We start from the raw sequence: 144,179 nt of genomic DNA on the forward strand, positions 1-144,179 counted from the left end.
AAGTCACACACTGGATATGTTCTTGTCATTTAAAGAGAAGTGAGGAGCTACATTAATCCAAATTATAGTAGTTATGATGCACTTCCTCTCAGGGAGCTCAATCATGATATTCTATATATAGAATTCAAAAGCATAGTTGTGCTAGTCTGGATCAGTATGCAAAGCGATCTTGTAGCACCTTTGAAACTAAGAGAAAGAGGTTGGCAGCATAAGCTTTCACAGACTTCATCAGGAAGTCTACAAAAGCTTATGCTACCAACTTTTTTCTCTCAGTCTCAAAGGTACTACAAGATCTCTTTGTATTTTATATATATTCAAATATCCAAAAGATGCTGCAGAGGTCTGCCTAATGAATCCTAATGAAGCAAAATTAAATAAGGGATGTCAGTGTGTGTTACATATGGATATAGCATGTCAAAGTACAGGCTGAAAAACGAAAAATGATTTATTTTGTAAATTTTGGTAGGAACAATCTCTTACATATATGACAGGCACTTTGGTATTCTTAGTAGTGTACTTAAAGGGCACAACGGGAACATTTGTGCAAGCTGAAATTAATATGCAGGAGAGGTTCCTGCAAGATGATACTAATCGTCTATACTAGAGGTAAAGACTCTATAAGTTTTAATTTTAAAGCTAATATTCCACAAATTTATTCACTCTTAAAAGTCCAAGACTGTGAGGCTACTGTCCACAGATAAACTATACTGCTTCTTGGGTCAAAATACAAGCATCTTTTTTGTTGCTGATAAACTCATCTGAACAAGTTTTTGAAATGAAGAAATACATTTAATGCCTCATTGATTCTGAATGCAATAGTGATTGAAAGGAAGCAAAACACTCACACTCAAATCATCTTCAAGGTTCAACCCCACTCTGTCCAAAAACCCTACTTTTGAATTTCCTGGGCCTGTAAAAATGAAATGAAAAAGCTACACTGATTACAACTCACTCTTGATTTAAAATGGTTCTTTTACTTTCTTTACTGCATGATTATCATTCAGAAGTAACACATGCAAATTCAGTGCTGGTTTGATGCAATCTCCAAAGAACACCTTTTCACTTCCAGTAAAAGACTCCTTACTGGGGATGTATCTGATGGACTCTGGTGCTGGTCCTTGCAGCAGAACACAGTGGCATTTAAATGGAATGTGACTATTACATGGAAGTTACACCCATAAAGAGAGATAACTCCTCCAAGTTCTGCTATGAGCATCATGAAGCAACCAAAGAGTCAGTCAGATATTCAGACATGGATGGAATTTTCTATAATAAAAGTTCCAGTTTAACTGCAGACAAACCAGCATTTTATGATGACAACAATAATTATGCTGTGAAGACCCAGTTATAAAGGAGGTATTATCGATCAATGTGATACTACTATAAATGTTGGATCATGGGGGGTTAATATCAAACTCTTAATCATACTGTTGCATAGACAATTTTCTGGTAGTCAGGGGAACTAAACTCTCACAGGAAGCAATGACTGCAAAGTGCACTAAATTACTGAAGCCTTCACTTTCACATTATAGAGTCCCCAAATGAACATATTATGATTTTAGGACCTTGATAGACTTTTTTATACAGTATTTATATATATACTTTTCTTTATAATATCTCAATGAATTTGTGAGCTATATGCATCATCTGGCTGAAATTTCAAGAATACATTTTCATATAAATATTAAAAAGTTAATATTTTTACTCTCCCTTCTTGTAAGCCTTTAAGGCTAGAAATATGTGGGCTAACTGGTATGTTAACTTCTCCCAGACTTTTAATCTATAATATTAGTAAAATTAAGACCATTTTGCTGCCATGACCATTCCCAAAACATGGTCTACAGATTTTACAGCACATGTTTAGAAGAAAATATCCTTGCTGTGACCTTGTCTTCTGCCCTCTAACCACAGAGGAAAATTCGTTTTAAAAATGCTATCTATTTACATGGCAAACATTTTGGGGTAAAACTAAACAAGGTAGGAAAAACAGATAAACATTTTCTCACTTTTCTCAAGGGTACAAATCCAAAAAAAGGTTCCATTGTTACTCTACAAACCCTATTGCACATTAAAATAGCTGTAACAAATAAAGACAAGAAGGTTTACAGTTAAACTGACTTAAGCCTACATAAAATGTCCAAGGGTTATAAAACTGTTGGGGAGCAGTGTTGGACCTAATAACTAAGAGTTATAAAAAATAATATTGGTACATCTGTGTGAACAATGCTGATAAAATATATAAAGGTTGGCAAAAGTATGCTAACAGGAGCTTCTGGCAATCAGGTTTCCTAAGGTGCAGCATGAGGCCTTGTACCATCTTCTGTCAAGTCATACCTACAAGATAAATAAAAAGAGAGGAAAGTGAACAACACCATTAAAAATAACTACGAAGGAAAGAGGATCACAGTGGCCATACTTACCACTGGGTAAAATTTTTGGAAAGTTCTTCGGATGCCAGTGGTATCAATACCTATGTAAGATAGTAAGAAGGCAAATGAGATTTTTAAAAACACTATGGCATTGTTGGAGTTTTGGTTCTGAATCATAAGCATCTTAGGTTTGCATAAACATAACTCTGGTTAGGTCCCAATTCAAACTTTAAAGGCATGGATCTCACCACTACTCAAGCTTTAGCTATAGTATAGACAAGTCATAGACAAGTATTGAGCACATACTCAAAAATGAAGATGTGGTACCGTTTAATTGCTTTGACCTACAATCTAACATGACTGCCCAACTCCAAGCTCAGTGAACTCAGTGTCTGGAGACTGCCTAAGATACACACATATGGAATTTTTAATTTTATTTCCCTGTGAATTTTTGATTTTCCTTATAGGGAAGAGATCACATGATCCCTTGCTGGTAAGCATTTTCTGCAGAGGTAAAACTCCTTAAATCTCTCCTGAGAAGTCTAAACTAAAACACTGAAATCCAAGTGTCAGAACAGTTCATTCAAAAGTGGAAAGAAAACTTCAGCTGTCTTCCTACTACTGTATTTCAATTTTCAAAAAACAAAAACAAAAACAAAAAACTGGGTTTACCCAGGATTCATCCCTCATCTGAATGGACAGCATCCCTTCTTGGCTACAGGGACAAAAATTCAGAATTTCTCTCTCTTTCTTTCTAGGAAGAAGGAAATTCTCCATCCAAAGAAATGCAGCAAGATTTAACAGCAGAGAGTCACAATATCTGAGAAATCAATGGGGTCAAGCAGACCAGCACCTTCAAGCGTCCTCTGGCAGCTCCAACCCTAGTCGCTCCCCATTCATTGCGGGACCACAGCAACCAGACACTGAGGGCTTGAAGCTGGCTGCCACCATGAACCTGAATTGGCCACCAGCAAGGTTTTGCGCTCCTTTTTCTGGTGGCCCTGGGCTGCCTTAGGCAGCTGTGCCATGGCTTCAGCCTGTTCCAGGGACATGTGTCATCTGTAGGCCACACCTCTGAATCGGCCCTTGGCCGGCGCTTTTGGCCCATGTACTTCGGGCCAATAGGAAATTTAAACCAAGAGTGGGGATGATTTATGACTAGCTGGGAACCATATTACATTACCAAGAAGATACAAAGAGGTAGAACAAATACATAGAAGAACTATGTAGAAGAAATGAAAGAATGACAAAGCAAGTTTATTATACGTATTTGTTTTAAACTTGTTGATCTCATGTTGAGAGAAAGTCGAAGTGTTAAAAATGTTTCCATAAACGGGGTAATATAACATGAAGCGTGGAATATTCTCATAAAACTGAAGATACTTTACATATGATCTGAAGGAAAAATGTTTCACTGGTTTAAGAATATTTATGTTTTAAAAATCATGCTGCTTATCTAGACATCTGCTGACCTCTCGGCACTGCATAATTTCTCTCAGTTCAAAATGAGATAAATTTAGCATTATTAGAAGAGACATAATTTAAAGGGAAACAAGGTTTGTTTCAGTTCAGAGTTATTTTGATGATGATGCTGCAGCTACAACATTAAGCATCAAAGTAATTCAGCTCATGGTGTAGCTCATGGGCATAGGCTTGGATCAGAACATAGGACTGGTGTCCTAAGGGATGTTTCTTAAATGTTTTTAACTTACCTTACCAAGCAGCCCTTTGTCTTTGGACAAGAAACCACCACTATTTTTTACTGCTACATCTAGCGTTCTCCTCTGCAGATCAGCTAATGAAACACTGAAATCAAAGCTGAAAAGAGAGAAAGATTTTAGAGAAAATACGATGAAAGGCTTTGGAAATCTGCATTGTTCTGCTTGTGAAATGGAACACAGAATAAGGCACTGAAGATATCTGCACCTTTGAATCTCTGGTTGTGTTTAATATCTATCTATCTATCTATCTATCTATCTATCTATCCATCCATCCATCCATCCTAATCCACAGGCCTCCAGAATAAAATCCCTGAAAATTTGCAAAGAATTTTTGAGAATGAAGCAACTGAAACATGTAGTACATGGAAAAATACTGATGGACAAAACTGCATTTCATTTCCCCAATTTTATTTTCTTTCTCATCCGTCTGACCTCAATTTTATTTTCTTTCTCATCCGTCTGACCAGTACAAAAATTTCCAAAGGCATCCTGGAAATTCTACTTTTCATTCTTCCTGAAGAATTTTGTTGAACTCAGATTTACATCTGCTTACAAAATTCTTTGTGTTATTAATATGTAGAGAGATCTTGTAGTACCTTTGAGGCTAACTGAAAGAAAGAATTTGGCAGCATGAGCTTTCATAGACTTGAGTCTACTTCCTCGGATGCATTTGGACTTCCTCAGATGCATATGTATTATTAACTTAGGTATGTTGCAAGCTCAAAATCCTTTCACTGGATCTGCACTAACACAAAAATCCATGATTTAAGACAGTACAGTGGACCCTTGTTATATGCTGAGGTTTGGTTCCAAGATCCCCCGTGGATAAAAAAAAATCCGTGGATGCTCAAGTCCCACTAAATATAATGACAAAGCAAAATGGTGTCCCTTATAAAAACTGGAAAAATCAAGTTTTGATATTTGAAATTTATACTTTTTTTAAACATTTTCAATTTGTGGATGCTTGAATCTGTGTATCAGAAATCCTTGTATAAGAAGGGCCAACTGTACTTCAGTGGGGATTATAGAAGTAAACCATAGATCAGTGGTACATAAGATGCTGCATCTTTTGTCTTTTTGTTGCAGGAATCACTGGAAGCTTAGCAACAGTAAACTGCTAAAAGCATTTCTATTAGCTTTTGTCAAAGCTAAAGGCCATTACTAGGTGACAGAAAACAAAATACAGACAGGGCTTGTGAAACTGATTACTGGTTAAGTCTTTAAAGTTTAGTTTTGTTTCATTTCAGTGCAAGCAAAACCATTTTATCAACTTCATGCTGAAAACTGAGATTACAACATACGCCTGATCAAAGACTGGATTTAAAGTCTTCTTTGACACGCTGGTTTTTCTTCTTCCTGATCTCCTCTTGTCAGGCAATAAATACATTCGAACATAGGGGTCAGATCCCTCTTCTGAAAAGGCTATTAGATTTCTGTGACCAAAGAACATAAAATAACCAGATCAAAACAAAGTACAAAATAAGAAGCAGTACAAGTTGTAGATCATATCAGGCTGTCTGTCTCCTGTATGCATTACTGCCTGAGCTCTTATCTACCAATTATTTGCCTATATGCACCCACTCACCTGCCTCCCAGACAAAGTATTCTGGCTGGCAGGAATCTGGCCAAGCTAGTTTTCAAGTTCAGACAACTTCAGAGGAGTGGAGCTGAGTGCTATTGATAAAGTCAGGTATTTTCAAGAAGTCACATGAAGGACAAGACAAAAAAGCAAAACTGCTTGCTATTGCTTAATATTTACTCAAATACAGACTATTAGGCAATACACTGGCAACACTATTTAGGGAAATCTTAGGATTTGGTTCAAAAATATGTGAAGATGATAATTTATTGCTCCCCATTTCTTGCCCTCGGTTTCATTAGGTCTATCTAATGTGTTCTCCGCCACACCCCGGTAAAAGTTAAACTTGCATAGTTGTGAAATTGTGCCCTGTACATTAAAAGCAATAGTAGACTAAAGGAAGACTTTTCCTTTTTTGCCAATAATAGCCAATATTTTTGCCAATAATAGCCAATAATTTTCAGTAAAGGAGTGTAATTTTCTGGTTTGTGAGAAACTGAAAAACATATTTGGTATCTTTGCTTTCATGAAATATTGTTTTTAGGCCTGACATGCTATCTTGACTATGCTGGCTAGAGCTGCAGCCCAAAAATATATGGAATGCTACTAGAGCCCCATCCCTGAAATACCTATTCATCACAATAATTTAGGCACAATAATGAGAAGACAAATAGAGCAAGCTTTACAAAAGACATTCCTTAGACTATTAATTATTTTATAGTTCAGTGGGAACTGCAATATTCAGGGTTTAAGGATATTTAAGGGCTGAGGTAGACTCAGATGCGAGAGTCCACCTAGTGCAGCACTGTCAATCCTGATGGACAGTACTTCTCTGGAGTGTCTATATTCAGGTAGAATTTCTCCTTGGCACAGCAATCTGGGTTTCTGTAACATAACAATTAATATTACACTCCGCTAAGGCTATTCTTCTAGTGAAATATCTCATATACATCATAATCAAGTAAATTACACACATGGTTAATATTTTGGATGGAAAATGAGTTGTTGTGCTATACCATACACTTTAAAACATGGCTGATGATTCTCAAACAAACAAACCCTGGTTGCCTCTATTCAAAATGGCTTAGGGTTGCAAAAGCAACTAGTATATCTTAAACTGATGAATCAGTGTGTCCTTGTGTGTAATGTCAACATTTTCCATCCAAGATTCAGGAATGTATAATATTCCACTCACCTACATGTGTGAACCACCACCATAAGTTTGTTTCTTTGTGAACTGTGACGAATTGTTAGCTGAATCTGCCCCAACGGAGACTGTCCTAACGTAGTGCCACTGTGAAAATCATCATAATACTAGAAGTCAGTTTTTAGTTACTATAGCATAACAAGCACTTCACAGGTAAGCAGCTTCACTTTTAGATTTCTCGAATGTTACAATGAAGCATTGTTTTATACCATCTTTTCTTCCTGTATACACAGAGATATGTATTCAGTATCAAAATGCACATGTGTCGAATTTCTCTTGAACCACATGCATGTTTCAGATTTATCTTCGATAACAGTAAAGTTTATATTCAAAGTGCCTTTGCCAACAGTAAACAAAATGAATAAAGTTAGCTTAGTAAGCAGTGACTGTTTACAGAAGTCGAGGGATGGGATGAATAGCTCTTCAATTTTAAACAATAAAACTCTCTCATATATGTATGTGTGTGTGTTTGTCTAAGAACTTTATAATGAGAAAACTGTAACTGACTATCTCACATGCAAGTTCTGAAAAGCATAATGGAGAGAAACTAACAGATAGGGAATGATCTCCACATTAGTTTAAAAAAGGATCTTTACAAAGTGTCTTGGGCAGGAAAGTTCCATCAGATAAATGACGAATATATCAGTTAGAAGGGTATCAGTTGAAGGTAAGCAATTTTTAAAGCATGACTGTAAAGGACAGCACAGTTATAAGAACACCAACCATATATAACTGTTTATTAGACTCTAGTGGTTATTGCATTTATTTACAGCAGCAACAAATATTTTTACATTAAGCAGTACTTTAAGTTTACTTCTGCAAAACAGTTTTATTGCTATTTATGTTATGTCATGTCACATCAACTGCACAAACCTTATTTTACACCTAAATTCAAGTGTGAATTTGTAATTCTAATTAATCAATAAAACAATACAGACACTGTCAATATGTGATCATGTTTTCTGAACATGTTCCTTGGAGAGATTGATTTCATTTTATAGTAAGAGCTTACCGTAACTGATCATTATATAATCAACAACGGCAGAGTCCACAACCCAGGACCTCCTAAATGCAATACAGGGGTTCTGCTCTTGTACAACAGTTGTTTGTATGCCTAGTTTTGCTTCAGTACAGCATGCTTCACCTTTCTCACAATATGAGATCCAAAGCAACATAGGAATTTATCATATGGGAGAAATTGGAAGTTAAAAGGGGTAAATCCCGTGTTTATTGTGCAAATTAAACATAATTGCAAGATTTGTTTTCACATGACGTTGTGTGTAATCTGCTATTAATCCGCTAACAGACATGATCCAGCATTTAGGCATTTATGGGAAATTATCGTGAATTCATTTTCGCTTCATTCATGAATTCGCTTTATTTGTGCAATTGCTATGGTGTGAAAGTTAACTGTGCTTTATTCACAGGATAATCATCGATTTTGAGCTTGTTGCTGGATTTTCCATGGTTTATTGGGGCAAGTATACCTCCATTTCTGCTTTGTGGGCAGATATGGCTGGCTGGCGAGAGGCTTGCAGCATATGCTCTGGATTATTTCTTTTCGTATTGTTATGTTCCTTTATGCATGTGGCAGGAAATGCAGGGATGGGTCATTGAAATAAACAGATAAAATGAAGATGATGAGGATGAATACAGTGAGCCCTTGGTATCTGCTAGGGTTTGGTTCCAAGACTCCACCGTGGATTCCAGTGACGCAATTAATACACATGCATTCATATGCAAAAGTCGCTATTTCCAAACCATTAATGAGATATTCACGCATCTGTGTGAAAACCAAATGCGTGTTCTACCCTTTTTACCACATTGGTAATGTGCCCTTATCACATTATTGTCAGCTGTGTGTGAAAACCATTTGCGCATTTACACGCTGCGGACACTTTAATACTTTAATGGGATGGTGGCACATATGGTCCCCCCGTGTGATAAACAATAGTGTCATTAAGAGCATCAGTCTTGATTCTGTGCCCTGATGTATTAAGTATCACAGCCCTTAATTTCATTCAACAGCCCTTCTGACTCCTACTAGTCCTAGGATTTGATACCAATATTTAAAAGAGGAAAAAATACTGTACTTTTCAAGTTGTCTTAGTCGTTGCCGCAGCTCCTGTGTAGCAATGGGAAGTGATATGTCCGAAGCTATACTTGGTGTTGGTTCTTTGACTGAAAGATGGCTGGGAGAATAGCTCAAATTGGAGGCAAGGAGACTGGAGGAACTCCTGCTGAGATCTCTTGGCCACTGAGGACTAGGATTAGAGGGAGGGCTTTTTTCAACCGTATCAGTCTTTTTATCAGTGTCTGCTGCTGTAGAAGCATGTGGTTTGTTCAAGTCAGCTGCTGGGGAAATGGGGACCTGAGGCTTGAAAGAACCTTTTCTTGCATCTTTGGAAACAGAGGGCCTCTTCACTTGGGCTGAGTGTTGGTGGTCTGGTGACCTCTCTTGCTTTTCAAGAGAAAGGATCTAGCAATAATAAAACAAAGAATATGACATAAATTCCTTCTTGCAGTACAGCTAAATTAAGATACGTAATGTCTAAAAATGTACAAAGTGGTCTGCTAAATTTCAGATTCCATAGCAACTATATCATGTCTAGACCTAGTAATCCTGCTATCTCTGCAAGTCACAGTATGTACATACTTGAAAGATTCTGATGTGATTTATGTTGGCAAGGGGATCTGTGCAACTGAAGTCTTGCTACCCCCTCAATACAGTGGAGAAATATCCAGTTGACTGAAATGTAGTTAGCAGAAGATGGCTTGAATTCCTTTCTGTAATCTAAAGCATGTTTACAGTGTTGCACTTACCAATCTCCTTTTTCCCATAGATGTTAATAATTTAATATATCCATTGGTAATTTAGAAGTACATTAGCAATCCAAATCTCCACTTGTTAAGTACTAGCAGCTTGGTTATTGCTCTCAATATGTCTGCAACCCCCAGTCATCAAACTTGTTCTGGATATCTCCCTATATTTGTTAACATTATTTTATATTATATGAGAAAAGGAGAGATAAGCATGAGAGAATCAACCCTTCCCCCCAACTAATTTCCCATAAATTAGGGGTAGATATATGTGGGGTACAATGGCCTAAATCTAGATTTCCGATTCAGCATCACACTACGGAGGGAAAGCAGTATTAGTGATCTGTGTTCTGCCCTTTTCCAGAGTGTGAAGTGTCTGACCCCATACTTAGTCTTATCCAAATCCAATCTCATTTATTTCTGGTTGTAAATGGATTGTGTACTGGGTATACAGCATCATATATTATATTTAATGTTGCTGATTTTCAAATTTAATGAATGTATGTTTAGAATCAGGAAGCAAAGTAAAAAAACTGTTAGGCATACTCATTGTTTTTTAAATTTTATATTCATACATTTTAATGCTTTTGTACTGTTTTTAAATTGTATTGTTTTAAATTTGCTGTTCACTGCCTTGAGTATTGGGAGAAAGACGGGATAAAAGTAAATAAAATTGTCGTAGTCGAAATTACATAGTTACAGAGCTTCCTACCTTACTCCAGTGGATCAACCAAGTATAAAGTAGGAAAGTGCCTTATAACAAGTTTCAATTAAAACAGTAGATTTTAGCCTAATGACAAACGCCCTTCAAGATCTTCAGTCAAAGATTCTACCCCATCCTAAGTGAGAAGCTTTTTAAATAGAGATGTGAGGGACTGAATGTGGAATGGCCTACATGCAAAAGATGTGTTTCCATGCAGATGTATGGGCCTCAGTGTTATGGAAAATAATGCTGCCTTCCCAATTGTATACATTCTTATTTTGAAGGCTTTTTGCTGTTATAATTTGTACCTTCACATATAAATGATGGTTTGTAGCTGGAAGCATGGTAACTTTTATTCTCATATCTCTTGAAATGTAAAAAGAAAACATAGTAAGTAGATTTCTTTCCTTCTACAGCCCCGAAAAGGAAACTACATATCATTGTCAACATTTATATTAATTTATATTAATTAAGAAATCTTTTCATACTATACCCTGAGTGCAATCTTCATGTTTACAGTGCTGTTTGGGCCAGAATTGCTAAGATGAAATCTCTGATGCATAGTTAGATCTTCACTTGCTAGGAGTTGGCTTAGGGGAAGCTTAAAATTTCCCAATGAACACTGGTGCTGTTCATCTTTGACCTAGAAAAAAATAAAGGTTTCATTCCAGTTAAAGCCCTTTCAAACGAAATCATGATTCTTCACTAACAGATACTGACTGCATGGCATAAAAAGAGATTATAAATTCTCCTGATCTCATGAAAAATCAAAAGTCAACGAAGAATAAACTTAATCAAAATTTCAGTAAGGCACAGAGTTGCCCCTCCACATTTACATCTTTCACTTTTGTGGATTTGATTAATATGTTCTTTCTAGGAATTTCTAGATCCTCCAGCATGACTATATGGACAACATCTGCCAGAAGTCGCACTGGAGGACCTAGAGATTCCTAAGAGAACACTTTTCTAGGCATCTGTAGGTCTTCCAGTGCAGTTCAATGGTCAACTTCCAACAGATATTGACCACAGACTTGTGTTGGAGGACCTAGAGATTCCTAGACAGCTGTAGTCTCAGGTAAAAGAAAATGTGTTTTTTTATTTGCTGTTCTCCCACTTTCATAGGGATCCTTGCTCCTAATTCCAGCAAATAATTTTTCCTAGCATATTGGCAATAATATAGGTTAACTACGCTTAGTTTTATAGTCTGTCTTTACTTTACTCTCATTAATTTTCCATATACTAAAGGCCAATACCACAAAAAGTGGAGTTTACACTGACCATCAAAATGTTATAGGTAATGTGAACTTTTCAGCATTACCAGAAGTAAAACAAGTTCTACCAGGTCAGGATGCCACACATACTAACTTCAGCCATGAAAAGTATTTTGTAAAGCCATAAATACCATTATGTATTTCATTGTCTATAAGATGCTACAAGACTGTTTTCTGCAACAAACATCTCTACTCTACTGGAAAGTGTTATAAGATCTTAGGTATTCCAGTATCAATGTACTATATGCAGAAGGAGGAATATAGCCCATGGAAACCTGATGGCAAAAATTACAGGCTACTGATGGAAGAAGCAGGTGGTCACTCAGAGAAGTAAAAAGCAAGAGACAACTTACCTCAACTTCTAGCTCTTGCCGCCTAGGGTTGTGAACAAAGAAAGTGAAGTTTTCTTCCCACACTGGTTCATTTGTCTTGTACCGGATCTATTTAGGGATATGGAGAAGTTTCTGTTCAAATTAATGACTGAAAGTAGGTTCAGCTTATACCAAAGGGATGGAAAACCTCCTCACAAACATGATGGCTGAATTTCTTTGCCCTAATACTTCAGAAAGCATCACCACTCCATTCAGAAAGCCCCCTTACTGAAGTATGCATTTGGGAAAGAAAAAAAAACCCTCACATTTGCTTCAATCAGACTTGCCACAGCCCAATGCAAGCTGTCAGGATCTGGTCTGTTCTGGGACTCTCATGTGAGGTGTGTGTGTGCTTGTGCGCCTTCAGGCCGCCTTTTGACTTATGGTAACCCCATGACTTTCAAAGACTGTGTCTGCACAACAGAAATAATCCAATTTGACACCGCTTTAACTGCCATGGCTCAATGCTATGGTATTCTGGGAACTGTAGTTTTGTCAGACATTTAGAGCTCTAGTGCCCCACCAAACTACAATTTCCAGAATTTCACAGCACTGAGCCATGGCAGTTAAAGTTGTGTCAAGCTGGCTTATTTCTGCAGTGCAGATGCAGCTCTAGGGTTTTCTTAATCAAGGAAAACTCAGAAGAGGTTCTGCCAGTTCCTACTCCTGAAATACAGTAGCTGGTATTTGTTGGCAATCTCCCATCCAAGTATTAACCAGAACTTACCCTGCTTAGCTTCCAAGATCAAACAAGATCTGGTGCCTCCTGGGTCTTTAGGCCTACCGTGTGTGATATACTGAGGCTTAACCCTAATATGGATCAAACTCTCACATTGGTAATTTAAACTGGGGAAAAGCAAGCAACTGGAGCACAAGTTCTTTTCCCCTAAGGTGCAGTCCTCATGATTTCGAGCCATGAGGGAGGCTCATGTGCGTCCTCCAAACCCTGGGTCATGAATATCCCAGTGCCTGTAATTTGTTGGTATTCTGTGCTGGCCGAGGAGGAAGAGATACACGTCACTCCATAGCTGGTACGGAGGGTGAGGAGTTAAGACAGGTGAGAAGCCCTACGCACTGAATGGAATTCTCCAAGGGATGCAACTAGCCTGCAAAATGATTTTTTCCTGACCTACACTGTTGTTTTGCAACTTTAATGTATTTACTCTGAAAAAGAAGCACAGAATTGAGATAGATTGTTGATAGGCAAGTCATACAAAAGGTTAGATTTTTGTGATTTATCTAATTCAATTTTATATTGAAAGTGCTTACAAAACCTACTTCCATGTCTATGCAATGCATTGCTGAGGATGTAGGTATGGGTATATGAAACTCAAGTTTAAGTTTTTGTTTCAGCTGTGAAACTGACATAAAGGCTTTGGTCAAACTCACTACAGTGGTACCTCGGGATACGAAATACCCAGGTTACGAAATTTTCGGGATACGAAAAAATCCCATTGGAAATCATTGTTCCGGGTTACGAATGTTTTTTCGGGTTACGAAGAAAATTTTTGGTGCTTTTCGGCGCTTTTTCGCACGAAACGCGGCTTTTCCCCATTAGCGCCTATGGCAATTCGGCTTACGAAGGCTTTTCGGGTTACGAAAGCGGCCGCGGAACGAATTACTTTCGTAACCCGAGGCACCACTGTATTCTCTAACCCTAACCCATTCCACAAAGTTATATAAGGCTGCATTAAAAGGAAGGAAAGCCATCATAATCCTTTTATGATGTCTGGAGGCAAGAGGCATTGGAAGAACGTTTCACTCAACAGGTAGCCTTGTACATATATAGGAACCCCAAGTTCTTGACCAACGTACTGATGAAATCTATAGCCAGGCCTGGGCTTATCAGTTTGGGAATCCTCCTCCAGAGCTATCCCTGCCTCTTACAACACATACACACACTTGCCACTTATTTCTCCACCCACAAAAGTGCAGGATTAGGAGAGCAAATCTCCATGAAAAGCAGGCCATTCAATCCAAACTGGACAGCAGTCATTTCCACGGAGCAGCATTTTCTCCACTGCTAGTCAAAGAATTAGCCGCTGTACTCATGCACAGTCTGATTTATGTATGATCTTAAAGATGAAAAGCACCATATAAAAACACTCTGTTGGTCTAAACTATCTCTTAGCCAGTTTTACAACAGGACAAAGATGACAAACATTTTTATTTTATTTTAGTATCTAAACTTTTGTGGACAAAACATGTATAAACAAATATACATATTTATAACTAATCCAGACAGATTTAAGCAGGTGACACTCACCTTACTTTCTTGTGCCTTGTGTCCGACAGTGAATAGGACAAGGGGATTGGGGTTGCTGTTTATTTTCTTTCCTGACTGAAGAGGAGGAGAAAATGAAATTCCTTTACTATATTATTTTGTTTTTTTCCTCTATCAATTTAACACTGCTTTTGAATTCTGTTCTCCACTTCTTTCCCACTATTCTGAACTCTTTACAATGGCTGTTTTTTCATGGACATTTATGGGGATGTACAACAGTCATATACACCTACCTTGAAATAATTTATATTCAAATTTCAAATCTCTTTGCACATTCTCTTTCTACAAGCTTAGAATGAAACTGTTTTATAAAGTTTTAACATTTCATTCTCTAATAAGCATTTAAATCCCCCAAAGCCAATGAAGCAACATCAGAATAAATAAATGAATGTTGCGGTCTGCATGCAAATGGGGGATATGGAGAAAGCACAAGCTAAGAAAGCTATTCTGATATATGCATGATGGAAAGCTAATCTGATATGTGTATGATGGTTAAGCTATACACCGGAATCATAAAACAATTTGGAAGAGAGTTGCAAATAAGAAGGTGTACTATGATTTCTTATAGGATTACCCAATTCTCTTACTAGAGACCAACCATGTGTCAAGTCTGAACCTTGCTCATCAGCTGAATAGCATTAGGGCAAACTGCAAAAGTAAACAGTGATTTACAATCATTACAGAAACTGAAACATTTCTCAGTCTTGAATGTCTGTTAATATGCTTTGCATCAGTTACTCATAGAAATCTTTTTGTTAAGAAAAGGTAGTTAACCTGAAATTATTAATGTTGTTAAAACATGTTATTTGGAATGTTAATAGTTAATTTGTATTGGGACTCCAAAAAAAGTGTAACATGATTAACACAGAAGTTAAACAATGTTAGAGCAAATTAGAAGGCCACAAACATGTACTTTCAGATCAAGTCAATTGTTTGAGTTTTTAAAGTAAGAGGAATTTGCATTTTGTTTTATATCCTACAAAACTTTCTGTTAACCTTCTGAGTTTTCATGATCATTATTTCCCATTGAATGAAAGTTAAAATTCTAGATTTCAAAACTCATGCAACTTTCATCTGCAATGGTTCCATTGCCAATTCCAAATAAAAATCCCATCCCTTCCATATTAAGTTCTAAAAATATTAGCATCAATATTTGGCATGTTTGCTAATACCATTCTTTTTTTTAAAAGCAATAATTATTTCTGAGTGATGAATACATCAAGCCCGCAGACAACTGCCTTTACAAGACACAAATTATTTATGGTTTGGCCTTATGATTTATTTTCAGAACACTAGTTGTTCTTATTTCTCACCTGACACAGGTTTTTCCTACACTACTCTCTCTTTTTTATATTGGAATGCTTCAATAAAATGTGAGTGTGAACTTCATGGAAATAAACCAGTTCGATACAGGTTTATTTCTGTAGTGTGAATGAGGTCCAAGCCTGGCAAATTATCTGCTAAATTATTGCCAACGTATTTGGCACACTTCTGGATCAAGCTATAGAAAGGCACCATGAACTTGAATAAAAACATGCTCTAGATCATGCTACTGGCCTAATAAGTCCACTGGCCTAAATACAATCATTAGATCCAACTAGAGAAAACCCTCTGTAGCAATGTGATCTACAGTTGTTTCAGTGAATCTGCACTAGTTGAAATGAGCAACTCAGTTTAGGTCATTATATCTAAAGTTCAATAATACTTTAGAAAAAGGGACAGATAATTTGCTTTGATCCCTGGAATACAGTATAATTCACAGCTGAATTATTTTATCTTAGGTGTCAGCTTTGTTCTTAATACTTTCTGAAATACTGTACAGAAAGACTGTACAGTTGGCCTTCCGTTCCCCACCCGTGAAAACGGAGGCTTGCACTTATTCAAGCCCCATAGGCTTGAATGGAGCATGCCCCTGTGCGCGTGGCAAGGTGTGCGCGCCACTGCAAATAGCAGAGGTCGCCCCTCTGCATATATTCAAGCACGCAGATCTCAGATCCATGCATTAGGAGAGGAGACTGTACACCATAGTAAAAATCATGTGGCTCATTTGGCCACATGCTGCACATATCCAATGCTATTTCCGATGCCTTTAAAGCCTCCACTGAGCAACAATAATAGCTCCTTTTTGTTTTGTTTTTGTAAACCAAAAATGGTCACTTATGGTTTTATTTGGAGACGCTGATGCAATCCCTGCATGGTCTTGGGGATTGAAAATGCCCCTGGGTTCACAGAGTTGTCCACCCCTGCTTTATACATTTTTAATGTATACAGTGGAATAAGTGACCTGATTTTCAAACCCCTCTCACAGACAAACTAAACATCACTCTGTCTTTCGTTCTTGGTAGCATTATCTCCTTTGGTACAAACACACCAGAAGGTCTGTCCAGCACAGGCAACCAGATGTCTCCACTGAATGGCATGATCTTACATGGAAAGCTACGATATATTACTTTTACCTTTAGAGCTTTCTGAACAGCAGACTTCTTCAAGGCTTCTGGATTATAATCTAATGGATTATGCTTTTAAATCAGAAGAAAATGAACATACAAAGGGTTAATAAGACATGCAATGAAGCAGTTCCACTTGGTTAATTAAGGACGGGACAACAGCAGGAGACCAAACATACATTCTCAGAACAAAAGTAAAATAACTTAAGAAACCATTTCAAAAAAATCTGACACAGCTTTTTGTTCTCATTCCATTTTTAGTTCCAGTATGATAATTTCAAACACTGTTTTTGCAGTAGTGCTAAGATTTTTCTCCTTTGGAATTCTTATCACAGCAAACCTTTTTTCCAACCAGTGCAATGCAACATACATTTCTTGTGTGATTTGGAGATATCAGTGGATTTAAAAGAAAATTAGCCATCCCTCTGATCATTTCTATGAACACTTCCACATTTTATTTTCAGTAAATAAAGGAACCATCCTGAAAAGTGACCTGGACAAGCTACTAAACCATCAAGGCAAAATTGCAATGATGCCAGCTGTTGGCAAAGAGCTTTGTTTCAGGAATTAGGTTTTCTAAAATAAAGAAAGCAGGTGTTCACTGTGCCATTTTCCTCCAGGGGTTTTGAAACAGAACATGCTTTAACAGCCAAATTCTGTTTTAAAATACCACTGTACAGTATTAGGATTATTCAGAAACAGAATATGCACAGCTATGCACTCATGCTATAACCCAAAACACAAAGAGTAAGTTTAATTATTTTATCAGCCAAAAGATCAAAAATTTAACTACATTTTCCATTTTTAAATAATCTCTAATGAAGATTTTGCTGCCAATCCTACCTGACTGTATCTGTATTGTTTTAAGGTATAGCATGAATTTGGGTGAAAAAGGAAGTCATGCAGAAAACTGATCAGAAGCCTACAGATGTGAGGTGTATAGAGTTGGAATATTTCTTGACTGTTATATGAAGACAATGGATGTGCTGGCATTATCTGTAAATTTAGCTTCTTAAAATATCATTAATAAATCAGGAGCCACATCCAAGAATGTAGCATTCCTCTAGAAAGAAAGGGTCCACACTTTCTAGTCAATTTGACTTGTTCTTTTTCTAGGGAGAATTTCCTATCAAAACAGAAGGAAAATTTAAACAAGTTGTACCCTTGCAACACCCATGTCATCTGCAAACAGACTAAATATCTCAAGAATCAGGTGCAGCACACCTGAGCACCACTGAAACAGAAAGACTGCCTACAAAGCTTTAATGACTTGCATTAAAATTATATCTGCCTAGAATAGAGATAATCTACCTTTCTTTTCTACTGCATCGTTTCTGGAAATGAACTTTTCCATTCTTGCTAGCTTTTGTTTTATTTGCAGAAGTTCAAGTGTCATGAATGTGTGCTAAAGTTCACGATCATGCTGAAACTTCACTTCAGACTATCTTAAAAAACATTTCCAATTCAGAATGAGTACTACAACTGCTTTAGATCAAGACAAGACAGAAATATCAGAATAAATTAATTGACAGTAGAGGGGATTGCAATTTGCATGCTGTTTTCAGGCAAGTAAACTGTAATGTTTGCTAAGGAATCTTTAAATTAAAAGAAATAAAAGGGGGTAAGATGCTTCTAAAATAAAAAAATGAGCTCCACTTTAATTTGGATCAAGTTGCTTGTAAAATGATTTTGCAATTTTCAATTCTGATATACAAGAAATGACATTAATCGCAGTGTGAAACAATTCTGACAGTACATTGAACCACAGATTAGGGATGGGTAATAATATATGAGATTATGTACGGTATATTCTCCTCCCATATGTGATTTCCCCATAACCACATACAATCATCACCATTCTAGATCAAAAACAAATTTGGGCATGCAAATTTTACAAGAAAATCACTTCAGATAAAATGAAGAAAGATAGTGGTCCCAGACAAAATTGGGTTCCTACAGACTAGGAAGAAAATCAATGTTCAAGAATTTCCTGTTATAAACCAAATAGTTTTGCCTGTCTATACTCACAAAGACTTCTAAAAACAGGAATCAGTACCAAAGGGAAAGGTCCCCAAAAAGATAGATTACTGCTTATTATAAAGCCAATAAATGCAAAAACTACTGACAGTTTTCCAAAGTATAAAAATTAATGTGTGTTTACTCTCTTGGTTTTATGATAATAAAATATTACGTGTACCTGGGCCAGTCTTAATAATGATATTTTTTTATTAACCTTTCAAATTACGGATGCGTATGTGGGCCTTTTTTAAAAATTAAAGTGGCAAAGTAAGTCATTTGTGAACTTTATTTATTGCAGTCCATTGCTACCTATCAAAACTACAGTCTTGCCAGGATAGCTTGTGTAGGTAGCTTACCATGTATGTGTGAATATAAGTCGACCTCATGTTTAAATTGAGGGCAGGTTTTGTTGTTTAAATTATGGATTTGGATATGACCGGTGGTTAAGTTGAGGGTAAAACTAAGAGGTGTGCAACCAAGGATCTAAAGGATAAGGCTACTGAAAACATAGTCTTTTGTGGGGTTTTCAGCCTATGAGGCCATGTCCTAAAAGAGTTTTTTCCTGACATTCCACCAGCATCTGTGGCTGGCAACTTCAGAGAATGCTGGCATGGGAGAAAATGGGGTATAGATATTGTTGGTTGAGAGGAAATGATTTGCATGCTAATCTGTGTATTGTTTTGTTGTTGAATGGCAAGGCCTCAGGGTATCTATTTAAACAGTGATCCATGTCTGATGGGAAACCCCCCTCACCCTGGGTAGTTTTCATTTGCATTTGCTGGGTCCTGACTTTGGGGTTTTTCAGGACTGCTAGCCAAACTTTGTTTACTTTAAGTGTTTCTTCTTTCCTGTTGAAGTTGTCCAGATGTTTATGGATTTCAACGGCTTCCCTGTGCATTCATTCTGACCTGATAGTTGTTGGCATGGTCCAAAATTTCAGTGTTTTCAAACAGCATTTTATGCCCAGGATGGTTTATAACGTGTTCTGCTACTGTTGATTTTTCTGGCTGACCCAGTCTACAGTGTCTCTTGTGTTTCTGCCAAATGCCAAAGAACTTACAAAATTTCAGCAGGAATAACTGTTTGTGTTCACCCTAAAAGAATAGATGGATGCGAGGTGGTGGGGAGGGTGTCAGTGTTTCCAGGACCATTTACGCTCTTATCTTTCACCAGGGAATGGCTCCTTTTTTTTAAAATAAGAGTTAAAGTACAGTACTTACAGTGACCTATGGATAAGTCGACTTAGGTTTTTGGGGTCATTTTTTGACTAAAGTTTCTAGGCTTATACATGAGTTTGTACAGTATGTACTCATACAGTCATAAATAAATTTAAAAACCAGTTTAAAACAAACCAAATACAAGAACATTTCCTATTTTCCCAGGAAAGCCCATCAGACAATCAACTGTCAAACCATGTTTAATTTTCTGGGGTTCCCAAAATGGAAGTTATTATTTCTCAACTGGTGGAAATATCTGCCATTTCTTAATGACTAAAGGCCAGTTAGGAAGTTGTACGTTTTCACAGAATATCTTTTAAAAGTTTTAGTTGTGCAACTTGAACCAAATGAAGGAGATTCCAGACCTCACATACATCACACAAAATATTTAAACTTAATTTCCAACAGAATCACAACAGAGGTTGACTTTTATAATTCATGACATTTTCATTTCTCTGCAAGCAGATTTCAGCGTTATTTTTTTTTCTAGTGAGTCACACAGATTACTGGACAAACATGCCAGCCTTTGGAAGGCTAATTTGAAATTCACAAACTTACCTAATAACCTATGCTGAAAATATAATTTGAAAATCCAGTAAAAGTATAAGAATGCACACTTTTAAAATCATGCACATAAACAATAAATGCATGCTTCACCATTCCGCTATTAAAACTAAGTGAGTTTAGTAGCACCAAACCACTCTGGAAGGTTAAAAAATGGGAAATATAATACACATGTAACACACAAGAACTCACAAATAGTGCTCTATAGAGTGAGGTAGTATTTTCACAAAAGACTAGTCCCGAAGCTCTCCTCTCTTTTAAGTATCCACACCCAAAGTTTCCCTCGTAGATACTCTTTGGGAAAATGGAAATGAAAGGAGAAAGCAGAGAATGATGGGATTGGAGTAGCAAGAATCTACAAGCAGCTTTACCATTAGCACAGGTCAGGAAAACAGTTGAAGGAGTCTGAAATTACTAACGTGCACACATACACAAATGGTAAATATGACAGCACTTTTCATTTCTTCTCATTATCATTGCAAGGCAGTTTGTTTCCTCAGTTGTTTTAATATTTCACAACACCATTTGAACAGTAAAAACATTTAACCTTTTACTGACATATCCATTATTATAGCTTTAATAATCTTTCCATCACACATCTCAAGCAATCCTTGCACCATCAACTTGCCATTTGACCATGTTTAAAATTAGTCAGATTAGATGCATCTATATACATCGCTGATCCAACTCCGCTGAACAGATCCAGAGAGCCTCTGGGCAGGATAGGAAAAAAATCCTTGTCTTTCCAGAAAACTTCACAGTTGCTTCCCCTTAAACATTTATCTGACTGGAGCCCTTTAAATGACAAAGGTTTCCACATAACAAACATGTCCCCACTACTTAAGCAAGTTCAAAGGCAATGTGTAAAGTATATTTAAATAAGGTGCTATATAATGACACATTTGCACTCCTAGTTTGATTTTTTAAAACTACTGCCTTTGTACAAATACAATGAGACAAAATCCACCACTATTAAATCCTATAATTAAAATAGGTGGGTGCATATGTTGTCATGTGGAGCAGAAAACATGACATCTTTAGGGAGGGTACTCCATACCTGGAACATCACTACTGAGAAAGCCCTCCTCTTTCCTGTTACATTAAGTACTACTGATAAAGGAGGCACGTGGGACCAATTCACACCGCACAATTATAGCACTGTGATCCCACCTTAACTGCCATGGCTGCATCCTATGGAATCCTGGAGTCTGTTGTCTGGTGAGATGCTAGAGCTCTTTGGAAGAGTATTCTAAATACTCCTGCCAAATTCCAAATCACAGGATTCCATAGAACTGGCAGTTAAAGTGGAATCATGGCACTATAATTGTAGTCCCTTGGAAAAGGAACTAAGAAGAAGATATTAAAGTACAGACAGATTATTGGTTAGGACAGATTGCCCCAACTAACTACATTACTGAAAGGTTTCAAGTACCTTCTGTAATTTTATTTTATTTTAATTGTAAAAATTGTAACAGAAAGGGAATGTAAAATGTTTATAACCCCAATTGTCTATCTTTTTAATGTCATTAATCTAACTATTCACTGGCCCATCTTGAAAATACACCAAGAAAATAGTCTTTTACCCATGGACTGCAACAAGTTATTTCCATTTTAAAATTTACTACATAGCAACTTTACAAGGTGCAGTTGGAACAGCTGCACAGAAAGTACAGTGAAAGGTGTATGCTTTAAAATGGCCAAAGTCCTCTTATTATACTTTATTGAAATCATCATCACACATGAGCAAACTATACTAGATTTCTGTAATTCTGTCTTTCTAACAACAGGAAATTAGATGTCCTTAAGTTGCTTACAAAAATATATTTGCTCTGCAAAAGGCGGATGTCAACGGAATCAGGAAGAAGCAGCCCTTTCTAACCAAACCTAACAATCTGAAGATGTCTATTTTCTATTAGATGCATGAGGAAACAACATAGCATGTAAGGTTGCCTATTACAGGAGGATACAACTCCCAACTACCCAGCACAAGTAGAAGGTAATGTGATTTAAAAAAATAAAAAAATAAAGATAAATTTGGGGTCTTCGAGTACAACCTTCATCCAAGAAGGCAACATTAGCTTGTAAATGCAATATTCTGTCTTGTTTCCCTTCTAATCCACACTCTTTTTATGGATTTTTTTCTTCCATAAAGGCAAAGGTAAAGAGATAAATTGTATGTCTAGTACAAACATACTGGAAGACTGCCACCCCACATATTGCAACAATTTTAAGCTTAAGGTAAATCATTCTTAAAAATAATTCCTTGCTAGTTGCAAATTTCTCTATTCACCCCTCTTAAAGGAACAGTGGGACTGCACCCTGTATCAGTGGAATTACACACTGGCACTCTGCATCTAGCCTCAATCCAAAGATGTACAAATCCATATGCCAAATACGCAATTAAAAAAACCTGGCAGGAGATCTGTAGAGAAGTGTGGAATTTTACAAACAAAACAAAGCAAACACACAAAGAAACCCAAAACAGAACCCCCAACCAACCAATACAACTATTAAACAAAAATAGTAAGACAGAATTATAGCTTATGTCAAATGTGTGTAATTTCATGTATATACACAAAAGAATTGAGTGATATTGTGGAATATGGCTCCATTCCAATAAGAAGGTTTACAGTGGCTTGGAGATCAAATTCACAGCAGTCTTGTTACCATGATTATTTACAGTTATGAAAAAGTTTACACCTTTCAGAAGCAACGGTCACTAAATGATAGCCAACTCAAACTACTTAATGCCGGTCTTTACCTACTTTAGCCACTTGTTTTTGCCCCAGGCTAAAGCCCTCCTATAAGGGTCAGTGTGTTTGTTCAGGTAAACCTGATTTGTTTGACTGAGAAACAGAGGAAAATATTTTTCTACTATTCACTACTTTTGATTTGTTCCACCACGTCTCACAAAATCTGGACAACAGTTACATAGATATGAGGAGACAGGTTTTTATAAGACACCCTGATTCCCAGTTTTGGGGAAAAGGTGGGGTATAGACAATGGCGATAATAATAACAATAGTAACAACAACATCCTCAGATATGACCTAAAAATATTCATTTTTTTTCCTTATAGTAAAATGGGGCTACAGCCCACCCAGGACCCCTATAGAGCTTGGGAAACTGTACCCCTCTGTAATGGCCCTGGAAGGCCACTGAGGCCAGGTGACAAGAAGGGTTAACTCAGGAGATCTAAGCAATGGATCATGAGGGAGAGACTGGATTGACTCTGTCATCTACATGGTTTCATTAGGTAATGGAAGGCGAGAAGGAGGGAAAGGACAGGCGTTTGGGAATGAGGAGGAAAGGTGGCCATGTGGTGCAAGCATGCAGCTAACTGCTCCAGGTCAGAGAGAAGGAAGGAATCCCAGGAAAGAATTCTAGGGATGTCAGGGAATGTCTAGCCAGTTGTATCATGTTTTCAGTTATTTTGAAAGAGGTTAGAGAGCTGGGTATGGCAACAGCTGGAGTTGGAACTACTGTACTACATTTTTATGTCTGGGCCTATCAAGCTTGATTCTTCCTCTTGAAACCAGGGCGGAGAAGATGGCCGGAGTGTTGCACAGGGCAAACCGGAGGGTATCTCCTGGCCCCTGTTGTCTTGCAGGGTCATTACACCCTCCATGCAAATAAATAAATAAATAAATAAATAAATAAAGGATCCAAGTCAATGAGTACAGTTTACAAGCAAACAAATTAGGATCCAAACTAATGAGAATTATTCAAGTAAATGTACATGGGGCTGCAGCCCTAGCTTCAGAAAGGGGATGGTCCTTCAGATGCTTTGGGATTCCCGTCATCACTAGCTATGGAAGTTGAGAATTACAGTGAATGACAGTTGTAACATCTGGAGGGTCACAGGTTCCCACTCCCCCCCCTTGCTTAGATACTCACAAATGTAAGCTCCAAAATTATCTATTTATAAATCTGAGTAAAGATACATTGATCTGAAGTTGGTCTGAGGTACTGCCCACTTCTCTTTTAAAAGATTATTCTTACCACTGTTTTAAGATACAAAATACAAGATAATATTTTTGAAAATTAAAAACGTATCATCCTGGAAATTTGATTAGGCTCTTCAAAATTAGTTCAAGCACAATTTATATTTACTACAAAAAAGATGCTAACATTGCAAAATGCACATGAACATGTAATTAAAATATGGCATAATGTGGGTTAGTGAAGCAAAGTGGCATAGTAGTAAGCAATGAGTAACAAAAAATATCAAGAATCACTCTCAATAAACATATCAGTACCACAAGACTTACTGGTAGGTTTCTTGCTGAATCCAAATAAAGAATAAGTAATGCTGAGGAAAGTCCATCATTAGCTTGGTCTTTATCAGCTCTTATGATTTTTAGCACCTAAGATTAGAAAAGAAACTCTTTTCCATTTATGTATTATTTTCCACGTTACTTCTAAGTAAAGCTGAAACAAATTACAATATGCAAAGTAACTATATAATAAATAAAAGTGAATTCAAAATAATATCATACATGTACCAAGAAGAAAACACTTCTCTAAAAATTACATTTTTGATTTGAGTGAACCCAAGACTAAATTCAAATGAAATTGTATGATACAGAATTTCTCTCAGAGACATTTTCTGTTCCTTGCATGTCCTTACCATAACAAAGGAACATGGAGCTGTGACTCTCCCACTTTCTGTTATGTGCACTGCTGCCCAAGCGAGCAGCATTCCTCTAGACATTCTAAGGCCTGTTACAGACTGCCAAAATAAAGCTGCTTCAGGTCTCTTTGGAGGTATGCTATTTAAATGATGCATGGGTCCTAAGAGTCCAGAGGTCGCGCCAAAGCCACACTCCATTCCTAAGCACTGGAGTGCAGCTTTGGTGCAGCTTCCGGATTCTCAGGATGCATGCATCATTTAAACAGCATATCTCCAAAGAGACCCGAAGCAGCTTTATTTTGGCAGTCTGTAACAGGCCTAAATGAACTGTTTGGTCTTCATCCTTTAATTTCCGTTCAGCATTCAGCGGCACCATCATTACATCCACTCGCCACTCTGACCATGTTTCTCCTTTATTATCATTCTTTCACTGGCTCCCCTTTCCCTTCCGTATTCACTATAAGCTTCTGTTGTTGACCTTTAAAGCCCTGCATAAGCTGGTCCCTCTTTATTTATCTGAACTTCTTTCTCTGTACATTCCCACTTGCACCCTCCATTCTAGTAGTCAAGGTTTACTGTCCAGCCTAGGATCTCCACTGCCCCATCCCAGATTCATCCCTTCTCACCTGCTGCTCTTCACTCCTGAAACCTTCTTCTCCCACAAACAAGGGACATCACTTTTTTAACCACTTTTAAATATGAGTTGAAGACTGTCCTGTTCAGGGAAGCATTCCAGGCACTGTGTGATTATTTATCTGATATTTGATTGGATAGTTGATGTTGATGTTTTTAATTGTTGCCTGCTTATTTTAACCAATTCTATCTTATATTATTACCTATTGTTTTATACGTATTTTGTAGATTGTACGCCATTGGCAGGTTTCATTTTTATTGATTTGATCATTTGTATGTACAGTGCTGTGTACATTTACAGCTCTATAAAAATAAACTATAATAATAATAATAATTTGGTCAATTTCTGATTATTTACACCCCAGCAAATCTTGATTACTATTCTTCATTCTTTTGAAAGAAAATTAGAGGTGGTGCATGTGCGTGTGGATTTGTAGATCTTCATTTTTAACTACATTCAGGGATCCCTGCATTATGTAAAACTGCAAGGACATAATATCATACATACCTGGTCAAGATTCTCTGCATTAGGCATCAATGTGAGCCATTCGAGTTTTAAATGCAATCTTCCTTTGGAGACTTCATCCAAAGTAAACCACTGGAAGTGAAGTCAATAAACTGTGGTAAGAAGCAAGGCCATTCCCTAATAAAGCAACATATTCCATTATACTTACCTTGAGATACTGATAGTACTTTTTGGAAGATACACTGACATAACATTAACACTGTGTAATTGGCACAAGACAGCTATGCTATTTCTAAAACAGTAGCACTGTCTCTACTTATTCCTTGAATTTAATCATGCTCTAAAACTGTAGTAAAATTAATATTATGATGGCCCATTTTAAAAATAACAGAATACAGAATACTTCCAATGTTTACTTCAACACACTCTATCTGCTTGGTTCTAACCAGTCAGTCATCTGGTAGGATTACTTAATATTAGCCAGTTTAACATACTGTAATCAAATATATTACAGTAAGTATTTCAGCAGTATAATATTTTGCCACATAATACATTAGTGACCAAGAAAGACAATGATAAACACTTAGTTTCTATTATAAATGCTAATCCATATGCCAAATCTGCAATAAAAAAAAAACCCTGGCACCTTGGTATGCAAATTCAGCTAAGCCATCACAACATGTACCTCATGTGTGATTAAGCCAAAGTTTGATTCGGAGGTAAGGCTGGACACTGTTAGAATATTAGTCTTTCAGTCACCCCTCCCCAAATTGAACACGTGAAGACTCACCTCATCTAAGTAGCGCTCCTTTTCGACTTCAGTTAAGTCTATCATTAGACTGGAAATAGAACACAATGCATTAGAAGAATAAATCTCTCTTTATAGAATGTAAAGCTGGAGTTGTGCAAGAGGAGAGGAGAGAATGAAGCATTTAAAAATAAAATCACGAGCTCTGTATTCATATTTTGCTTTCCTTCCAATAAAGAATGAAGAAAAAAGCATCTGAATTCTAGTTGAGTAGGAAGCCATGCAGAGAAAAGGGAATTGTTGAAAATAGATGACAGGGTAACTGTCCATTAAAAGATGTAAGTAAGAGTAGCATTTGCAGTTGTTACGGACATTATGGAAATTAGGCCCTTCAATTGGGATAAAATGATTTCTAGAAGGAAATACCAAAGCATGGCTTTCAAGAGGGCACAGATGAACTTTTCTCAATGGTTATTCCTTCCTCAAGAATATGAGATAGTTAAGGCTAAATATATCATATTAAAAAAGCAGGCAAGATTACTTATACAGTATTGTAATCAATTTCCCCCTTTTTTTCTTTCCAAGAGATATACAAATGTTAAAAAAATATCATGCACAAAAGGCCCAGAATTTTTTTTAGATATCCACAGTGCAATAAGAATTTATTGGTGATGTCAGCTATTTTTATGTCTTTTTAAATATATTTTTTCTATTTCAATCATAGAAAAGGGATTTTGACAGTAGTACACTAATACATGTAGTCTAAATAATCTAAAGGCAGCAGATCCTATTTGTTCTTGAAAGGTAAGCAGGGTCAACCCTGTTTAGTACTTGGATGACAGACTGCCAATGAATACCAGGTACCATGGGCTACATTTCAGAGGAAGGGACTGGCAAAACCACCTCTGAGTATGCTTTGTCTAAGAAAACCCTATGAAATTCATGACATTGCCATACGTTGATAGTCAACTTGAAAGAACATACACACAGTCAAAAATACAGACATTTGGGACTTTAAAAAGACTTAAATGCTGGAAACATGCAACTGTATCTATTAAAATACAAATCAGAAAGGTGTACTAAGCACATCGGTTGGGCTGATAATAAAACATCTCTTATTTGTTATTTACCTTCCCAGAAAGTCATCCTTGTCTGGATCCTCATCAAAAAGCTCAATCTCCAACTCCTGTCCTGGGTGCTCATACACTAAGGCCTGGAAATACAACAATTAACAAGATCAAGATGGTCAGTTAAGAATCATATAGAACACCACATCTATAAGGGCCACGAATAACATTCAGAGAATCCCTCATATTTTCCAGTAAGAAAAAGTGCTGGATGACTTAAGTAGCTGTAATGCATATTCTAACCTTCAAACACCGATAATTTCGGACAACATTTTAAAGTAAAACAGGACAAACTACATGTCTGGCTTTTGTATCACCCCACCAATCAAGGCAAATACACACAGAGCACCTCTTCTGTCTATGGCTGGATTCAAAGGCAAAAGCTTTAAGGATATAAGCATGAGTCCTATGCTAAATGTCCTCCCAGAGTTCTTATGTAGTACCAAGCCACAGACATATCCAAACAAGGCATGCCACAATTTTTGTGATTTGACTATAACATAAAATTATGCTCTGCTACTAAATTACATCATAAAGGAAATCAGAATATGGGGCAACATGTAGAAGGGATCGTCTATGCAGCACCAAATGGTGGATTGGCAATGCATCTAAAACGATCCTGCTATACTGGTGGCTACAGAAATCCAGACACCAAAACCAGAAAAGTCATATATGCAAGACTGAGATTCTCTTGGCTTGTCAATGTTATGTGCCTTCAAGTTGAATGTAACTTAAAGAAACCCTATGCTAGGACTTTCTCTGCAAGATTTATTCTTGGACAGGTTTGCCATTGCCTTCCTCTTAGACAGAAAATGTGACTTGCCCAAGGTCACCCAGGGCATTTTATGGCTGAGCAGGGATTCAAACCCTGCTCTTCTAGAATCCTAATTAAACACTCAAACCACTACACATTGCTGGCTCCTGGGATTTTCTCCATGTAAGAAAAATCAGGTTCTAGAACTACTTCAATGAAATTAGTATGTAGGCAGAGCTTAGTTAGTCTCAAAGGTGCTACAAGATCTCTCTATGTACTAATTCTACAGACTAATATGGCTATATCTTTGAATTCTATCATCAGTGAAATTAGACAAATATACAACTACTGATCAGTCATTTAAACCTTTTACCTCATAAACTTCATTCCACTTTGGATTGAGATTTTCTTTGATGACTTTGCTTTGGAAAATTTGATTACCCACACGAACGATTCCATAAGGATCAGATTTTCCCTTAACAATTCCCTTTAAGTAAGTATCTTTTCCTTCAAGATCCTGAGCTTCAATGAAGTGTATTCTTAGTACACCCTGTGAAGAAGCAAAAAAAACAGTAAGTTATACAATGTTCAACAACAATTCTTTCTAGCTATAGCAATTAATACTAGCATTCTATCATTTCTATCATTTCTCTATTCTCTATAAAGTCTATGGTAAGTATGAAAAAACTGAAGTATGGATAATCATTAATATAGCTTAGTTTTAACACAGGCCATGACTTTATAACATAGGCTGGAAATGGGATGCAATGTATCAGTGATTCCTAAGCTCAGCCTAGAACAGTGATGCCCAAACTTTGGTCCTCCAGGTGTTTTCGACTTCAACTCCCAGAAGCCCTAACCAGTTTGGCTGGCAGTCAGGAATTCTGGGAGCTGAAGTCCAAAACATCTGAAAGATGAAAGTTTGGAAACCACTTGCCTAGAAAAAGAAATTCATCTAGAGCAATGTGACTGAGAAACCTATTGTCCTTTTGTATACATAAGCCCAGAATCATATGAACATGACAAATTGAGAGTCCTTCTCAGTTACTTGATATCTGGGTTGTAAAGAATCCTGTTCTGATTCCAACCTATTAAATGCTATCACACAAGAAAAAAGAAGAGGGACAAATGAAGGAACTTTAATTTACACCTTTTACACTTCGTAAAAGACAAACTAATGAACTGTTATCTAGCATCCAGTAGCTATTCTACTTAATCAGTTTGTTCAACATCTTATTTATTTATTTATGGGATTTATCTCCCTCCTTTGTCCCAAAATGGGATTCATCTATCTCTACATCTACATCAATGGTTCCCAAACTTCAGTCCTCTGAGTGTTTTGGACTTCAGAAGCCTTGGCAAGTTTGGTCAACTGTCAGGAATTCTGGGATCTAAAGTCCAAACTATTTGGAGGACCAAAGTTTAAGAATCACTGACCTACATTATTAGACACTCCAGAAATAATGAACAGTGTATTATTTCAGAACATTAGGCTAAGATTCTTACCTTTGGTATAGGAAACCGCAACTGAGCAATCTGCACCTCACTGACAAGAGGAACAGTGATCCGATTTGGAAGCACCAGATAATTGGATATTATATCTAGTATTATAGTGTCTGATAAGCCACTGTTGGAGAGAAAACGTGGGCAACTTTATTTCTAGACACCATTAACAATAGTTTTTACATACTGTTATTATATAAACAATTGTTTGCCCTAAAAAGTATGCTAGTTTACAGTTCTAACATTTTGTAGGATAGAAATATTTCAACTCAGATTAATTTCATGATGACTTTTCTGCATGATGGGGTTTCAGGCACATCACTAACACATCCACTCTTTCAGAAGAACCAAGGTACTGAGAAGAAAAAGCTTTATGTTTGCCTGACCTGTCTCAGACAATGATCTCTCTCCCTAAGGGCAATGTATGTGTATGCACGCGTGCCTTCAAGTTGCCTCTCAACTTATGGCAACCCCATGAATTTCACATGTTTTCTTGAGCAAAGAATATTCAGAAGTGGTTTTGCCAATTCCTTCTTCTGAAACATAGCCTACAGCTCCTGTTATACATTGGCTTTTTCTCATCCAAGTACTGAATAGACATATATAAACTGACCTTCGGATTTTGGTGGTACCTGCCTGTACAGTGGGGCCCCTAGTATCCACTGGGGTTTGGTTCCAGGGGCCCCAGTGAATAACAAAATCCATGGATGTTAAAGTCCTATTAAATAAAATGGCATAACAAAATAGTGTTGCTTATATAAAATGGAAAATCAAGGTTTGCTATTTGGAATTTATATATTTTTTTAATATTTTCAAGCTGTGGATGCTTGAATCCGTTGATTTAAAAAATCCGTGGATAAGGAGGGCCGACTGTACTCACCTAACCAACTGTAGAATTCAAAGACATAGCCATGTTAGTTTGGAAAATCAGTATGCAAAGGGATCTTGTAGCACCTCAAAGGTGCTACAAGATCCCTTTGCATATTAAGCAAATTGGCATTTCTAGGCAAGATGGATGAAAAAATGTCAAAGTTTGGTGTCATTGTGAAAGCCTTTTCCTTTTGAAAAAACTCTTTGATATTTGTTATATCTCTAAGTAAGCTGTCTTATCTGTAGTGGATTTTTGTTTGTTTTATGTTAGCATGTTACTGAAACCTCATATCGTTTCTACTGTATTTCATTTCTATCCTTTTGTTTTCTCCTTTGGGACTTAAAGCAACTTACAATAAATTACGAAAATGCATAGTTAAAACATTTACAAAATACAGTTGAAAAGACAGTAAATGAAAAAATATCCTTATTAAAACCATTAAATACACACACACACACACACACACACACCACAGTACAACTTGCAATATCCATCACATTGTTTAGGTCAGACAATCTTTATAAAATGGACTTTCAAACGCATGTCAAAAAGTCTTTACTTGTCCAAGAAAAGCAAATAGGAAGGGTGCCAGTCTAATATCTCTGAGAAGGGAGTTCTAAAGCCTGGGGGCAGCCACTGAGAAGTCCCAATAGAAGTAACTCTGAGGGTGGTGGGGCAAAGAGAAGAGCCTCCCCAGCAGATCTCACTTCATATAACAAACAGACAGAAATGCAAACAACATGCCATCTTAAAATCTTTTTGTACTGTTTTCAATGCAACTTCAATAATTTAAATTATATTTCAATTTATTAGCTTCAAATTCTGTAAATTTTTGATACCATTTCCATATATTTATTCGTGACTATATAATGCTTTTGAAGAAGAAACATTACTTCAAATGCAACTGGCAAAGGAAAAAAAAAAGAAATGTGGCCTTCTCGTCCCCACTACTGTTTGTAGTGGCATATCAGTTCATTATAGTGCCTCATTTATATCTCAGTTCCCCTATCTCTGGTCTAAATTTCATCTCTGGTCATAAAATCTGCTTTTTTGAAATTTCTGATAGGATTACTTCTGCAAGCAATAGCATTTCTAAAAAAAGAAAATTAAGGAAAACCGCAACTGTGCACAGCATGCAAAAAAAGTAAGCTGACAGAAAAGTCGTCCCTTTGTCTATCACTCTGCCAAATAATCCACTTGAAGGAAATCTGACACATTCTTAATTATACTTTCTTTATTCAGAAACTAATATCTCCTTTGTTAAGTCAGATTTGAATTTAAAACATTTTTTTCTGTATCCAGTCTTGCCCTATGTGTACATGAGATTTCTCTACCACCTGAAACCAAAATGGAAGCAAAAATTAAGTCCCACTGTTTACATGTATTCTAGCATTCTCTTGAGCAACCACAAGATGGAAACAGTGCCTCAAAAGAAGAGCAAAGCCTGAATCAGACACATTAAGTAATTGATTAAATAGAAACAAGACAAAACAAAGGGAAAATGAGTAGGAATTGATAATTAATTACTGCAAAAAGAAATGGTTATACATGGTCATTGAAAAAAGGAAATAATTATGAGTACAGTATATTAAAATAAGGAAATGTGTAAATTATAATCTGAGGGACAAAAGGGGAAAATCTTTGTGTTGTAGAAATTTGAAGTCTAAGAATGAAGGTAGTTAAGAAGGGAAGACAATTCCCTTCTTATTGCTGTCACTTCTTGCCAAGCTGTTTTAATTGGTATTATTCCAGTTAAATGTTTTTGTTGTTATTATTTTGTATTGATGGGAGGGAGGGTAGAAGGATGGGGGTTTTCGGGGACTGCTTCATTATTATTATTATTATTATTATTTGTGGCTTTGTATTTGAGATTTTCCTTGCTGTTACCTGCCTCAATCCTCAAATGGGAGAGGCGGTATACAAATAAATAACTATATTGTTATTATTATTATTATTATGACAAAGAAAACAATATTTCTACAAAATGAATTTATTATACTGAACAAGGACACTGGAAGTAATCTTCATTTATGTTTGTATAAATGTTTTATCTGAGGTATTTTGTATATAAAAAAGTTTAAAAAATTAAGGGCAAGGCATAATAAGCTTTATATAAACATTACTCATTCATATTTCAGCACAACTGGGGAGAATTAAAAGAATGGTGAATAGAGAAAAATGAAAGTGAGAATGCTAGTGGGACAGATACATAAATCTCATTTGTTGTAAGACACTCGTCTTCATTATATGACAATGACAAGCATGCTTCCCGAGCCACAAATATTGGTAGATTTAGGTCCTTCGTAATCTTTAATTCCAAAAACGTAGCATTACTCATTTTAACTATGGCGACAAAGATCCAGGCTAAGGAGAAAACATTTGAGTCCTGTTAATATCAATACAGTTCAAATAACACATATGTCATGGGTGGTAAAATTGTTTATCTAGAGGAGAGCTAGTCTGCATTATTTGGAAAGGGGTTCTAGTCTTTGCTTCTCTATAAACTTTGCTGTAGCTTAATTTCAAGCAGCTCTGAATCAGAGCTATTTCCAAGTTTAAACTAAAGCTGATGTTCTTGCAATAGCAGATGGCTGGAATACAATGTAATTACAGACTGAATCTCCCTTATGGGAAATGCTTGGTGCCAGAAGTGTTTTGGATAATGGAGTTTTTTTGGATTTTGGGATATGTGTGTTTACATAAAGTATCTTGGAGATAGGACCTAAATCGAAACATGAAATACATTTATGTTTCACATACACCTTATACACTTAATAATAAGATAATTTTACATGTAGCATTTTTAATAATTTTGTGCATGAAGCAAACTTTGTGTACACTGAACCATCAGAAAATAAGGTGTCATTATCTCAGCCACCTACTGTATGAGGATGACTTTGGATTTTGAAATATTTCAGAATTTGGAGTTCCAGATAAGAGAGACTCAGTCTATCAGTCTGTAATTATTGTAGAAAAATGTATTCCTGCCTTTGCTGTCCTGAAAAAGGCAGGTGCCAAACTAGTTCCTATGGGAAGTCCTCAGAACTGTATAAAGATTCAGCAACAGACATAAATGCCTTATGTAGTACCTGATGTTGCACTAAGCAGTCTTATAGTCACTTGCATTTTAGATGTTTTTATACTTTATTCAAATGAAAAGAATATAAATACTACTTCAGCTTTACTGATCTATATATAATAAACTTCTTTTAAAAACTGGTATCTGTGGACCAACTTTCATCTTAAAACCAAGTTAGCCAGTATATGACCAATACAATTTATTGAGTAGCCCAAGGGCCGTTTCAAAATACTAGTAACATAATAAAAAGCAGTATCACACAGCTATATATAAAATGTAAATACAGTGCACTAGGTGCAATAAACCTCCATACAATATAAATACATATGCGTAACCTAAGCGTGCACCAGAACCAGAACATGCACTACTTGTCTACAGCTTATGTATATCTAAAAGATATACAATATGTGCTAAAGGATATACTAGTAAACAGATAAAATAAAATAGTTAACAATTAAACAATAGTATGTAAGATAGTTACCATAGGGAATAAAACAGAATTAAAATTGGAATTGAAATGGGAGGCAAAAGTAACATAAAATATCCGTCGACATACATCAGTATAGCCAGTATAATTAAAACTTAGTTTGAAACAGCTAAGAATTCTTGACAGTGGGAAAGATACTACAATAAAGCTTTTCTAGGTTTTCTTGGTAAAACAGTTATTATGGACCAAGTTGTAATTTCCTAAAAAGGAACAGCTACAATGAATTGAATCAAAGATTTCTGGGATTGAGAAAATAAATATCTCTAAAAGAAAAATGCTTTCACAAAAGCCAGAAAACATTTGAGTTTAAGGACAGCATTTGCTGACTCAACAGAACATACAACCATTTAAAGATATACTGTAGCTGTGTTAGTCTATAGAATCAGTACACAGAGAGATCTTGTAGCACCCTTGAGACTAACTGAAATAATAAACTGGCAGCATGACCTTTTGTAGACTTCAGTTTACTTCCTCAGATGTGTTCAGAAATGGAAGGGGAACCAGGGTTCATACTGCAAACATATGTTGGCTAATAGAGCACATCAAAGAATTTCAGAAGAAACAATAACAAGTTGTGAGTTTATTTCTTCCACCAGAATATTAGCTCATCATTTTAATGATCTGTACGGCAACAACAATTACTGCATTTGGGGATTGCAACAGGAATAATGCTTAATGTCTACAGTAGATTCAGATTAAATTTACCTCAAATTATGAGCTCCAAGAGAAAAAATAGCATTAACCGAGAGAAAGCTCATGACTTCAGAGCAAATGTTACTGGGTGGAATGCCACAAGTTAATGTCAAATATTTACCATCACCTCAAGACGAGACTTCCCTGACTGCAGCAGAACGTGAATGACTACATTCTTCCCTTTAAAGGGGAAAGCCAAATATAATTAGAATACTGGGAGCCTGTCACATAACAACACTTTTTTTATTCCAGCTGTTACACTACAGCAATTTACCACAGACGCTACTGATTCTACAAAAAACCAGAAATAGGAACAGCACAGCATAACTCAGCCTTCATTGCCTATAATTACGTATGGTTCGTCTTCACTAACACTTTTTTTTTCACATCTGAAAATCAAAATCAAAAAGTCATCATGTTTATTTATGTGTACAGTTTTATTATCTTGCTTGTTTTAATTATGATTTCAACAGTCTTAGAGTTTAATTTACATCAGTGATGTTGTTGTCACCTTAAGTGCTATTTTTAGTTGAAAGGTGGACTACAAATGTAACAATAAATAAAAACCACATATTCTGTGAAAGGTAATAAGCCTATTACCTTCCAGAAGAACATTCACAACCCAGGTACTGCTTTGCTCAGCCATTCCTGTACAAAATTATTATAGCATTATGCTATTGAGTTTGTATCTACACTTCTCTGAGTTTCTTACACACAGAGAGATCAAGTGAACATAAAAGCTGGGAATTTAACCAACATTTTCAGTATCAGTGCATCTAGCATGGGTAGTGGTTTGAGCACTGGAGGTCAGGGTCTGATGACTTGGATGACAGAATTGGGGGTATACTTATCAAATTTGCAGATGACATCAAATTAGGAGGAGTAGCTAATACTCCAGAGGGCAGGATCAAAATTCAAAATAATATTATTAATGATATTTATTTATATTTACAGTATATGTCCCACCTCTCCAAAGATCGAGGTGGGATTACAACAATAAAATAATACAAGGTAATACAAATGGAACAAAATATTAATACTATCAATAAATTACTAATATTGAATTTACCAATTCCTATTAGTACTTTAAAATCAATTTGTCAGTAGTCAGTGATCACAGTCAAGAGTGGGATATTATCATCCACTTCTATATAGAATCTAATGGATAAGCCCTTTGGAAGAGATCGGTTTTGAGTGCCTTCTTGAAGGTCTCTAAGGTAGTAATGCAATGGATCTCTTCCAGTAGGCTATTCCATAATTTTGGGATTGCTGCTGTAAACGCCCCGTGGGACGTTGTCATTAACCTGGTACTATGGTGTTCCAGTAAATACTTCCCTGATGTTCTGTGAGTGCGGGGCGGATTGTGTAGGGAGAGGCGTTCCCGCAAGTAACACGGGCCTGACCCATGTAGGGCTTTAAAGGTAATAACCAATGCCTTGTATTGTGCCCGGAAGGTAATTGGCAGCCAGTGAAGAGATTTTAATACTGGTGTTACATGGTCAAACCTAGATGTGCCGGTGACCAATCAGGCTGTCGCATTTTGAACCAATTAAAGGTTCCGGATTTGGTACAAGGGTAGCCCCAAGTAGAGTGCGTTCCAAAAATCTAAACGAGAGATTACCAGTGCAAGTACCACTGCTTCAAGGTCCTTTTGGTCCAGGTAGGGATGCAGTTGGTGTATCAACCGAAGTGGAACAGACCTGAATGACCTGAACAGACTAGAAAGCTGGGCCAAAGCTAACAAAATGAATTTCAACACTGGGAAATGCAAGGTGTTGCACTTAGGGCGGAAAAATGAAATGAACAGATATAGGTTGGCTGAATGAGACTATGTGTGAAAGGGATCTGGGAGTCCAAGTAGACCACAAATTGAACATGAGTCAACAGTGCGATGCGGCAGCTAACAAAGCCAATGCGATTTTAGGCTGCATCAATAGAAGTAGTCTCTAGATCAAGGAAAGTAATAGTGCCATTGTATTCTGCTCTGGTCAGGCCCCACCATTCCCTATGAGGAACGACTTGGGGAGCTGGGGATGTTTAGCCTGGAAAAGAGAAGGTTAAGAGGTGATATGATAGAAATACTTGAAGGGATGTCACATTGAGGAGGGAGCTAGCTTATTTTCTGCTGCTCCAGAGACTAGGACCCGGAGCAATGGATGCAAGCTCCAGGAAAAGAGATTCCACCTCAGTATTAGGAGGAACTTTCTGACAGTAAGGGCTAGTCGACAGTGGAACACACTCCTCGGAGCGTAGTGTAGCCTCCTTCCTTGGAGGTCTTTAAACAGAGGCTGGATGGCTATCTGTCGGGGATGCTTTCATTGAGATTTCCTGCATGGCAGGGGGTTGGACTGGATGGCCCTTGAGGTCTCTTCCAACTCTATGATTCTGTGATCCCTGCTTGGCCATGAAAACCCACTGGTTGATCTTAGGCAGGTCTTATACAACACACAGCCCCAGAAAACACCATGACATGTTCGCCTTAAAGTCACCCTAAGTTGGAAACAACTTGAAAGCACATAACAACAATTAATTTCTACTGAAATAAGAGGCCACTAAGTTCTTTACTCAGCACAGCAGTGAAAATGGCCCAAATGACCAACTGCTTGAACTGGAAGAGGATTGATACATCAACTGAATGATAACTATATGAGGAAATGGGGCAGATTTAATTCCTAGACACATTTTTTATCTCATTCTCTCTAGAGTCTCCTATGTTACATAGATGTTATTCTCCACTACAAACACATGGACAATGCCAGGAGCTGCTTCTGGACTGATTATCTAGGTTTCTGCTAAAGGAGCAAGGCAGATACCCTGCTGAGATGGGAACATGAGCTTCATGGGCACTTCTAGTAGTTTATACTAAAGTATGCAATATGCAGATGTAACCAATTTATACATATACAGTGGACCCTTCCCATCTGTGGGAGTGGGCTTGGGGGGAGGGGGGGCAAGGGACAGCAAAAAAAATGCAGATGGATGTGCCTCATATAATTCACTGGCAGTGATGCACATGCTGACATGTCAGCGCATCCATGTACAAACACTATCATTGAATGACAAAGGGTATGGCAATCCATGAATGGTCAAATCCACAGATAGCTAGCCTACTGATATGAAGGGTCCACCGTAGTAGATTTAGGATATTTTAACTCTTATTATGTATTGGTGATATTAATTTCACAATTTCTGATAATATAGTAGAGAACAGATGAAATACACACATTTAGTCCTTTTCAAATATCTGATATGCATACATACACACACACAGAAACAGACTGCATACTTCTATTAAATCAGTTTTATTCTATTTTCCACTTACTTTAGTCCTGGAATATCCAGAAGATTGGTCAGTCCTGTCCAGTTAATTTCCAAAAGCTGAAGACATGAAAAATAGTATTAATTGCTATTCAGAATTTCTATTGTTCAATAAATAGGAACAAGGGTCACACTTTCTGAGTCAGAAAAATGTCAGGGGGGCAATCAGCTAAGCACTTGGGAATTTCAGTCAATATTCTGAAACTGAACAAAGAATTTGTTTTTAGTCTCGTCATGAGTACTGTATAATACGAAGGGCACAAAACAATGTCTTTATCTTTCTATATAGAAAACAGCAGGATAACCTCTTGCATAATTTCTTGCAAAAAACAAACTATGCTCATGTTCTAAAACAGGTTTACTGGTGAAAGCCTCTTTTAAATCCATCAGAATTACTGTTAAAGGAAAGTGGCAAGGAGTTTGAGTTATGTGCTTTGAAATTTGTAAGTAATAATATTTTACAAGATTACCTACTATAGAAATGACAATGAAAAAACAGTGCTGTGTATAATTTTGTCAGCTGTAGGACTTCTTGATTCTCCCTCATTAAAACAAAGTCCTCAGTGTTATTGCTACATATCACTGTGGCATGTTTGCAAGTTGTTGGCTGAACTTTCTGAGCAGTCTTAACATTCATGGGGAAAACAAAATACTTTTCACTAATGATGAGACCATTGTCCCAGATACCCATTCTGGCTCATCGTGTAGTTTTCTCAAGCTTCCTTGGAGTACTTTGATTTGTTTGAAAATATTTTTATGCAGAGTTCTCCTAGAAAGCCTAGAATAGTGCCACATGCCCTGCAAGCAAGCAATAAGGGTGTTCATTAGAAATAGTCCTGAGTGCCTCAGCATCCTCGAGTGATCATTCTTGCTTATCTGGTGGCCTAGTTTGATTTCAGTTTCACCAAGGCTGGGATCATACAGGGGAACACTGCTTGCCTAACAGACCACAGGTACAGGTTATTGTCCAAGTCACCTCCCATACACTCTTGGCTCCATGGAAAACCCCTACCTGGAGCCAGGCATTCAATGGATAGGTTGCTGAAGCCAGAAGTCTGATTTTTCTTTTCCTTGTTACTGTTGCCACCATTTTCTTCTTATGCCCCCCTCTTTCACTGTCAGCATAACTATGCTAGTAAGGTCAAGTGAATTTAAGCCCAAGTCACCTTCTCCAAGCATATTAGCGAGCACAGATCAAACAACCAGCCCAGAACACACTCTAATAGGCATTATACATACACATATATGCCAACACCAATATGTACATGCATGTCAATAGCAAGTGATGAGGTACTGGGAGGATAAAGCTATATGTCATATGACCATCCCATGCCCCTAATGTAATACACTATTTCATGTACAGTTGAGAACACAGCTTCGTTGCCAGTGTTGAAATAAGATTTGATAGCCTGGTCCACTTTTGTATAGAGATTGGTCAGAAAGGGAGATCTTGTCTTCCACAATTGCAAAATATATTGGGCTTCTTTTTCCTTCTTTACCAAATGAATTTGCTGTTGTGAAAGAAAAGAGAATATAAAACTGAGAGAACTTGGCAGCAATGGGAGAAGGATTTTAGGCCCTAGTCTTCAGTCTCATGAATATTCACGGCTACTGGAATGCAGGGAAATAGTATCTTTAGAAACTGGGTGCAGGGTAAAAGTGGACTGGCCATTGTCTGGTGATTCCATTATGAGTTAGCCCCAAAGTCTAGTGAAAGTGTAGGCTCACCTTTTTTTGGAGTCCAGTACTTGTGTTCACTAGTAAAAGCACCTTATTCTAACTTCAATGACAGTGTTTATTACTTTGTTCTTCACTTATGAAGTGGTTAGAACAGATTTCTCTTTTGCTGAGTGAAAGCCTCCCAGAGTAGAATAACAAGTTCAGTGACTCTTCAAGGTAATTTTTGAACAGAGATTTACAAGAGCAGGAATGAGACACTGCACACCATTTTTATTATTTATGATCATTATAATATGCAACAAAAATTTGTGGGGAAATCTGAAAGAGAAGCAATGTAACAGTATACTCCCAAAAATATGTTTTGGGAAGAGAATCCTACATATAGGGCAGACTCTGGACTTGATTCTTGCTGTACTTTTGCAATGTGGTACACAGATATATGTATCTTATTCCAAAGATGGATGTGAAATGGCAGCCAAGGCAAATGGATGTTTCCAACAGCTCCTGAGTTTTGTTTCCAAATTTGTGTCACTTGGTAAAGCTTCTGTCATCCTTTCCAGATTATGCAACATTTCCAGGTCCCCAAAGATGCCTTTACAGAGGCCTTTCCTGTACAGTTCTTGTGCCACAAAATGGTTCTTGCTAAACACACACACACACACAGAAAACACCCCCATTGGCAAGAACAGTAGTGTTATACATAAGGCAAGCAGTGAACCAAATACAATACCTAGGATCATAGAATCATAGAATCGTAGAGTTGGAAGAGACCACTAGGGCCATCCAGTCCAACCCCCTGCCATGCAGGAAATCCAAATCAAAGCATCCCTGACAGATGGCCATCCAGCCTCTGTTTAAAGACCTCCAAGGAAGGAGACTCTATCACCCTCCGAGGAAGTGCATTCCACTGTCGAACAGCCCTTACTGTCAGGAAGTTCCTCCTAATGTTCAAGTGGAATCTCTTTTCCTGTAGCTTGCATCCATTGTTCCGGGTCCTGTTTTCTGGAGCAGCAGAAAACAAGCTTGCTCCCTCTTCAACATGACATCCTTTCAAATATTTAAACAGGGCTATCATATCGCCTCTTAACCTTCTTTTCTCCAGGCTAAACATCCCCAGCTCCCTAAGTCGTTCCTCATAGGGCATGGTTTCCAGACCCTTCACCATTTTTGTCGCCCTCCTTTGGACACGCTCCAGTTTCTCAATGTCCTTTCTGAATTGTGGCACCCAGAACTGGACACAATATTCTAGGTGGGGCCTGACCAGAGCAGAATACAGTGGCACTATTACTTCTCTTGATCTAGACACTATACTTCTATTGATGCAGCCTAAAATAGCATTGGCCTTTTTAGCTGCCGCATCACACTGTTCACTCATGTTCAACTTGTGGTCTACTTGGACTCCTAGATCCCTTTCACACGTAGTTTCATTCAGCCAGGTGTCACCCATCCTATATCTGTGCATTTTATTTTTCCGCCCTAAGTGCAATACCTTACATTTCTCCGTGTTGAATTTCATTTTGTTAGCTTTGGCCCAGCTTTCTAGTCTATTCGGGTCATTTTGAATCTTGATCATTTTGGGGGAAGCAAAAAATCCTAGAGTTTATGGCTCTGGTGAATGAAAACTATTCCAACATCTCCAACACCCAGGAGAACTCTATACCCACAGTATCTCATGCTCTTTAACAAAAAACCCTTTAACAAATATATATTTTATAAAATACAGTTACTAAGGCAAATGATCAGGCCTGTTCTATTTTTTGACAAAAACTTGTATCATGAAGCTCACTCAGGTCTGATCCAGCATCTCTCCTATTATATGCCTGCTCGGGTGGTGGTATTGTTATTGTTGTTGTTGTTGTTATTGTTCCACTTTTCTCAAAATTGGGACTCAAAGAGGCTCACAATTTGAAAGAACAGTACAATTAAAAACCTACAAAATGTGAGCAATAAAACAGAATTAACTCTTACAGTATCATATAGTAATAAAATCATATAATAAAAGAAAAAATGCAATTAAAAAATAAAAGCTCTTAAAGGCCATTCTTTTAAAATTTTCTGTTTTAAAAACTGGTCTGAATGAAAAAGTTTTAGCCTGCCAACAGAAAAACAATAAGGAGGGGGTCATTCTGGTCTCTGGACAAGGAGTTACAGATTCTAGCTGTAGGCACTGAACAGCTCCTCCCTTGTATCCCACGAACTGTGCTTGCAGTGGTGGTGGGACTGAGGGAAGGACCTCTCCTGATTGTCTCAGAGCCTGGGCCTGATTCTACATTACTATGTAAGTCAAATCTAAGTCAAATTACTAGGGATAAATAGTCTTTTTCCCACACAGAAACCTATGGAACTGTCCTCTCTACATAAACCAGATTAATAATATATCCTGGAAAGATTGAAAAAATTATTTAAAATGCAACACACATATGTTTATAAAATACATGTAAGTAAACCGAAAGCTGACTGGTATGTCTTTCTGTCAACTGATCTTCCAGTACAATGTATGAGGAAGCATGATAAGATCCTCATGTAGTATGCCACTGCATCTTCCACTGTTTTCACATCCCTTCTCACAAATGTTTCCATTGATGTTTCAGATACGGTTGTGCTAACATTTCCCAAAGAGCAAAACCCACCCTCTATTTCACATAAAAAGGAAGTCTCCAGATTAGGTAAACCTCTACCTGCATGATCTCCTCACATGTAGCCCAGATTCAGATTTATTCTTCAGTCTGTTGTTTGTGAGAACAAGGCCTATGTTCTCGAGCATGATTAACCCATAAGGGCTAGGGCACTTCCAAAGTAGAATTTGGTACACTTGGTCCATCTCAGTCCAGTTACTAGGGAAATTTACATCTGATCATACAGAATCTGGGACATGGTGTGCCTTAGTATTCTGGTTAGCACTCCAGCAGACAGCAACCCAAGCCCTTTATAGGAGTATGGATATTCTAACTCAAATGAGCCTCAGATTTGAAGATGTGCAGTTTGCAGAAAGCAAGCTGTACTTATCAATCTAAACGAAATAGAGAATTATACAAGTTTTTGTTTGCCTGCTGAAACTAATAATGAACTTTCTCTTTCAAGTAAAAAAAAAAAAACAGGAAAAAAATTCATTCTTCCACATTGGCTCAAAATCATTCACAGTATATTAGCTGAACTCATCTTGGTAAGCATATAATAGTCACTTGTGCCATTTTCTGTAACTTGATCAAGATGACTAATTTTGTAGCATGTAGAAATAGTAGGATGTCTGACAAAATCTCTGTATGGCTTAGAAGCCACAGAAAGCTTAAGCAAACTCATTAAACAAGTATGTTCAGAATTATTAATTTAGACAGTGTTGCCATATATAGTCATCAAGGCCAGCAACAGAAACTGACTGAAGAATATACTGAATTATTGCCAACTGTTACTTTGGACTGGAAAATATGAGAAGAAAAACTCCGTAACTTATTGCCAAATAATTCCTCTGTTGTCCTGACAAAATATTGCAGAAAATTTTTTCTTGGGTTCAGCCTCTCAGGTTCTTAGATGAAAAATGCAATAAACCTTTCAGTTTGCACAAAAAATAATTTCAGACTATCATATAATGAAGGAGGTAGGGGGGAAACAGATGTCACAAAATGCAGCACAAAATCTCATTAAGAGTTTGACAATATTTTCAAGAAATCTTCTAAATAATTTATTGCAAACTCTAAAAACAGGAGTCCACAAAAAATTGATTTGTCAGCCAGCCTCTGTTTTATTCTTTTTATCATCACTGTTCCCCTGAAGTTCTTTAGCATGTGTTGTACAAAGAGCTTGGAGGACGAGCAGCAATTTCCTCTGTTTGTGCTGAGGAACAGAGAAAGCAGGAAAACAGCAGGAAGCAAACAAAGAGGAGCTGGGAGATGTCTGACATGTTATGTGCAGAGTTTGAGGATAAAGAACAGCAGGGGTTATTTCCACCAGCTCCTTATTTTACACAAACTTTCACCCAAATAAGGGAAATCATCACTTTTCTCTTAAGCATTCTATGACTATCAGAGGGCTCAAGGAAGAGTCAGAGGCCCCTCCAGGGTCTGGAGAAGGGAAGCAAAAACTCTGTAAAACCCAAAACTCAAAAGCTCTTTCTTTCCTACTCAAAATAAGAATGCAGCTGCAGATTCTGGAGGTCCTTCTAGCCAAATGCTTGCACCGTCTGATGGATTTGTGGATGCCTTTGTAAAATGACTCTGGTCTGGGGCCAGAGAACATCATTTTTACCAAGGGTTGCTACTGAAAATGCCCTCCTCATAGCAACTAAATGGCCTTTGCAAGTATTATGTCCAGAAGCATGTACTGTGTAAATCAGGGTCATTATACTACTACTCTTTCCCTCATCCACTTGGAACATTACTATTTACTTCCTATATTTCGTATGCTTTTTAGTTATTTAGTTATTTTCAGAATGCAAGATTGCATGATGCTGAAGAGTAAGTGTCATCTCACAGTGGAAAAAAACAACCAATGAAGCTAGTTTGTGGCAGGGAGTAATTCTCACAGAAAATGAATCTATCTCCCTCATTAGAGGACTAGTCTGCTCAGTGCAAAAATTAAATAACTAGTATTAGAAACAGATTATCTGAATCTACAGCAGTGTGCATTCATGCATAGGTCATAGAATCATAGAATCGTAGAGTTGGAAGAGACCATTAGGGCCATCCAGTCCAACCCCCTGCCATGCAGGAAATTCAAATCAAAGCATCCCTGACAGATGGCCAGCCAGCCTCTGTTTAAAGACCTCCAAGGAAGGAGACTCTATCACCCTCCGAGGGAGTGCATTCCACTGTCGAACAGCCCTTACTGTCAGGAAGTTCCTCCTAATGTTCAGGTGGAATCTCTTTTCCTGTAGCTTGCATCCATTGTTCCGGGTCCTGTTCTCTGGAGCAGCAGAAAACAAGCTTGCTCCCTCTTCAACATGACATCCTTTCAAATATTTAAACAGGGCTATCATATCACCTCTTAACCTTCTTTTCACCAGGCTAAACATCCCCAGCTCCCTAAGTCGTTCCTTGTAGGGCATGGTTTCCAGACCCTTCACCATTTTTGTCGCCCTCCTTTGGACACGCTCCAGTTTCTCGATGTCCTTTCTGAATTGTGGCACCCAGAACTGGACACAATATTCTAGGTGGGGCCTGACCAAAGCAGAATACAGTGGCACTATTACTTCTCTTGATCTAGACACTATACTTTTATTGATGCAGCCTAAAATTGCATTGGCCTTTTTAGCTGCCGCATCGCACTGTTGACTCATGTTCAACTTGTGGTCTACTTGGACTCCTAGATCCCTTTCACACGTAGTTTCATTCAGCCAGGTGTCCCCAATCCTATATTTGTGCAATTTATTTTTCTGCCCTAAGTGCAATACCTTACATTTCTCCGTGTTGAATTTCATTTTGTTAGCTTTGGCTCAGCTTTCTGGTCTATTCAGGTCATTTTGAATCTCGATCCTGTCCTCTGGGGTATTAGCTACTCCTCCCAATTTGGTCTCATCCGCAAATTTGATAAGTATGCTCCCAATTCTGTCATCCAGGTCATTGATAAAGATGTTGAATAGCACTGGGCCCAGGACAGAGCCCTGTGGGACCCCACTGGTCACTTCTCTCCAGGATGAAAAGGAGCCATTGTTGAGCACCCTTTGGGTTCGGCCGTTCAACCAATTACAAATCCATGTAACAGTTACTTTGTCTAGCCCACATTTTACAAGCTTGTTTGCAAGAATGTCATGGGAAACCTTGTCAAAGGCCTTACTGAAATCAAGATATACTATATCCACAGCATTCCCTTCATCTACCAAGCTGGTAATTTTATCAAAGAAAGAGATTAGATTTGTCTGGCATGACTTGTTTCTCTGAAACCCATGTTGAGTTTTTGTGATTATGGAATTGCCATCTAGATGTTCACAGACTCTCTGTTTAATTATCTGCTCTAGAATTTTTCCTGGGATTGATGTCAGACTAACTGGACGATAATTGTTGGGATCCTCCTTTTTTCCCTTTTTGAAGATGGGGACAACGTTTGCCCTCCGCCAGTCTGCTGGGATTTCTCCTGTTTTCCAGGAGTTTTCAAATATGATTGCCAATGGCTCCGATATTACATTTGCCAGTTCTTTTAATACCCTTGGATGGAGTTCATCTGGTCCTGGAGACTTGAATTCATTTAGATTAACAAGATGTTCCTCTACTATCTCTTTACTTATTCTGAGCTGAAATTCCTCTATTCTGTCCTCTGCTCCATTATCCTCAGGTTGAGCACCTTTTGCCTTTTCTGAGAAGACTGAGGAAAAGAAGGTGTTGAGTAATTCTGCCTTTTCTCTGTCTTCTGTTAGCATTTTGCCATCTTCTCCACGCAGTGGCCCTACCGTTTCCTTCTTCTTCCTTTTGCAGCGGACATATCCAAAAAAGCCCTTTTTGTTGTCTTTAACCTTTCTAGCAAGCCTGAGTTCATTCTGTGCTTTAGCTTTTCTGACTTTACCCCTACACATGCCTGCTATTTCTTTGAATTCCTTTTTTGTGATTCCCCCCTTTTTCCATTTCTTATACATGTTCCGTTTCAAACTTAGCTCGGTTGAAAGTTCCTTAGTCATCCATCCTGGTTTCTTGAGACACCTCCCGTTTTTCTTTCTCACTGGAACTGTTTGAAATTGTGCCTTCAGTATCTCTCTTTTGAGAAAGTCCCATCCGTCCTGAACTCCTTTATCTTTTAGCATTTCTGACCATGGAATTGCCCTCAATACTTCTCTAAGTATACTGAAATTCGCTCTCCTAAAGTCCAGAATGTGTGTCTGACTCTGCCTGGTTTCTCCTTTCCATTGTATTACAAACTCCAGGAGAACATGGTCACTTCCACCTAATGATCCCACCACTTGCACCCCATTAACCAAGTCATCCTTGTTGGTTAGGATCAGATCTAAAATAGCTGACCCCCTTGTTGCCTCTTCCACCTTTTGGACAATGAAATAGTCTTCCAGGCAAGTGAGGAATTTGCTAGACCTTGAGGATTTTGCTGAGTTTGACTTCCAACAAATTTCAGGATAGTTGAAGTCGCCCATCACTACTACATCTCTCCTTTCTGAGTGTGTGGTCATCTGTTCTAGAAAGGCATCATCCAATTCCTCAGTCTGACTTGGGGGTCTGTAGTAGACTCCCACCATAACATCCTTGTTGTTTCCCTCCCCTTTAATTTTTATCCAGATGCTCTCTACCTGGCTGCCATGATTGATGTCCTGGATCTCTTCATTGGTGTAAATATCTCTGACATATAGTGCTATTCCTCCTCCTTTCCTGTTTGGCCTATTTCTCTTAAAAAGGTTATACCCCTCTATTTCCACATTCCAATTATAAGACTCATCCCACCAGGTTTCAGTGATGCCTATTATATCATATTTGCTTTGTTGTACTAGGAGTTCGAGTTCATCTTGCTTATTTCCCATGCTCTGTGTATTAGTGTAGAGACATCGCAGACCATGGGTCCCTTTTACTTGCTGCCTGTGCAAGTTTTTTTGCCTCCCATTGTTGGGTCCTTGCACAGGTCACCCTGTTCTATGACCACTGGCCATGCTAGAAGGACAATGCTGAGTGCTGTAGGAAGGAAAAGTTTTTCTAAGCTCTGCAGTGACCCTTTCCTTGCATTGAAGATGGATCATTACAAAAAAAGGTATGAAGTGAAGTTCAACTAGCTTCTTTGAATTACTGCAGAAGCTACCTCTACCAAGAGAAAGTTGAGTAGAAACCATTTTCTGTATGGAGTTTGAAGGCAATGAAAGACTTCTTAGAATTACTATACACATAAATACTTTTTATACTTGTTTAGAAATCAGCTACTATTCTTCATGTTCCTGGGCTGAGAACTGGCAATGGGAAAAACACAATTCCAGCTGTATTCCATGAAATTCAAGTTCAAATTAAAGAGGACATAGACATGGTGGTTGCTATTCAATGAAATGTTTTAGATAAACACAATGTAGTTGGTCAACAAATCAAGACCCACATTAAAATAATCACAGCCATGGCCTTCTAAACTTCATTTCTTATGCTTGGATTTTTCAAGCTACCAGTGTATTCTCTATAAATTGGACAGGGGAACATACTTTCCCAGTTTGTCGGTGAGCGGAAGCTAACTTCTTGTTTTTGTTGTATATTACAGGCTGCTAGCTTAAATCACACCAACAACAGAGCAAAACAAGGTGGCCCCATTACAAAATTGACTTCCACAGAAGATGACATAATAAGGTCAGAGATGTCTTCATTTGTAGTGGTTGGACAAAGCCTAACATTAAGCAAGGAAGCATGTTGGCTAACTTTATCTGACTGCATATTTTGGCATAAATGGGTCATTATATACATCTACAGTAGTTGTTTTCTCTAAAGCTATCAGGGATATAATTCTTCATCAAGAAAAGCCTAAATATGATATACAATCAGGTGGGAGATGTGTAGCCCCAAGGCCAATTTTGTGGCCTAGAACAGGGGATCCCAACCTTTTTGACTCACAGAGCCCTTATTTTTACGGCGGAACCCCTAAGAGGCCTATCTTATGTTTTACAAGTTGATGTTGTTTAGGAGTATATATATATAAGTAGTAATATCTCATGGGTAAAAATGGAACTTAATATCGATCTACACACTTTCCACAGTATTTTTTTTCTAAGTATCAGGAAAGGAGATTAAAGGGCTAAACAACCCTTGTTTTAAAACTACCACTGAGATTTGGCAAAAATGGAAAGATATTCTCTCTCCAGATTTGTCACCTAATTGTCTGTTTTTACATCATCAAATTTTTTTCATGAGGATAAATTCTGGCAATATAAAGGTTGGGAAGAAAAGGGAATTTATCAAATTAAAGACCTCTTTAAGAGTAATAAACTCAAATCAATTGAAGATTTAGCATCAACTCTAGACCCATTACCGATCTCATGGTTTCAATTTAAGCAAATAAAAACTTTTTCCTCTAGCTTACTTAAGAAAGGGGAAAGATTGAAATCTATGACTCCCTTAGAAATTTTATGCAATGATCCTGTTGGAATTAGTAAAGGTTCAGTCTCCCAAATATATTATCTCATCTTGTTGCATTCATATCATGATATCATATGTATCAAAACATTGTGGGAAAGTGAACTAGTAAATATATCAGTTCCAGAATCAGACTGGTGTGCTATTTGGTCATCTTCTGTGTTGAAGTCAAGATCAGCTTTAACCAGAGAGAATTTTCTAAAGCTAGTACATAAATGGTATCTGACCCCTTTTAGGAAATCACAGATGATAAAATCTATATCACCTCTGTGTTGGAGAGGTTGTTCAGTCTAAGGGACTTATATCCATATGTGGCTACACTGTTCCAAAATTACCCACTTCTGATATAATGTGATCAACTAAACTGCTTCAATTACAAAACAAAAACTATTTTTTCCCAGTTCTTTTGTTATTTTCAATATACACAAAAGGTAATAAATCTTTAAAAAATAGAAAGTTGATATCTTTTTTGCTGACAGCAGCTCATTTAGAAGTGGCTAATAATTGGAAAACAGGTCTTGTATCCCTGGATAGCTGGTGGAAAAGAGTTTGGGAACAATGGCTTATGTAGAAATTAACATAAATATAACTCATAACAACAGAATCAAAGACCTGTTCAGGAAAAATGGTCTCCTCTTATAGATTATATTAATACAAATTTTACATCAGTTTCTCCTCCATCTAGCCACTGTTCTTTATGGTCAAATTTATTTTACATGAACTGAATTGTGTAAAACTTTAATAAAGAAAGTTTTTTAATGACATGAAACTTTTTTATACCATTGTTTTATGATTGCAAGATTTTGTATGTTATATTTTGAATAAAGTTTTAAATTTAAAAAAGGAGCATATATAAGAATATATTCTTATATATTCTTATTCTTTAATTTCATTCAATTTTTATTTCTTTCACTTTCCTGGAGCGGCTGGGAAGTGCACACAGAGCCCTAAGGGCTCCTCGGAACACAAGTTGGGAACCCCTGGCCTAGAGGGCCATTTCCTGTTGAAAAAAGCCCTTTCCTGAGTCCAAAAGTGCACAGGGAAGATTAAAGATGTGCCCAAGTTGCAACTGTGGGTGAGGGCTCTCCAAATTCCCTGAGGAGACCAATGTGGCCCCAATCCCCAACAGCTGCACACTCTTAGTATAATGTACAGCAGAGTTTCTCAATCATGGTTCCCAGGATTCCTAGGGTTCTGTGAGACATTTCTAGGGGTTCCAGGAAAGATAGCGATTTTAACAAAATTGAGCTGTAGATATGTGTATGTGTATGTATGTGCATACATACATACACATATCTACGGCTCAATTTTGTTAAAATCACTATCTATCTATCTATCTATCTATCTATCTACACACACACACACACACACACACACACACACACACACATACATATATATTTGCAGGGGTTCCTTGAGTCCTAAATATTATTTCAAGGGTTCCTCCAGGATAAAAAGACTGAGAAAGGCTGACATTGAGACCGTCCAATTCAGTACAGTTTTTCAATACTGAGGGGGGGTTTTGGTCAAAATTTCTGGTGAGATGCAAAACAAAATGGAAAAGAGGTAAGCATTAATTTCAGGGAAACACAGAGTAATACAGTGGGACCTCAGTATCGACGGATACAAAAATCAGCAGATGCTCAAGTCTCGTTGGCCCCAATGATGGCGTGTGCACATGGTCACACTGCCATTAGGGACAGCCCCCATTGTCGGCACACGGATGTGGCCGCCCTACCATTAGAGAAAATGAGACATCAGGTAAGCCTCCGTTGTCTGTAATGGCGGTGTGGCCATGCCACAACTGGAGACACTGGGCTGTTCCTAATGGCAGCATGGCCACGTGCACGCACTGCCACTGGGGACAACGCGGGCTTGCTGTCCATGGATACAGAGGTCCCACTGTATTATAATAAAAAAGGAGCCACATAGTGCATAAAAATTTCAGTCAGTTTGATTTTTGAGTTTGCAGTACAGCTTGCTCATAAGGGACTGAGTGCAACAGTATAATTAATGTAATGTCTGTTGCACCAGACAAAATGAAATTCTAGAATTTGAATAAGGAAAAGAACCAGTATGGTTTCGCATTGTACAACCAAGATAACTACTGGCTTGGTACTGTGTTTCTGTCTTTGTACAAACAGCATGTATGTGCTGCTCAGCGCTCAGTCTTGCTTTGTAGAAGCTTGCATGTACATGCTATCTCCTTCACAATGGTTCAATTCAGTGGAACTACATTTGTGACTTTTTTACTCACTGGTGTCACACTGGAGTTAGGTCTTAAGCTTTGGACTTAAAAGGCCTTACACTCCTATCTTAAATGGCCATGTTGTGAACCACATAATTAACATTTCATCCCACCGCATCCCCAAACTATGTTTTATAATTTCTTCTATATGTCGGGGGGGGGGGAGGAAAAGACAACCTCTGGATTTTTTTTAAGGAGCATTCTGAAGATACACAGTTCTGCAATTTAAAACTCACTTTAACCATAATATCATCATGACTATAAAAATAAGAAAAAGTTTGTTTCTGCTGTCCTGATGCTAAACACATTTTTGAATAATCATATTTTGTTATAGAAAGACATAATATATGCTTTAGAATGAAAATAAAAGAAATTAGCCATGTACATGTCTGCTCAGCCATCCTGACTGTTTTTAAAAAAAGCAGCATCAACCAACCCTGGTTGGTCCTGGCACAGGTCCTGGCACCAAGAACACCTACTCCCTACTCACAAAACCTGTTGTTCTGAGACTTGGAAGGTGGGAGGAGCCTACCTGAACCATGGACCCTGAGTCCTGGGAATCATAAGTCCCAGATTTTTCAAGCTTCTGATTTTGGTTTATTGTTGTGCACCTTCAGGTCATTTCTGACTTATGGTGACCTTATACAACCCTATCACAGGGTTTTCTTGACAAGAGGGGTTTGCCTTTAGTGTTCTGAGGCCGAGAGAGTGTGACATGCCTAAGGTCACCCAGTGGGTTTTCATGGCTGAGCAGAGATTTGAACTCTGGTCTCCAGAGTCATAGTCCAATGCTCAAACTGCTACAGTATGCTGGCTCTCACGCTGATTTTCGGCCTTCAAAAGGACATGACTGTTACGCTTTAACAGCTTTGCAATCCGTGGTTTTGGCACTTCTTAATTTGAAATAAAGCAAAGATTGCAATAAATTCTGTGCCTGATTGTGCAGCAGAAATGCAGCATGCAGTTTTACATCGAAAGCTAATTTGAATTATATTACATTGGGTTTTATATCCTTTAAGTTAATGTTGCAATGAAATCAGATCTGAATTTGGGTAATCTCCAATTAGAGTTTGATTAATTAACCATTCCAACTTTAGACCACAGGGTACAATAATTAAAAATATCACCTACAATAATTATGCCCATTAGTATGAACCTCAGATTTCTAAACAAAATATCAATGTGGTGCTTTATTTTAATTTCAGAAATTATGCCTTTGCCTGGAGTGGAAACAGGTGGCCATAACAGCTATATCTGTATAGCTCTGAATTATCTTAAAAGAACAATATAGAACTTCACCAGTAATGAAGACTGAGTAATTTATATTGTATAGTGAAATCTTCTTCCAGGTTGGTTTCTGAACCAGATCCTAGTTTCGCTCTAGCTTCAAATTCCAGAGACAAGAGGAGTCTATAGAAGGTGTGCTGCCTGTATCTGTGAGAACTTCTAGGAAATCTGTGAGAACTTCTAGGGCTGGTAACAGACTGAGGTCTACAGGGTCTGCGGTTGTTCTTCAAAACACTTTCAAAATTATTTGTAACTGAATATCATCATATAGAACTGTGGGCAACAACAAAAAGTTATAACATATGCTATAGTGACTTAAATATTTGGGTTCCTTGGACAATTAAACTATTCCAGTCCCATGGATTAGATTCAATGTCTTCCTCAGAAGCATTCTGAATCACATTCTCTTCACAACACTCTGAAAAGGGGATTTTATTTATTTATTTATATCCTGCTCTTTTCCCAGGGCTGGGACTCAGAGCGGCTTCACAGCAATTAAAAAACAAACAAACAAACAAACAAACAAAAAGTACAATTAAAACATTTTAAAAATAAATAAATGACATGCATTAAACAGAATGATTAAACTAGTCCAACATTCCTGCCTGTTCTTATAGTGATTCCTTAAATGCCTGTTTGAACAGGTAGATCTTCACTTGCCGTTGGAAAGCCATCAAGTAGGGAGCCTTTCTTATCTCCCTGGGCAGGGAGTTCCAGAGTCTAGGGGCAGCCGCTGAGAAGGCCCTCTCTCGTGTCCCCACCAAACGTGTGTTGGGATGGAGAGAAGGGCTTCTCCAGAGGATCTCAGAGTCTGGGCAGGTTCATACCAGGAGAAACAGTCTGCCAAATAATGTGGACCTGAGCCATGTAGGGTTTTGTAGGATATAACCAGTACCTTGAATTGTGCTCGGGAACGAATTGGCAGCCAATGAAGCTGTTTCAACAGGGGAGTTGTATGGGCTCTGTAATCGCCTGTTAACAGCCTGGCAGCAGCTCTTTGAACCAGTTGAACCAGTAGATGCAACCCCAGCATCTACAACTCCCATCTGCAGCATCACTATTTATACTATTCTGAAGGGAATTCCAACCTCAAGATCAGATTTTCAGCCAGAAGACTGCAAGAAAATGACAAAGACTGTCTCCATCCCCATTCTACCACTGGAAATGCTTTCCTGCATCACTGTGGGTGAAAGGAGTTCTTCATGCCACAGATGCAGATTCTGGAGGAAAAGCTCAAAATGCTGTTATTTTTATTACAACTTTAAAACTACAAAACAACAACTACTGCATACAAAATTAGTACACCTGAAGTGTTGAGTATTTTGATCTGCTGCCCAGCAACTCCCACTTGCCTCTCCCCTCCCACAAGTGAGGATGGCTACAATGAATGGGAATTTACCAGAAAGTTATGCTCATGGTTTGTTACTGCTCACTACAAATTCTGGTTTCAAGTTCAGGCATGTTACGAGAAAAGATGTAATGCTACCCTTTTGGTTTAGTTCTTGGATACTTTAACCACTTTTGCTTGCTGGAGTAGCTTAGTAGGGGCAACCTAGCAGCACACATTAGATTGCTTGTTCATATTACAAATACATATCAGGAGTCAGGAAGGAAATATAAAGATTTTTCACTTACTGGTTTCCTAAGGAAAAACAATGACAGTGCTCCAATTAAGGGCATGTCTCCTAGCAAAGGCTCCAATATAACTCTCATCGTACCATGAATCTAGAAGAAAAAAATCACCAGGATAATAAGCATGAATGGTAGATGCAATATTGAGAATACAGTATATATAATTGCTACATTCTGCATACTTAGAATTACACCAAAAAGAACAAACCTATAAAGTTTTGTTTCCCATTTGGAGTGGGGAGTTGCATAATTGATTTTATGGAATTTCAATCCTTAACTAACTCAGCTGTATAATGAGCAGGAAAGAAAAAAGAAACTTACTTGTATACTCTTCACACCAGCTCTGCAGAAGTATCTCTTGATCTCCAAGTCAATTTCACAATTGCCAACAAAACTAAAAGTGTGAAGACAAATAGCATCCCTCAATTACCATATTTTTATTGAGAACACCAAATTTATTAAACTTAGTTTTCCCTGCTAAAGTATGCCAAAACAGATTGTGTCCCTTCACTAATTGCCTGAAAATGGGGCTTAACAAAGCCTGAGGTTTAGCAAAATGAAGTTCCTGGAGTAAACATTGCTTCCAGAGCTTTTAAAGAAAGATTACAGTGTTTGGCGACATACTCATTACATTGGAAACACAAAAATCTTTTCACATTTTGACTTTTTAATTTATTAGATGTCATTGTGTTACAGTATTAGTACAGTATCAATATAACTAAGAAAAATGACAAGAACAAGAGGGAAAAAGACTAGTGGGTTATTATACATATGTACACACATACCTTTCATTAATGTCACTACTGCCCATATTTCCTGGCCTATGTCTTTGCAACATAACTTGCATGAAACATGATCTTCTGTTTGCACATTAGGTAAAGCAGAACACTTTATCCATGGAGTACATAATGGGTGTGAATTATGCAAGACTAAATTAATCTGAAGTTCCCAAACATGAAAGACATATTTCATATTAATAGAAAACTTATTAAACCAACCCTTTAACTCTTTATTTCCACTAATACTTTCAAGGTAACCAATGTGAAGCATTTTACAATACATAACGAAACATTGTTAAAAATACAAATTTGAAGCAATGTAAAGATGCTTATTAAATATATACTGTAACAAGTTTACCTGATTTGAAGATCCAAAATGATCTGCCTTTTATCCACATTTTCAGTGTAGACTTTAACACCATTAATCCTAAGGGGCTAAAGTAAAGATTTTGTTTTTAAAGGTTCAAATACTTCTATCAAAATTATTCTTAAAGGTAAATATATTGTTTCTTAAATAAAAAATATATCTGTGTCAGAAAATATAGCTTGCAGACTTCCTTTCACATAGGACATGTTATTAAGTACCAAGGTGGAGATGACGTTGGTTAACTACACTGGGACAGGGAGAAGCAATGTGCTAGAAGGAGACGGAAAGCAAGCAACAGGTGGTGAAGAAAAGACAACAAAGGAGGGAAAGTTTTTGGCTCCAGGCCACCTATTTCTTCTTTGCCTAGTTTTTGAGGGGAAGGGGAGTGGTCATCAGAACGACAACGCTCTTGGAAGGCTGGTTGGGACATGTGCTTGTTCCAAAGGACACAACAGTTGTCCAAACCTGCACACCCAGAAGTCCCCACCCCCTGGAAACCAGGCATAGGATAAGTGCCTTGCTTCAAGCTGGCAATGTTCTCTTCTTGACAACAATAACAATTTTATATTCCTTCAATGGAAATTGTGACTACTGTACTTGTCTAACAGGTTGTTACATGAACAGAGCACCCCAACTGGACTCTGGCCAAATTCCATTCAAAAGGCACACTATTCGAGAAAAAGAAAGCACCAGCATTGTGTAGTAAGACAGATATTTCTTTTCCAATATATACAATTATTATAAATCAGACCACCTACTCACCTGTGTCGAGTAAGAACTTTTTGCTACCTGGTCATTCAAGTGACCAGGTAGCAAAATTTTGTGAAGAAATGTCTCTCTTTTGTGCTTCTCCCCCAGTGCCAAGGGAATAGCTACAATGTATGGGCTGATCAATAAATATTTTAAGAACTGTTTTGAAAGACTAAGGGATCTTTGACACTTGCACGCGGTCTATAACGGAGATATCTAGTTCAAAAGAGGTACACACAGCCACACCACCACCATCATGGAATTTCAAAAAAGCATCTGCAGGAACAGCAATTACAAAGATAGCAACACCATCTCTAAGGCAAGGGTAGAGATAGGGCATCCTCTATGAATTGCTTAACTAAGCCTGTTACAGACAGCCAAAATAAAGCTGCTTTGAGTCACAGTGGAGGTATGGAGTTTCAATGATGCATGCGTCCTAAAAGTCCAGAAGCCACACCAAAGCCACGCTCCAGTCTGGAGCGTGGCTTTGGTGCAACTTCTGGACTCCTAGGATGCATGCATCATTGAAACACCATACCTCCACTGTGACTCAAAGCAGCTTTATTTTGGCTGTCTGTAACAGGCCTAAGTTTTCCAGCAGCCCTAGTCAGAATAACTCAAGGATGACAATAACTTCTGGAAGGTGGTATGTTGCCCATCTGTAATCTAAAGCCCAAGCAGTGGACCATTTTCATTGTTTTCCTTCCACAGCCTTCATCAGTCTCCTTTATTTTAAACGATCTTATTATGTGTTATTATGTATTCATTCCCACTAACTGCCAGTCATCTGGAAGGCACATCATCAAGTAGAAAGGCAAGAAAGAAGCAATTTAATTTTATCCTTCCCCTACAGCCTTTTTCCTTGTGTGTTATGTCTTAAAATTAGACTTGTAAGCCTGAGGGCATCCATTCCCTTTCTATGTAGCTTGAGAGCCACAACCCTTTTTGGCCGCAGCTTGAGAAATAAATTGTTTAAACATTAAAAGAAAAAAGGAATGAATACATTGTCATTTATATTGCCATAAATCATGTGTTAGTACTGCCTGGAATTTTTAGAAAATAAAATAGGAAAACAATATGAATCAAGTGCTCTATCAAATCTCTCCCAAGCTACACTGTACATGAATTCATTTTCAGAGATGCAGACAAAAAAATATACCCCACCTCCCAACATCATTCACATTAGCAAATTCAAAGATATAGCCGTGTTAGTCTGTAGAATCAGTAGGTAGAGAGATCTTGTAGCATCTTTAAGATTAACTGAAAGTAAGAAATTGGCTGTCTTCCTCTACGAAAGTCTACAAAAGCTTATGCTGCCAATTTCTTTCTTTCAGTTAGTCACACAGGTGCTACAAAATCTCTCTACATACACATTAGCAAATGTTTACAAGTGGTGTCAAAATTCTCCCCAAGTTATTTTTGTCCAAATGCTTATTGCATGGCTATTAGTTATAGTTAGCCAAAAATTAATACGTGAGTGGTGAGGCAGCCATTGCTTCTGCTCACTGAATCAGAACAGAGCTGAGCAGAGCAATCAAACAATATCTGCCCTGAGCAACAGTACTTTGATGCTTATGCATCTGTACACTGAATAAGTTTTTCCAAAGAACAGAATAACGTATATCCAATGTGTATCCAGAAAGGAAGAATCTTTTATTAACAACTTAAAAAAAATTGCAACATAAGCCGTTTTACACGTTGCAACCCTTCCTCTCCTGTTGTTCCATCACCACAGCAACAGCAATCAAACACCTGATCACCACTAAGACAGAAAATATGTCATCCAAAAAAATATGCAAGATGACAAAAACACACCACAGTACTGAAATATACCATGCCACTGCTGCAGAGTAACAAATTTGATTCCCGTACATATTTAGTTCGAAATGTACAGCACTGTGAATCACTGTAATGGAAGCAATGCATCAAAATAATTTCTTGAAATAAAAATATTTCTTCAGTTTAACATAGGTGGTTATTATCAGGGACTGCTCCCTTTCCCAACAGCAAGTTATATTCAGATATCTCAAGAAAAACAGGAAGGTCAACCCAGAAAAAACAATTATTTATTTTTTGGACACAGGCTCAAAGTGTGCAGACCACACACAGCCCAGAAAAATCTTACCTGATGTCCTACATCAATTTTTGTGAAACTGAAAGTACTCAGGTGACTGTTTGCTCCTCTGACTGCTGGTTCTATGGTTTCCCGGAAAAGTTTTTCAATAAACTGGCAAATGAAAGGCCACATGTGCTTTACAGTCTGGGAAAGAAAAAAGTATTTTGGAGGTTTTAGCCATGACACACAATCATGTGAACAGAGTATTTCATAAAAATGATAATGTTATGTGCAATTTACTGTATATACTCAACTATAAGTTGACCTCATGTATAAGTCAAGGGTAGTTTTGGGGGCCAAAATTACGATTTTACCATGACCTGTGGCTAGGTCAAGAGTAAAACTTGGAGGCTCCTTCAGTATGTGTATGTGTGCGTGCAGCAAGAGTGACTCCAATTGAGGCTTTTTGTTTCAGCATTCAGCTTTTGTTTCAGCCTTCACTTCTCAGGCAGTGAGGCACACAGGCAAGGGAACAACTCTTAAACAAATAGCAATATCTATCAGTCACCCAGGACTTTTTCTGCTTGGTTCAAGAGAAAAAAAACTGCATGGGGAAATCTGAAAGAGCTGCTATCATATTACCATAGTGACCCATACATAAATAAGTCAGCCTGGGATTTGGGGGTCAATTTTTGAGCATCAAATTTTTAGACTTATAGATGAGTATATAAGGTAGTCACTAGTTACGGTACCCCAGCAGCCTCTTAAAGGTTATTCCTAAAATTCATCTACAATGTTTCATATGCATCTTCTCAACATATGTCTTTCAATTAAGTAAGTAAGAACTTGTTGAAAATTAGCACACAAGTCCTATCTGAAGCTTTTTAGTAGTTGACTAGCAAAGTGTGGCCTGAATATCCTAAAGGCAACAAATCCTATCTGATCTTGAAAGCTAAACAACTTAGTCCTGGTTAGTTCTTGGATGGGAGACCACCCAATGAATACCAAGTGCAATACATTTCAGAAGAAGGAATGGCATGCATTACTTAAGAAAACCCTATAAAATTCACAGGTCGCCACAAGTTGAGGGGGGAAGGCGCATGTGCACACAGAGAGAGAGTAGAAATTATGGTTCCATAACCATTATCTGCACTACTCCTAAAAGCTGCAAGTGTTGCAACACATGTCTCCATGCTGGCTGTAAGTAAGCCCTGATGGGAGAGAAATATCAGGGAAATGCTTCATTTCAAACTGCACAACAAGACAGTACAGTCTGTTTCCCCAATTATGACATATAGAGACATTAGTTGGTTTATCATGCCAGGACCTCCTCCTGACCAAGGCAACACTTTCTTTGGAAAGGAATGAGTCTTGAAGTCTTAGCTTTTAGTGTTATTTGAGAATTAGCAAGAACTAATCATTACCTACTTCAAAAGGTACAGAATTTGACACACATACCCAATTCATTTGTAGCTCTTAAAGCCCAAGACAAGAGGTTCTGAGTTTCCAAAAGGAAGATCAGAAAGTGTGTAATGCAGCTTTCTACAAACTATCACCTCATAAATTTTAGTCTGCAACTCCCATCATCCTCAACTAGTCCCCAGGTTAGCAGAGGGTTATAGGAGTTATAGTCCAAACATATTAAAAATGCCATATTCAAGGAGGATGGTGTAATAAATGAGTGCTGGCCAAAAGGCAAGAGCAATAAGAAATAATTTTATTACAAACTTTTCTAGGCAGTAAGAATAATAGCTTACCTTATTTAGCCATTCTGCTCTTTCTGTGTCTGGAAAGTGAACCTAACAAAAGAAAGTTTCAAATTAGAACAGATGAAGTCACATTGACATATAAACGTTAGCGGGTGAATGTAAAAACATAACATGCTAAACTGTACCAAACAAGCTAGTGACCATAAAGAACATGAAAAATAAAGTCTGATCATCCTTGCTATTACTGGCTTAGACCAGGAGAGCACAAATACCTTTTTCCCCCCTTTTGCCTAAAATTGTTAAATCTTTTACTATTACTGAAAACAGGTTGTTTTGAATACAGGTTTTCTATAGCGTTAATATATACGGACAGAATAGCCTGAACAAAAACCCAAGAGTATGACAATTTGACTGGTGATGAGGCACCATCATTTCCCTGTATCTGGCCAAGATCTTGCTGATCAGTGTAACTAAGCCAAATAGCTAATGATGCTGGCAACGCACGGCAGCAGAAGTGAAATGGCCAGACAAAATAGTGATGGGGGAGAAAACACGGTAAACCATCACTATCAGGAAAGAAACCTGCTCTGGCATCTCTGGAGCTAGTTGGGAGCTGCCAAGGCAATTTTCTCTTTTGATGGGGATGGTTTTGTCTGCCTTTTCCCAGATCACTGCTGTGATGCCACTGTTGCATCAACATTAGCTACTTGGTAGAATTCAGAGACATAGCCATGTTAGTCTCAAATATCAGTATGCAATGGGAACTTGTTTCACCTTTGAGACTAAGGGTGTATCAACACTGCAAAAATAAAGCAGTTTGACACCACTTTAAGTGCCATGACTCTATCCTATCCTACATACTCCTGGGATTTGTAGTTTGGTGAGGCACCATAGCTCTCTGACAGGTCAGTCTGAATACTTCACCAAACTACAAATCCCAGGATTCCACAGGATGCAGCTATGACCAATAAAGTGGTGTTACCGTGCTTTGTTTCTGCAATGTGGAAGGGATGTAACTTAACATAAGCTTTTGTAGACCTGGTCTACATCCTCAGATGCAAAAGCTTATGCTACAAGTTCTTTCGCTCAGTCAGTGCTATAAAATCCCTTTGCATTAGTTATGCTTAATCAATTTGGCTAACTAACTTTGATCCATGATTAAGAAACCAGGGACATATGCTTCCACTATCCTTTAAGCTACTGTAGTGTGCGTACAATGAGGAAAGTAGGGAAAACCTCATCAGCTTGCCGACACAGTCTTCAAGCAAAGTCAATTTGGTTTTTGTCACTATGGTAGTTCACTGCAAGAAGGAGAAACAAGGGGGAAAGGACAACAGATCCAAACAGATATTGTTACAGCAGACTTCCAATCTGCTTGCATATACAGTTTTACTTTGTTTCAGACCCCTAACACCTACAGTAAAAGGGCTGTTTGTTCCAAATGCTAGTCATACTTAATGAGCTAAAGTACGTACATGAGATCTATCAATAATGTATATTGAAGGCTTCTAAGTATAAGAATATAATATTTTATTTATACATTACTGAGTTCAAACAGACAGGGCAATCGTGTCTAACACAGACAGGCAGCTATGGCAATAAAAGGGTGGTGTCTCCCTACAACTTTTTTCAGACCTACTCCTCTCTGTTCTATAAAATGTAAATGCCTTTGGGTTTGTTTGTTTGTTTTTGCTCTGAAATAACTTTATAAGAACCTTTATGAGAAAAGAATATAATCTATCTTGCAGTGACCATGAATCTAAATAACATGGAAGCAAGTGAGAAGTTTGTGGAATAGCATGAAATCTTTATTTAAAATATCTGAAGACTTCTTTAATATATAGTTTTAGCCCTTCTGTATATTTTGTATTCATGATGGCAAATCAAATGAAATCAATGTTCTTAGCTACCTTTCTGATCACCTCACATGACCTTAACCCTTCAGCTAACACAGTGAGTTCAAAAATGTGGACAGAGAAAACAGAAGTTTGTACTATTTCAGGATGCAGCAATCTAAAAAACCTCTAAATACAGGCCAACTAAAATAACTGTACTGCAATTCTTTAGTTTCATTCACAGCCAGAACTTCACACAGAACTCTTTTTATGCCTTCAAACTTGTGGGTTTTACCATCCTTTCATTTAAATCTGAAACCTCATTTTGAGCCACAAACCAATAACGGGACTAAGCAAAGGCAAGAGCTGAAGGAAATCATTATGATAAATATGCAGATATTGGTAGTAAGAACATTACTGATTTATCTCCATGTTTCAATGTAACATACTTGACATTCCCTCAATAACAAATTCAGTGCCTTGTATTCTGGAAGCCAAACAGAACTACCAAAAATAAAGTAGTGGCTTCTACATACTGTACTCATAGGACACCCCAAATATATAAAGAAGATATGCAGAATTCACACAAGTTGTGAATTAAACACACACACAAACATTTTAACCCCTGATCCCAATGCCTGATTATAATCTCTGAGTTCACAAAATACTCGTAGTAACCAAACAAAATAGGTCTAAGGAAACCCACTCAGTCTACCAAAGAAATCCTGCAGTTGTAACACAAAATATTAAGCTGAGAAATTGGGGGGGGGGGGGAATGAGAATAGATGGAGGGGATGGGAGGATGGAATTGGCCCATTATGTTAGTGTCCTACATGGAGAAGAAAATGTATTGTGAGCTCTATGCTCTTTATATAATAATAAGATCGAGTGTGTGGTAGTACTCACATTAGGCAAAATAGTCAGGAAACAACTTTATTTATTAAAATAATTTATGTATTTAAATGTATATATAAATATTACTTTAAATAATTTATATTTATAGAATCATATATAATGTTTGTTGCTATTATTTGGCCTTGAGATGACTGTGATTCATGGCGATCCTGTGGATGAGACACCTCCAAGAACCCTTCTTCTCCACTCAGCCCATGCCCGTGTCCTTTACTGTCCAGGTCTCACATTCATACATGGTGATGGGGAATACTACAGCTTGGACGATTATAACTTCTGTGCTCAGTTGTGTATCTTTATTCTTCAGAAGCCCCTCTAGTTCTTTCATAGCTGCCCTCCCCATTCCTAATCATCTTCTTATTTCTTGACTGCAGTCACCACTCTGATCTATATTTGATCCAAGGTATGGGAATTCTTAACTATTTCAATTTTCTTGTTGTCTAGCTGGAATTTATGTATCTCTTCTGTGGTCACAATTTTTGTTTTCTTTTTGTTCAGCATTAACCATTCCTTTGCACTTTCCTCTTTAACCTTCCTTAGTAAACTTTCCAAGTCTCTGATGTCTTCTGTTATTATTATGGTACCATCTGCGTACCTTAGGTTGTTCATATCCCTTCCTCCTATCTTCACTTCTTCTTCTTCTGATTCTAGGTCTACTTTTCCTGTGATGTTTTCAGCATATAAGTTGAACAAGTAGGGTGATAGAATGCAGCCTTGCCTGACCCCTTTGCCCACTGGGAACCACTCTGTTTCTCCAAATTCAGTTCTGACATTGGCCTCTTGTCCTTGGTACAGATTTCTCATCAGGACTGTCAAACATATAAATTTATTTAAAATGAATAAATAAATAGATTTGGGGCTAGGGTATAAAAGTAATGTCTCATATCTTTTTCCGTGTCTGGAATTTACTTCACTCCTCACCCCATCAAGGGGTTGTATGCATGGCTGAAAAGGCCCATGTTTCTCCCTGCCTGTCATTGTCCTATTTAGATAATGCAGGCCAATACCCCGGGGCCAGGAACAGGCAGACCACACACCATTCTGGCATATCCTGTCTGAGTTCTTAGCCGAATCTAAGAAGTCCAGCTGTGTGGAGCAGAGTTTCTCAGAAATGACAGCCAGCAGACTAGACATACATGCATCCTCTTACCTGCCACCACTGGTAGGTACACCGCCGGTCTACCTATCCTACCTGTGCATTCAGGCCTCGGGGGTCTGACTATCTCTATAAATACACAGGATGGCTAGATCCTTGAGCAGAAACAATTATCCTAAAAGGTACGTGTGCCATTTTGGTTAACATTTCTTTTGAGTCTTCTTCTATATGTTTCAAATGCCACTTCCCGCCAAAGGCTGTATTTCTAATGCACCATTATTTTGAGCTATTGAAAATGTACCTCAGCATTTGTAGGAAAACAGCTTTTTACTGTTTATTTCTTCTGCTTAAGTTCTTTTTGTAGCTCCGCAGGGCCCCAAATCCTTTTGCCCAGCTCACATTTAAGGCATCAAGGGCACACATATTTTATAGATAAGCATGCAAATAATGTGCTGTTCTGAATCAGACATCTACAAAGCACTAAGTGAATAGATGGCCATTCTTCAGTTCTTGTCCAACATATCTCCACTACAGTTATCTGCAGCCTGAGTCATTTAACTTTAGACAGACTTCAGACGTAGAGCAGGCTTGTATTTAAGCACTAGCCTAGTACTTACATATGACCGGGAACTGCATCCAGGTGAATGAGTGTTCAGGTAGGAGGGAGTACAAAGCACTTAATCTCTCTACTGCACTTACTGTAGATTCGAAGTGCTTTGTCACAGGAGGGCAACATGCCCCTGTTCTGCATCCCACACTGAAATGCAATGGCTGACTGTAATAACAATGGAACTTCTTACCTCTTTTTTGTTACCTCCAGCAGGCTATTAATTTCTGCAGGCATATTTATAAGGCTGTCCTAAGGAGGCACATACCTTCAGACCAAATGAACTAAGCCAAAAAGGTGTGCAATATTCGCCTAGAGAATGGCAGCCACTTGGGCAGAGCTGTGCTTAGCTGAGCACTGTTTTAAACAAAGAAAAGTCTAGGTCAAAATACATACAGTTGAAGCTGCACTTATTTTACAATGAATAGATGGAGGGCATGCTACTTAGAATCCAAAAAGTTACTGTGTACAATGGTACACATACTTAAACTGCAAGTGTCCCACAAAACACCAAACAAACTGACAAACCTAACAAACTGAAAGGAAGCAGCCAAAACAAACAAACAAACAAAAATAAAAATAACCCTGGTATTTTGATGCTAGACATAGATTAAGCACTTCGGAAATGTAGTACCAATGGCAGGTGTTGGAGAAAATAACAATTTCTAACACAATCTTATGGGGGGAAATGTGTTTTCCCCCCCCCTAAAGTAGAAAAGGATAAACTCCTCCTGCAATGCAATATGGTCCCACAGCTTCCTCTACAAACAAGCTAAATGTGGGTATTGAAGAAATAATCCAGTCTGAGAATGCTTTAACTGCCCTGGCTCAGTGCTAGGGAATCCTGGGAATTGTAGTTTATTGTGGCACCAAAGCTCTCTGACAGAGAAGGCTAAATGTCTCACAAAACTACATTTTGCAGAATTCCTTGTGCTAGGGCAGTTAAAGCTGCAATGTTTTTTGGATCTATGTAAGAGATTTCATAGTCAAGCCAGTGTGGCATAGTGATTTGAGTGTTGGACTATGATTCTGGAGATCAAGCTTCAATTCCCAGCTTGGTCACGTATACCCACTGGATGACCTTAGGTAAGTCACACTCTCTCAGCCTCAGAAGACAATGAATAACCTCCTCTGAACAAATCTTGCCAAGAAAACCCCATGATAGGTTTGCCTTATGGTTGCCATAAGTCAGAAACAACTTGAAGGTGCACACCAAAGAGAGAGTTCAAGTTATTAAAAGCCTCAAACATACATTACACCCATATTAGCATGATAACAAGAGCGTTAAGTAAGGTGATGAGCACTATTGTTACCTCTCCCCCTCCCCCCCAAAAAAGAGGTCTTCTGGTTACCTGTTTTAGGAAGCTTTTCATTAGTAGATAACTATCTACTAATTCACAAAATATTAGGGGGGGGGGGGAGAGGAAGACTTCCAAAATTAGGGTTGCTACTTATAAATTAAAAGTCCTGGAAAATAGAGGAATTATTTAATTCTGTCTAAAAACGAGGCATGGAAATGAAAATGTTAGAATTAGCTAAGTGATTACAGTACCACATATGCTTGACTATAAGTCAACCTCATGTATAAATTGAGACAGATTTTGGGGGCAAAATTATAGATTTTGATATGACTCATGGATAAGTCAAGAGTAAAACTTAGGGGCATGTAACAAAGGATGAAGTAAAGGAAAATAATGCCAAAGAACGTGGCAAAATTATGGCAGCCATAAAACTGTTTTGGCTCACACTAAAGGCTGGATGGAAGAGAGAGTAGAGGGAGGTCAGTGCTTCCAGGACAAATTGCATTTTTGCCTTTCACCAGGGGATGGTTCTCCTCTTTTATAAGAGTTATAGTACTTTCACTAACCTGTGGATAAGTCAACCTAGGTTTCTGGAGTCAGTTTTCTGACTAAAATTTCTAGACTTATACATGAGTATATGCAGTATGCCAAACCACTTCCAACATTATCAGAATCTAGCTTTGATAATTTTATATCTCTGTACACATATCTTAAGTATAGCATAATGATTATTAAAATGTGTCCACTAATGTCTCACCCTGTCATCTAGCCCTTTCAAGTCCACATGTATATAACCCTTCTCTAAGAACTATTGGCAACCTGCATAAATCACTGATGTGCACTATTGGGAATGAGTAACTAAAAACACACTAGGTTTTGTTGCACTCCTTCTTGCCTATCAGTTTGAGGGCATACTTCATGGCACTAAAGCTATCTAAAAGCACATAACCTGGGTCCAGCATGTTTTATATAACACATTTGCCAATATGAATTCTCTCACCCTTTGTAAGTAGAGCACAGCTTAAGATTCTCAGCTGTAGCACCGAAACCTCTGCACCTCTTTAAAGAGGCTCATGAGTCCACTACTTCAGCAACACCAAAAGGTTAGTGATATTATTTTTAAAAAAAAAACACTTTATTTTCCTCTGTTTATTTGCTGCAGTTTTCATGATAAGACAGCTTGTGTTGTGTCATCATTTTTGCTATGTATTTAATGCTGCATTTCAGTTGCATTTTAAAAGGCTTTCTTTTCTGAAACAAAATATGGGACAGAAATTCTGAAAATAAATTTGTATTCAGCAGTTCATCTTTGGAATTGACATTCATGAAGATGTTCTCCATGTTATGCAGTTTGTCCATAGAAGTAAAGTACAGCCTTACAATGTATTTCTAATGTGATCTCCAAGCTGTTCTTGGGTAAACAGTCAAATGGAGCCTATTGTGGAATTTATTAGCTACTCATGCTCTAATAAATCTGTTAGCATTAAAGGTGCCTCACAACTCCTTTTTATTTCACTGTAGCAGAACAGCGGGGCTGTCCTTTTGAAAGGAGGAAAGTAGTGGTAGATGTGTAATTACTTTCAAGAGGAGATATAGAGAGCCTTTACTATGTTATTCTATGCTAATAAAAACTATTACACCTTCTACTGAAATGTTCCCATTTGTTTGCCAGAACACATAGCTAGATTTGCTTTTAAAAAAATGTCCCATCCCATTATAGTGCAAGTCAATAGCTATCTTGATCAGGATTTATGTAAGTAATTTATAAGAAGCCAAAGCCAAAACTGCAGAGCCATACTGTTTACAGAGAAACGACAGCACATATTTTATTACCAGGCAGATGGAGAGCTTGGTTTTGAAAAATACTTAGTCATGAAACTACACTTTGCAAAAAGTTTATTCCAAACTCAGGCCTGTGAGCTGAAATGATTCATACACAGAGAACATTAATACAACAAGAATCTGCAGCAACTAAAACAAAGTTGGGGGAGGGGGTGCTAAGGAAGGGAAGGAGGGGCTGGGATGTTCTGAAAACATATTCCAGTTGACTCTCCTCCACATTTGTGGCTTTGACTTTTGCAGATCTGATTATTTGTGCTTTTGATTCATATGTTCTCTCTAAGAATTTCTAGGTCCTCCAGCACAACTCTGCCAGAAGCTGACCATAGAATTGTGCTGGAGAACCTAGAAGGTCCTAGAGAAAACACTTCTCTAGGCATTTGTAGGTCCTCCAGCATGATTCTGTGATCAACCTCTGGTAGATGTTGGTCACAGAGTTACACTGGAGAACCTGGAAATTCCTAGAGATGTGTTTTCTCAGGTAAAAAGAACAGTGGGGTGTTTTTATTTGCGGTTTTCCTCATTCACAGAGATTCTTCACTCCTAATGCCAGCGAATGTGGAGGGCCCACTGTATAAAGAGCTTTCTTCTTGTGTGCCCTCAAGCCGTTTCAGACTTACGGCAACCCTAGGACTACCTTATCACAGGATTTTCCTGGCAAGTTTCTTCAGAGGGATTTGCGATTGCCATTTGCTGAGGCTGAAAAGATATCACTGGACCAAGTTCACCCACTGAGGTTCCATGGCAGAGCAGGGATTCAAACCCTGGTCTCCAGAGTCATAGTGAAATACTCAAACCACTACACTACACTGCTAGTTTGAGTGAAAATGTTTTGTTACCACTTCAAACCTTAGGCACATCGCAACACCTCTAATACATGCAGAGGTAAGAACTTGGCTACTTGGCAAAGAATTGTCAAAGCTAACATCTATTTCAGTCATTAAAAAAAACACTAGTGTGCTTATCTGCACATGCATCTTGGGTATATTTAGCAGCTGAAACAACAAGGAAGCTGCCAGCAATAACAATTTAGATAGTAAACCAGATGTGCAGAATGCCTATGCATGATGTTTTCTAAAATTAAGCATTCATAATTGTATGGCCATAAACGGATGAGAAAAAACTACCATTTATCTCCATGTTTAAGCAATGAGATCAGCACAAGACCAACACACTATTTTCATCAAAGCTTAATTTTAACATTTCCCCCTTTAACAATATGTAAGATAAAAGGAGATAAAACAGATAATGATTCAGGACTTTACCCTGAAAGAGTTACAACAGAAATCAAAGGGCCTCAACAGCTAAAATGAAACCGGATACCACACCCCTCTTGATTAATATCTGCTGCCAAAAGACCAAGCTTCTCCGTACTGTAACAAACATAACTAATCATGTTTCATGAGCATGCATTTTGAAACAGTCTCAAAGTGTGTAAAATGAGACAGGAATGCTTAAATCAGGCTGGAATCTTATGGCTCTCCAGATGTTGTTGCACTGTTAATAGCCAGCATAGCCAATGCTGAGGAATCTAGAGATTTGCAGTCTAATGACTTCTGGAGGAACACATAGTTCCCAGCCCTGATTAGATTAACACCAGACCAAAGCAATAAACTTCAATAGATGAGGTGGCTACTTCTTCCACCTCCATTTCCTGATGTCCTTTCAATTGGAAATGCCAGGGATTGAAATATGGACCTTCAGTGTGTTCTACCACTGAGCTTTGCTGTAAGTGTTTCTACAAACTCTCTGGATACAAAAGGTAAGAGAAAGGCTAATGAAGATAAAGAGTTTATAAAGGATGTACCAACAGCCATCCATCTAATTTTGAACTGTCAAATTACAACGTTATAATCTGTCATGTCATGAGTTTTTTCTCACTACATTGCATATCAAAAGTAACCTTTGACTTTTTCGTCAGTCAATAAAACATTTTGTCATTTTTTTTAAAAAAAGTAACCTTCTATGAAGCAAATGGCACAGTGTTACAAAAGAGCATTAGCAAACACCACAACTCCGCACATTCATTTTTGTGGAAGACTGCAGATCTACTTTCCCAATTAAGATGAAAGTTCAACAATGTCTCTAAATATTCTTGTTACACTGAAACGTTTCAAAAGTGCCAACTTCACAATATGCTACTCAGAAGCAAAAATTACATGACCTTGCCTGCATTAAGATTAGTAGGTTTTCTTAAAATAGTAGTTCCTAAATTTAGTAAACATGGAAGAGGTTTTCCACTCTGCAGATTTTTTTTAAAAACCATGTAGTATTCTTGTCTTTCAATATAGTCACATAACAGTTTGTACCTATGGTATGCGGGCACCCTACTGCTAATTTCTCTCTATTCATGGACAGTGTTAGGCTTAACAGCAAACACATTCAAGAACCTCTCATAAACTTGCAATCAAACCATAGAAAGACTAGGCATTTGACCGTGCATTAAAAACTTACGGACAGGGTTAAGATCTATCACAAAAAGAACTTTTAGACAGGATTACACAAGATTAGTCAGACGCCACGTAGCTCTCAAAGAGTATTACACTAAGAGTCCATTTGAGAAAGCTATCCGATAAGGAGAGCACTGTCCTGTTCTAAATACTTATCCAATTGATTTCAACACTGGCATTCTATTACCTGACCCTTTGCCACAATTCACTATATATAGGCCTGTTACAGACTGCCATAATAAAGCTGCTTGGGGTCTCTTTGGAGGTATGCTGTTTAAATTAAATGATGCATGGGTCCTAAGAATCCGGAAGCTGCACCAAAACTGCACTCCAGTGCTTAGGAATGGAGTGTGGCTTTGGCGCGACCTCCGGACTCTGAGGACCCATGCATCATTTAAATAGCATACCTCCAAAGAGACCCGAAGCAGCTTTATTTTGGCAGTCTGTAACAGGGCATAGTTCTATTGAGAGACCCAGGTCTTATCTGATGTACCTGTATCTTGCCAAAATGCAGGCAGAACAACACATCTGGTCAGAAAATTGTGGTCCCAATCACACTGCAGAAATAATCCCATTTGAAACCATTTTATCTGCTATGGCTCAGTGCCGGGGAATCCTGGGAATTGTAGTTTATTGTGGCACTAGGGCTCTCTGACAGAGAAGGCTAAATGTCTCACAAAATTACAGTTCCTAAGATTGCATGTACAGCACTGTGTAAATTTACAGCGCTTTATAAATAAAGGTTAATAATAATAATAATAATAATAATAATAATATAATTATTATTCCTAGAATTTCCTGGCATCGAGCCATGGAAGTGAAAGCAGTCTCAAACTGGGTTATTTTTGTAGTGTGTTTTCGACCTGTGTCTCTTTACAGAATTCAAGTTCAAATTATCTGCCAAACAGGAACCATTTGGCAGAACTGGAGAAACGGCACACCAAATCAGTCTGCACTAACCAACTACCTGGATGGATTCTAGTGTGAACAAGTTACCAAACATTTTGCCATGTTTGAGTTTGAGTGACAGGCTTCAATGCAAATCAAGATTTTAAGGGCCAGCAACTATTTAAATGTCCCCACTCCTGAGACTCACAAGTAATTATACTCATTGTCTCCACTATATTGTTCCAGAATAAAAGCATATGCTCACTTACTGTGGAGGTAATGATCTCCACAGTAGACTAGCACCAATCTTCTCTCACTATACTGGAATCTGAAAGTATAATAAAACTGTAATAAAAATTATATTCAACTTTATTCTATTCATGTTCACTTAGGTCCAACACACACAGCAGAAATAATCCTGTTTGAGACTGGTTTAACTGCCTTAGTTCAGTGCTAGGGAATCTTGGGAATTGTACTTTATCATGACACCAGAGTTCTCCTGATAGAGGCGGCTAAATGTCTCACAAAACTACAGTTCCCAGAATTCCCTAGCATTGAGCCAGAGCAGTTAAAGCAGTCTCAATCTGGATTATTTCTGCAGTGTGTTGTGGACCTTACTTCAACATTCAACTTTTGTTTGTTGATAGAATACTATATCTGCCCCTATAAATACAAGCTATTGCTTTAGGAGCATACATTAGAAAAGTTTCAATTATGGTATACTTCTAAAAAATTCCTAGTGTATTTAGGCAGTCAAGAAAGCAGTCAATCTTTTTCACTGCTGTACTCTGTGGTCCGTTAACAGATGTGCCACAAAGACAGATCAATCTTCAGGGGTTTGATGATGCAGTATAGATGATGCTGAATGTTTTGAGGATCCTGCCAGGGCTGCAGACTGAATAATATGATCTTCTGATCCCCACTACAGGCCACTGATTGTATGTTAGCTGTTTTATACACGGCTGGAGAACCAGACAGAAAGGAAGAAAAAAGAACAGTAGAAGAGAGGGAAAGGTGCTTGGAATATACCAGCCAGGTCTATTTTTGTCTCAGGAGCAGTGTAGTCATTTCCCCTAAAGAAATGGTTATATAAGCCATACACATACAAAAAGCTGAAAAGGAAAATCTGTCACTGAGTTTACATGCTGTTATGCCAATCTCCACAGACAAGTCCACCGACAGAATAGGAATGTAAAGCTGGACTGATTTGTACATCATGTAGTCTATATCTGAAAATGAGCCAGTTATGTTGTGACGACACTTGTAGTCACATCAATAAAACAAGAGATAACATTATTAAATTTCACTAAATTTTGGGCACAGTCCAGGTAAATACTTTGACTGATGGGACTATTTGCACCAGCAGAATGAGAATGGATAATCCCCTCCCTCCGCTGCAGCCCATACGCACTTAATTCTTGTTCCAGAGGACAAGGAAAGCCTCCAGAGCTAATTATCAAGTGGTGTGGAGAACTACAAGGGGGAAGGAAGGAGAGGGGAAATTCGGCTGCACTAATGGTTGTATGCCAGAATCATGCCAAGTATAGTCCTATGTAAATAAAATTTCCAGCCTAACAGTACATGTAGTATCACCAATGCCATATTTTTACTCTCCAAGGTATAACAAACACAGCATATTTTTCAAGTTTAAAATAGTAACAGTGATCAGAACACTCTTAGCTCAAGCAATTCAGGTGTTAAAGTACACAATTTCTCTGCGGTTTTAAAAATACAGGCAGGATTTGACAGGATGTTTTGTTTACTGTTACACATTCCCTATACAGTTACTACATTAACTCAATTTAAGATGTGTAACCAACCACTACATGAGCTGAAGAATCCCTTCTTCAGGGAAGGAGATAGGTGAGAACAGACAATACAATACAATTTTGCTTACGGACTCTGACCAAAGTATCTAAAAAATGTCCAAGTATTAACTAGTAGAAACAAACCTACAAATACACTAGTGCATTCAAATAAAATCAGCTAAAATACAAATGTACTTATAGACAGGCAGCATATTACACATCAGATTGCAGAGACCTATCTTCCAGCACCCTATTTTCAACATTTAATATTAGATCTTGCCCTGGGTAATTTGTCTGCACGTAGTAAAGGCAGATGCACAGAATCGAGTCATGATCTCAATTATTTGCGAGTCTACATCTTCAAGCAGTAATGTCAAGTAATAATTGGTTGGTCTTCCTGGGAATTTCTGTAAATTTAGGTAGATTAAAGGGGAGCAAACACCTTGATAGAATGAGCAGTACAATGTAATGTTCACAAGTGATTCAACTGAAGTATCAGAACATAAACATATCTGATTCTCATAAGGGAGCTACTTATATTTTTCTTCTAAACCAGCAGAAGGCTTAAAACAGGTTGCGGTGAAGGCTGAACTAATTATTATTATTATTATTATTATTATTATTATTATTATTATTATTATTATGCTTTATTTATATAGTGCTGTAGGTTTACACAGCATAGTGCTGTATATACAATCAATAAAATAGATAAAAATAGATAAAAATAAGCCTGCCTATGGCATACATTCTACAAAATAATAAAACAATACATATGAATACTAAGGAGGCAACAAACTAAAAACATCAAATAATAATCATGCCCTTAGTTTGGGTATTGTTAGCACAGGCACGTTACAGACCACCATTTAGTACGGGTTAGGAAGGGTCTTACTTTCCTAATTGGCCCTGTCTCTAGTACGCAGGAGCGCATAGTAAATGGCAGCAGCCGTCCACACAGGTGCCACCATCTTTACGTCTTGGACACACAACGTCCAGGCGGCGGCGGCGGAAGTGACGCCGCGAGTGCACGCCTTGCGCCTCCACTTCCGGGTGCCAAGCGCCATTTCGGTGCTTCTTTTTAGCTGCACCGGGAAGTCTGGCCGCTGGGGCTTCTTGGCGCAGCTAATGACGGTGGCGACAGACTGCCTGCTTTTGGGCAGTCTGTAACACGCCATAGTCAAATAGATTGGTCTAGCAAAAGTCACTTCCAAACCTCTTAAGACTGGGAAAACAGACAAGTGCAAGGTAAGTAGGGGAGGCCGACTTGGCACAGAATAGATGGAGAAAAAGTGAATTAGGGACACATGCAATAGGACTTTTCAGACCAGTAATCTGAGTTGATCAAGTTGAGACTATTGTACTTTGGCCACATAATGAGAAGGGACAGATCACTAGAAAAAAACAATAATGCTAGGAAAGGTAGAGGGTAGAGGAAAGAGAGGAAGACCACAGACCAGATGGATGGACAAGGGCTTGCAGGATCTGGGCAGGGCAGTGAAGGAAAGGGATTTTTGGAGATGTCTTATCCACAGGGTTGCCATGAGTTGGAGTCGACTCGAGGGCAGCTAACAATAACAATACTGATAACCCCTATTGCTAGGAAAAACACTCAATAGAACAATTCCTTTTAAAAAGGAGAAATGAGGAGGAGAGTCTTGGAAAGCAATGAAAACAGGAGGGGAACTCTACTGTTCAACAGCATGCTGTATAATTAAATCACAACATCAATTAATTCCAATGGAATAGCAGAGGTGAGGAGCAGATGGGCATATTTAGTTCATTCAGCATGTAATCAAATATATAAATAAATGCTACCAGAAATGGAAAAAATATGTTGATTGTATTCATACACTAGCAATGCTCTGAAATTTAGTAATGAACTGTAGAACTAGACAAATAAATGAATCTAAGTTAGTGTACTGCAGACACAAGATGACAGTCAGTTCTATCTTCTGACATTTCAGTATGTGGCAAAAATACCAAATAACCAAATGAACAACCAAACAACCTCAAAACATTTTCACTTATATGATGAGGTCTGACTTATTTTTTGATCACCACTACCTGATAAGTCTCACACCAAAAGTTGCTTCTGAAAACTGAGGGAACTGGCACATAACTTCTTCTCAACTGAGAGTGAACATCTCAGATTTTAGAAGACAGGCCTTACTGTACTCCATTAGTTAGCATCACCAAGTTAAAAAAAATACCTACAGTTACAGTACTTCATAGTTCTTGAAAGACCTAGAAGATTATTACCTTTTGATACAAAGGCACTACAGCATTTTTTCACTGTAAGAAAGTCTGAAAAGAGGAAAAACTGTGCAGCATAGCATGACAGAAAAATTACATCATATGGATTGTCCTATTTTTGTTACATAAGTATAAGGGGGACATTTGATATTTATTTTATTAGTTACTGTGAAAATATCATATGACATTTTACACTGGCAAAATCTTCTCACAAATAATCAAGCATTTCTTGTAACTACAGAGCCACATTCGTGCACATTACCATTATTTTACTGCCTCTAGTGTACCCCATCTCATTTGATGACAGCTTTGTTAATGCATGCAGAATTTAGCTCTCAGGAACATGCTAAGGCACAAGTCCACATATTTTTAGAATTACACTATTATAGGATCAGGGCAAAATCGTAGTGTTGATATATACAGGATGCAATGGAACACTTAATGCTGCATCACAATTATACAACATAAGTCAACCTCAAATAAGGACATTCATGCTGACAACTAGTAGACAGTATATAAAGGTTATGAAAACAGAATCCTCAAGAACTATGCTATGAATTTCACTAGTTAATATAACCATTATTAAGAATCTGATGCATCTTAAAATGTGTTTTACTTTATGTCAGGAAACATAATTTTGTAATTTTGACATGCAAAAGGGTTTGCCTTTGAACTGGAGGAAATGCAGCTCTTAAGCCATGGTGTTATATGATAAGGACAGCCAAATGACAATGTAATACTCATCATATGACAGTTATTTTCAGCCAAAGACAACCCACAGTCTCGTTTTAGTAACCAATTCTGTATATATTATTCAACTGAGTTAGCCCACAACTTCTACTGTTTCACAGTTCAATCTCAAATAAATTTATATTCAGAAGTTCTACTAATTCTAATTAAACTTGTTTCTCAAAAAGTATGTTTACAGCTTAACTTACTGTACAAGTTAGTTGCATTAAATAATGCAGCTAACATCTAAGAAAATATAACTACAAACTGAGAAACTTACTGATGGAAATTTTACAGCTACACCAAGAATGAGTTGAAAAAATAATATTGCAGTGACTCATTACAAAGGAATGCCTCCCTAAAGTTCTTCACAAAGTTTATTATAAACATACAAGTTCAGCAAGAGAAATGGGTATTTGTATTAGGCAGACATGACTACTGTACTTTGCCCAGTGCTTCTCTTGCAACTGAGCCTAACAGAAAAACATTTTATTTCTGAGTTTATGATCATAGTGAAAGTCCCACTGAAACTGATAGGGATACAAATTATTTAAGATTAGGAAATTAAATTCTAACTGTGGGTTCCATGCACATTTACCAAGTAGTCCAAATGTGATAAGTATGATTGATTCCTATTTAGTATGGATAAGACTGCAGCCGAAAAATTGTAGAAGAAAGAATGTGACTTGGTTACCTTTCTAGATTATTAATAAGAAAAATATCTGAAGAGACAGACAAATTTGCACAGCTTTGTAAGCATTTGGTAAGCTCTGTTTAGTTTAAAGCTGTTGTCCCATATTGTTGCTGCTGTTTGCTTTCAAGTCATTTCTGATTTATGGCGACCTTAAGGCAAACCTAAAATGGATTTTCTTGGCAAGATTTGTTCAGAGAGGCTTTGCCTTTCTCTGAGGCTGAGAGAGTGGGACTTACTCAAGTTCACTCAGTGGGAATCTGAACTCTGGTTTCCACAGTTGTAGTCCAAACCATGTAGTCAAACCATGCTGGTACTCTCAATCATATATACACATAGCTGTTAAGTGAAGCTTACTTCTGAGGAACTATATACACAACTGTCATTTAAAATGATTTTGCTACTGAGAAGGGGGGAAGCAAATATAATAAAATTCAAACCAGATTATTTCTCTCCCCAAATGTAAAGCTGAAACAACATTATTATTTTAGTTTAGTTCCAGACAATGCAGATGTGTCACTTCAGAAACTATTGATTATAACTTCCAGCAGCCTCCACCACAAGCTATAATAGCTAGGGCTGATAGGAGTTATAAACCAACAACCTCTGGAGGACCCCACCTACCCAGCAATTTTAGTTTGCATAGAAACATAGCCTTGAATAACAGCAGCTGAAGCAAAGGATGAGAGAATTTTAAAGCTTCTGGTCCATGATATACCCTTCTAATAAAACACTCCAACGATATACACTCCCAAGAAACACAAAATGGCAGAACACCCTTAGTTGTTACCTACAGTCTCCAGCAATGACCATTCAAATGCATCATCAATGAACTACAACCAATAGAGCCCTCTACAAGCTCTAGGAGACATGTCTTTATTTGCCTACAGATAGCCTTCACATCATACATCCAAATGTCGTATGAAGAGCAGCCTTAGACTCAGAGGCAGGAAGAGTGAAGATCAGAGGAAGGAACATTAACAATCTCAGATATACAGATGACACAATACTACAGAATGACCACAGAAGATCTATAAGATTTTTGGTAAGCAGATTTATTGCTTTTACACATCTGTATCACCTCGTCCAGCCCTTTTAAGGCAAGGGACAGGACTTAAATCTTTCTGGCTCCTATTACATGGAATCTATCCCACTCCCACAACTGTATAAATATGCTTTATAGACCAAAGTTTTAATATCACTCTACAGTATCTGAAAAAGTGAGTTTACATGCATAAAAACTCGTGTTATAATAAAAAGTAGTTAGTCTCAAAGGTGCGGCCATATTCCTTTTTTCTTCTCTTCCCTTTCTCCTTCTTATACTCCCAAGAATGGGAGCCGTGACAGAATATCAAAGTTGTTAGACTCACTATCAGAAGGGGTTATATGTAAAACTTATTAAATTTAGCTAGTGATCATGGGAAAGGGCATGGAATTTTGTAGAACAACTAGCCTGTTCTCTGACTTACAATGCTTATTGAGATATCCCCCCGATTTTCCCTTCTAAGAATAAAACATGTCAGTGGGTAAACCTGAACATGAATAATGTGCAAAAGTGTTCAACACTGAGTACCAATGGCAACATTACCAAAAAGAATGGGACATTGTTTTCCTCTCTTCTCTTGATGCCTTCTCCTCCTATGGTTAGGCTTGCCATAACCCGGCTGCACCCGTGTATTTCCCGTTTTGGGGGGGCCCGGCCCCCTCCCGGCACGGGTGCAGCCCAAAAACCGGGACCCCCTTCCCCCGGTTGCAGCCAAGTTGCTGCGGCCTGAAGGCCTCGCTGCCTTCCTCCTCCGCCTCGGGGAGGCGGGGAGGAAGAGGAGGACAGCGAGGCCTGCCTGGGGCGGAGGAGGCGCCTCCCCGCACGCCCGCACCACCCTCCTCCTCCGCCCCCTCGCCCCCAGGCTTGGCGCCCGCCCGCATCATACAGCAGTGCCTCTTGCGCGTGGGCGCACGGGGAGGAGGAGAAGAGGGGGCGGAGCAGGCAGGGGAAAGTGGCGCGTCCACGCGGGGAGGCAGGGAGGGTGGCGCGCCCGCGCGCAAGAGGCGCTGGCTCTGTCCGCCTTTGCCTCCCCGCGCGGCCGCGCCACTCACCTCCTCCTCCTCCGCCCCCTCTTCTCCAGCAGGCCGCGCGGCCACGTGGAAGAGGCAAAGCTGGAGGCGCTTCGCCTCCTGCGCGCAGCCGCGTGCCACCCTCCTCCTCTGACAGCCCCGTCCGCCCCAGCCCCCAGGCGAATGGAGGAGGGGGAGGAGGAGGAGGAGGAGGAGGAAAAGGAGGAGGGGAAGGAGTGAGTGGCCAAGAGGCTTCAAGGTGGGGTTGTTGTTGGGGGGTGATGCCCTTTTAATGGTAACAAGTCTCCCTTACTTTGACAGTGATAGTGTGGTGGTGATGATGATGATGATGAAGATGATATGAGTGGGTCAGCTTGAGAGGCATGCATGCACTGTTTCAGAAGCCGAGAAAGTGTGACTTTCCAAAGTGCCTTTTCTGTGTGGTTTTGGTTCTGAGGCAAGGCCAATGTAAATTGCTGTGATTTTTACAAACCCATGCACAGTGAAGAAAAACCAAAGTCCCTTGACACACACTTCTGAGAAGTACACTTGGTGCAAGAACGGTGAAACCACCTTGACATGTTCAATATGCATAGCCATGTTAAACCATGCTAAGTGTTAAACCCAAGGGGTTTGGTTATGGAATAAGCCTCTGATGCAAGAGGCCATGTTCAGTAAAGCCATGTGAAATGCCCAAATGTGCTGTTGTGTGTGTTTTGGAACGGAGGTCGGGGGTGTTTTGCCAGAAAGGGAAGTCCATTTCTGACATCTGTCTAGAAATATAATGCCCAAATGTCCTCCATTTTGATCATGCCTAAGAAACAGGCATGTAGAAAAATTTGTCCTACATTTGTCCCGGTTTGGAGGTCCTGACTTATGGCAACCCTACCTATGGTAAAATCCATGTATGAAAAAGTAATATTAATGTGGGAAAGGCAAAAGAGAAACTAGAAACAGAATAAAAGCAATATGATAAATGAAGGGCAGCCTTATAAATAGTTCCACAAAATTTACTTGCCTGAAGGAATTTGTTAATGGAGAACCAGGAATTTTGGTTCTCCAGCCTCCCACTGAAGTTCTATGCAAGTCAGAGAGGAAGAAATCATCTGTCTGTTTGCCTCATTGCTTGGAGCAGAGGAAGGATGGAACATTATCTGCCAAACAACTTACTCACCTGTATGTAATTTCTTGTTGCCTATGGCTAACCACGCAAGTTCTTAAATACAACTTCAGGGAAAGTTATTCAGAAAGAACAGGAAGGAAATCCCACTATTGCATTTGGAAATCCTTTACATCTAGGATGTACATCTATACCTAGGATCTTGCCTTCTATATTTTTGGCACAAGGAAGGTGTTTTCAAGGGGTGCCAAAGGGTTTTGCTAAACAATACCATTTTGTGAACCTTCATAACACTTTTCAAGTCTCATTCAATTTCTGCTCCTGCTGCACCATCACATTTTTTTCCTAAGTGATCCCAGTCAATAAGAGACCACATTAAAAATGCTATATCACCAAACTATGTATCCAGTCAGATTTTATGGTTTTTGTGGGTTTTTCGGGCTATGTGGCCATGTTCTAGAAGAAGATTTTACTTCTTTTATTTCTATTTTAGTAAGACCAGGTATTATTATTATTACAGTTATGTGTATGCCCCACTTTTCTTTTAGTGAGCTCAGGTTAGTGTACATACATGGCTCTCTTCCTCACAACTTTATCTTCACAAAAAGTACCCTGTGAGGTAGGCAAGCTGAGGGAGTCTAAGGTCCAAAACACGCTGCAGATATAATCTAGTTTTGAGACCGCTTTAACTGCCCTGGCTCAGAGCTAGAAAATTTTGGGAAATGTAGTTTTGTGAGACATTTAGCCTTCTCTGCCAAAAGGCTCTGGAGCCACAATAAACTACAATTCCCAGTGTTCCCTAGCACGGAGCCAGGGTAGTTAAAGCAGTCTCAAACTGGATTGTTTCCTTTTTAAAAGTTTATTATTAAGTTTTATCAAATAACAAACTTATAAACAATAGAAACAACAGACCTTGGGAATGAGCTAAGAGAATTTCTACCCAATAATACATTCTTTCAAAGTTATAAAAAGATCCAGAAAGGGAAATCATAGATCATTTTGCTACAGTCTGGTAGGTCCAAGATACAGGTATCCTTCCAAAAACCAGCTTGGTGGAGGTGGAGCAAAATGAGATATATTGTTATTGAAATAATCAATAAAAAGAGACCAATCCTCAATGAATGTGTGTGTCTTTTTTTATCCAGATCTGTTCTTGGAGGAATAGGAAAGTTTTTCAGACAAACGAGTGTCGCAGACCTTTTCCCAACAGTTTTCAAATAACAAAAACTGGATTATTTCTGCAGTGTGTTTTGGACCTAACTTTGCCAAAGGTCACCTATTGACTTTCATGATCAAGTGGTACTTGAATCTGGGTCCCCAGAACTTATGCCAGAGTCATCATTTATGATGACTGACTGTCAATTATGTAGTTAACCAACTTGCCCTCAATGAACGGTTGGGGGAGGGGGGGGGAAATGGAAACACATTCTCATTGCCAACATAATGACTCTGCCACTCCCTGGTTTGCCTTGCTGCACTACAGCAGTTTTACTGCTCACATTCTCAGCATACCAAAACAGGAAACATCAGTCCTGCCATCACAGAAAGAGAGGTAAGCTTCTTTGGTTTTTCTGCACCAGGAAGATGAACAATTGAATACAAACAATACACCTTTGAAGAACAGGCCTGGCTTTCTCAGCAACCTGGCCACCTCTGTAATAATTTATACCTTTTCCAGAGTGCACAAAAAGATACCAAGATGTGGCCATACCTGAGGGCAATAAATGCTCATGAATTCCACATAGCTTTGCCTTTAGCGTTGTAGAACTAGCCCCTGCTTCAACTGAATCCAGCAACCTAAGGAAATGTAAAAATTTTCACCCAACTGCAGCTGCAAGACCCCCTTCAAACTCTATGATTAAATTAAACTCTCAAATTTTAAGACATTTTCAAGTTCCTATACTGCTTGAAAAGTCATTTCAATCGCCTGCTTGGTAAATGTCTAATTAAAGTTGAGCCACCGACTCAACTGCTGAGTATATGTCAAGACGTGTGTAAATCCCACTGATCCGATGGCTCTGTTCCACCTGGGAGTAGTAAAGGGATTTAGTGCAATGATTATCAGCCCTATTTCTTTTCACAATGAGCCATGCTCCAAAAGCACAACACAGCTATCAAAAACCAATCTGCACTTTACCCTCACAAGAGCTTCTCCCAACCAGGCCCCATGCTGAAAACGTCCTCAACTCATCCTGATAAATGTCTCCTTCTAACTTAAGCTACTTATTTATTTAGGGATTGCACAAACAAATGTAAATGTCATACTAATGCTGTATTAACAATATAAACTGAAACTTTCTTCTTTACACGAATACAGGCAGAGTCTTGCAGATTTCCTTGAACATTAGCGTTCCCAGTTCAGTACAGAGAAGTCACACCCACAAATTACGTTTTTTACATTTCATGAAGATACAAAAGAGGATGGGACATTTAGCAGGCAGGAGTCTCACAAGGAAGAGCTGTTTCCGAATTACGGCAACCTTAAGGTGAACATGCCACTGGGTTTTCTTGACAAGTTTCATTCAAATGGGGTTTGCCGCTGCTGTCCTCTGAGCCTGAGAGAGTATGACTTGCCCCAGTGGGTTACTATGGCCAAGCAGAGATTCGAACCCTGGTCTCCAGAGTCATAGGCCAACACTCAAACCACTACAGCACACTGGCACACACAACTATTTAAATAAGAAAAGTAAATTTATGGAGTTCACAGGATAACCAGATTGAAAGCGGGCAAACTGAAAAACAACTGAGGCCATCTATGTGCAATTGTGACGAGAACCACCAGTATTTATCCTTCTCACTACTCCTCACGTAAAGGAGACAACATTTCTAAAGTGTATGTAGTCACAACAGGACAACGTCTGTACAGGTAAGTCCTGGGGCTTCTTCACAGGGAAATGTCATTCCCTGTGGGGCGGCACAGTGGTAGAAAACAGATCTAGTGGGAATGCTGCTGAGGGCGTGACTTTCACAGTGCAAGAGAAATGCTCCTCTGGCTGCATTCACACTGCAGGAATAATCCAGTTTGACACTGCTTTAATTGCCATGGCTCAGTGCTATGGAATCCTGGGTTTTGTAGTTTTTTGTGGCACCAGAGCTCTCTGATAGAGCTCTCTGGGAAGCAAGTACCCGCAGACACATCTTTCAGTAGTTCATCAAGAAATGCAATTACTACTGGAGGGGTGTTGATGCAATCCAGTTTCCTGCGAGGGGAGGGAACAAAAGGCACAGGTCAACAATGTTTCCAATGCCTGGCAAGAGTCTGAGATAGAAAGAAACGTACAGTATTTCTTCCAGCATGGAGGGCGGAGAACAGAGGTTCGGCTGCAGACCAAGCTTGACCTAGCAAGCTAAAGTCAAGTTTTGAAATACCAATGGATGCACCCCAAACCCTGCTTAAAAGACATACTGGGGGAAGAGGGTGTGTCTTGTCACTGAACAAGATCCAAAGCTGATCCCAGCCTAGGCACCTAGTAGTAGAGTCAGAAGGGATGGGTTAAGGGGTGAGACTGAGATGAAATGCTAAAAACAAAGCAGGCCCTTTTTTCCCTTTGCAGGTTTAACCATCACAGCTGGGCGTGGTGCAGTGGTTTGAGCATTAGACTCTGGCTGCATCTAGACTGCAGAAATAATGCACTTCTGACAACACTTTTAAATGCTGCAGCTCCATCTTATGGAATCCTGGGATGTGTAGCTTTACAACCCTGTTTTCAGCCTTCTCTGCCAAAGAGTGTTGGTGCTCCACAAAACTACAAGTCCCAGGGTACTGTAGGATGGAGCAAAGGCAGTTCAAGCGGGGTGTCAAACTGCATTATTTCCAGAGTGTAGATGCTCTTTATAGTGACTCTGGAGAACAGGGTACAAATCCCCTGCTCCGCCATGAAAACCCACTGGGCAGCCGTGGGCAAGTCACATTCCCTCAGCCTCAAAGGACAGCAATGGCAAACCCCTTCTGATCAAAACTTGCCATGAAAACCCTGTGACAGGGTGGCCATAAGGGAGACTAAATGAAGGAAAGAGGCTGGTAGCATGAGTTTTCACAGAGTTGAGCCTACTTCCTCAGATGCATGGGGTGGAGACCAGCTCCTTTCTGTTGACTCTCCACTCCACCCCATACATCTGAGGAAGTAGTAGGCTCAGGTCTTCGAAGCCCATGCTACTAGCGTCTTTCTTCGCCATGGACCTCAGGAAGTAGGCTCAAGCCTATGAAAACTCATGCTACCAGCTTCTTTCCTCTGGACTCTCCACTGACCAGCTATCCTTTTTTTCCAGGTCATGTCCTACATTTCAACCTTCTGCCCATAGGAATTCCAAAAGGTCCTCCATTGTGAGCACAACTAAGAAGCGTGGATTTATATTTATATCAGTGTTTTCAGTTTTTATTTGGCAATGTCCTGCATTTTTCTGAATGTCCTAAATTTAAAGGTGCTTTGTCCTTCTCTGCAGTTATGACATATGGTTGCTCTATCAACTCCAACCCATGCATCTGAGGAAGGAGACTCAAGTGTATGAAAACTCAGGCTCCCAGCCTCTTTCCTCTGGACTCTCCACTCCACCCCATGCATTTGAGGAAATGGGCTTAAGCCTACAAAAGCTCATGCTCCCTGCTTCATTCCTCTGGACTCTCCACTCCAACTCATATATCTGAGGAAGTAGGCTCAAGTCTACCAAAGCACATGCTCCACACATCTTTTCTCTGGACTCTCCATTGCCCCCAATGCAACTCAGAAAGTAGGCTCAAGTCTAGGAAAATTCTGGCTGCCACAAACTCATAGACGCTTCTTTCCTCTGGACTCTCCATTCCACTCCATGCATCCATGGAAATGGGTTCAAGTCTACCAAACCTTGGGCTCCAAGCCTCTTTCCTCTGGACTCTCTACTCCACCACATACATCTTGGGAAGTAGGCTCAAGTCTACCAAAGCTCAGGCTCCCAGCTTCTTCCTTTTGGAGTCTCCACTCCCCCCAATTAATCTTGGGAGGAGGGTTCAAGCTTACGAAGGTTCAGGCTACCATACAATCACAGAAACTTCTTTCCTCTGGACTCTGCACTCCACCCCATGCATCTGAATAAGGTTCTGTCTACAAAAGCTCAGAATCCCAGCTTCTTTCCTCTGGACTCTTCACTCGACCCAATGCATCTGAGGAAGCGGGTTCACGTCTATCAAAACACATGCTACCACAGAACCATGGAAGCTTGCTTCATCTGGACTCCCCACTCCACCCCATGCCTCTCAAAAAGGAGGCTCAAGTGTAGCAAAGCTCAGGCTACCACAGAATCACAGACGCTTGTTTCTCTAACTTTTCCGCTCCACCTCAGGCATCTGAAGAAAGCGGCTCATGCCTTAAGAAGCTCATGCTCTCAACTCCTTCCCTTTGGACTCTCCACTCCAAGCCACGCATCTGAGGAAGTAGGCAAAAGCCTAGGAAAGTTCAGACAACCATAGAATCAAAGAAGCTTCTTTCCTCTGGACCCTCCATTGCCCCCAATGCATCTGAGGAAGTGGGTTCAAGTCTACCAAAGCTCACGCTCCGCTTTGGCTCTTTGCTATGGAATTCTGGGAGATGGTGTTTGTTGTGGGGCCCAGAATTCCATAGCACAGAGCCAGGCAGAGTTAAAGCGCTGCCAAACCGGGCTATTCCTGCAACGTCGAGGCGAGGGCTCCTTCCTTCCGAGGCTCACCCATGCGGGCAGGTCCCCGGTGGCGATGGTGAGCCTGACGGCTCGCTCCTCGTCGCGGAGGAAGGCGAGGGCCCGTCCGAGGCGGGAGTTCTTCCCTCCGCGGTGCCTCCGGATCCAGAAGAGGCCGAGCAAAGCGATGAGGACCCAGCTGAAGCTGAGCCCCAGGTAGCCCAGGACGTAGACCGGGAAGACGAGGGCGAAGGCGCGGGCGAACTGCGACACTAAGCCGGGGACGTCGACGCTCAGCATGGACGGAGGGGCGTCTGGTGGAGGGGCTGGAGGCGGCTCTGAGTCGCCTCCGGGGCCGGGGCACGCTGGAGGCTGCGGGGGCCCTGCGCCGCTCATGGTGCTTCCTCTCCGGCGGCGCCGCCTCACATCCCGCTTCTCTAAGGAAAGGAGGGACGCAGCCCGCGCCGACACCGCCTCGCGCCGCCTGACTGACAGCGACAACTACCGCCTCCTTCCCTCTGGACGCGGAGCGAACCATTCCGTAACAGACGGAGGGGGACAGAGAAAGTGGGGAAAAAACGCCTCAGGGACCCAGGGATTGGCTCCCCGAGGAATAAGCCCCGCCCCCTTCTAGCCCTCTCCTCCACTCCCTGCGTCGCTATGAGAGAGTGACAAGGAAAATCACCGCCTCTCTCCCGGAGCGAACCATTAATTAAGGGATGCGGGGGAAAACATGTGACCAATTCAGTAGTGTAGTAGGAAAATACTGTACCTCAGGGAAAAGCGGTCCTGCGATTGGCTCTCCCAGGACTAAGCCACGCCTCTTTCCAGTCCTGTAGAAAAACACCTCAGGGAAAAGCGGCCCTGGGATTGGCTCTTTCCCGGATTAAGCCCCGCCTCTTTCTACTCCTCCCGTCCACTCCCTGCGTCTCTAGGAGTGTCTGAGTGACTGCCATCTCCCTCTCTCGGATAGAGGAGCGAACCTTAAAGGATGCGGGCGGGGGGGAGAGTGAAGGGGCCAACTCAGTAGTGTAGTAGAAAAACGCCTCAGGGAAAAGCGGCCCTGTGATTGGCTCTCCAGGGACTAAGCCCCGCCTCTTTCTGGCCCTTTCGCCCAATCCTTGCGTCCCTAGGGGTGTCTGCCACTGAAGGGGACAACGCCCCTTCATCCTTTCCTAACTGAAAAAGGTTTACGCCCCTCCCTCCCTCCTGGCTTTCCTGCCAAGGGTCTTCCCCGCAACTGCCACGCCCATCCTTTTCCCTCAGAGGCCCATAGCCTTTTTAAAAAGAGGGTGCGCGCGCACCCAACGGCTGTCAATCCTTATATGGAAAATCCGTTTTGAGACCGTTTTAACTGCTCTGGCTCAGTGCTAGGGAATCTTGGGAATTGTAGTTTATTGTGGTGCCAGAGCTCTCTGACAGAATAATAATAATAATAATAATAATAATGAAAATGAAATGTATTTGTATCCTGCTTCTCCAAGCAGATCGAGGTGGCTAACAATAATAAAACACCCTTAAAACACAATAAAACAGTTATCATCATTATATCCCAACCCTCCCAAACCCGCCCGTCCTCAATAAAAAGGCTAAATGTCTCACAAAACTACAGTTCCCAGAATTCCATAGCACTGAGCCATGGCAGTTAAAGTGGTATCAGACTGCATTATTTCTGCAATACTGATGCAGCCCTTGGTTATCAGTTTCAGCCTCAAACTGAATTATTTCTGCTGTGTGTTTTGGACTCATATAAAGCAAACACATTTTGAGAGTCGGAGCAACATAGCTAAAAAGATTGTCCTATTCTTCCCTAGAGTCCACCTTCAGGTTTGTCTTAGTCAAGAAGGATTCGAATCCAGAGTAACATGAGTCAAAACTAAAAGAGTGGTGTGCCTGTGACCTCTTCTTCAATCATGGAGTGTAAAATCCACCAGGCAATTATACATTGTGTTGTTGTTGTTGTTGTCTTCAAGTTGTTTCTGACTTATAGCAACCCTAAGGCCAACCTATCATGGGGGTTTCTTGGCAAGTTCCTTCAGAGGAGTTTTGCCATTGCCATCTTCTGAGGCTGAGAGAGTGTGGCATGCCCAAGGGATTTGAACCCTGGTCTCCAGAGTCATAGTCCAACGCTCAAACCACTACACCACACTGGCTGTCTATAAATTGGCTTAGCTTTTCTTATTTCGTGTTGTCATGGTCTATTTATTTATGTCCTCTCAGTTTGTGACATTACAGGACTATCAGACATCCATCTGTGTTTTCTTCCGGTGCGTACCTAATACAATTGTCACTCTTCCAAGGCAATTCAGCCATGAAATGCTACACACACGCATCTGTGCTAGGGATATACTCCCTGTGTGAGTATTTTGAATTTTTAATACTCTACTGAGTTTGCTGATAATACTTCTGTTACACTTGTTTTCCAGAGCGCTGATAATGTGAAGGAAGAGTGTTCGCAAAACTAATTATGTTTACTCAAATGCAAGCCTGATGGACACAGTAGGCCTTCTTCCTGAGTAAATATGTGAAGTCGAAGGCTTTCGCAGATGGCATCTTTCCCCCCCATAATAAAATTAACCGAAAGAATCATAGGGACTAAAATTACTCTGGAGACCATGGTTCAAATGGCCATGGAAACCCACTGGGTGACCTTGGGCAAGTCACACTCTCTCAGCCTCAGGGGATGACGATGGCAAACCACCCTCTGAAGAAACCTGCTAAGAAAATCCAATGATAGGATTGCCATATTGACATGAAGGCACACAACAACATGAACAAAAGAGGATTTTATAGGGTTTTTGTGGGTTTTTCGAGCCATGTGGCCATGTTCTAGAAGAGTTTATTCCTGACGCTTTGCCAGCATCTGTGTCTGGCATCTTCAGAGAATTTGAATAGGATTTGTTTGTCAGGCAGCGTGGCAACCTTTTTAAAAGCGAAAAGTGCACCGCAGAGGAAAGAAATCTATTGAAATCTATTGAGATGAAGACTATACTGTTCAGGGAAGCATTCCCAGGCATTGCATGACTGTTATCTGATGTCATTTTAAATTGTTGTCTGCCCTATTTTATTGAATGTTAACATGAATTAATACATATCATTTAATTATTTGTGCGGAATATATGCCATAGGCAGATTTATGTATTTTAATTGTGTGTACAGCGTTGTGTAAATTTACAGCGCTATATAAATAAAGCTTAATAATAATAATAGCCTCATAATGATAAACAGTGTCATTGCAGCAGCCTTTTCCAAGACTCATTGGTGTTTCTACTATGACAGGCTTGTATTATTCAAAATAACTCAAAGTCCCAACCTCTCCCTGACATTTCAACAAGCTCTGAGGTGAGCAAGAGGGACAGCCAGGCTAAAAACCAGAAAGACTTCAACCCCCAGAATACTTTGCGGCCTTGGTCCCGCCCCTTTCCCCTAGCGTGTTTCCGATTGGTCCAGGTAGATAGACACCGCCTATCGGCCATGACTCCGCTCTGTCAGCGTGTTGTTGGGCGGGGCTTCGACGCGGTTGCCTTGGTTCCCTAACCAGGCTGCGGCCTAGTCCGAGGTGAAGCCGTCGCCGGAGTTGGGCATGTTCTCCTTTGGGTCCGCTACGGGCCGTGATGGAGGGCGATAAGGTGAGAGCGGTCAGGTGGGCTGTATACATCTTTCAGGGGAAGGGATGACGCTCCCTTACGAGGCTCAGGGGAAACAGATGGTTCTCAACGTTTGGGTCTATAGTTCTTTTTGAGACTTCAACTCCCAGAATTCCTGAACAGTGAGCATAGTGACTGGGACTTCTGGGAATTGTAGTCCAAAAAGCTGGAGGCGGCCCAAAGGTTGAGAAGCATTGCCTTAGTTGCAAAGGAGGACAAGCCCTAAATCCCTGTCAACACCTGGTTTACCTCTCTCTCTGTCTATATATATATATATATATATATGTAATATAATATATATTGTTGATTAAAATTTAAAATATTACAATCATACCATCACATTTAAGCATACAAAATACAGCAACCACAGTGTCATCTTTAAACAAACCATTTCAGGCTAAGAAGCAATTTCTTCCAATAGCTTAGTAGTGTGTATATACATACACACACACACACACACATATATATATATATATATATATATATATATATATTGTGTTATATATATATAGCTATAGCAAAAGAATTTCATCTCTTGCCTCTCTACAATCTAATTAATAATAATAAAAATTGTAAGCCACTCTAAGAGCCTTTAGGGCTGAAGGGAGGGGTATAAATACCGTAAAATAATAATAATAATAATAATAATAATAATAATAATAATAATCCTATTCTTCCCTAATCTCTCCTTCCCCTCCAAGCTTTATTCTCCATCCATATCCTTCCATTATTTTCTCTCTACTCCACAATCTCCCTTCAAAAACCCCTTACATCACATTAATCTCTAAACTGCATTCTCTTATAATTATTATTATACTTTATTTATAAAGCGCTGTAGATTTACACACCTTCTTCGATTTACTTTACATTCAATTACTTAACTCACTTCAGTCAATCCATACTTCTTTCTTCATTCTTACCACACATCCTTCACTTCCTTCTTATCCCTGATGGATTATTTGGTATTGGTATTATCTGGATTACTTGGTATTGTTCGATAAGCTTCTTGTTTTTTCATTGAATATTTACTTTTATCGCCTTGCAATCACTCGTATCTTTTGTACTGTTGATCCGTTTGTGTAATCCTATAACGTTTTTTTCAAACATCTCACTATATGTTTTACGTGTCTCATTTCACTATCAACCTGATCTATATTCCATTATAATACTCTCTGTACTATTATGACTTCTTGGTCTATCATAGTGTTCAACATTGCCTGTCATTTTGTTAGTTCATTCCAACAGCCACTTCAATTTCTTTCTTGCTTTACTAAACATAAATACAGTGGGACCTTGTTATCCGCTGGGGTTTGGTTCCAGGCTCCCCCATGGATAACAAAATCTGTGGATGCTCAAGTCCCATTAAATACAATGGCAGAGCAAATTGGTGTACCTTATATAAAATGGAAAATCAAGGCTTGCTATTTGGAATTTATACTTTTTAAAAATATTTTCAAGCCATGAATGCTTGAATCTGTGGATAAAAAATCCATGGATAAGTCACGTCTTCACATTTCCCCTATCCCTCTACTTTACTATAGCCTTTGTATCATCAACTACATATAAACATAACCTTCTTCATTTTAAAAGCTAATTGTAGCTAGACTTCCCCACAAATAAGCCAAAATTAATAAGGCGACTGGTTTACGTACTTCTGAGTAAACACACAAAGCATGCAACACAGTCCACTCAGTTCAACAGGGGCTTGGAAATTCTGTGGGGCCAGCAGCACCACTGTTGCCTATTCCCTTTGAATCTTTCGTAGCACCTTTTGCAATATCTGGACTGTTGGAAAAACTCACACCTCAGTACAGAATGTGTGTTTCTCATTCTGCAGTGCAAACAGCCTCCTATCTTGCACTCACATTCCTTAGTTGATGCTGCTGGTTTTGTGTATCTATGTTGGTCCTGTTGTCATCATTCAAATGTGATCTTGTGCTTCAACAGTTCCCTCCTCTAAGAGAACATTTTTTTTCATGGTTGTGTATAACTGAAACCGCATAATATGAGCTGTCATAATACGGAGTCTGACTGTTACATTCACCACCATTCCCTTCTCCTTTTGTGTTGTGTCTTTTTAGATTGTAAGCCTGAGGGCAGGGAACCGTCTTATTAAAATAATAATTGTAAGCCTCTCTGATAACATTTAGGGCTGAAGAGCAGGGTATAAATACCATAATAAAAATAAATAAATAAATAAAATACTTATTATGATATTAATACATTAATTATATTTTACATACATATCGTACATATTTATTTATTTATTTGAGCAAAGGGAGAAGCCATCTTGCTGTGCCTTGTTTTATATGCTCTTTTAATGGTTTTAATTGTATTTTTTTTTTAAAAAATACATGTTGTTTTCTGCCTTGAGCCCCTATGTTGGGAGAAAGGTGGGATATAGGAAAATAAAATAATAATTAATAAATAATATGCATGGTTAGGAGCTAGAAGCCAAAGATGGATAATTTGACAAGATCAATTGAAGCACATTCTTTTGAATCACAAGAACCCGGGTGGGAAATCTTCGCAAACCGCTGTGACAAATTTGTGGAATTATGAGAACTTTTCTTTTTGTATATAATTTAAACAGCTAATATAAATCATTTTATCTTAAAATGATTTCTTAGATTGTCGTCAGTAAGTTTATGAGCTTTGAGGGAACTTTAAAAAATAAACGATATGAAGTTGTTGATATTATCTTTTGTGGTATAATTTATCTTACTTGGATAATATATAGGAAGGAGAAGCCAGTCATATTTGATTTAAAAATAAATCTTAGAATAAATTTCTTTTCTGGGGAATTAGGAGAGGGGGAAAGGGGATATGGGAATTATTTAATCCTGTTTTGTATAGTACATTTGATAACTATTGTTATTAAAAATTAATAAAGAATGAATTTTTAAAAAGAAAAAAAATATTCTATGAGGATATGTTTGGTGGGCTTCACGTTTGCAGTTGTAATAACAAAAGCCTAGCTGGAGCAGACCAAATACCTAGTTAATCCAATGTTCTTTTCATACAAAGTACAACCAGTTTCCTATCAGAACCTGGCAAGCAGGTTAAGTGTGCAATGGAGTCTTGCTCCATTCATTCTTCCCAAGAACTGGTACACAGAAGGAACTCCCTCTGATATTTGAGGGAATATCTCCTTGTCATAATGAATTCTGATAACCCCATTCTCCTTGAATTTACCCTGTAAGCTATTTTGGCTCAATGGACTAAGTAACTTTCAGTTCTTTGAGGGTCACATGTTGAGTCTTTTTATTCCATGCTAACTTTCTTTTAAATTTCAGACTTTGCACTTTTCTGTTCCCTGATACTTCTGCCTTTATAACAGAGAATCAGAGAAATAGTAGCCATCCAAACATTTTTGAACTCCAGTTTGCATTAGCTCTAGATAGCCTGACCAATGGTGAGGGGTGATGGGAGTGTTAGTTCATCAACGTCTGGAAAGCTGAAGGTTCCCCAGTCCTGCTTAATAGGATAAGTACAGTATGTATTCAAACTAGAGCTAGTATGGTGTAATGGTCTGTGTGTTGGACTAGGATTCCAGGAGACCAGGGTTCGAATACCCACTTGGCCATGGAAACCGTCTGGATTACCTTGGGTAAGTCACAGTCTCTCAGCCTCATAGGAGGGCCATGGCAAACACCCTCTGAACAAATCTTGCCAAGTAGATTCACCATAAGTTGGAAACAGCTTGTAGATTCATAATAACATGAACAACTTGCTCAAATGTGAATTGACTTGATACTCCAAAAACAACTCCCATTTTAAGAGTATCTATCTTTTTTTTCAGAGAAGAACAAAAGATGACACTTGGAAATCAGATGAACTAAAGAAGCATCTTAAGGTAACATGTATTCCTGAGCCATTACCATCTTTGCTGGACACCTTATAGAAATTTTAGAAGCCAAATACATTTTTGCTGTGCCTAGCAGTTTATAGGATTTTAAACTTGTTTCTGTGTATAGCATTTCTCCGGGCAGATCATACACAGTTTTTGACAGCCCCCCCCCCCTCCCATTTTGTTTCAGAAGTCATTTACCTTGTGGTATATGTGCTTGCTCTTTGAAAAAGGAAAGTATGGCTGTTTTGGATCCCAGCCAATCTAGCAATTATAGCAATTACAGTATAATTAAAAGAATACCAGATCTGAATTTTTGAGTGGATTTGAATTTGAGAATTAAATTCAAAATTAATTATTTGAGGTCTTACACAGTATTTTTTTTTACATTTGCTAAGCATATGGTAATAGTTATTAATGGGTATTAAGTAAAAAAAATGACTAGTACTGGAAGTTTTCTCAGCTCAAAATGAAATGTGTGCCACATGACAGGGATAGCAATCTGATGGCTTATAGGACATATCTACTCACCAAAGTAACTTTGTGATCTGGTTTAAACAATGGAGGGTATAAATATTTTTTTTATTAGATCTACTTGAAAAAAATAAAAAAGAAAGAATGAGACTCAGATATAATGTCAACCAATGCTTTGAAGTAATGAATATGACATTCAGGTGTCTTGCTCATCTACCTTTGGACATAGTAATCACTAATGTAAACCGCTCTGATAGCCTTTAGGGCTGAAAGGCGGGGTATAAATACCATAAATAATAATAACAACAACAACAGTAATAATAATATAGTTTGCTCTTGGATCGAGGCAAGCATTAACAGTGGCCGAGATCCTGCACATGTATCACACACAGCTACATCTCTGTAACTACATTTTCCGATGTTAGCCCCCTAAACCTACTTTATAGTAAGCACAGCAAACCCAACACTGACATTTCTCTCGTGCCAGACAGTGATGAAATGAGCAGGGATATCACCAGGTTCTTTCCTGTAGCTGGACATGCTGCAAGGACATAATCTGCAGAGAAATCTCAAGGACACCTGGAGATCTTTGCAGATGTTGGTCACTGAGTGTCTAGCTACAGGAAAACAGTTGGACATGTCCTCACTCATCCCCCTGCTCTGTGACGCCACAGAAATGTCCATTTTGTGAGGGCTACACTGTTTACAAGGAACGTTTGCGGAGAGGGGGTGGTGGAATTTGGTTGCTGCATGGTCAGAACAGAATTCCAACCCCACAATAACCAAGAAAGTGCGTTGACACGCCATACCATAAATTGGACTTATGCCATAGTAAATGAACAGGATGCCAGCCCACATTTCGCTTGTTCAGAAAAAATAGGGGGAAATGTTTGCTGCATACAAGGAGCAAATGCATGAGCTAAGGATTCTCAGGATTCATTACTCTTACACCAAACCACTGTATAGCATTATATTTAAATGTTTACTATCTCACCTATTATATTATTATCTATTCTTTGTTCTGCCAATTTTTCTCCTGACAAAATATTCAGGAAGCATATTCATTCCTTAGTCCATTTTCACTAAGTAATGAACTTACAACATCCAAATACATGTTCTCTGTATCTGTAAAGAATGGGTGGGCATAGTGCACTCTTTGGCTGCCACTTTTGAGGCCCCTGAAGTTACCTCACCTGTCCCCCTATGCCATACTTTCTATTTTTTTTTACAAAAAGCTCTACATGATTTTTAGTAATATTTTTCCCACAGAAGCTCCTAAAACACATGAAAACACACAAAAATGCCCCAACCCAAACCCCTTGTATACCTCAGAACCCTCTTAATGCCTCAGTTTTCTTCTATAGTTCTTCTTAAAATGTGACAGGAAATGATAAAAGATAAACCAACTCCAGGAATATAGAACTTGCCCCTGTTTGCCACAAAATGAACCCAAATACTAAAAGGCAATTTAGAGACAAGTGGTTTGCAGTTCCAATATAAAATGGAGTTATAAAGAATTTTTTAAATCCTTCATTCAGTGTAGCACTTTGAGCTCTTCAGCCATGATAAGTATGAGACTACAAAAATGATACATAACATTAGCTTCGCTTTTTCAGATATCTCGATCAGATAGTCAGTCTGAAGACAGAAGACATCGACAGAGGAAAGCAAGAGATGGAGACAAGAATGATACTGACGACTACAAAGAGGGTTTGCAGAAAGACCAAGACAAAGAGAGAGTAAAAGAAAAAGTAAGATTTAAATCAAGTGAAAGGCATCAGGATGAAAGAAGAGAAAAGGGAAGAGAAAAAGATTATCCTGGTGAGCGAGTGAATGAGAAAATTCCAGTTACTCATGAAAAATATACCAAAAAAGAAAAACATATCACAGGAAACAGTAGAGAGAGACACAGTGGTAAAGAGAGAGAAAGAAAGCATAAGAAGGATGATCGCAGACAGATTCTGATGGAAAACGCTATGGCAGCTTATGGGAAAAGGAGTAAAGAACATTATAAAAGAAGAGAGAGCAAAGATCATGCAGGTACACTAATTTGTTACTACAGTGGGACCTTGCCTTACGCAGGGATCCATTCCGGACCACCACCCCACGTAAGGCAAAAAGCACATATACTCAAGCCCCATTGGATATAATGGGGCTTGGGCTTGCTGTGCAGCCATGCGCATGCACCACGGATACACGTGCCATTCTCCCTTTTGCTGGGTGGCTTCAGCATAAGATGAAAGCTGCCTATAATGAGTCTGCATATGGCGCGGGCTCACTGTATATGCATTTTGAAACCACCCTCCTGATAGTTGTGGCTTTACATATGCTGCTTTTTAAAGCTGGTCTGTCTTAGCACGATAGCAGGGTCAGAAAGTCAAAGGCACAACTGTCTTAGGATGCATCTGCGCTGAAAAATAATCTGTCAAAGGTCTCGTGCCACAACAAATTACAATTCCCAGAATCCCTCAGCACTGACCCATGGCAGTTAAAGTGGTGTCAAAACGAATTATATCTGCAGTGTGGATGCAGTGATAGTCTGGATCAAAATTATCTTGTAGCACCTTTAAGATTAACTGAGGGCCTGAACAGACAGGCCAAAATAAAGCTGCTTCGGGTCACTTTGGAGGTATGCGATTTAAATGATGCATGTGTCCTAAGAGGCCTGAAGCTGCACCAAAGCCACGCACCAGTTTTGGCGCAACTTCTGTCCTCTTAAGATGTGTGTGTCATTTAAACAGCATACCTCCAAAGTGACCCGAAGCAGCTTTATTTTGGCCTGTCTGTTCAGGCCCTGAGAAAGAGAAGTTTGTATCGTAAGCTTTCTTAGATTGGGGCCTCAAACAGATGGCCCCAAAGCGCCACCATTGGGGTGATCCGGGGGTGGGACATGCACATGACGCACACCTCCAGATCACACAGACACAACACCAGGACTGGTTGCCATGGTCCCATGGTGGTCCGTAACAATCGGGGTGGGAGCATCCTCTGGCTGATCCTTTTGTCCTGTCTGCTTCACCTCTACTTCATCAGATGCATCCTTTTCCCATTATTCTCCAAGAATTAGGTATCAGTACCCCATGGGGAATGATTTACACTCATGCTCCATTCTGTATAGATTATATATGTGTGAGCAATGGCCAAACTGTCCCTTTGAATGTATCATGAGAATAGATAGGGAAACCTAAAAAATAAACTAGTAGAGAAAAACTGAGTAACATTATTATTAATTATTATTAACTTTTATTTATAAAGCGCTGTAAATTTACACAGCGATGTACATACAATCTTTTAGTTAGACGGTTCCCTGCCCTCAGGCTTACAATCTAAGAAGACACGACACAAAAGGAGAGGGGAGTGGTGGTGGGGAATGGGATCAGGTCCAGCAGTTCTTCTCCACCTCCGAGGCCTGGACCAAGGCAGATCGACTGGAGGAAGGGCTTGGCTTCTTATACATGTATGTATACTTGCTTTAAGTTTCTAGAGATTTATTGTCTCAGAGTGGTACAAGAATTTTAATACAGAAGAAATATGTCTTATTTGAAATGTTTTATAGTTACAAGAAATCAGAGATATGTTTTGAAGGGATGTGGAGTGCTTATCTTGTATAAAGTGCGAAAGAGTTTGAAATGTACTTACTATAAATTGTTTAATCTTATAAGTGTCATTATTTTTTAGATCATCCAAAAATAAAAGGCGAGGAAAGGGAGAGAAGACACACAGAGAGAAAGGTAAGAAAAGGCAAGAGATCAAGTCATGTCTCAGAAGTAATAGCAAAATACAATTCATTGGTTAGGTGAAGCCTCCAGTGCTAAAGTAAGCAAAATACTGGAAAATAATCTGGTTATTGTGTTCAAACATAATTAATTTGCTCTCCTTAATGTGGGTGCAGTAGTTTTGTTTGCTCACTCTGCGTCTAAAATTATTTTATCATAAATACACAAATATTCCATAGATTTAAGGGACATTGAACAGGCACTATCCATAATATTTCACCAGATATTTTGACAGACTTTATAAACAAATTAATTAGGCATAATATGTCTTCATTTTTATATGTTTTATCATCAGAATCATTGCTAGTACAGGACACCTTTCCCCTCCCCACATGGACTCAGAGTGATCTGAACAGAGTTTTCACTACAGCTTTCACATGCTCTGGAAAATACCACACCTTAACATAAGAGCTTTAAGGTGTCCTAGATTCTGGTCTCCATGTAGAAAAAATACATTTCTTCTCATGAGGAAGACTGCAATACTATCCCAAAGGCAGCCTACACTTGCCAAAATAAAAGTTTAGATAGGTCACAAGTTTTGAGCCTGTACAATTTAAAAGCTGTATTAGATGTATTAAAGGTATGCTGCGACTCATTCTGTAAGTATGACTTTTTATGTAGCCAAAGCAGCACCATCCAAATATAAGAGGAAGGTATCAGCAGGTTTGGTGGAAACCCATTAACAACGTACCAAAAAGCCTTATTTAAAAAAGCATTCAATGAGTGGGAGGAAACTCCAAAACAACCAAATGAGGGTTAAGTGTACACAATAGGCACTGAACAATAACATAAGTATTATTGATTTCAACAGAAATAGGACCAAGTCTACATCCACTACAGCAGTTATGTTTATACAATATGAGAACCCACAGTTCATCACAAATGAGTATGCTGGTAAATTCTGGTCAATTGCTGCCAGCTACTGGAGATATGGCAGGGGGCACATTCTTTTTTTCTGCTTTGTTCTTCCCCAGTAAATCAAAGGAAGAAGCAAAGAACAAACCCTGGACTCTTCCCACTGCCAGATAATAAATTAAACTAACTACAGAATTGAACTCTGTGGTTTATTTAGCTGCTCCTACTGCAAAGAGAAGCTGATCTCTGGTTTGTTGCATGATAACATGGCCAAAGTATTTATGTCTTTTCTGGTCTAATAAAATGTTTTGAACTATTAATCCCCCTACCTGCTTCCAGAATGAGGAGAGGAAAGACAGTTTGGGAGAGGTTTCAGCAAACAGGTATGAAGAACGAGAACACAGGCACAAGGCACAGAAGGAGCAAGACCCAGATAAGGACAGAAGACAAAGGCATAAAGAGAAGAAAGAGCATGATTTTTCAGCAGTTGAAGGAAAAGAGAAGTACTTGAAATTGAAGAATCTCATATCTGTCAAAGATGGTGAAGAAAGCCATATATCAAGAAAACATAAAGAACAAGCTCGCCATGGAGGGAGACATCATAGTGGGAATGGTGAAAGTCAACAAAAAGAAGAAAGTGAAGAAAAAGAGAGAGACCACAAGGTTTGCTTTAAATTGACTTTCAGTCAGCAAATGTATCATTCTCAGCAAATGACTGTAAAACCATTTGTGTGAGAAATGATGTGTTATAAAGAACAGGGTTTTGCCAGGATAAATAAAATATCAAGAAACTGGGTTGAAATAAAACAACATATAATGAAAAATGTCAATTAATAGATTTAAGCCAAGAAACACAAAATTTATATAGGAACTACATTTCCTAGCCAAATGCATGTCTCCTTCCCCTTTTTACTATTTTAATTGTGTAGTGTACATTGCAATCAATTCAAGATGAAGGAGTTTGTGACCAAAGCAAGAATAAGGAGTGTTAAGATATAAAGGACTAACCAATTGTGAAGTCGAAGGCTTTCATGGCTGGCATCCATAATTTTTCGTGGGTCTTTCGGGCTATGTGGCCATGTTCTAGATGAGTTTATTCCTGACATTTCGCCAGTATCTGTTGCTGGCATCTTCAGAGAATGTTGTCATGCCAGCATTTTCGAAGATGCCAGCCACAGATGCTTGCGAAACGTCAGGAATAAACTCTTCTAGAACATGGCCACATATCTCTTAAAACTAAGGGGCTGTGTAGACCTCCCCTAAGGGATGGCCTGCAGCTGGCTCCAGCCAGGCCAGATCAGGGCAGTGGCAACCGCACACCACGGACCTAATGTGGCCTTTCCAGGGCACAAAAAGGAGCTGCAAAAAGTGGCTCCTTTTTGCACCCTGGAAAGGGCGCGATAACCATGGCACCACAGTTTTGGGGCTGCATCGTGTAAACCCAGCACCAGTGGAGCACTGTGATGCCACACACCATGTGGAGTGGCATGCAGCGTCATGTCGCCATGGGGTGGAGTCAGGGCGTGCGCTGTATGGACACCACACCCTGAATCCACCCCCAGGCCAGCCTTAATGGCCAGTCTGCACAGGCTATAAGTCATCATGTAGACCGCAAGTGCATTTTATATAGCAGACAGACTATTTGTAAACTAATCTCCAACCCAGTCCCATGTGTTGTTTTTTGGGGGGGCTGATAACCTAGCAGCTGTACAGCCTTATTTAATGTTTATTTAATAAAGTCTATTTCTGATGCCCTGATTTAATGAGCATGTGCCTGTAGACCATCTTTACTCATAAAGACCTATATCTCTTAGTCCCAACTACAGTAGATCCATTAAATAATGTGAAGTTAGCATAGCAAAATTTAAATAAGCTCCATTAATTTGATGGGTTTATTCTAGTTGCGTTTAAAAAGTCAATTCAAGCCAGTCTTTCCCAGACACAAAAGAACCACAATATTATTTGGCTTTGTATACATTCTGTGGGGACCCAGGCCTACGCTGTATCTCTGGTATTGTTCACGTAGGGGCACAACAGATGACCCCGAAAATCTAGCTCTACGTCAGCATTTTGAGCACTGGATTGGGGCATGGCAACTACGATCCGGCATTCTTCTGGCCCAAAAATAAACGGCAAAATGCCACTCCTTTTGGGGCAGATAAAAGGTGCCTTTTCTGCTTCAGTGACAGCTTTTCAGCATTTTTGCAGTGTGGCACATGTAAACACTGTGCTGCAAAAATGTCGTGACGCCACCTGCTGCGTGGTCAGCATGGTGGTGTGATGCCAGCTTGGGGGTGGTGTTGGGGTGTGCGCTGTGTATACACCATGGCCCCATGTCACCCTGAAGCTGGCGTTTTTTCCTGGTCTGTTTTGGCCTATAGTGATTTTAATTTGATTTGAAAAAAAGAAAGGAAGAATCATAGAATCATAGAGTTGGAAGAGACTGCAAGAGAACATGTTACAAGAATGCTGTGAATATAATCATAGAATCAAACTAGCAAGCATTGGTTTCATAATATCCAATGTTTATCTACCCAACATAAGCAGTTGTTTCAGTCACTGCATATTTCTGTCTACAAGAAGAATGAATCTGTAGGAAATAGTAAAAACCTTTGAAATAACATGTCTGATAATCTAAGATACCTGATAGTGTTTCAATTGTATGAATCATTACGTTCCCTCCCCTCCCCCAGCACAGTGAACATAGAAGCCACAGGAAAAGCTCAAGGCATGAAGGTGATACAGGCCATCCACATGAGAGGTATGCTCCATTCAGATATTTGAGACACTTTGGCAACAATCTTATGCAGTCCAGTAAGCTCCATAAAGTGGTGGAACCTAATAAATACACATAGGATTACATTGTTCATTTTATTTAGTTCCAATTTTCTTTCTTTTTAAAATATGTTCTCAAGTAAGTGCATGGGCAGAATGCTTATTCATGCCTTTCTAGTAGTAAATGCCATGTGGGATTTTAATGGCTTCAAACATTGATTGATTGATGGCCCTATGATGAGAGGTCTCGGAAAATATTTAAATCCAATGCACAATGTTTTAAAAGCAGAACCATATTTTTAAACACTAGCCCTATATCACTTTGGGAAAGGAAGGATCTATTCTTAGGCATCAACATCTGCATTTTTATGTAAGCATTTGTGTGATTCATGTTGTTTTCCAGTCTTTTGAGGCCAATAGAATTAGTATGACTTCCTTTCCATGTCAGTTTGTTTCTTAAGAATGCGTTTCACAGGATGATGTGATGTTGCTTCATGTTTATTTGTCTATTTTGATTTGCTACGCTCTCATAATAAAACAAAGTGCCACTGACAGATCTTTAGTAGCCTAGGATAGGCTTTTAGAGTCCTAAGATGGCTTAAAATGGTTAAAACAAAAGTATATCCAAAAATGCCATCCAAAGGCCCTAATAGAATGGAGAGATGATTTTGAAAGTTGACCTAGCTGTCACATCTAAGTGGGAAGGCTGACCAGAACTCTGTAAAGAAGGGTTTTGTTTGGCTTGTTTGTTTTTTCTACTAGCTGATAAAGCATGGGTGTTTAGGGGAAAACAGTTTGAGGACTGAAGTACATTGCTACTCCTAGAAATGTTCTAATATGTAAAGTGACTTATCTATATCTGAGAAATTACAAAGGAGCAAGCAACGTGTTTGTGATGAAATAATTTATTTATTTAAGGGATTTATATCCTGCCTTTCTTCCAAAATGGGATTCAAGGTGACTAATTTAGAGCTAGTCTTACAAGGAAACCTAGGGTTCATAGATTTCATGAAATCTAAGAACCATGGATTGTATGCCCATGTTACAACAGAAGTGGAGAAATATGAAGCACTAGTCTCATATCCCTGTCCTCTTTTGTAGTTTCTTTATTCAGATGTAATGCACCTCTGTGATCTCATTTCCCCCCGGCAATTATCTTTCACGTCATGAGCTTGTAATTTAATGTAATTCTTTTTTCCCTAATAGGAATACAAAAGAAATAATAAAGAAACGTGACATGAGTGAAAGAGAGGATGTAAAACGAAATGTAAGATGGTTATATTTGGCATTTTTGAACTAGAATTTTGTGGGAATTGGTAGTACAACAGAGAGGAAACAGAGCTAAGAATTATTTGCTAATATAAGGGTTTTATTTTGAAGGGAGAGTTAGGTTTATGCTTAACTTTCTTCAGATTAAATGAATCGGATTTGGAAGTGATTATCATTATTTGGATTGTGATTTTATTATTAAAGATTCATGACAAGTCCTGGTCCCTATGTATATTTATTTGCAACTAACTACATTCAGTAGGCCTTACTTCAAAATGATTGTGCATGAGACTGCAACCCTATTCAGTTGAACTGAAAGAGCCTTTTAAAGTACTATGTATTAAAAGTAGGGTTGCCATAAGTCAGGAGCTCCAAACTGGGACAAATGTAGGACAAATGTAGGGCAACATTTTCAAATGTAGGACACATTTTAAAAAATGGAGGACGTGCAAAAAATTGAGGATTTACAAAAAAAATGTTAATATAAATGCATGTTTTTTAAGCATGATCAAAATGGAGGACATTTTGGCATTATTCCTAGACAGATGGCAGAAATGTATTTGATCTCGGGTTCAATTGTACTTCTCAGAAGTGTGTACTTGGGCAAGGGACTGTGGTTTTTCTTCACTGCACATGAGTTTGTAAAAATTACAGCAAGTTACATTGGCCGTGCCTCAGAGGCTTCTTGATATCAATATCACCATCATCATCATCATCATCATCATCATCATCACTATAATTGTCCAAGAAAGGCAGACTTGTTAGCATTCAAAGCGCCATAAATACACAGAAAATGCACTTGCATATATTTAATAATAAAAAATAATGGGAAAAAAATAAAAAACAAGGCAGGGGTGTATATATTTGATAATAAAAATTAATGTAATAAAATAAAAACAAGCAATAATAAAAATTAATGAAATAAAATAAAAACAAGCAATAATAAAAATTAATGAAATAAAATAAAACAAGCAATAATAAAATTAATAAAATAAAACAAGCAATAATAAAATTAATAAAATAAAACAAGCAATAATAAAAATTAATGAAATAAAAACAAGCAATAATAAAAATTAATGAAATAAACTAAAACAAGCAATAATAAAAATTAATGAAATAAAATAAAACAAGCAATAATAAAAATTAAAGAAATAAAAAAAATAAAAAGCAATAATAAAAATTAATAAAATAAAAAAATAAGTATTTTATATTTTTAAAAATAATTTAAAAACCCCAAAAAAACCAAGGCAGACCTAATGGCCACTGACTCAGCTTTCCTCCAACTCCTCCGGCCCAATTCTGCCCTGGCCTTCAGGCACCCTTCCTCTGACTCCTCCTCCTCCTCCTCTCCTCCTCCTCCTCCTCCTCCTCCACCCCAATTCTGCCCTGGCCCCTTCAAGGCACCCTTCCTCCGGCTCCTTCCTCCTCCTCCTCTCCTCCTCCTCCTCCTCCATCAACAGAAGAAGGGAAGCAAGGCAGGCGCACGCGCACGGAGGGAAGCAAGGCAGGCGCGCTCGCTGCCACTGGCCCCTGCTGAGGCCTGGGCGGCGCGCGCCGAGGAGCCCGTCCTCTTTGGCCAGCTGGCCAATGGCTGGCTGGCCAAAGCAAGGGACGAGCTCCTGTTTTGGAGCCCCGTGCACGCGCGCGGGTGGGCAAACCCTGATGCGGTGGCGGCGGCGCTTCTGCCGCCGAGGAGGAGGAGGAAGGCGGAGCCGGAGGAGGAGGTGGGTTGGCGCTGCCCAGCCCACCACGAAGAGGAGGAGGAGGAGGTGGGTTGGCGCAGCAGCCAGCCGCATTAGCGGCAGCGGCTATGGCCGCAGGAAGAGCGGACCCCGAACCGGGAACAAGGCGTGGGGGGCCCCCAAACCGGACCGTGACCGTGAGGGCCCCCCCAAAAGCGTGATTGTCACGGGGGCTGCCGGGTTATGGCATCCCTAATTAAAAGTATTTGAAACTGCTCATACAGTCTTTTCCTATACAGTGGTGCCTCGGGTTACGAAATTAATTCGTTCCGCCATTCCTTTCGTAACGCGATAATTTCGTAACCCGAAATAGCTTTCCGTTAGCGCTGGAAGCCTATAGCATTTGAATTTCGTGCCGAAATGAATTTCGTAACCCAAAAAATATTTCGTAACCCAAAACAGTTTTGGCCAATCCAACTTTTTCGTATCCCGGAAATTTCGTAACCCGCGCATTTCATATCCCGAGGTACCACTGTAGAGCATTTTAAAATGCTTGAAATTATTTATGAAGGTAGATTAAAGACATCTAAACATATTTTAACATCCAACAGACTATAAATATTTAGTTACTACGTTTTAAAAACCAGCAGAGTTGAGCATTCCAGAATGTACACCTGATGCAGGCATAAATTTTGTGCCTTTGGGCCCATACAGATAGGCCAAAATAAAGCTGCTTTGGGTCACTTTGGAGGTACTGTATGTTGTTTAAATGATGCATGTGTCCTAATACTCCAGAAGCTGTGCCAAAACCACGTTCTGGTCCTCAGGACTGGAGTGTGGCTTTGGTGTGGTTTCCGGACTCTTAGGACGCATGTATCATTTAAACAACATACCTTCAAAGTGACCCAAAGCAGCTTTATTTTGGACTGCCTGTGTGGGGCCTTAGTTTCTAACATATGGAGACTCTAAGGTGAACAGACATAATGAATTCTTTAAAATAAAATGTATATACATACAGATTCAGTTTCTTCAGCTGGAAAATTTCTATTTTTCATGTAAACCATACCAATTGCTTTTGGAATGCAGGATTAGTGGAACAAGTTCATAATGGGTAGTTGCATTAAGTCTCTTAAAACAAACACAAAAGTATTACAGCTTCTTAAAAGCTAACAGAATTACTGTGATCTAAGATTGCCAGCTTCATCAAATAAATTAGTGCTTTGTCAATTGGAAATCTATGTACATGATTATGGAGGAAACTTTGTAAAAGCTAAGGGCAAAAAGCCATGAACTGAAAGCATATGATGTATCTGAGCAAAGCGAAGATGTATCCAAGGTAATTATATTGACCACATACAACATCTGTGTTTGGTATAAAGTTATATAATCTAGATACCTGTGCTATGTTAACTTAATATCTGTAATAAAAAGAAAAATTTGGTCTCAGTTAAATTGTAAATGAATAGAATCAAGGAGTATATTTATTGTGACCATTCACAAAAAACCAGTTGGACATGCTCTAACCTATTGTTTAAAGATTTGAATACTGAAATTTCTAGTTTGGGTGGGATTTCACTCTTATTTGTTAGATTTTTATTTAATGTCATTAATCATCCAGTTAATTGCCACATTTTGATGCTTTTCTCATATTAGTTGTTTTGTATATTGATACATTAGCACCACAGAGCTGATGACTTGTCAGCCATGGGTCCACATCACAAAAGGCAAGCATATGAAGAGGAAGAAGAAGAAAATGTAAGTGTTATATCAAATTATAATATTTTCTTAAGCACACAGATATTCCAGATTTCTCTTGTTAAATACCTTCAGTTAATATTGACAGAGGTACAGTTATATCAAGATTTAATTCTGTTTCTCTTGCTTACCAGGAACAAAAACAGGGCACCGCCTATCCAGATACAGATTATTCAGTAAACTATGAAGATGATTTTGAGGTGAGTGCAGGCCCATGTTTTTTTGCAAGACTTGAGAGATAAAAATAAACACAACTCTCCCCAAAGGGATGATGAGAGAGGAATTTTAATTGATGTGCCTTTGGCCATTTATGAGTTCTGTACAATTAAGATGCAATGTTGACAGCTCCCACCATGACACACACAGAAATAACTTTATAGAAATAGAAGAAACCTAGAACATTGCCTTATATTCAGTCAAAATGTGTATTTGGCCTAGTATTCACACTGACTGGCAACAAGTGTTCAGAGTTAGGGACTGAGCTTGGGACCAATGGCCTATGGTCCTTTCCCAAAGATCCACTGATCTATATAGGCCTTTTCTCAGAAGGTGAAAAGCCCACAATGGAATGCTGTTTCCATAAAACAAATTACATTAATACTTTTTACAAGATACTGTTGTAACATCTGTGAAATGTCTTTTTTAGTAATGAATAAGGAACAATCGCCATTTTAAAGAACTGTGTGGTGGTAAGACAGACGTAGTGGTGAGGGGGACATGAGGTGTCCTTGCTGGACTGATCTATTGCTTTTTAAATCTTTGGTTCTTTTTAAAGGATTATGAAGATGATTTTGATGATGTAGATGATGAGGATGATGAAGACAATCAAGAACAGGAGAAGGAAGAAAGAGAAGCAGAAGAAAAACTTAAAAAAATTAATATAGCGAAGAACTCAGAAATAGCAGAAATTCAAAAAGCAATTAATGCTGAAAATGAAAAGATTGAAACCTTTCTCCCCAAGCAAAGAAAGAAAGAATTTCATCCTAAACAACATGAAAAGAAACCAAAACTTGGTATGTCCAGTCACTAGATGTAGTTAGAAATTATGAGAACAACCTCATTTAGTTGTAAAGTCATTACCTCTCATTCTAAAGGCAATGAAAACTGGCTTTTCTTATGGACTGCTATAGACCTCAGCTATGAGGGGGTTTACACTGGCTAAGGAACTGGGATTCAGGGAATGACCCTCAAAGTGTACCTTAGGTTAAATATAAATATTTTATTAAAAGTTAATAAATAAATGTCCTGTTAATATTATGTTGTTCCTCATAACACTTGTCGGATGGTAAGAACTACAGGAATTAGGAAGTTCCGTGATTGCTATGCTTCTTTGCTTGTCTGTCATTCCAAGCATCACTGTGTCATCACTGTTGTGTCCTTTACCTCTTCTAGTCTTTTTAGATTGTGTGGGTAGAGGACCAATATAGGATAATCTCAGTATAATCTCAAAGTGCTTTTTCTCTCTATTTGCATCTTCAACTATTTTAGCTTCACTATATTTTGTCAATTATAATTCAAATGGAAGTCATTAGATTCCATGACCGAATGCTTCTGTGCATAAAAAAAAACCTCCCTGCATGTGGAAAGTTAATACTGTATATCATAGATGAGGCTAGGCTGAACCTTTGCCTGCTGTAAATGCTCCTTCCATGTGGAGGGAACGTTTACTTTGGCAAAGATTTAAACGTGATTGTAATAATGTTATCTGAATAGTATGGTCTGAGAAGGTAATAAAGTCTACCCTACTGAATTATTCATCAGTCTAAAAAAACCCCAAAACAGAAGGAAATGTCATTTTAATTACATTTGCTTTGTATCAGAGTTATCCACCTATTGTTTAATGGTTTCATTAATATACCTGTTTTCCAGAAAAGCAAAAGTCATCTGCTCATATACCTATGTCTGGAAAGTTCATTGATTTCCAAACGGCTAAACAGCGGCAAAACATCAGAAAGATAGCCACTCAACAGAAGTAGGTGATAATAAAATAAATCACTTCATGTAATTGTTGCAAGATGGGCTGCGTATAAAATTTAAACTGATTTTTGTAATGGTACAAGTGCGGTATTCTTAAAAAAAGGGGAAAAATCTTTTTATTGTGCATGCCATGTGCATAAGGTGTAAATTAATTGAATTCATCATATCCAGTGGGGATAGAAATCAGTGCCATATAATGCTGAAAACTGTATGTGTCTGTATTTTACTGTGCTGTTCTTTGTTTTGTGTAAGGGCTGAATAGACTGGCAGCTTCAGTCAGCTTCAAGCTGGTTTAGGGGCATGGTGTTTACATGTGCCATGTCCCCAAGTCACCTGGAAGTTGCACCTGCAATTACATGACGGGCGGCTTCGGGGTGACTTTGGGGCATGCTCTTTAGATGCCACATGCCCAGGAGATGGTGAAACGCCACCTCCGGAGGCAAAGGGGCAGCTTTTCTCTACCACCAAAAGGGCTCCTATTTGGGGTGGAAGCTGGCTGGATTGGGGCTGCACGTCTGTCTGCTGCAGCCCCAATCCAGCCTTAAATGGGATACCTCCAAGCCACCCCATCAGGGTGTCTGTTTCGCCCCCTAAAAGACAAAGCTGTATTTTTCCTTATAAACTAGAGGATTCTTGAATTTAGGAGCAGATCTGTTCAGCTTTGGAGAGGGTGTTGTTGTCGCTGTTGTTGTTGGTGGTGGTGGTGTGTGCCTTTAAGTCATTTCCAATTTATGGCAATCTCAAGGTGAAACTATTATGGAGTTTTCTTCCCTCCTGAAAGATATGCATTAATAAGAAAGTCTATCTAACTTTTATTCAGGAATATTCACTATAACGAGCTGTTACTAATATTTAACATATACTTAAAGTCAGCTTACATATCATTTTTAAAACCAAAGATGTTTTAAATGAGCAGCTAAAAGCTGAAGTGTGAATATAACAAACATGCTTACAAATACATGTATCAAAAAGGTACATGTATCAGGGAGTTTCAGTTTCCTGTTGAACAACTCCTTGGAGGCAAACCCACATTGTTCCCTTTGCAATGTATGGCACAGCCTTTAACACCTTACAAGATGTATATACACGTACCCAGAAAGAAAGAAAAAATCCTGTTCAGAATTCACCTTAACATCTTTCTCTTCATTTAAAAAAAGCACCCCTATCCTTGATTCATACATCTTGGTGCTGAACTCCCTGTTTATCGCTTTAGGAGTGCAGATAGTTCTTGACCAGCTATATGTCTCTGTATGATTCGTGCTTGTTGATCATTTTGCTTTTCTGTGACATGTTTTCAAGGAAACGTAGCACTGAACTCCTACGATTTATTGACCTGGACTTTTCAGTCAGCTTCTGCTTGCTGGATTTACCTCCAGTAAATGAATATGACATGTATATCCGGAACTTTGGAAAAATAAATACCAAGCAGGTATAGAGCAAATTGTATTCATCCCAATTCATCACATTTCTTAGAACAACACAGTCTTTTTTTTAAAAAAAATCACTTAATTAGTCAAATTTGCAGATCCTCAACACTGTCATTCCCTTCTGTTAATATAGCTGACAGTGTGATGTAAATAAAATACTATTCTGACTTGTAACATCATTCTTCTACTTTAGGCCTATTGTCAGTGGAATGAAGATAATCTGGACAGAGATGTTCAGACTGAGGAAATAGAGACTCAAGAAAAGTGGACCCAACATCCTGGAGAAACTGCTATTGTGTGTGGAGGTGATTAGTATATGTTATGTAGTGTTATTTAAATCCAATGTAATTCAAGTGCTTATTAGGGTAAACCTGACCCTGTTCCTCATTATTAAATAGTTATCTTCCATAAAGTAAACAGCAAAAAAGCATTAACATTTACAGCATTTCATGAAGCTTTCCGAGAAATGTTTTGTGATGTTTTGGTTCCTACATGTAACCTTGTGTTTCATACCAGGTCCAAAAAGCAGTAGTGACATTTCTGCTTTTACACCAAAAATTGATTCCCAGAGATTGGCAAGTTTTCTGCGATCAGCTTGTCAGGTATGTTTTTTTTTTAAAGTCTGTATTAGTAATATAATAGTGCTGATAAATGGTAACAATAAACAGTAAACTTTAGACAGAGTTGTGTCCAGACTCAGTCTAAAGCTGTTCTGGGATAGGTTAGTCATAAGTTTCATTGATGTAGAAAGTGGAACAAGCTTGTTTTCTGCAGATCCATAGACTTAGAACATATAAACATTAGGAACACCTTTCTGGTTGTTGTGGTCCCTTCCAGCTCCATGGCTCTATGATTTCTTTAATCCTGAATAAGTCTGGATTCAGTGCATTGTATATTAAAGTATATTATTGAATATATTTGAATATACAGAGACATAATGATAATTGGAAAAACTGTTTGCCCTATCCTCCACTTTAGTTTTTCTTGATTAGATAGGGATGGCACGGTTTCTTCCATGACCCATCCACATTTTTTTTTATTTTTTTTTTTTTTTTTTGGCATGTCTTGAAAGCAGCAGAGAGTGAATGAAGTTTTCTGTCTTAGTCACTGCATTGGGATATGCAGATGCAATACTCAAGTACTACTTGAGTATTTGAAATGAAAATAACTTTTTTTATTTCTTTAAATATTGTGTTCAAAAGGTGATTGAAGTTCTCCTCGAGGAAGATCAAGTAGCAACACAGCCTAGACGGAATCTAAGATCACGGCCATCCAGTCTGTCTATTAGTGATAGATGTTTCCAGTTAAATACTGATCTGCCTTTCCTAAATGGTAAGTAACTTTTTTTTCTCCTTCATAAGACCTATTTAATTCAGCATCCTGTTTTCTTCATTGGCCAATCAGATGCCCATGGGAAATCCATAAGCAGGGCATAAGAGTCTACTCCTGCAATGAAAAACTCTAGTTTTTTGGTGGATGAACTGTTGAAGAAGCCAGTTAGCCCAGTTTTGTGCCTTTTAGTTAGCCCAGTAAAGATGTGATAGATCCCCTCTCCAGGTTGTCTCTTGGACTCATGTCACACACCTTGCCCCTTTTGCCTTTAAGATCCCTCCCTGGGTTTGGTACTTGGACCTCAGGATAGTCCCTATATGGACCAGGGCTGTGTTGTTTTGTGGGTTCATTGTGGTAAACATGAGAAAATTGAACAGGAACAGCCAGACAGTTGTAAAAAACTCCCCCCTTAAAAAAGTCTAAGTTTATTAATACATATTTACCCTTGAACTATTTAATCATTGACAGGTCCCCCAAACCCTGTTCATTTCTTTTCTATGCCTGCCTATCCTTGTCTCTTTTATAGCTATTCTCTATCTCTATACCATCTTTTCCCTGTCTCATTTCTGTCAGAGACAATCCTCAGTTGTGTATCCTTTGGCCACTGCAAGTCCCCCTTCACAACATTCTCTCAGTTTTGATTAGCTGGCTCCAATCAGGTTTGCCCAGCTTCACTGTTCTGTGGATTTTATATTTTGTTTCCCTGGTTTGTCTTGAAGCACTGAGTAAAAATATAGCTAAGTTTTTCTCCCAGTGTACTTGTTTCTCTTTTCTTGGGGTGCTTTTCAGGCAGCATTTTAAGTGCTTCAAAGTACCTCTACTTTGCTCCAGCAGGGGAAATGACAATTTGAGGTTAAAAAAGAGATCTAGAATTGTTAATCCTTGCTTTCTCCCCCACCCCCAATTTATTTTGTAATCAAAAATATAGCATGTCTCCTTAAGTAAAAAATGAAGCTTTACGTGACACCATCGGAGAATGGCCTTGCCTCTTTGGCCTTCATGTATTTTTAAAACAATGTAATCTAGAATTTCAATGTTTTTCTTAGGTCGAAAAATATCGCACTTGCACATTTCTCAGGCTCAGAGGCAAGCTCTGCTTTCTGTTCATGGCTTACCTGAAAAGTCAAACGATTTGCTACTGGACAGAAAATACATCATATGTGTGTGGAATGTCTGGCAACCTTCCAGTCCTCAGAAACTGTTGTTCTGTGAATCACAGGTATAATATAATTTATTTACATTTAATGAACCATAACACAACTGTATTCCCACCTCCCTGTTGGAAGGGAACCTGAATAATTATCTGAAAGTATGTTAAAATTTAAGCAAAAAAATGATAGGAGGAAAATCAGGTTAACAGTTCAGAATACAGGCATATCTCAGTTAACAAAGCCTCTGACAATGAAGCTCCTTTCTGTGCTCCCACCCCCCACTTTTCTTCCCTGCCCTCTCTCTAGCTAGATGTTTTTTAGCCATATTGGCACTGGGTAGTGGGTGAAGGTGTGCTGGAGAAATACAGACTTTAAGGTGTCGTGTTGCAGAAGTGTACTCTAGCCAAATCTACCATAGTCATGAGTGTGGCTGCCTACATCAGGCAAAGTAAACAGTAGCTGCTTCCAGAATGCCTTACTGCATGAAGAGGAAAAACATAGAGAAAAGGAAAGAATAGATAAGCGTATCAGGAATTTTAAAAGAGAGGTTGTGAAGGATACAAGAGCCAGTGTGGTGTAGTGCCTGGAGTGTTGGACTATGATCCTGGACATCACTTGGCCATGGAAACCTACTGGCAAACCCCCACTGAACAAATCTTGCCAAGAAAACTTGTGATAGGTTTGCCTTAGGGTCACCATAAGTCAGAAATGACTTGAAGGCATGCAACAACAGCATTATGAAGGGTACATTGAAACTATAGGCTTTCTACAATACTCTTCTGTTTAGTTAAGCTGAACTTCTGTGGAAGAAAAAATATTTTTTTGATTTGTAAGTCTCAGTGAAAAACATTTACAACATAACAAGTTCCATTCTTTAATGATGCTCAGATAATAGAAACATAGAATCATAGAGTTGGAAGAGATCACAAAGGCCATCCAGTCCATTCAGGAACTCACAATCAAAGCACCTCTGACAGATGGGCACCCAGCCTCTGTTTAAAAAAGGAGACTTCACCACTCTCCCAGGGAGTGTGTTCCACTGTTAAACAGCTCTTACTGTCAGGAATTTCCTCCTAATGTTTAGGTGAAATCTCTTCTCCTGTAGCTTGCATCCATTGTTCTGGATGCTGTTCTCTGGAGCAGCAGAAAACAAGCTTGCTCCATCCTCAATATGACATCCCATCAAATATTTAAACAGGGCTGTCATATTACCTCTTAACCATCTCTTCTCTAGGCTAAATAATTTGATGCTAACTTAATTTTCCTGCCACTTAGGTGACATGCTGCTGCTTTAGCCCCAGTAAAGCTATTTTAGCGTTTGCTGGAACAGTTGATGGTTCAGTGCTGGTATGGGATCTCAGAGAAGACTCCAGGATGCATCACTCCATAAAAGTCAATGAAACAAATTGGACATTTCGATCTCCTACATTTTCTACAGGTTAGTTGACATACCTTGAATAACAGAATGACATCTCTGTTACATCCAGATTAGACATTACCAGGTTGTAAGTATAAAATCTTCCATTCCACTTCAGTTGTTTTTCTTCATTCCATTGAAAATATGTATTCTGCTTACTATGCAGTAAAAGTTAAGCTTCAGGAGAAACACATGTATCTAAGGTTTACCACAATAAGTTCAATAAGGCTGCCAGACCAGTCCTGTCATATGGAAGTTCACTCCACTGAATTCAGGGGAACTTATTTCTTAATACTGTAGTTGGCATAAGATTTAATTGTTTTAAACAGAAATTTGCCAAATCTGATATGCTTCAAGGTTTAGAGATTAATATTAACAATAATAGTATATACTATTACCAGTTAGAGGAAGATTTGTCTCTTTACCACCCAGGCCTCTTTTATGATAATTTCTATGATGAATGACATTCTATCAGTGGAAGATTATGTTCTGAGTATCTGTGTTGAGAATCCTCATAGTTTGAAATGGATTAGACGTAATACTTTCTGTTTCAAAGAATGTTGATGCCCATATAATGATTTTTTTTTATTATCCATAACAACTCTACCATTGAGCAAACTGAGGTAGTCATTCCCTGCAGCAGATTTCCAGTGTCATACAACTGCATCAAATTGTTTGTTACTTAAATTGCGAATACTATATTTTTATTGCTAGGTATTAGGAGATGTCTTTAAGGAATTTTATGCTTTGGAGCCAATTTTTTATGCTTTGGGGTTTTGGATTCTGTGTTGCTTAACTTGGATGGCTGATGGGGCTCATCCACAACTCTGCTTCAGGCAGCAAAATATCTTAGGCTGGCTCTGTTGCCATATATGTTAATAGAAGCCTGACTCAGATTGACCAGAGAACATAGTTAAAATATAGTTTTTGAGAAATTAGTAATTATCATATTTTTGAATAAAATGATTGGGGATGAATAGGTTGAATGTGGACTGTTTTTGTTTATTGCTTTACTGTAGATGGAGTGTTTGCCTCAATAAACCACACATGTCCTGTACTGATGATTGAACCTGTCTCAACATCTGTCTTCAAGGAGCAGAACTCTGGGCTTTCCTATCTCTCATCTCCAGAAGGCATGTGAACTACTTTCCAGAAATCAACAAATGTTCTATCTGTGGTTTGTGTCCCTTCACTTAAGTCACAGGAACATGAGTATCTGCCTCCTATCTTATCAGATCATTGTTCCATTTAACATAGTATTGTTTACATTGGCTGGTTCTCCATGGTTTCAAGTGAGAAGTTTTTCAATCAACTGGGAGATGCTGAGATTGAATTTGGTACTTTCTGTATGAAAAATGCACATAATAAATGTTCTTTAGAGGAACTAATCATACTTTTTTGTAGAGTTCCCAAAGAGATCAATCTGTTAGTCTTAGAGACGTAAGTTATCTCCCCCCCCCCCCCCCATGGAGTCTTTGAAGGGGGCAGGCAGGTGGCCACTATTGAGTTTCATCGTTAGGTATTTTTGTTCAATATTTTGAGGTACAACGATGTAATAGTTTAAATAATTTACTTTTGTGAACTGGCTTATGGACTTTGATTGGTGGCTCTGTTTATATGTATTTAGCATACAACATATATTTAGCAATATATATTTAGCATATATTTAACAATAAAATAAATGAACTGTGTTCTCTCAACATTTTGGATAGTGGCCTTGGGCAATAAATCTGTCTAATTGGTTTTATGTGAGTTAAATTATTAAGGACAAAATTAGTTAAGATACGCAGAAAAGTTTGTGCAGATATATAACTACTGGGTTACTCTTTTCTTCTACAGAAATATTAGGGCTTTCATTTCAGATTGCTTCAATGGATGAAAATGGCTCTCTCAGTCTGTGGGTAAGTTTATGCTTTTCATTTCTCAAAATCTAACTCATATGCTGCATAGTTTTTTCAAAGTACTCTTTTTGGGGGAGGTGTGTGTCATTTAAACTGAAGGTTTGATCATTTCAGAAATGTTCTCCTTTCTACTAAATAGGACATACATTGTAATTGTAAGAGCAGCTGTTAAGCATTTGTAACACCTTTTGTTTTGTACATTTGAGAACAGTAGCAATATTTTGCCTAAATACTGTGCAAAACAGTATTCTTAAAAGAATTAAATTGTTGTTTTTCCTAGTTGCATGAAATGTAGCACATTTAGAGTTTTTGTGGGCATCTCTAAAGATGCCAACCACAGCTGCTGGCAAAATGTCAGGAATAAACTCTTCTAGAACATGGCCCCATAGCCTGAAAAACCCACAAAAAACTATGAATCCTGGCCGTGAAAGCACAATTGTTCTTGTGATCTGAAGCAGAATTCTTGTTGCACACCACTTTTACAACTGGAAACTGTGCATAGACCAGAACTGGTATTCAAGAGGGCAACATGATTTGCAATATTGGAATTACAATTTTGGATTAGTGTTTAGTTTCATAACTATCCTGCTTTAAAATCTGGATTTCCAACGGACAATAATCTGTTCTACACAGCCATTTTTAGGCTTCTGATATTTATTATAAATTGTTCGTTCTGAATTTTAAATCACAGAAATGTATAGTTTCACATTTTATGTAAGATTAAAAAGAAATGCTTTGCAGCAGGCACATGAATGGGCAGCAATAAAAGAATCAGAATGAACATAATACAAACTTTTAATTGTGGAGAACTGCAAAATCGAGAAGGGCCTACTAAAATGATCTAGAAAGATATAAAAACAGATTATATATTATTTGCAACTATGTTGCTTTTTGTTGTTAATTTGTGCCATTTTCTAGGTAGTGGTTGAACTTCAAAAGGGGGATTTGGCTGGCTCACAAAGTGATTTAGGTGAGTAAAACTAATTACTGTATAGAACCATCTGTTCAATTAATGGGAGAGAGAGAAATATGTTTTTTCTGAGAGAAAAGCAGTGTTGGTAACCACACAAGATTGAAACTATTCTGGGCAGTCAGTTGTGCAGTTGCATATATTGATTAAGTGAAATATTAAAATGGTAATATTAGAATTATAAGACTGTATACAGTCACTCTGACCACTGAGTTCTTTGATACCTAGCTTGAATATGGCATTCATTTATAATTATGATGGTTGTTTGGTATTTATCCAAGTAAACTAATAACAGTAACCAATTACAATCCAGTTTTACTACTTTCAGGCTTAATTCCTGGGGGGAAAATAAAGTTGGTCCATAGCTCTACTGTGCAACTGAATTGCAGGTAAAATATGATATACAACTTCTTAACTCAAGCATATTGCTGTCTGTATCTACATTTTTAGTGTTCTTCCCTGTTTAGTACTATTGACAAGTGTTTGCTTGCTTAAAGTCTGCATTGTCCTATCAAACAAATAAATGTGTATACATGCCCAGTTCATCTATAACTTTGAGTACATTTCTTTTTCTAAAAACAACTCTGAGAACAGGCCAAAATGTCTATTGATACTGAATTAACAAATTGCTTTAGGTGAAGAAAATCAATTGATTCCTCCAACAGCACGCTCCTCTTGTAAATGCTGAGAGGAGAGTAGCAACAATGAGGCCACTAAGAAAAAAAGTGAGGAAGGGAAACTCTAGGGGGAGAATGCCTTACAGGCTAAACCCTTCCTCCTTATAGCCCATTGAAGAATCAGTGGACATTCAATGTCCACAGAATGCTTAATATCAGCTAAGCAGAAAACTGGACAAAGAAATGGGATTATTCGGTGGCTGGAACATGCTGTGCTGCTATGTTCTATCATAGGTTTCATTTGTTATATTCACTTGTGTCTTTTTCATTTTCCCAGCTTTTGTCCAAAAGATACCATGTTCATGGGGGTACCCCAAACACTGAACATTAAATTTCTGCCTTCAAATCCTAATCACTTTGTTGTTGGAACAGATGTTGTAAGTATGATTGTAACTTTAATTCATCTATTGCCCCCTTTCCTTTCCTAACTGTGAAAAAAATGTGTGGGTTTTTAAAGGTAACCCACTAAAAATATGCATGTTGAGGTACTTATTACCAATGACTGCATTTTAAAGTCTGAATAAAACCAGTAGTTCTTTGTAAAGTATAGTATTCTTAATTTTTATTTTATGTAACACAGATAAGAGATAACCTCCTCCTCTCCTTCTCCTTCTTTAAATCACAGGCCATAGTGAGTCATGGTACAAGGCATGAATTAAGAGTACCTCCCAAGTGGTTCAAACCTCAGCAGGGGGGGAGCAAGATCAACCAGAGTCAATGCAATCGACTTCTCCCCTTTCGGAAAGCCAATATTTTTGGTATGGATGTTCTTATACATTTGTTGGTCAGAATTGCCAAGGATGCATATTGTAGCTAAAGGTAACAGTATCTGAAAGTTGGGTTTGAATTATGCATAGTCACACATATATATGCTATAAGGGAGAAGCCGTTGCAATCCAATAGCTCAATCCTGGAAGTAGCATCAAAATAGCTCAGTCCAGCTCCAGTAACACTAATTGATTCAGATTTTATTCTGTTCTGCTAGAGACTGAATTTCTCTAGTCTTTTATATTGATAGTCATTAAGATTATTGCTTAGCTAGGTGATAATTTAGAGCAAGGAGATAATAGTATTATTTTAATTCTTCATTTAGCTGCAGAATCACATAAGAAAATTAAATATATAAGTACCCAGAATATTTTCGTAATGTATATAGTAAAACTACAAAGGTGCAAACCATCAATGTATAATACTGCTGTATTCCAAAACCAAAGAAGAGCTATTGCTTTGGATTAAGTTAACCAACCAACATGCTCTGTACATGGAGTTGTATATTTCCAGTGAAATTGTTGGTTTTGAGAACTTTGTGTTTGTGCCATGTTTCAAACTGCTTTGTGACTATCCTGTTTCAAAAATGCTCTGCCATGCAGTGCAAGAAAAGAAATACTGTACAATAACCATTAATCCAGAGATAACTTGGATATGCACAACTAGTTCCAATCTTTTTTGGATTCAGGCTATGAATTATCAACACAATGTACACAAACTATATGCATAAGGCAAAAATGAGGAGAAGTGAGGAATTGTGACATCACTGGTGTTATTTTACATGTGCTGCATTACTCCTGTAAGGCTAGTGCAGGCAACCATGAGGTGAAACATCAGTATGCAAAGGAATTTTGTAGCATCTTTGAGACGAACTGTACAAAATAAATTGTAGCATAAGCTTATGTAGATTTGGTGGAAAGAGTTTTGGAATGTGATGTGGGAACCAGAAAGGGGTTATGTTAAACTGGCAAAGAGCTTCCAGTGTTATAATATATGTAGTGTGCGAGGAAGCCATTAACCTGCTGCTTAATGGACTGTAGATGTGAAACATGTTAGGTCAGGAAATGTTCACAAACTGCACAGCTTCCTTTTGCTTGCTAAGGCAGAAGGGAACCAGAGTTCTAGTGGCAAGATTACTATTGGCAAGTCTGCCACTGTAGAAGTCAATATAGAGATTAATTCCCAGTGCCAGCCTTGTCTTTTTATTACCAGGGATACCTGTAGCAGTGCAAATAGTGAGATAGTAACAGACTGAAGGGAGAACATTACTAGATGTAGGTGTACCTTCACCATTCATCTGCTTTTTAGTGGACAGTTGTTATATTTTGCAAGTGACATGTTCCCTTTTAGAAGTACATGTTTGATGTTTTAATCAATATACAGATTATATTATTTCTTTTAATAATGACAGGATTTTTTAATTTATATTATATTTTCCTTTTTTGTTTACAGGTGGGATGTTCAGATGGGAGTATAAGATTGCATCAAATGACGTCTGAGCTTCCGCTTATGCAATGGAACAACAGCACAACAGGGCAGCCAATAATTGCCCTCCAGTGGGCTCTGACTAGACCAGCTGTATTTTTTGTTTTGGATGCAACATCTGTTGTTTATATCTGGGACCTGCTGGAAAATGACTTGTCACCTGTAGCAAAGCAGCCTATCTGGTCAGATAAGTAAGTCCGTAACATGCATTTTCAATTGAAATTATACAAGATTGAAAGTTGCTAATATTCCATCTTTTAATCCTTGCAAATATTCTGCTTCTTCTGTGCTAATCTGTACTAATAACCATGGTGCAAATAATTACCATATTGGGGCCAGGAAGAACATTTCACTTTTTCTTAACAATGATAGATAATTTGTTGCTAAAGTGAGATTTTTCACCGTTCCCTTGCACATGATACAGATTTCTCTCTTGAGAATAAAGGTTGAGGATAAAGCTTTCATAATTGGACTCGAATTCTGGGGAATTCTGGTTCAAAAAGTGATAGTGACTCACAAATAAAAATAGTAAAAGAGGGTAGCAAGACCAGATTATTTGAGGCAGATAATTTCAAATGGTTACTTTGAAAAGTGCTAAATACTTTAGGTTTGGACACTGATCTTAATTCAATTCAGGAAGATACTGAAGATCAGCAGTGAGCTAATAGAGTGGCTGCAGTGTTACAAAACGTTACATTACAATATGACTTTACCATTCCAAATCAGGAAAGTGTTAAAATGTTGGATCAAAAACAAGGCTTTGGACGACGGTTCTTTCATTCCGCAAGGAAAAATAACAACAGATGAGAGTCTTTATGGCTGGAAATATTACCATGGCTGGTTTATACAGGTAGAGCGGACAGAATCAGAGGACATTCAGTATCAGTCTTCTGGAAATGAGAGTGGTCAAGATGGCATTAGTTGGGTTCACACCAATGATAGAAATCAGAGTGTACAGAAACGCACAGACATGTCAGTGAATGTACGGTACACTTATCCAGTCTACAGAAATCCTGCTCTCAGCAACTGATAAAGAAGTTAAACAGAATTGTGAGTTGAGCAAAGAAATGACTAAAAACATTACCCATAGTTTATGGGACACTAAACTTGACAGCTGCTTTTTAAAGCAGGTGCAGAATATCACTGGGAAAATGGAATTTAAACAGGCTGGTTCCAGGCACAATATGGAGAATTTATAATAGACATATTTGCTTCTGGTGAGAATTTTAAAGTAACCACCCCACCCCCCACCATAGGTGGAAATATAAATGCAGAATGTCATGATGTCTTAGAAGTAACATGGCCAAAAGAGCTTCTGTATGCCTTTCCACCTTTGCTAATTGATAAAAAAAAAATTCATACAAAAATCAAACTGAAGAGAGCTTACCGTATATACTCATGTATAAGTTGACCTCATGTATAAGTCGAGGGCAGTTTTTGAGGCCAAAATCATGGATTTTTATATGACCCGTGCATAAGTAAATACGAGTCCATGTTACAAAAGATCTAAAGGGGGAAACAAAGCACCACTTCCCTCTCTACATCTCCCTCATTGAACCTCTCATAAGGGTCACAGTATCAGCATGGGGAAACAAGTCTGGGTGCATGCACACACACCTCTTTGCATCAGCATTTCCAGGCTCACAGCTTGCCAAAACAAACACGGGGGCACCAGCCTTGTTTTCTCTCTGCCTTTAAGCCCAGCATTTCCATACTCATGGCTTGCAAAAAAAAGGACACAAGTCTTGGTTTCTCCCTGCCTTTAAGCCCAACGTTTCCAGACCTTGGCTAGCAAAATAAAAAAAGGGAGGACATCAACCAGCCTTGCTTTTAAACCCAGCATTTCCAGACCCATGCCTAGCAAAATAAAAAAAGGAGGACATCAACCAGCCTTGCTTTTAAACCCAGCATTTCCAGACCCATGCCTAGCAAAATAAAAAAGGGAGGACATCAACCAGCCTTGCTTTTAAACCCAGCATTTCCAGACCCATGCCTAGCAAAATAAAAAAGGAGGACATCAACCAGCCTTGCTTTTAAACCCAGCATTTCCAGACCCATGCCTAGCAAAATAAAAAAAAGGAGGACATCAACCAGCCTTGCTTTCTCCCTGCTTTTAAGCCCAGCATTTCCAGACCCATGGCTTGCAAAACAGGGTCCAAGCCTGGGCATGCTCCCTCTCTCTGCATCCCTCTCCCTTCCCTCATTAGCTACTTTTAGCTCCAGTTGCGAGGGAAGGCTGAAGGAGCTCTCTCTCACACACACACTCTCTCTTGCGGAGAGAGGAGAGGCTGCCGGCGCTGGGACTCAAATGGGGAGCTGTTTACTTGAACACAGAGGAAGGTGGGCATTTTTTTTTACAGTGCGCCCGCGCCATACGCGGCCTTGAGCATATGCGCTCAAGCCGCGGTGGGGCGGAAGGGGCGGCGCGTCCCATTCAATTGAATGGGCGCTTGCACCCTGCGCGCGCCCACACCGCCACGCACGAGCCCCATTGTTTCCAATGGGGCTCGAGCATAGGCGGAATTCGCCTTACGCGGAGGGATCCGGAACGGATCCCCCGCGTAAGGCGAGGACGCACTGTATTAACCTAATCAGCAGTAGAACGCTATTGACCCTTCCATAAGTCGATCCTTGATTTTGGAGTCCATTTTGGGGCATAAATTTCTCGACTTATAGTCGAGTATATACAGTAATAGTCTTAATAAGAGAGAAAGGTAGGCCTTGCCATCGGGCCTCCCTAAAGGAACTGAACCCTTCCCACAAGGCATCTGACTCCATCCTGGCCTCCGAGGGGGAGAGAGGGTGGGCCAATGCCATCAGGCCTATCCTTAAGCTACAGAGCCCTCCATCTGTCCATCTGCCTTGGTCCAGGCCTCAGAGGGAGAGAAGAATGCTGGACCTGATCCTCTTCCCTCCCCCCACCATTCCATTCTCCTTTTGTATTGTGTCTTCTTAGAGTGTAAGCCTGAAGGCAGGGAACCGTCTAATTAAAAGATTTTATGTACAGTGCTGTGTAAATTTACAGCGCTATAGAAATAAAGCTTAATAATAATAATAATAATAACAACAACAACTCTATGTTGGCCTTGCAGGCCGTAGCTTCCTCTTTTGATAAGCATGTCAGTGGAGGAATAATGTTTTCTGCCACAGACAGCAGAGTTATTAAATCAGGGTCCAATACTCCATCCCAATCTAGAATGGTTAAAATTAACTGCTTTGAAATTGAGTGAAGAAACATGATTCAAAAAGGGTATTTGAAATCAGTAACTAGTACGATTTTGGCTTCTAGAAGACAATCTACTCAACACATATATGAGGCCACCTAGAACCCTTTCCAGAGGTGGCGTTCAGAGAATTCAGTACTGCACGAAGGAGCAAAAATAAAGGAGGTTCTCTCATTTTTACAAGATGGATTAGTGGGCCTGAGACCCAGTGTGCTAAAATGACAGGTCTGTCAACAGTACTTTCCAGCAAAGGAAAGTTGCTATCGGTCCACCTTCATGTAAAAAAGTTTCTCAGATATTGTTCTCAGGTTTCTAAACATGGAACCTGAACTTGGTGTTAAATATTTTGACAGAATAAGATTATCTTTCAAAGTGGTATTTCTGGTAAATATAATGTCGTTTAGGAGGCTTGTAGGTTTGAGAAAGAAAAGTTGTCATTAACTACAATCCATCTTTTGTTCGTAAGTCTTAGTTAATAAGTATCTCCTGCCACAAGCTCCATTATTATGAATGAGAGATATGCTAGAACACGCTATTACTTCTGCAGAAAGTTACTGGGTTTTGTTCCTAAAAGGTCCCACAGATTCCTCCCTTTACTTCATTTTTGGACTGTCTCTTTGTTACGATGACTTAAATGCCTTATGATACAAAAAGAGGCAGGGAAAAGGAAAGGACATTATAGTAGTATGTCACTGTGTGGGGCAGTACTTGGGCAGAGAGGGAACCAAATGATGGTTGCCTCACTCAGGGAGATGGGCTTTTCTCCAAAATAGTAATAAGGAATGGCAGCTTGAGAAGCTAGTTCTGAGAGATGAGGAGCCAAGGGGCAGTGAGGAGGATCTTGGTATCTCATCTCAGACAAAACCAAGTGGTCTTGAGGCTTTTCAAGGAGGTTATTGAAGATTCTAGTCAAGTGGAAATTAGTCCCAGCCTGGCTGATAGCATTAATTTTGTTATTTCCATTATACCTTTCTTTCTATCCATTTCTTAAGCAAAAACACGTTTCTGTCCTCAGGGTTATAACTATGGCTGTTCTGGGTGAGCCTGAAAAACCAAGTGGTCTCCTTGGGATTGCGCTGGCCAAAGAATCTGGAACAATAGACATCAAGTATGTAAAGAAGAAATGGGCACTACCTCAACCAGAGGAGTCTGAGAAACTAAATTTACTATTGCAGCAAGCCTTATAAAATCCAAATACCTTTCTCTGAATACACAAATGTGACCATGATTTGAGATGTATTTGTTAATATCTTGGTTTTGGCCAGGCATTATTTCTTAAAAGATATTTCATGTTTTTCATTCATTTTTTGTAAATAATATGTATGTATGTATGTATTTAAGTACACAGTATTTGAACTGGAAATACAGAATATTTTTTTAGCCACAAAACCACACAGATATATATATATGAAATTATACCTTCAAAGGAAATGTATTTATATTTAGTTGAAAAAATTATTTACTTTTAATATTTTGTGCACTGTAAATGTTTATAGATATTTTGGAATAAACTCCTGAGCATATGCTCCCATAAAATTTGAGTATCTGTTTCTAAATATTATACAATTGGCCCACCATATCCATGGATTCTCTATCTACAAATTTAAGCATTCACAGCTTGAAAATATATATTTTTATAAAGTATAAATTCCAAGTTGCGAATCTTGATTTTGCCGTTTAATATAAGGGATACTATTTTACTACACCACTGTATTGAATGGGACTTGAGCATCCATGGATTTTGGTATCCACTGAGAGTCCTGGAACCAAATGCCAGCGGATAACAAGGGCCCACTGTATATGAAATCTGTTTTATTTTTTATGTTTACAGTTTACCATTAAGACTTCTGATGTTGTAATACTGTAAAGCTAAGGAAACTCTTGATTTTCTTGGTTTTGGAGTTACTTGTATTTTGCAGGCACTTCACTTATGCCAGCAACTACTCCTGGATTTGCAGGGATTGACGTGATCGCTTTATGTCAGGAATATTGGATGTGTACAGTTCCTGACATGATCTTGAGTACGCTTTGCCAGATGTATGAATTCTTATCATCAGTAAGTGTATAGACAGGAGTAGAAGAGGGAAATGTAAAGATCATGGAGTCAACTGACAATGAAATGCAAGTGATAAAGTGCCTTACTTTTCTGTCCAAGGCTCAGGTGTATGCAAGATAAGTATACTCACAACAGCAATAAGTCATGATAAGATCCATAATGCGACTACTTGTGATGTACTCATTTAAAGTCTGTAGTGGTGAGAAAAACTGGGTCTTGTGGCAGATACACACAAGACCAGGCAGTGAAAGATTCTGTTTCCAAGTTTCAGAGGTAAGAATGAGGCAGTTTAAACCTGCTTTCCCTATTCTTAGAGAGGAAGAGATTGTGTTGAGGGAGGGAGGGCTTTAAAGCATTTCTTCTTCCTTCTGATCCTGATAGTTGTGTCTGGACTCTTAATACCTGTGCCAGAACATTACAGTACTCTTTTCCACATTGCACAGGTGATGGCAGATCAGCCTGACCGTAGGGGCGATTATGTGGACTTTCCAGGGCTCCAGCAAGCCACAGAAACTAACCAAAGGCAATATATATCCAGTGTGACATGAGTTGTTTGTATGTGTTCTAAATGGATGAATTACATCCACCTGAAGATTAATCTTAGTGACAATTCATAGCAATGGTAAATCATGGTAATTTAACAATGCTAGGATTATTTCTACAAAAGAAATTAACATCCAGACTAAAGAAGTGTACTATGTAGTTTTAAAGCTCACATTATTGTCAACTGTGGTTTGCCACTTGCTGCAAAAAACTAATAAGACTTGTTGCTCTGCAAGTTTATCTTCTCAATGGGAGCTTTATTTAAATATTTTACAGTAAAATAGTCTTGTCCACAAGAGGGCACCAAGCCATTGTGAGTTAATATGGACATTTGTGTAAAATTAGAAGCAGTAACAGGTGTATTTACATAATGCATAAATACAGTGTTAACCGCTTGTCCAGAAGGTAGCATTTGGAATGCTCATGAATCTTGTTCACATATATTTTAAGGTATGTAGTGGAAAGAAGATTTCAGATTTAAAATATTCTCCAAACCAATATCCTTTGCAGTTTTTTTTAAAAAAAAACTTCAGCTACTAGTTTAAAATAATACTGTAGTCAAAAATTATATAACCATTTATAACAAGATAAATCTGTCTATGTCAGTAACTATAATGCAATACTTGTTTTTGTATGTGCCATCAAGCCATTTCCTAAGGCATATCATGGATTTTTCATGGCAAGATTTATTCAAATGGACTTTGCCTTCAGCTGGGATCCCATGACTGAGGGGAAATTTGAACCATGGTCTCCCAGATTCCTAGTCCAACGCTCAAACTGCTAATATCACGTCACAATACATCTGCAGTAACTTGAAAACAAAGCCAAATGCTAGAAGTTAGGAAATATTACATTTTTGCACAGCCACCTTGGCTGTGGTCTAAATATAAGCTTGAAAGCCTTCTTTTGGTAGTGCTGGTGGTGCTGGTTTAAAGAAAAATGTGATCAAAAAGTGGCTAAAAAACAAAAACAGAGATCCCTGGTCTACATACATACACACACACACACACACACACATATATTGAACATACGTAGGATATAACTTTATAGTACAGGAAATCTATTCAAAACTATCTACAGGAAGGGTGGAGAACTATCAGTGTTCCAAAGTACATTTCATAGAGTTGCTGAAAGTTGTAAGTTTTCATGAGAGTTGTAATCCAAATCATCTGCAAGGTGAAATATTTTTAGCCCCAGTCTGTTCTGATTTCTGGTGGAGATCTTTCTCTGCTCTACTTAGAGATGCCAAGAATTAAACCTACAATGTTTTGCATGCAAAACGCATGCTCCATTGTTGACCTATAGCCTCCATGGCAAACCTGCTGCTCCCAATTAAATGAAACCGTTTGGACAAATTTGTTTCACAATGTACTATGTAAAAAGAAATCCAATTTTTATGTGTTGGTACTTTTGTAAGAACACAAATGTTTTACAGGATTACAACCTATAGTCTTAACATCTTATTTCCCACAGTGACAAATCAGATGTGGGGAGAAGAAGGTAAATGTTCTCAGGGAGGAAAAGTAGTTGGAGCATTAAGTTTGAAAATTATTCATTAAAGTTGGACATTAGAAACTGGAAATTTAATTCACTCTCACAAAATAGTCAAAATGATTTAACTACTTAAGTTACAGTTAATTGAGTCACTGATGAAAACATGTATGCGGACTTGGAGTTTGACGTGACATAGCTGCCTTACTGGAATATTTTTATTTATTTCTATATTTAAGATCTATATATGATGCCTTTCCACAGAATGTGTCCCAATCAGTTAACAAAACAAGCTATAATAAAAATACAATTTAAAAAATTAGGTAATATTCATGTCATTTTCAGTCCATTTAAAATCAACATTATGTTATATTACTTTTAAATACATTTTAAAAATGGAATATTTCCAAATGTTACACTGGGAGCTGACATACTGTAATTCTAAAAGTGATTGCAGAATACAAGTTATGAAGGCAAGGTTGGGGGAGAAGCTCTACCTTTAAAAAGATTCTTTACAATGCTTTTGAACAATGGGATGTACAACCTCAAAGTTGCCTTTTGTTTGACTTTTGATGTTTTCAAGACAGACTGCATTAATTTATTAAAAATATATATATATTTAACATTGATACCTACTATATAGGTCCATAGCATTTCTCTAGGTGGAATCTCTGTGTGGTTCAAAATTTAATACATAAGTAATTAAACATTATTAGATCGACACTGTGGCATTTAACCTACGCAAACAATTATATGCAAACTGCAGAGAAAATACAATTTTATTAAGCAGACTTTAAATGATGAAGGTAAAGAACTGCAGGGTGATAAGCTGCTATTGTTTTACATCAGTCAGTTCCCTACAAGGAGGTAACAAGATTATGTTTTGAATTACATTTTTAAAAATATATCACCAGGTACAAATTGAAAAATAACAATGAGGAAGAAACTAACAAATACCTTCTGGTTCAGCAGTGCAACATTATATGTGCAGGATGAGATATAACTGATCCATGTTGTTTAGAGCTGAATATTTATGCATAATAGGATATTCCATGGATACCTTTAATAATCAAATTCTGTGTTAGTATCATAGAAAGGAAATTAGGCCAGCTCATCATTTAAATCTGCCATTCTGGTGCAAACCTCTGGTACAACTACATCCTTGTAGTATTATTGAGAGTCAGAGGGTAGAGGTTTTGTGTGTGGACTTTTATTTTATTTTATTACTCGATTTATATCCCGCCTTCCTCCCTAAATGGGATTGATATTGCTTGAACTGTCATGGTTCCATCTTATGGAATCCTGCAATTTGTATTTTTGTAAAGTACTATATTTAGAATTCTCTTCAAGAGAGCTCTAGCACCTCTGCAAACTGCTAATCCCAGGGTTCTGTAGAATGTAGCTATTGCAGTTAAGGTGAAATCAAAGTGCTATAGCTGTATCTTGTGAAGGGGACCTCAATCCCATTAATATTTGCTGGGTTGTAAATCCCATTAAAATTAATGTAATGCTCTTGCTTCCAAGAGAAGATGAAAAACATCTATCTGTAGGGTTGCATCCATGCTGCGGAAATAATTTGGATTGATACCTGTTTAACTGCCATGGCTCATTGCTGTGGAATTCTGGGAATGGCAGTTTGTGCTCTGGTGCCACAACAAACTACCACTCCTAGACTTCCATAGCATTGAGCCATGACAGTTAAAATAATGTCAGAAACTGGATTATTTCTGTAGTGTGGATACAGCTTCTGATGGTGGCATATTATGGTATTATAAATTAATGTTTCCAAAGTTCCATAGTATTGAGCCATGGCAGTTAAAGTGATGTCAAACTGGATTATTTTTGCAGTGTAGATGCAACCTCTGTCAAGACAAATGCTCCATTTTCTTAGTTTGTTTCAAGTGTTTTTCTAAAAAAAATATTTTGAATGAGTGATAATAAGGAAAGTTGCCTCATAGAAACAAAAAACAACAAGTAACATTCCTACTAACTAAAAGTAACTAAACTCAGTTCCCACAGAAATCTTTTCAGCTACAGCTGGTTGACTGCTATAGTACTGGTACAACAGCTCTGATATTGCTGGTACAGAATAGAAAATGGATGACAGAAAAATAGTAATAAAATTATAAAAACAATTTCTTTAGTGGAAACTACTCAGATTTCTCAAATAGCTGCCTATTTATATGATATGTACCCCAATTTGCTTATCCTCTAATATCTCACAAGCATAACAGGCCTACAGCCCTCTTGCCAAAACAGTGTGTGGAGTTAGAAACAAAAAAGAACAAATTTATCTCAGACTTTTCTGACCTTTAGCTTGTGTGCCAGAAGAGAAACTGTTTTTCCACATTTTATTTGACAAATTAGAATGAGAAATGAGCATAAAGGATCCTAGAGCATTAGTTTTATACATGGAAAAATGTTAGGGGCTAATCAACAAATGAACAATTATGAAAAAAACAGGCTTAAATATTTGGGCGGAGGGTTTTTTCTTGAAATATAGGGCCTGTTCACACTGCATCGTTGCAGCAGTATGATTCCACTTTAACTGCCATGGTTTTGCACTATGGAATCGTGGCATTTGGAGTTTAGGGAGGGGTTTGGAGAGCCAGTGTGGTGCAGTGGTTTGAGCACTGGACTCTGGAAAGCAGGGTTCAAATCCAGTTTAGCCATGGAAACCCACTGTATGACCTTGGGCAAGTCACATTCTCTCAGCCTCAGAGGATGGCAATGGCAAACCTCCTCTGAACAAATCTTGCCAAAGGTAAATCCCATTAGAAGTTCACCTTAGGGTTGCCATGTGTGAAAAATGACTTGGAAGCGCACAACAACAAAAATTTAGAATTCTTAGCCAGAGAACTCTAGTGCCTCACTAAACTATGAATCCCAGAATTCCATAGAATGTTGCCATGACAGTTTAAGCAGAATATAGCACTATACTTTTGTAGTGTGAATGGGCCCATGATAGAAAAAGTATGTTAAACCAAATCACTTTAAGTAATTCTCTGAACTTCCAGAGATAGCCTACTCTTCTCAGTGGGAATGACCAAACTGGTTTACCCACAGAAAAAGCAGAAATTTCTATCCTGTAGTACTCTGGCACTAATGTAACACTGAACTTTGGATACTTCTTTAAAATTTAAACTAAAACACAGGATGGTTTCATTTTCCCACTGACAGTGGCACGCACAAACAGCATCCACTGCCACCAGAACCTAGAAATAACATCGCATAGAGAGATCTGAAATAAACTGAAATAAAGAAGTTGGCAGCATGAGCTTTCATAGATTTGAGTCTACTTCCTCAGATGCATTTAGTGGAGTGGAAACCAAGGACAGACATATATGTGCCATTGGTATGCGAGAATGTCAATTCAAATTCAAAATCCTTTGTTATTATTATTATTCCCAATGTCACCTTTTGAATTCAGGAAAGCTGTAGGAAAAAAGCCCAGGAGGACAAAATTTGTTTTGACTTGGGGCAGCAGTCCTAAATCATGGCCTTTTAGCTCAGTTTCGCAGCTGCTGCTCAAGGGAAAAGGATGAGTGCATGTTTAATTTGACTGGTAGCATACAACTACAAATTGCCAATCTTATGGACTTTCTTTTTCAAAGTAAAGGGCCTTATTTGCAATGATTACATTTGCCTGCCCTGACAAGCTACAATTACACAGTTATGTAAGTGACATGTTTCTTATGAAATTAGAATTGTCTGGACAAGATGTTACAGAAAACAAAAGGGAAATATTAAAATACGTAGTTCAAGTTAATGGAAATGGTATTACTTGCTGTGCATTAGAGTAATTACTAGAAACAAATCTTTCCTCTCTATGAAACTATAAGATAAAAAGTAGTGATGCTAGAGCGTAGGCAGAGCTGGTCACTGAGCGTGAACATTTGATGCAGGTGTTATTGCCTATATCCTGCTGTCAGTCCCAACCAGAATGCAGCTATTCAATCAATTGAATTGATTAAGTCTAAGTGTGTGTGTGTGTGTGTGTGTGTGTGTTTGTTATGGTGCCTTCAAGTCATTTCCAACTTATGGTCACCCTAAGGTGAATCTATCCTGGTTTTTTCTTGTCAAGATTTATTAAGAGAAGGTTTGCCATTGTCTTTCCCTAAAGCTGAGAGTGTGTGACTCACCCAAGGTCACCCAGTGGGTTTCATGGCTGAATAGGGAATCGAACCCTGGTCTCCAGAGATGTAGAGTCCAGCGCTCAAACCACAGTGCCACACTAGTTGTGCTCTCCCTTTCTCTCTCTCTTTCATCAGAGTACAGTATATGCAACTGGATCTTAGTACAAGTGGAGCTGCAATAAAATGCCCTCATGCATGTTGCTGAATTGCTGTTTCCAGCATTCTTCACCAATAGGCATGCTGGCTAGGACTGGGAGTTGCAATCCCACAACATCTGGAGAGCTGAAAGTTTCCCAGCACCTGCATAGAAGTGCTCCTGTAGGCACAGAATACTTGGGGTGGGTGAGGACTGGAGGAAGAATGGAAGGAATATCCTGGAAGAGAGGATGACTGATTGGTTCAACCCGAGGAAAAAGCACACATTCCATTATGCAACATTTTGTTGCAGACCACACTTGTTCTCTTTCATTGGTTTGTTTGCAGGAAGAGGGTGCTCATTTTGTTTTCTAAACCATTTTTGATCCTTTGTAAATTTGGGGGTTCCTTTGAGGAGCCTGCTTGTAGCCTGACATCTCTCTCTGCTGTGTTACTGGTGCCATTTTGACAGCATAAGAAATGTTGCTCACCACAGTACACCACTAAATAGAAGATAATATGCCACACTTGGCCACTATAATTTATGGTACTTTCTGTACACAATGTTCATTGGCAAGATCATCTAAGATGATTACTGTCTTTTGGAGCCTTTGCGGGTTGTAATGCCTGAAACAGTTGATCATAAGTTACGCTGTCATAAATTACTTAGAATAATTGTGGAATCTTTCAAGCGATATCTTCTCTGGAAAGAAAATATTTATAGCTGTATAATAGATTGTGTTAAGAGAGTCAGGACAGTAGCTTCAGGAGAAGAGAATATCTGAATAGCTAAACTGTGGGTATTTTTCTTCTTTTTCTCTTTGTTCTTCATCCAGAACTGTTTGGTTTAAAAGACTCCTTTCCTTAGATGAATATGCTTGAGCATCTGTCAGTACCTTGAAGTCTGTCAGAGATTTGCAGGGAAAGAATGAAATAAAATTGCTTCTCGGCCTTTTGGCTAAGATCAAGTGTAGTTCATAAAAAAGAACCCTGGCTTGGTTAGTAGTCCCATAATTTTTTTAAGGGAGGGGGGAAGCAATGCCTCTGCACAGATCTGGGGCTTGAGTTAGCATGACCATCTCCAGAGGGTGGCAAAATGGAGTAGATGCAGTGCCACAAACAGTGCAAAGCCTTTTTAAAAAAGCATCATAGCATTTATTATTTTTCCCTTCACCATCTTAACTCATATTGCATAAATAAAGTGGAGCTCTCCTGGTATTCAGGATGCTAAAGCTGATCTTTACAACAACAAATGTTGTGATGCAATATTTTCATGAGCTTCAATTCAGTAGTAGAGTGGTAAATTTCAATTCAGTGAATGGAGTGTTGTTGTTTTTTAAAACAATAAAAGTAAGAAGTAAAGACATTAACTACTTCCTATGTACATATGACAGAGGAATTTGTTGCTGTGTTCCTCTAAATCATTTTTTACTTAGGGCTACCCTAAGGCAAATCTATCATAGGGTTTTCTTGGCAAGAGTTGTTCAGAGGTTGTTTGCCGTTGCCATCCTCTGAGGCTGAGAGCATATGACTTGCCGAAGGTTGCCCAGTGGATTTTCATGGCCCAGTAGGGAATTGAACCCTGGTCTCCAGAGTCATATCCAGGACTCAGACCACTATACATTTATTCACACTTCATGTTTCTCTTTTGTGGTTGTCCTTTGTCTGAGAGTGCTGACTGATGAATTCTTTCTTAGCCCATCCAAGCCAGGAAGAAGCATACGTTCTTTCCCATTGCTTCATTCTTTGGGGGTCCCCAGATTCTGCATAATTTTGAAAGGCTTAAATGCTCCTCCTGGTAGAAAGAACTTTATGCTAAAATATGCTGGTATTGGGGGTTCTCACTTTTTGGTTTTGGTTTTGCCCACCAATGAATCCTCTGTGGGAACCTTTGGGCTGAAAGCCGATTTCAGTCCCAATTTTGGGGGGAAAGCAGGATACAGATGATGATGATGATGTTGATGATTTTCCATGCTTGGTGGGTTTTCAAGAAAAGAATTCAGCTGCATTTAAAGCTTTGTATCATCCTCCAAGAACTCCAGATCTCTTTTTACATTTTTTTAAACTCACTTATATTTCAAAGTGTCTCTGTCTCTGGACATGTACCTGCTCTGAAAAGCTTTATATTTTCCCAGTCTAACCTCATTTAGCTCCATGAGTCACAGTGTTGAAATCAGAGGTAGGAGGATTTGCTCTTTTTATAGTATACATGAATATTGTTGAATGTTTAATGGGAAAAAAATCCACTGAAGGCCATGCCATGCCATACCATGTAGGCCCATTTTCATAATACATTTTCAGCAAGGTTTCTCCACTTTCTTCTGACCAAACCGAAGCAGCAGAACAACAGTATATTTCCATTAAGTTGCCTGCATTTTCTATTGTACCTGTGAAGGACATCTTTCCCCCCCTGTAATTGCACCACTTTGTGTATGGCTTCTCGGTTGTACAGCTTTCTCTGAACACAATAAAATCCTGTGCTTCTCTGTATTCAAAGATACAGCCAGCTGCGGCCCAGTCCTGAATTCTCATATTTCACAATTGCGGGGTATATGCCTATGGTGTCACCTCTAAATCCCCTATATTTACTCTCCAGTATAAGCAATAAACACTACCTGTTTCAATTGCGCCAATTTCCTATGGTGTGTGGGCTGGGAATGGAACAAATCCCTCCTCAGAATTTGGCAGAGCTGGCATAGTGCTGTGTGTGTTGTTTGCCTTCAAGTCATTTCCGACTTATGGCAAGCGTAAGTCAGACCTCCAACAGGGTCTCCCAGACCTCCAGAGTCATAGTCTCAAACCACTATGGCACACTTTCTCACAACCATCTATTTAGAAGCATATATACACTGGGCAAGAGACTTGTGCATGTACTTTGGTATGCTGAGTGGAGGATTTAGCACCCTATATGAATGGGGAGAAAAGATTCATACAGTGAACGGAAGTATTTTTACTCATTGTGCATTGTCTCAGGGTACAAGTGGGTTGAGGGGAGAGAAGTACATGTCATAAATAAATAAGTTACTATAAACCCCTTCTGCTAGTTCAGCGGAGGACCAAAGTTTGGGAATCACTGATCTTTTTGTTTTGCTTTCTCTTCTACATTCCTCACAGGGTTCCCAAGTGTCCTTTATTTTAAAGGTTGTCTTTTATTTGAGGGTCAGAAAACTTGTCCCTTATAGGGTTGGCAAGAGTCCTTTATAATAACTAATGTTTCTTATTGGAAAGTTAGAAAACTTTCCCTTTTATATAGACTGAATGAGATGCCAAATGTGCTGTATTTTTTGGGTGCGGGCCCTCCATAGAGACTCAAATGTGTGCATCATATAAATTGTAACTGTGGATGGTATGCTAGTTTTACAGAGAAACATATGGCTAAGTGAACTTAAATCAATACTTTCATTTGGTCTTTGGACAACAAAAACTTGTTAATAGCTTTCCTGATTGCCAGCTCCTGCATGCCATTAATTTCAGCTGTCTCTTACAGCTATTTTGAAAGCCTGGCAACACTAAGCCTCTACTTTATTAAATAAATTATTCCTTTGTGGTAGTCGCTAAACAAGTCAATAGATCACTTAATAGTTTCCTATGCCCACCTCTTTCCAGGCAAAATTAGAAATACCACATGTTTCTTGGATGCCTGGGTTTGCCTATCCTGGGGGGTTATTCAGATGGTGAAAAATAATCCTGGTAAAATGTGAGTTGAATCTTTGTTGTTCACATGCATTTCAAATGCATCGTATTAAGTTTTTTTTTGGGGGGGGCTGCCAAAATACCCCCTTAACCCAGGATAGTTGATCTTATTTCCCCCCCAAGTTTTCCTAAAAGATTTGCATTCTCAGCTGTGTGAATAACCAATGCGAATAGACCCAGGATAAACCATGATAGAACTCTACATGCCTTGAATGTGCTTCAACTACATCTATTTCATCGACTTGATCTTCATTCGAATACTGACACGTGAGCAACAGAACTTGCAGAGATGCACAGAGATGTGGTTCTGATAAAAAATATAGTGTGAACAACAAAACTGGAACTCGCAAGTGAGATTATTTAGATACGCTACAAACAGCAACATCTGAATAGGGCCTTAGTCACCCTTCTACTGTTTGAATCCAGGTCCCATGGTTTCTACCAACCTACAGAACCATTAGTAGACATTATTTTGTTCATTTTAAAACTAGTTTGGCATTGTGTAATGCTTAGTGTAGTCTAATTTTAGAAAGTGGTCTGTAATGAAACACAATAGGGGGAAAAAGGATCTGTCACATTTTATGTTGCCATCTCCCCCCCCCCCAATGAATGGAAAACCCTAATTGCCAAATGCTTCCCAGATCTCAGCTGTAAAAACAGACCATCTCTGATTGCAGTCTTCTCAGGATAGCATTTTAATTACTATTGTTCTGCGTTTCTCTTTCAGTGAGCAGAATGGTTTAATGAATACTCAGATTGTCCTATTTTTTCCAATGTATACACCCTCTCTTGCCAAGTTTCATTCCACAAGGAAGATGGCACGATGTGGAAAACACTGTGGTAAAGCTTAATGGCAATTAGGAAAGAAGAAATTTGTACAAGGCACTATTTTTTTTACATTGTTGTATCCTTCTTTTAAATGCTTTTTACCAGAACAATGCCACTCAGTCAAACAAACAGGAGAATATATACAGAATAATTTAACATTATTTCAATTCACACTCTCAAGCTCTCATATGTAATATTCAAGAAATATTAGCATTTTTAAAGAAAAAAGTAATGGGGAAAGGCATTAGGACATTTTAAAAAATGGATAAAATGACCCAAAAGAGACTTGCATTTTTGCATGTTTCGATTCCTGCATTGTCAAAGCCAAGGACTAATGGATTTTCATTCATTATGTCTAGAGGTTCACGTATTAAATCTGAAATAAGGATTGCATGTACTACCTAGCAATTTAAATCTTGTCAGATCATTCAACCGTCTAGAGCAGTGGTTCTCAACCTTCCTAATGCCACAGCCGTTTAATACAGTTCCTTCTGTTGTGGTGACCCCCCCCCCAACCATAACATTATGCTGTGTTTTTTGATGCTCTGTGTTTTCAGATGGTCTTAGGTGACCCCTGTGGAAAGGCCATTCGGCCCCAAAGGGGTCGCAACCCACAGGTTGAGAACCGCTGGTCTACTAGCAATCCAGGGTTTCAGGCAGAGGTCTTGCATATCATAGATTCATCGAGTTAGAAGAGACCACAAAGACCATCCAGTACAACCCCCTGCTATGCAGGAACTCACAATCAAACCACCCCTGACAGATGGCCATCCAGCCTCTGCTTAAAGACCTCCAAAGAAGGAGATTCCACCACTCTCTGAGGGAGTGTGTTCCACTGTTAAATAGCTCTTACTGTCAGGAAGTTCCTCCTAATGTTGAGGTGGAAACTCTTTTCCTGTAGCTTACATCTATCGTTCTGGTTCTATTCTCTGGAGCAGCAGAAACCAAGCTTGATGCATTCTCAATATGACATCCCTTCAAATATTTAAACAGGGCTGCCATATCACCTTTTAACCTTCTCTTTTCCAAGCTAAACATCCCCAGCTCTTTAATTTGTTCCTTAAGGTTAGGGTTTCCAGATCTTTCACCATTTTGGTCACCGTCCTTTGGACACACTCTGGTTTGTCAACATCCTTTTGGGAGATTATCACATGGGAATAAGAAATGGGAGAAAAGTGCTATGCTCTTGTCATGTTTGTGCAATCCTAGGAAGATTTTCACACAACATCATGTACATACAGTACTTGTCCCGTCATTGAAGCATTGTACTAGTGCAACTTCTCATTAATGACAAAAAAAGCATCAATGGCTTGCCAGTAGCACTTCATTCACGCTATCACGCTATCGTGTGAAAGACAATCAACATTTCAATTACGCCATTGAGAATCCATCATTAAACCTTCTGGAAATAAGTTGAATCCCCCATTCCCCCGGTGTGCTTCTCAGCAGAATCACTTCCTGTGTCCTACTTGTGAGTCACAGGAGAGTTCCTTAGCAGTGATAGATGACCTGTTATTCTTTTTCCGATCACAAACCTATCTTTCGACGTGTGGAATGTAAAAGTGCTATTTTACCATTCGTGAATCATTAATGCCCTGTTATTGCCATGTGGAAGTAAGTGTTGCAATTTCACCATTGTATCATTCATGCTAAATAACATTAGAATAGTGCTATTAAAGTATAAATAGCCCTTGCGTGATAGCTTCTCAACATCCTTTTGGAATTGTGGTGCAATCCACAGGCAATCCAATCTCCCTCACCTCTGCTTTTTTGAAATTGGAGAGATGGCCAAAATTTTCAGTATGAAAGTCATGTGTTCTCTATCACTCTTGAACAAGAACTAGTGGGTCTTAACTGCCTTACACTCCTTTGGCACTCCCTGATGGATCTGAGCATATCCGAAGAGATTCTAAAACTTTTATTGTGTACCTTGCCACCATCTTTGCTGCAAATGTGTGCGTGTGGATAACTACAGCCCTCCATATGTTTTTTGCCTACAGATCCCATCAGCCTCAAGCATTGTAGACAATGGTGATAGATTGGGAAACAGCAGCCTACAAACAATTTACCCACTATCCCTGCACTGTACATAGAATCACAGAATCATAGAGTTGGAAGAGACCACAAGGGCCATCCAGTCCAACCCCCTGCCATGCAGGAAATCTCAGTCAAAGCATACCCGACAGATGGCCATCCAGCTTCTGCTTGAAGACCTCCAAGGAAGTAGACTCCACTACACTCCGAGTGAGTTTGTTCCACTGTCGAACAGCCCTTACTGTCAGGAAGTTCCTCCTAATGTTGAGGTGGAATCTCTTTTCCTGTAGCTTGCATCCATTGCTTCGGGTCCTAGTCTCTGGAGCAGCAGAAAACAAGCTTGCTCCCTCCTCAATATGACATCCTTTCAAATATTTAAACAGGGCTATCATATCACCTCTTAACCTTCTCTTCTCCAGGCTAAACATCCCCAGCTCCCTGAGTCGTTCCTCATAAGGCAAGGTTTCCAGACCTTTCACCATTTTAGTCGCCCTCCTCTGGACACGCTCCAGTTTCTCAATGTCCTTTTTGAATTGTGGTGCCCAGAACTGAACACAATATTCCAGGTGGGGCCTGACCAGAGCAGAATATAGTGGCACTATGACTTCCCTTGATCTAGACACTATGCTTCTATTGATGCAGCCTAAAATCGCATTGACCTTGTTTGCTGCTGCATCACATTGTTGACTCATGTTCAACTTATGGTCTACTTGGACTCCTAGATCCCTTTCACATGTAGTTTCATTCAGCCAGGTGTCCCCCATCCTATATCTGTGCTTTTCGTTTTTCCGCCCTAAGTGCAGTATGTTACATTTCTCCATGTTGAATTTCATTTTGTTAGCTATGGCCCAGTTTTCTAGTCTGTTCAGGTCATTTTGAATCTTGATCCTGTCCTCTGGGGTATTAGCTACTCCCTCTAATTTGGTGTCATCTGCAAATTTGATAAGTATGCTCCCAATTTTGTCCTCCAAGTCATTGATAAAGACTTGTTGCATATGTTAATTCATTAATGCAGGCAAATATCATGTTTTTCCATTGTTTAATATTGACGCTAAACTAAATTCATAAATGTACACACCTTCTAGATAGCAATATATACCAGTCAGGTTGGATTAACAGATGCTGATTGTTTGCATTAATTTTTTTTTCCATGAAGGATGCCATTAAAACATCATATCAGCGTTCAGTTACAAGTTCTTTTTTTTTTGTTTGCAAGACATGTATTTTCTATGAAATCTAATTGCAGTTATGTATTACACCAACATTTTGCAGAACAATAATACTTTTTGCTCATAGCATCAAGAGGCAATAGTCTTGAGTCAATTAAATAGAACAAATGTTGTTGTGTGTTCAAGTAGATCCTGACTTGTGATGACCCTATCATAGCGTTTTCTTGGTAAGTTTCTTCAGAGGGGGTTTGTCATTGCCATCCTCTGAGGCTGAGAGAGTGTGACTTGCCCAAGGTCATCCAGTGGGTTTACCTGGCAGAGCCAGGATTTGAACCCTGGTCTCCAGGGTCATAGTCCAATGTTCAAACCACTACACCACAGCTGGCTCTTTAAGAGCAATGTTAAAAGGGACTATTTAGACTGAAAAACAAGAAAACTGCATCTGCTTTATGGTCCGCTGACACAATGAATTAATGTCACCAATGCAATAATATTCCATCCTATAAGGATCCAATTCTGTATTGAGTCTACTCTAATTCTTGTCTGGATGGTAATGCTATTCTAACTGCGGCTCCAGATCTCATTTGTTCTAAATCAATGATGGATTTGTGTGGGCCTTCAGGTGTTGTTGACTGCAAACCCTATCAGTCCCAGACAGCAAAAGTATTGTTTGCTGGAAGATGTAGTTCAACCACCTCTAGAGGGCTGGAGATGTGTGACTGAAAGAGTAGAGGAGCAGGAGGCTAGGGGCCTATGTGGATCCCTGTGTGGCCTGTGTTGACCCTGGTTCTGTGTGGATTGCGATGTGCAGGGGATAAAGACTTCCATTGCTCCTTAGGTGAAGCAATAATATGGTGGTGGCAGCAGCAGACAGTGAGTGGAAGGAGCTACAGGCTGTAATGCACCAGTACCTGGTCCAGATTGACTATGAGGGAACACCAAAGTAACTTCTGGAACAGAGCATACAGATTACCTTTCCATCCACTCCTGTCCCTCTCTGGGAGATCTTTGCTCAATGGGGAAAAACAACAACAACTAGGGCTGCATAATGCCCTGTCCTAGGTATATTTAGAAAGTCACAATTTTATCAAAAGATAAAGCTGTACTGCATTGTGCAGAGGTTTGACCGTTAGATGATGACCCTGGAGACCAGGGTTTAATTCTCTGCTCAGCCATGGAAACCCACCAAGTGAACCACACACTCTTAGCCCCAGAAAATCCCATGATAGATTTGTCTTAGGCTCTCTATAAGTTGGAAATGACTTGAAGGTGCACAACAATAACAACAACAACAACAGCAGCAGCATACTGTCCACAATCCCTTTTCCTCCCTCCCCTAAAGTAATCGGGAACCATTTCTTCTTACGACCAGCAGCTAGATTTCTTATGTGAAGCCCCATGATGCTCTCTCTTGGGAATGTAACACTGTGAAGTGTGTTTTTTGCCCAGAGGCATGTACTCTGATGAGAACTTTGATATGACATCTCCGTAGACAATTAGCAAAACCCATTTTCAGGGTCGCCTGTGAACATGTATGCATGTTATTCTGTACTGTATTTCTGTTTGCACAATTGGTTATATAAATGACATACTTCACTATACAAGATGAGCTGCAGCTTTTTCCAGGGAAAAGAGCAGAGTATGTTTTATGTGGAGCCTAAAATTTAGACTTCTGCATTGATTTTACGTTAGTACAGAGAGCCCTTGGAATCCACTGGAATTTGGTTCTCGTTCTGGAATCCCTCATGGACACCAAAATCTGTGGATGCTGAAGTCCCATTATATACAGTAGCATAGTAAAATTGTGTCCCTTATATAAAATGGCAAACTCAAGTTTTGTCTTTGGGAATTTGTATATTTTAAAATCTTTTCAAGCTGTGGATGGTTAAATCTGTGGATAAAGAATCCATGGATATGGAGGACAAACTGTAATTTCAAATATACGCTACCCTACGATGTGCCTATTTATTTATGTAGGGTGTTTCTACATTTGTAACACCCACAAATGTGATGCACAAAAATAAAATTCATAAAAAATATAATGAAATAATTGGAAAAAAATCAAAATGATTTAAAAAGTCAAGTGAAGAAAGATCAAATAAATCCTGAAACCAAATGTAAATCTGGTGTAGTATTCTACACACTTAAGATGATGAATACTACTACTACTACTACTACTAATAATAATAATAATAATAATAATGTGAAGTGGTTTTTCTCTGCCTCCAGTGTATTGCATTGTCATACAGTGCACTGTTATACAGTGGAGTTGTCTCAGGTAATTAAGGTGCTCTCTCAATATAAATTTCAGGAAGGCACCTTCAGAAACCCACATAGCCCGAAAAACCCACAAAAAACCATTGTGATTAATTTGTTATTTAACATGCTTATAATACCACTTGTATCTATTAGGGGTCCTTCCACACTGCAGAATTATAGCACTGTTATTCCACTTTAACTGGCAAGTTTCTGTCCCATGAATCCTAGGATTGGCAGTTTAGGGAGAGCTCCAGCGCTTCGCCAAATTAGAAAGCCCAGGACTCCATAAAACAGAACCTTGGCAGTTAAAGTGGAATAACAGTGCTACTTTATTTGTAATGTATGGGACCAGAAGTATTTTGGATTTTTTTGTATTCTGAAATACCTTTTACAAATAGCTTAAATGTAATTTCGTACACAATATTTTAAATAAATTTTTTCCATGAAAAAACACACACACAAGGTGTCACTATCCCAGCCACCCATGAAAAAAGTTTTGGGTTTTGGAACATTTCAGATTTCAGAAATCTGGATAAGAAAGACTGAGCCTATACACACAAATGGAAAAAATATCATAAGAAATATTGTCAGTGTAACACTTTTTTCCTGAGTGACAGAAGCAATCCAAAACCGAAGAGGGGATTCCCCCCCCCCCCATTTTCCCCAGCTCAGTTAGCTATAAGTCATGTCTGAAGATCCCGTGGCCCTTCGATGTTATTAAACCACAGTTACCATCAACACTAGCCCAACTGGTCAATGGGGAAATATCATGGTTCATTAGTATCTGAAGACACTGGCATTTTATGTATGCCATGAATATACTCTACCGCTGATCTATGGTCCCGATCCTGATAACATATATTGGCTTAATATACAGAGTGCAGTGGACTGACTAGGAACAGGATTTCAGGGGCACAAGTAGCACTTTCTTCAGTTGTTTGCTTGCAGAATGAAAGCCACTCAGTTGACTGTTTCATTAGAATTTGCACATACCACAACAGGTGTACTTTGCTGGATTTAGATCACAGGAAATAAAAATCCCAATAAAATAAAATGGGGCAAATAAACGGATGCCATTGGTGAATTAAGGTTAAGACATTGGCATCATTGTACACAGCAACAGTATAAACTGAACATGATGTAAGACCACAGCTGAGCTATAAAGCAATTTTTTATGGGCAAAGGTTTACCAAGGGTAGGAGAAATATATACAAATGCTCTTGTAAAAGCAAAAGGACAAGTTAAACTGAAGTTTTTGCTATGGACTGTTATTTATAAAATTAAGCACTGGCTTTTTTTTTTTAAAATGGAAACTCATGTTTACCTTTTAGGGATGTTGATCCAGGCTCCAGAAAGGTCTGTACTGACATATTTTCTTTTCCTTTTTTTGGTTGGACTGAGATATGTCCTTGCATTTAAGAATGGGACTAACCTGACTGAATGGAAGCCAATATTATGGTTCCCATTCTGAATACAGAGACCATGGTCTCATACCATTAGTCCTGATCAAATCCAATAGAAAGCAACGGAAGTACATACCAGGTGGAATCCCTTGTAGCTCTCTGCTAATGAAATCAAAGCAAGTCAGGCTGCAGAACTTTATTTGAAAATATTTTGGCTGGAATCCTATTGGTTACTGTCAACAAGAGTAGACACACTGGATCAACTGCTGAATGGTGAGACAACATGTAGATAAATCCAATTGGTTCAGTGGGTGTACTCTAATTAGGATTAACAAGAGGATGGAGGCCACTATTGGTGGATAAACAGGAATACAATAACAAAATTGCAACAAAGATGATAATAAGAAGCATCGTTACAATAAGTTTACATTACGAAAGTAATATCTCAGCTGGGATTGACACAAATAAAGTTGGACTGTTTAATCTTTAGCAAAGTTGGTCTTATTTATTCGTTCTAGAGATTACTGTTTGTACATAGTGCTTTTGAGAGCCAGCGTGATGTAGTCATTTGGGTGTTGGACTACAACTCTGGAAACCAGGGTTTGATTCCCATCTTGTCTATGAAACTCATTGGGCGATCTTGGGCAATGATAGTGACTTGGAGGTCTCTCATTTATACAGTCACCGTAAGTCAAAGTCAATTTGATGGCAACTACAACAGCAGCAATGAATAGGAACAAAAACACTAATGATAGAGTGCTCAATATTTTGTTTAGTCATAGTCTATATGTATTTCAATATGGCATTCCAAAATTTCTGGACATGTGGACAAGATTGCCATATGTGTACATATGTTTCTAGTGCTGTGTGCCACCTCCGACATCTATGGCTCACCCCACTGGATACACAATTCAATATGAGTTGGAAATATTTATGTAGGTGTGAAAGTCTGTAGAATAGTTTTACACCATGCATAGTTTTGGCATAAGAATTCATTGGATCAGATGGACATAAGGAGAGCCAGCTATACTATACTTTAGATTAATGGAAGCACAGGATACACTTTCTCTAAATTCTTTTTTTCAAGGAGTAGTTTTTGTTCTCCTTTTTAAATTTGGCAGAACAAATTATGGGCTGATTGCCTGATAGGTAAAGTAACTATTCAAAATTATACCAGGGTCAGGGAGAATGGTTGTTCCAATAGATACAGAGTCATGATTTGCATTGCATTGTATTCTCTGTCTTGGCCATTTTCTTAATCTGCATAATGGTTTTGTTTGTGCAGGGGAGCAACAATACTTGTCTTTGTCTATTATTAATTTAGTATTTTGCAGGGTGAAAAAAATCTGGAAAAGCATAGATGCTACTTTTGTTTAGAAAAATACCACATTCATTCAAGGATCTTCAAATCTGCTTGATCAACAGGAAACTACTATCTTCTCTCCAAGTCAAAAGCGAGGCAAAAGCCAACTGGTCACTTTCAAGCTCCATTAAATTAAATGGAAAAGGCTTGAGCGTCTAATTAATTCTTCCATTAAAATAAATGAGATTTAAAAGTGCTTGATGCTGGCTGGTTTCGGCAGGTCATGAGAGTGTCATGAGAGTTGAGTGCCTCTGTATCACAAAAGAAGAAGAAATAATATTAGTCCAGGGGGAAAAGGTGTGATTCATCCTAGACATCTATTGAATCTATGCAAAAGAATATGACTGTGTCATTCATGGTTTCCATTCTGAAGACTAATGACATAATCAGAGAGGCATTGTCTTGTTTTATCTTAAAAGAGGTACATGATTGTTCCAATGGATAATTAGAGAGGTGAAACTAACACTTTTATGACTCTCTGCATTTACTCAAAAGTTTCAGATAATCACCTAAAACTACACAGGTGATGTCAGCAAGAGTATAAGAGCTTGAAATTAGAGAGACATAAGCAATTGACACTTTACTTATAGTTGAATGGGAAATGCCCAGCAGCACCACAGAAGACTTTCAGATAACTGAAACAGTTTTGATAGCTGTCTCTCTAAACTTCACTTTACATTTTGTTGTTTGTTGTTTTTGTTGTGTGCCTTCAAATCATTTTTGACTTATGGTGACCATAAGGTAAACCTGTCATGGGATTTTCTTGGCAAGTTTCTTCAGAGGGGGTTTGCCACTGTCATCCTCTGAGGCTGAGAGAGTGGGTTTCCAAGGCTAAGCCACAACTTGAACCCTGGTCTCCAGAATTATAGTCCAATGCTCAAACTGCTACACCACCCTGGTTCTTTTCTTTCCTGCTATGTCCAAAATGGGAACTGTGGCTTAATATCAATCATGGGAAGCCTAGATCGGCTACTTAGTTAAGTAGATGTAACTAAGGCTGCATTTGCTCTGCAAATTGTAGTTT

The 144,179-nt window shown here is 38.7% G+C and overlaps 2 protein-coding genes across 6 annotated transcripts; one reads left to right on the forward strand and one right to left on the reverse strand.

Annotated features, from left to right (window-relative positions):
• Nucleotides 1–422: 422 nt before the first annotated feature.
• ESYT2 (extended synaptotagmin 2) lies at nucleotides 423–86,136 on the reverse strand. 5 transcript variants are annotated; one of them, XM_042472121.1, is made up of 25 exons: nucleotides 85,685–86,136; nucleotides 60,470–60,511; nucleotides 58,782–58,916; nucleotides 55,898–55,974; nucleotides 55,082–55,154; nucleotides 54,764–54,853; nucleotides 38,889–38,944; nucleotides 30,440–30,560; nucleotides 29,307–29,483; nucleotides 28,183–28,265; nucleotides 27,095–27,143; nucleotides 26,347–26,436; nucleotides 24,844–24,939; nucleotides 20,765–20,866; nucleotides 16,782–16,844; nucleotides 14,308–14,382; nucleotides 12,024–12,110; nucleotides 10,893–11,042; nucleotides 8,970–9,355; nucleotides 6,865–6,963; nucleotides 5,392–5,523; nucleotides 4,082–4,187; nucleotides 2,421–2,470; nucleotides 2,265–2,334; nucleotides 423–910 (listed from the first exon to the last, which is right to left on the reverse strand). In XM_042472121.1, exons 1-24 carry the CDS (start codon nucleotides 86,027–86,029, stop codon nucleotides 2,289–2,291), a joined length of 2,730 nt encoding a protein of 909 aa, XP_042328055.1. In that variant the 5' UTR covers nucleotides 86,030–86,136; the 3' UTR covers nucleotides 423–910; nucleotides 2,265–2,288. The 5 variants fall into 5 exon arrangements, with proteins under 5 accessions (XP_042328055.1, XP_042328054.1, XP_042328057.1 ...); XM_042472120.1 differs by having other exon boundaries at nucleotides 423–2,334; nucleotides 85,685–86,135; XM_042472123.1 differs by lacking the exon at nucleotides 16,782–16,844 and having other exon boundaries at nucleotides 423–2,334; nucleotides 85,685–86,135.
• Nucleotides 86,137–89,122: 2,986 nt separating this feature from the next.
• On the forward strand, nucleotides 89,123–123,595 carry DYNC2I1 (dynein 2 intermediate chain 1). The gene is given in 26 exon segments (XM_042476314.1): nucleotides 89,123–89,262; nucleotides 93,083–93,136; nucleotides 95,221–95,644; nucleotides 97,283–97,335; nucleotides 98,575–98,898; nucleotides 100,929–100,996; nucleotides 102,217–102,277; nucleotides 105,639–105,716; nucleotides 105,851–105,916; nucleotides 106,492–106,729; nucleotides 107,586–107,688; nucleotides 108,993–109,122; nucleotides 109,314–109,425; nucleotides 109,637–109,722; nucleotides 110,323–110,452; nucleotides 111,499–111,671; nucleotides 112,879–113,041; nucleotides 114,040–114,153; nucleotides 114,860–114,921; nucleotides 115,840–115,891; nucleotides 116,220–116,280; nucleotides 116,846–116,945; nucleotides 117,194–117,259; nucleotides 117,261–117,326; nucleotides 118,789–119,012; nucleotides 123,061–123,595. Coding segments are annotated over 26 exon segments (3,195 nt in total). The 5' UTR covers nucleotides 89,123–89,247; the 3' UTR covers nucleotides 123,233–123,595.
• Nucleotides 123,596–144,179: the final 20,584 nt, after the last annotated feature.

This window comes from Sceloporus undulatus, chromosome 6 (assembly GCF_019175285.1).
Source record: "Sceloporus undulatus isolate JIND9_A2432 ecotype Alabama chromosome 6, SceUnd_v1.1, whole genome shotgun sequence".
NCBI lineage: Eukaryota > Metazoa > Chordata > Lepidosauria > Squamata > Phrynosomatidae > Sceloporus > Sceloporus undulatus.

Excerpts from the sequence above, each read along its gene's own strand:
- ESYT2 (XM_042472121.1), bottom strand. The coding sequence starts at position 86,029 with ATGAGCGGCGCAGGGCCCCCGCAGCCTCCAGCGTGCCCCGGCCCCGGA. Across the intron at positions 6,964-8,969 it reads CGACTAAGACAACTTGAAAA|TGGCACTACGTTAGGACAGT; the intron begins GTACAGTATTTT and ends TGATTTTCACAG. Across the intron at positions 2,335-2,420 it reads TCCAAAAATTTTACCCAGTG|GTATGACTTGACAGAAGATG; the intron begins GTAAGTATGGCC and ends TTTATCTTGTAG.